This window comes from Lissotriton helveticus, chromosome 1_1 (genome assembly GCF_964261635.1).
Source record: "Lissotriton helveticus chromosome 1_1, aLisHel1.1, whole genome shotgun sequence".
NCBI classification, from domain to species: Eukaryota; Metazoa; Chordata; class Amphibia; order Caudata; family Salamandridae; genus Lissotriton; species Lissotriton helveticus.
This window is the reverse complement of record NC_136057.1, coordinates 1,969,714,288-1,969,858,466: the sequence shown is the minus strand read 5'-3', so window position 1 is coordinate 1,969,858,466 and position 144,179 is coordinate 1,969,714,288.

Below are 144,179 nucleotides of genomic sequence, written 5' to 3'. Positions count from 1 at the left end.
TGGGCTTCAGGAATTACTCACAGGCTTACAGGGTCATGAAAACTAATACTCTGGGCAATATTGTGTTTGCTGTTTCAAAATATTTAATGGCTGTGTGGATAATTAGGAAGAAAATGTCCCCTTGAACTGTTACCACCTTGCACCCCCTATTCCCTGCTGGATCGGTAGAGACTTTTTATATGTAAATATATTGTGTTTTAAATGTATGTATTGTATTTTACTGTATCTTTTATGGTCTAAATGGTCGAAATAAAGAATTTTTGGAATTGGAATTGGGATGTATTGTTGTTTTGGATAAGAAGGTTTGTTTTGATATTGCCCCCTTGTCATGTAGCCATTTTGCCGATGGGTGCGCTATTTGGCTACGACTGGAATACGCTGTTGTGATTGCTGTGACCCTGAGTAGATCTTCGGGGTTTGAACTTAGCTTTGGACCAGTGATTCTTTTTGTGTCTCCTTCATGGGGTTTTGAGATGGATAGTTGCTTACTTCCTGCTGGTGTTAGTGCCTCTCGGTTTGCCGTCTCATCAGGTGCATGCCCTAGGGAAGCAGGCTCCTTGTTTGGAATTACTGGTTCTCTCGCCTGTCTTTGAGTGACACTCTCTTGGATTATCGTTGCCTCTTTTTGTTGTGCAACATTTTGTTTTGTTCGTTTTTTTGTTGGTGAGGCTTGGAACCAATTCCCATCCTGTTGCTGATCAGGTTTTGCTGTTGGCTTGCACCGTTTGAGTTTTGGTTTGTCCTGGTTGTTGGGCTTAGAATGATTCTATTAGCCAAACGTTTTTCCTTTGTGCTAGTGAAAATGGGGAAGTGTTTTGTTGTATCTATTTGTGGTTTTTGATTGCGCCCTTTCCTTTTTTGTTGTCGACGTTGTTTTGCATTGAGTTTTAGCGGAATCACCAACCCTGGCTGTATTGTCTCCTCGTTTTTGATAGTAAAGGTGTCATTTTGCCTTATACCCGATGTTTCCCTCCTGGATTCTCCCTCTTCGAATTTGTTGGTGCCTGGATCTCTTGTTGCATTTTCTGTATGAAGGTGCCTTATATCGCCTATGAGGCCTGTTAGCATTGTGGGCAATGTGACTAGTTTATCCACTACCTGGCTGCAATTGCAGCTAAGGTTGCTGTTTGTTTGTGCTCTAGTTATCAGGTTGTTCAAGTTGCCCAGCTTGTCATCGATGCCGGCTGTGAAGACTGCCAGTGTGTTAAGGAGGGTTAATTGTAGCTCCATTTATTCTGATTGGTATTGGGGGGCTTCAATAGCTTGCTGGATTGTATTTAACAGTGAGTTCCAGGTGCCGGAGTTTTGGTATTTCTTAGTCTCAGTCTCGTTTTTCCTATTGTTGGTATTGTTTGTGTTGTTAGCTGCCAGGGGTGGATGAGGGTGGTGGTGCACATTGACCTCTGGGTTGTAAGTTGCAAGCATATCTTCCCATTCCAGTGTGTTGGGGTAAGACACCATTGCCTTGCCTTCGGTTTCCTGACTAGGGTCTTGAGCACCCAATCTTCCCGATTTTGTCAGAACATCCGCTGGGCCATGAACCTCCAAGTCTGTAAGTGGTAAAGCGGTGCCAAGCGTTGCGCTTCCAGTTGTTAAGTTTATCGACTTTATAGGTGTGCTGTGGATCGTTGTTTGTGTGCTTGGTCTAGGACTGAGGTATATTTCCTTAGAGAATGCTACGAATTCTGAGGGTGAAACGGCCCAAGGTGCCCTTTGAAGTGGCCAGTTGCCTGCTTTGTCACCTGCTTTATCGCCTGGATGCAGTGCTACAGGAGTTTCTTCAACGATTATGGGTTCAGCCAATGGAGTCCTCTTGGTGCTGGTCTGGCTGCAAGTTTCCCGTCCTTCCTGCTGGGCCGGAGGCGATTGCAAATTATGGATAGGATCATGGGGCTTATCGTTTACAGGTAAGGTCCTCTGGCCTGTGCTAGTATTTCTGTGCCTCGAGATCCCGCCTTGTTGCCGTTGTGCCATGGGTTTTTGTGGGGAGGAGAGCTTGTGGTAATTGCTGGCATTGCTGGCGTTGCTGGCATTGATGGTGGCGGGTCTGATGGTAACGGCAGCAGCGGTAGCAGTGGGGTTTGCAAGCCTTGCAGGTGATTGTTGCACGAGAAGATGGCTGAACCCACGTCCTTTAGGAAGCTAAACTTTGTATAAATCTTTGGTTGGTAGCACTTATTCATAGTTTGCGGTTTTATTGCTGCCGTCTCCTGGATCTCAGGGATCGTGACTGATTCCTGCTCTGTTGTAATGAGACTCGGCTCAGTGCCTGGAGTTGCGCCCAGGTGTGTTTTTGTTTTTTTATTTATTTCCTTTTGTTGTCTTCGATTTTGTTTGTGGCTCCAAAGACCCCCTAGTCCTGCCTGACCTCATGAGTTTGCCTTAAGTCGCTGCTTGGGGATACTTCCAGAGTTTCTCCTTTCTTGGATGGGACAAGACTCAGGGCACGAAGGATCAAAGGATCTGAGGCTCACCACCGTATTCCGCTGTATTTCGCTGTTTGTTCTCTGTCCTTCTTCTTCTACTTTTACTAAAAGAGAAAAGCGGACACAGTCCTTTCTCTGTAAACTAATTTGTTAGACCTGGCATCATTAGTGTGGGTTTCCCCTGTGTTTTGGCCTTTGCCTCCTGTTATTTTGCTGTGTATTGGACTTCGTTTTGCTGGTCTAGATGCTTTGGGCACTTTGCCACTGCTATTCAGTGCCAAAGTGCAAGTGCTCGCTGTAAATTTTTTGTTATGGATTGGTGATTCCATGATTGGCATATTTGATTTACAAGTCAGTCCCTAGTACAGGGCACTGTGTGTGCCAGGGCCCGTAAATCAAATGCTGCTAGTGGGCCTGCATTGTGATTCTGCCAACCACATAAGCAGCCTTTAAATGTACCTCAGACCTGCCACTGCAGTGGCTGTGAGCTGTTTGGTATTGCCATGTCAACTTGGCAAGTGCACCCACTTGCCAGGACCTAATCTTCCCTTTGCTTACATGTACATGTAAGTCACTGCTAAGGTAGGCCCAAGCTACCCTTGTGGGGAGGGTGCAGTGTGTATGAAAGGTAGAGCATGCCCTGATGTGAATAGCATGTCCTAATAGTGAAATACTGCCATTTTCGTTTTTCACTTTTGAAAGGCTATCTGTCCCGTAGGATAGAAGAGGGAGTTTGCTCATAACATCTTATGAGCATTACTGCCCATTGGAACAAGATGGAAAAATAAAGTTTGATATCCCTGAAATCAGCATGTTAAAATGCATCTTTTAGTAAGGGTGATTTTTTACATACTGGTTTTGAAAATACCACTTTTATAGAGTAGGTATTTGTGTGGCTAACATCCAGTGTGGCTCTTCTGGGTTGTGTTTTCACTGTCTAGCTTTGGAGTGGCAGGGCCTGGGGATGTGAATTCTGTTCAGACACCCACTTGTGTCCTTCGTTTTCAGGGTGAGTCAGGGCTGGGCTAAATAGACCTGGGCTACATTCAGAGTAGGGGGAGGATATTTCTCTCACACTTGTATAGGCTTGGTCTTCTAAGGACAATGCTGTCTCCACCTCCTGCCAGGAAGCTGCACCAGAGGAGGACAGAGCTAAAGGATATTGTATTATAAAAAGAGGAGCCCAGACCCCAGACTGTTAGATCACTTCTGGTAATCAAGAGGAACCTTTGCCAAGGAGAAGAGCTGGAGAAACTGAGGAGGAATACTGCCCCTGTGCTGTTTGCTGTCTTTGGATGGTCTGCAGTCGCTACTTTCTGCCAAGGAAAAGAGAAGGACTTTGCTGTTTGCTGTGTCCCCTGCTTGAGGAAGAACTCCAAGGTCTTGAAGTGGGCTTACCTCCTGTTCTGAAGTCTCAGGGACACAAAGGATTTGTTTCCTCTGTCCTCCGGCATCTGGAACTGCTTTTTCAACTGTCACAGAGGGAAATTGCAACATCGACGCAAGCGAGAGACGCCGCAACCTGCAACGAAGCCGTGGGCCCGCTCGTGAAGAGCACGATGCAACATCCCAACTTGCACTATAGGCCTGATGCCTGCTGATGCCACACCACATAAACTCCGAAGCCGTCACCAAGACCTCTGCCTGTACCAGAGCCAAAGAAACCGCTCATGACGCTCACAAAGCACCGTCCCGGCTCGCACCGCAGCTCCGACTTCAAACCGCGAGTGCTTCATAAACGCAGAGCTTATACTTGACGTGGGTGACTTAAGACTCCATCGACACCGCACTGCCATAAGTAACCGCCGCCTCACCGCCACCATGATGTCACCTTCCTGGCACCATTAAAGAACCAACGCCTCACCTCCCCGTCAACAGTAAGGAACAAACACCTTACCCCCCCCGCATCGCAGTAAGGAACCTGACTCCTCACCATCTCCTGGGGTCGTAAGGAACAAACGCATCACCTCCCCTGTGGTCGTAAAGAACCAACACCACCCCGCGCCAATGAAGCATCACCTCCTTGACGCTATGCACCGTCTTTTGTTTGCATCATTTGCCAAGGTATTGTTGTTTGAGGGTCTGAGTGACTCCCTGCCTTTATTACTGTATTGTGGATTTGTGTTGTTTTTATCTTGTTTGGTTTAGATAAACATTAGTTATTTTTCTAAACTGGTGTGTACATTTGTAGTGTTTTCACTGTGTTACTGTATGCATGCACAAATGCTTTACACACTCTGAGTTAAGCCTATCTGCTCGTGCCAAGCGACCAGGGGGTGAGCCGGGGTTATTTTAGAAGTACATCCCCCTTATTCTGACTAGGAAGAAGGGTCCCTACATGGACAAAGGTGCAAACCATTGCCAACTAGAGGACCCCATTTCTAATATAATTGTAAAGAAATATTCCCATTTATTAGCATTTTATAAATTTCGGGTCCAGTTCACAAAGGCTTGTAAGGCACATACTATTACGAGAGTAGTACCTTTCATACTCTAAAATATGATTGAGAATAGGCCCTTTTACTTGCATATGGAAACACGTGGGCTGAGGGCCTGAATGTAGGCTTTTGGAATCTTATTCTGAGATATAGTTCCAGAGTCTCAGTACATGTTATGTAATGCCGAGACAGAGGGCAAATTCAAGTGTAGTTCAATTTCTTGAAGATATTTCAATACTTTTACTACACTGGGGATACTGTGCGTTTTCTTTGTATTTGGAATCCAGATGTAAGAGGATTAATATTGCATGAGCTACACCTCGATCACAGTACGAACAATAATTATAAAAATCCTGCACTTTTTTATGACTATGCTCATGGGTGCTCCACCTGTTGCTGCCCTACGCTTTCTGTGGTGTTTCGCACCTGGACCTTGCTTAATGGCACCAGACTCTGGGATCTGTGGAGTAGAGTTATTTTTCTCTTTTCTAATGTTCGCATGTAAATTATTTACTCGGCAGCTGTTTCGCATAATCTTCTGCCTTAGATACAGTTGGAAATTACAGTTTTGTGAATCCTTCAAGGGCACTTAGCAATGTAGTGAAGTGAGCATGAGAATAGCAGTGGGCCTCGTCTCGCTTCCTTCACACTTTGAATATACAACACGTGCATGCAAAGTAAGCATTGCAGCAAACACATTTTCATAATGTGGGTTAAATTTGTAATTAAGAAGATAGCTTTGGAACTCGGGCAAATGAGCGAGTTTATATTTTCAATAGAACTGGATGACGCGACCAGCTGATTTGTGTTTTATCAAGAGCTATGTGACGTAGTAGTGCACAGTGACATAGCATAGGTGCCATGAGGCCTAACACAAGCAAGAAATATGGGCCCTCCTTTAAATTGTTAGTAAAACACCTGTATTTTGCGAGGGGTGACGCTCTCCCACCTATTGGCCCCAGTGCCACTGCTACATTATTGATTACTACGCCCCTTGGTTGTGCATGGGCAGCTGTAGAATAAAATCAAATTCGTGGCTCCAATGTGGCCCTTAATTTAAGCTGAATTTGAAAAAAAACCTTAGAGCATACTCATTACAAATTCACGCAATGCGGGGCAGCAGGCAAAGTTGCTGCACTGAGAGCTGAAAACTGCCATATCCATTCAGCTCTCTCCCAGTGGCGACGCGCTTGAGGCTCCCTAGTGCCATTCTGCAAGGTTGCCTGTGTTATGGGAAGTATTGAGTTTATACAGAAAGGAATAGATACCTGTCCAAAACAATTCTTAGAGGCGTATTCATCTTTCTATGTGTGCCGCAGAAAGTAGCATACATGGAAAGAGGAAGTAACAAGGGGAAATAACAATATTTCTTCTCATTACGCCACTGTCAGGTAGGCGCACTATTTTGCAAACACCCAGTTTTAAAAGTCTTTGTAATTCTGGGTGCATGGAAAGTTCCATGATCCATCCATGTAACACTTCCTTGATGCAAAGTAATGCAAGGCAGCACTATGCTCTGAGTTGTGTTACTTTGTATTACTAAACCATGCAAAGTCACTTTAAACCACGCAAAGCCACGTTAGTGACTTTGCATGGCTTAGTAAATAGCAAAAAGGATTTTGCACTGGGGCTGCTGTGTTTAGACAAAATAATATAGAAACAAATTGCGTGCACAAAATATGTCAACACTATTGAAGACCAAAATATTGTGAAGTTAAGTTTCTACAGCTAAGCACATTTTGATATATATATATATATATATATATATATATATATATATATATATATATATATATATATATATATATATATATATATATATATATATATATATATATATATATATATATATATGATAGCTCCAAAATCCTCCGAGAAATACCCAACCGGGCCAGACGAAGGAAAATAGCACTCACGGGATTCAAGCAGCTTGACAGCACGGATTATTTATTTAAACAAACGCGTTAATGGTGTAAAGGAGCAGGATATTACCTACTGGCGGTCGCCAGTAGGTATATATAGTTAGGATTTTTTCCCTATGGGATTTTTGAAAATTCTATGTCTAATAACTTTGGCGTTTGTGGACGGAATTGGATGAAATTTTCTGGAAAATGGAACATTTTGTTTCTGAGCAGCCCCTGAAAATTTGGGGGGTGTTCGTCCAGGGGGGGCCGAGAAAAAAGGGGGGTCCCAAAACGTGTTTTTAACATTGAGTTTTCCATAGGGCGGTTGGCCTCACTTTTAGCCCGAACGGCTGAATGGATTTCCATGAAACTTGGCAAAATTGTAGGGACTGGTAGCCCGATGTGCCTTTTCTAGGTCTCAATATATGTGCTCCAGTGGATTTTGAGAAATTAACGTTTAAAAAAAGATATATATCTGTAAGCGCGCTCCGGGCAGCGCTCCGGTCCGCGGACCTTAAGCGTACCGGAACTTCGCGTAGCTAAGCTGATTGGCTCTCCGGTGTCTGTCAACATTCTAAACAGTCCGGAGCGGCCGCCATCTTGTCTCTCGGTAGGATTGAGAGACAAGAGGAGGCCAAAACAAAGGCGAAAATGACCATAAGGGGGCATACTAGATCCTCCCTGACCCCCTAGGTTTAATGTGGAGGTTTTAAAAGGGTCCCGCGGGGCAAAAAAAACAAAAACATTTTTTTGTTTTTTTTGCGTGGGGAGCGCCCGGTCCGCGAACCGGGAAGCGTTCTGGGCAGCGTACTGCAATGAAAAATGAATGATAGACTTTTCAAATGCTGTATGTTAATTGATTGTTGTTTTTGTTGATTATTTTTTATTTTCTTTATTTTTTAAGCATTTTTTTTAATGTGATTGTGTTTCATAATTTATTAAACTTTCTAACATTTCATTGTCAGAAATTTCATAATTATCATGGAATATACATTGTAGTCTCTGAGGGTGTAAAATGTCCTCATTTGCAAGGAGGTTATCTACTGCTTGTACACATTGCAGTAGTTCATTGTCCCAAGTTTCATCGAAAAATTCAATGTCAATTTGATCAATTGTATCAATCAATTCTTGGCTGCTCTCTTGCAGGTCCATTTCAAAAGAAACTTGGTTTTCGCCTTCCATTTTGCCTGAAATTTGGATTAAAAAAATATATATTAGTAGAGATAGGGCAATGTTGGGAATAATTTTAGATAGGCATTTTTTATCAGTGAATTTATCTTTGGGCAGTGTATAGTATCAGAGTGGAAGTAGGAATATAAAAAAGTGTATGTGATTTAACGTAAGTAAATTCATAATTATACAAGAGAAGCCTAACTCCATCCATAACTATAACAGAGAAGTCTCTCTAAATCTATAACTACTACAGAGGGATAGTATATATCTATCAGAAAAAGTTTACCATATTAACTTATAGTGCACAATATACTTCAGTTTTAAAAATAAAAACTTACCTTTAGAAAGAAGTTGAAGGAATTAGTGAAAATACTATTGAAATGTACAGCAAGAAGTAGTAGTCAAAATGGCTGTGTTTTCTTCTCTTCCTTTATATATATTCAGGTATATAACCAATGAAATGTCAGGTAAAAAAAATAGAAAATGAAAGTAACATTTTCATTGGTTGTCAATTCCAACACTTCAGATGTGTTTTGTGAAGTAATTTACCTCAGGGTATTTAGAGAGGTCTACAGGCTAAATGACTAAATGGAATTCCAATCAAATTTGTGAAAATGGTAGGGATTGGTATGTAGTATGAGCTAATCTATATTTGGTGAAATTGTCTCCAGTGGCTTTTCTGTGAACTACTTTCCCACCTTTTTTGATGGTGCGCTTCCCAGAGAGCGACCCGGTACGCGAACCGTTGAGCGCCCCGGTTTGCGAACCTTAAGCGTTCCGGGAGTCCACCATTTTGTGTTTCGGTCGCATTAAGATACAAGATGGAGGGCAAATAATGTTCAGAATGGGTAGAAGGGGGCACGGTAGAGTTATCTTGACCCCCTAGGTTTTCTGAGGGTGGCTGAGGAGGCTTATATGTGCGAAAAAAAGACATTTTTAAAAAAAAATTCGCGAGGTTAGCTCCCGGTTCGCGTACCGGGTAGCGCCCCAGGGAGCGTACTTTGTTGGAAATTAGTGAAAAATGTTAGAGTAAAATAATAATTGTGAGTGATCAGATGTAGGGTAGCTCTGAGAAGAGCTTTTGGGTTTATGGTACATTTAGGTACTTATAAGTAGGTACCAATGCACATTCTTAAATTCAGAGTGAAAACTCTGTTGCCCTCATCTGAGAAGTGAACTCCATCTCCTCTGTAGATATCTTGCATGTAGTAACGCAAGTTATTGTTGTACAGGGAGCCCATTCCATGGTCTCTCATGTAAGCTGAAACAGATTTGTTTACATGCTTCCTCGACTTCTCAATTTGTGGACAAAATTGGTTTGACCACCTCCATTTCTGTCTTTGGCATATATTTGAATATACCAAGGCAGTCTGAGGAAAAAGTGCCATTAATTGCTCAAAGGTGTCCTTTAAAAGCATTTCCAGACCTACACCAGTCAAAGTGCCCAAGTCATTACCTCCACAGTGCACAATTAACAGGTCAGGTTTGGGCAAATGCATAAAGGTTTTCACCAATGGTATCAATTGGTGACATTTTAATCCTCTGTGGCCAAACCACTTAATTTCCACATCTTGTAAATTGAGGTTAGGTAATTTCCTGTTTTCAACGTACCTTTGAGCCCAGTGAATATAACTATGTCCAACAATCCAGACAGAAAACATGGTGAGAGAAGGTTCTCCTGCAGTCAGATGAAGTGTGGCAATGAAATGGCAGTTGAAAAAATGAGAGTTTAAAATGAAAAAAACTGTGGAGTTTCTGTGTTCATGAAGCAGTAACAGTGATTGGTGGATTTTGATTGCTGAAAACAGAAAGTTAGGGTGCACGGATGTGTTCTTTGAAAGATGTATTTTGAATGGTCAATAAAAAATCATTAAATGAAAGAATGCACTGGATATGCAGGTGCACTGAGAGTTCAGAGTTCAATTGCAACAAAGTTGTGTGAACATGCAAACACCAGAAGTCTTTCAAGAGGTGGTTGCCATGCAGAAAAGACAGAAAGGGCAGAGGGGGGAAGGGTTTTCATTTGAAAAAAAGTGAGGGAAGAGTTTTGATTGGGTGACATGAGAAATATGTGTGAAGAATTACAGCATTTCTGTGCTTTTCATAGCTGCAGACTCTGGAGTGCATACCTTTTGCTCTGCTGAAGACAAATTGGTGTGTTTCTGAGACTGTTTTCAAACTCAAAGTATTTGCTAAGGTGAGAAAATATTTCTTTAATTTAGATAGAGAATAGTGTGCTTTAAGGAGAAAATTATGAATTATGTGGCGCAAATTGCTTGTAAATATGCTCCCACCTGTGCATGGAAAATTTAGATTTTGAATGTTTGTGTTACATAGCCATGTTAAAAGTGACCCAACCATGCAGGAAAGGCAATCAAAAAACGCTTTTATGTGTCTTAAGGACATTTTAAGTAATGTTCCCATGTGCAGTGTTTTGAAATTATGATTTGAAAATCGTTTTTGAGGTAAAGGAATTGTTTTTAAATTTATGACAAGGACATAATGGTGTATGCTTCTTTATAAGGCAATTGACTGTCCCTGATGTTATTTTTCCCATTTTAATGTAAGACTTTTCTCTGTGGGGCAAATTGCTTGTAAATATGCTCCCACCTGTGCATGGTAAATTTAGATTTTAAATGTTTGTGTTACATAGCCATGTTAAAAGTGACCCAACCATGCTGGAAAGGCAATCAAAAAACGCTTTCATGTGTCTTAAGGACATTTTAAGTCATTTTCCCATGTGCAGTGTTTTGAAATTATGATTTGAAAATCGTTTTTGGGGAAAAGGAATTGTTTTTAAATTTATGACAAGGACATAATGGTGTATGCTTCTTTATAAGGCAATTGACTGTCCCTGATGTTATTTTTCCCATTTTAGTGTAAGACCTTTGTCTGTGGCGCAAATTGCTTGTAAATATGCTCCCACCTGTGCATGGCAAATTTAGATTTTGAATGTTTGTGTTACATAGCCATGTTAAAAGTGATACAAACATGCTGCAAAGGCAATCAAAAAACGCTTTTATGTGTCTTAAGGACATTTTAAGTAATTTTCCCATGTGCAGTGTTTTGAAATTATGATTTGAAAATCGTTTTTGAGGTAAAGGAATGTTGTTAAAATTTATGTGCGCCATATGCCCCCAAATTTCTTTTTCAGGGGTGCAGCAGGGTGTTATTGAGACACCCCTGCAGCTTTGGAAAAATTCCTAATTTGCGATGAGCAAATTGTTAATCGCAAATTGCACCTTCATTTATATGAGCCTCCTAGCCCATGGAAATGAATGGGTAATTTGCAATTAGCAATTTGCTCATCGCAAATTTGGAATGGTAAAGAATCGCTATTTATTCCTTAAAATTCGATATTTATGTAATATGGGAAAAATGACATCAGAGACACTGAAATGCCTTATAGAGAAGCATACACCATTATGTCCTTGTCATAAATTTGCAAACCATTACTTTTCCCCAAAAACGATTTTCAAATCATAATTTCAAAACACTGCACATATGGAAATGACTTAAAATGTCCTTACTTCAAAATTTGCTATTCCTTATTTTGCGATTGCACTGAAGGATTTGCAAATTTTACGATTCCTTAAATGCAATGTATCAAACAAAAAATATGTAAAAAATGATATTAAGGATTTGGAAACTACCACCAACTTCTAGTTTGTGGTAATTTGCGAATTCTTTTCAAAAAGCATTTTTTTCTAAAAAACAAAAGGTCCCATATGACGCCCATACATGTCCTCAGGGCATGTATGTGTGCCATATGCCCCCAAATTTCTTTTTCAGGGTGCAGCAGGGTGTTCTTGAGATACCCCTGCACGCTTGAAAAAAATCCTATTTTGTGATGAGCTAATTGCTAATCGCAAATTGCAACCTTCATTCCTATGAGCCTCCTAGCCCATGGAAATGAATGGGTAATTTGCAATTAGCAATTTGCTCATTGCAAATTAGGAATGGTAAAGAATTGCTATTTATTCCTTAAAATTTGCTATTTAGGAAATGCAAAATAGTTTGATGGTACATATGGTGGTTCATCTGTAACAAGATAAGAAGCTTAGGGATACATTTATGATGACTGGTGCAATAAAGTGGACATTACTTACTTCATTGGTAGGCCTTTACATGTATTATCTCCTCTGTATTTTTCATCAAGCGTAACTTAAATCTGCAATCCTGAGTAGGCCTCAACTTAAACAAACCTTTGGATAGGCCACACCTTATTGTCATCCTGGATAATTCATTTAAAATGCTAGGGACAGATTTATGATAGGTGTATGCCTCTTTTCTGCCACTGTGCGTCACTTTTATGATGCAGCGGCGGTGGAAAAGATTTGTTATGAGGCGACAACATTACAAATTGATGCATTTAGGCAGATATGTCATGGTGTAAAAAAAACGTACCACATGAAACCGATGCAGCAGTGATGGAAAAGATGCACCATGTCGCAAGACAGGCCTCACTTGGGGCCATATGTATCAAGCTAATTAGCATTCGCAAAGATCAAAATTCTACGAATTTCGGCCTTTGCAAATGTAAATTAGACAAATGGTATGTATCAAACAAGTTTGATGCAAAATAAGGAGTAGCAAAATTTGCTATTCCTTATTTTGCAATTGCACTGAAGGATTTGCAAATTTTGTGACTACTTAAATGCAATGTATCAAACAAAAAATATGTAAAAATGACATTAAGGATTTGGAAACTATTGTGGTAAATTGGTGGTAATTTGTGAATTCTTTTCAAAAAGCTTTTTTTTAAAAAAACAAAAGGTCCCATATGACGCCAACACATGCCCTTAGGGCATGTATGTGTGACATATGCCCCCAAATTTCTTTTTCAGGGGTGCAGCAGGGTGTTCTTGAGACACCCCTGCACCCTTGGAAAAATTCCTAATTTGTGATGAGCAAATTGCTAATCGCAAATTAAACCTTCATTCCTATGAGCCTCCTAGCCCATGGAAATGAATGGGTAACTTGCAATTAGCAATTTGCTCATTGCAAATTAGGAATGGTAAAGAATCGCTATTTATTCCTTAAAATTCGCTATTTAGGAAATGCAAAATATTTTGAAGATCACTGTTATTGTTTTACTGTTTGGTAATAATGGTTAATAACATTTTTTAATATATTTTACCACAGATTCAACTGCAGATTATTTCAAGATTTCACCATGCCTACAATAGAAAGACAGAGAAAGGCTGCAAAGTGTCAAAGACAGCAGGTGAAAAAAAATAAGCAGCAGTCCTCTAACAAAAAGATTTGTCAAGTCACGAAGAAAGCACCGGGTAAGAGCACAAAACAATTCATAAGAAATATGTGTAGTAAAAAAAATATTACTACAGAAAATGTTTCAGTCCATAAAACGAGAAGGAAATCAAATGGAAAGGAAAGGCCAATGAAAAATGTTACTGCTAGAGCAAGAGATAACTCTGTGCATGATAGTAGAAGGAAACAACAGTTTAGGGAGATTCGTAAACGAATGTTCCGCAACAGGATAATTGGCAATTTGTTAAAAAATATTAAGAAACGTCAACAGAAACTGGTTTTTTATAAGAGAAAAAAAAAAGTTGAGAAAGTTATTGAACAGGCATTTGAAATTAAACGTAAGTTATTTATTTTGATAATCAATAGAATTAGGAAGCTAAACAAGGCAATTTATGATTTCAAAAGAAATAGTAGATGGAAGAGAATAGTTAATCGTAGTAATTTTTGTGAAGTTTTTTCTGGAGAATGGATGCATAGTTCAAGCTGTGAGGCATTTTTTAATGAGGAGAGTTATTTCCAGGATAATGATTTGGTGCATGCAGTTGACACCAGTGGTCGTGCTTATGAAGTGAAAGATGGTTGTCCAGTTGAAAAAGAAAAACTTGTGACAACAGAGGCAGAAGAGGTGTTAGGTAATGAGGTTTTAGGAAGACGTGCTAAGGGTCCTGTGTACACCTGGAAGTGTAGTAGTATTTGCAGTGTGCGACAGGATTCCATCAATTTGCTTTGTGATTTTGTACGGTCATTTAATAAGAAAAGTTTGAAGCAGAAAATAAGGTTGTTGCAAGAATTAGATCCTTGCAGAGTGAGAGAAGTGACAGGTTTGCATGGTCATTCACTGGCTTGTCTTTCCAGGAGAGTATGCCAGAGTGTTTTTCATCATTTCAGGATGCTAGCAGTGCATCATAATAAAGTGAGGAAATTAGTTAGAATGTTGTATTATGCTAAGAGTCCAGCAATTATGCTTAAAAAATTATGCGCTGCTCTTTTGCATGGTTCTGAAATAGATGTGAAGAATATATGTGAAGAAATTGAGTTTTGTTACTTTGGAAGTAAAGAGGAGAATGTTGAAATTGAGCAAGAAGAAGAGGGTCATGTGGAAGATAGTGTACAGGTTTCCAGTACAGATAATTTCCAGAGGGAAATTGCGACATTTGAGGTGAAATCAAGTGAGAGGCCTAATTTCACTTGTGTGTGTTGTCGACGCACTTATTATAAGAATCAGACTAAGTTAGTGGATTTATATGCAAAAAGTGAAAGGGAAAATAATAGTGAATGGAAGGATTTCGCAACATACTTGATGGTAGAAAATTGTTTTGATTTGGGATTGGATCAACGTGTGTGTACTTATTGTTGTTGCAAATTAAATCAAAACCAGATGCCTGCTAGAGCAGTTCATAATAATCTGGAATTGGTTGAGATTCCTTCTGAATTGAAGGATTTAAATACTTATGAATCTATTTTGATTCAAAGTATCCATCCCTTTCAGGCTATTGTAAGAATGGAGCCAAAGACAGGGAAATTGCCTCCATCAGATTTACAGAGAGGATTAAAGGGAAGAGTTGTTTATTTGCCTCTAGATTTGAAGAAAAACATTAACACAATTGGAGTAGAAAAAGTGGAAGAGGAACCTCTGGTTATCTTAGTTAATGGGGTTCCGACAAAGAATAAGAAAATATGGCAAGATTTAGTAGATGTTAGGAAAGTTAAAAAGGCAACATTGTATTTGAAAAAAAATAATAAATACTATAAGAATGTATATGTTGCAGAAGAGGAAGTAAGTGAGGAAGAGGATAGCGATTTGTGTGCTGGTCAAATTGAGAAAGTAGAACCCTCTACTAGTGAAGAAATATATGAACATTATAGTGTTCATCCTTTGCATTCCAAGGAAGTCATGGGGAATGCTATTGAGTTGTTTCAAATGAAACAAGCCAAAGGGAGTCCCATTAGTGTTTGGGAGGAAAGTTTGGAAGCTCGGTGTTTCCCACAGCTTTTTCCAACAGGTCAGGGAGGAAGATATGATGAGCGACCTCATCAAATTCCTGCTTCTGAATACCGGACTTTGCGATTGTATGCAGGAGATGCTAGGTTTCGACAATGCATTCCCTATTTGTTTCATCTCCTGTTTGAAAGCGATCTGTCTGGACTGTCATATGCAGTGAACCACATCTTGAAAAGTGGTATACACATGCAAAACATCTCGGCAAGTGACTTTATGGATAAAGTCAATGTCCAAGACAGTATTTTGGATTCTCACCTGATTAATCTCATGGCGTGTCAGCGTGGTACTAATGAGTACTGGTACCGTCGTCATGGTGATTTAAAATGTATGCTGAGGAACTTAGGTACTCCCACATGGTTCCTCACTCTGAGCTGTGCCGAGTATGGCTGGGAAGACTTACTTGAATTTCTACGAGAGGCAAATGCTAACGTAGATAACATCGAATTCAAGACACCTGGAGAACTGTGCTCTTTGGATCCAGTCAATGTATGTAGGTACTTCAATCATAGATTTGAAGCTATGATGTCTTTCATCATGAATAAGAAGAATCCACCTCTTGGAGAGGTGTTGGATTTCTTCTGGAGAAAGGAGTACCAAGCAAGAGGTGCTCCTCATATACATATGTTGCTGTGGATCAAGGATGCACCTAAATTTGGAACGGATCCAGAAGACTCAGTGATGAGTTTCATCCAACAGTATTCTACGTGTGCTGTTCCAAACGCAAAGGAGAAGAAAAGCCTAAGAGAAAAAGTTCAGCGTTTCCAAAGCCATCGATGTGGAAAGTACTGCCGTCGTAAATTCCGAAATAAGGACAAGTTCTACACTAAATGTCGTTTCGGCTTTCCACGACCGGTGATTTCTAAAGGAAGAGTAAACAGTTTGATGTCTTCGCTGCGACACAATGTCATGAAGAAATCACCTAAAAACACTTACAATTTGAAGAGGAACCAAGAGTCCAAGTACATCAACGACTACAACCCGGTGATTTTGTCCATGTGGAATGCTAACATGGATATACAGTTTGTGGCTGATAACTGTATGGCTGTGGCTCGGTATGTGACGTCTTACATCACCAAAAAAGAGAAGACAGAATTGAAGGATATGTGGGAGGACATTTCCCATGAAAAGAGCCTCAGCAAGAAGTTGTACAGTTTCAGTCTGAAGATGTTGTCGCATCGAGAAATCGGAGCGTACGAATGTTCTGACCGGTTGTCTTCAGCAAGTCTCTATGCCAAGTCCAGGAGTATCGTTTGGGCGAGTCTTGGTCTTGCAGCAACGCGTAATCGAGTTCTCAAACCTGTGCGGGAAATTGAGTATTTGGCGGAAAAGGAGCCAAACAGTACCGACATTTTGAAGACAAACATGTTGGATACATATTATCCAAATCGAAGCAGTCACCTCGAGAATGTTTGTCTGTATGAGGTTCTGCAAAATTACATATTCAAGAGGAACATCAAAGAAGATACTGAGAAAGGAGTGTATGCTGTAATAGGAAGTGAGGGATGTCTGGTCAAGCAAAGAAAATGCCACTTGGTAAACCATCGAAAATTGAGTGGCGAATCTCCTGAAAAAAAGGAGTTTTTCTATTTAGCACTTTTGCAACTTTTCAAGCCTTGGCGTGCAGAAGAGGAACTGCTTGGAGATTTCCTCTGTTACGAAGACTCTTTCAATGCCGCCAAGGAGACCATAGAATGTCCTGCTTTTCCCAAATATGTAGAAATGTTGAATGCGGAAATTGAGCAGGAAGCAACGATTGCAGCCGAGATTGCCAGAGACAGTTCTCAGGACAGTCAGAGTTCTGCTTCATTGAGTCAGGATCCACTAGGAGGACCTGTTATCGAAAATGAAGCTGCCACTGCTATGAATGAAGTGGAAAGAGCCATGGCACATGCTCAAGAGGATGCGGTTAACTTAGAAGAGTTGGAAAGATAACTCAACGTTGAGCAGAGGAAAATATATGACGAAGTTACCATGCAAATTGATCATGGATTAAGTCATGATAAGAAAGAGTGCTCATGTACGTCGTTGAAGCCTGTCCGACTGTACGTGAGTGGAGAAGCGGGAACTGGAAAAAGTTTCCTCATTAAAGCAATTTCATGCTATTTGCAGGAAAGGACAGAGTCATCGCTGTCTTGTGTTGTCACTGCTCCAACTGGACTGGCAGCACATAATATTAAAGGGATTACTTTACATCGTTTACTGATGCTGCCAGTGGAGCATGACAACAAATTACAATATCACAAGCTATCTGGAGATGCTTGTTTTGAAGTTTCAAGAATCTTGAGGAAAATGAAACTTCTTATCATTGACGAAGTAAGCATGGTTTCCAATGTCATGCTTGCCTTTGTGCATTTGAGGATGCAAGAAGTTCTCAAAACAGAGTATGATGTGTTATTTGGTGGCAAACACATCATTGTTTTTGGAGATCTTCTGCAGCTGACACCAGTGAAAGGTCAACCTGTGTTCAAAATGCTCACGCATGAAGATACCAGGAAGTGGCTAGGCAGCATTGGCAACGTCAATATATGGTTAAACTTCAATTATGCTGAACTGCATGAAAATATGCGTCAGGCGAAGGATGAAGTTTACAAGACTATTCTACAAGATGTTAGAATTGGAAAAGTGACCGAGCATGGGAAAGAAGCTTTACATGCACGATTACTGTCAAATTTATATCCAGAACAAGATGTTGTGCCTGAGAATATTTTTCAGAAAATTACTGAGAAGAAATCTGGAATATGTTTGATGCCAACTCTTGCAGAATGTGCCAAATTTAACAACAAAATGTTGCATTTAGAAAAGCAAGAGATTGTGAAACTGGAAGCTATTGATAGAGTAGAGCATATGGGATCAACAATTATTTTGTCTGAGAATCTGAAAACAAAATTGGATTCATTAGAGAAGAGTATATCTAAAACTGCAGGTTTTGAAAAGACTCTGAATGTGTGCTTGAACTGCCGTATAATTTTAAGAAGGAATTTACATGTTGAAAGAGGTCTGGTAAATGGATCAATGGGTAATGTTGTTGATTTTGTGAAATACAGAAATAGAGATGGAATTGAATTTTTAAAAATTAAATTTGATGGCATTGAGGAAGTACAGCTAATTGCTCGTTGTTCTGCTAGATTTTTGCTTGTAAAAGACTTATATGTTCGCCGTAAGCAGTTTCCTGTTTGCTTGGCATATGCGGTGACAATTCATAAATCGCAAGGTTTAAGTGTAGACAGTGTATTGGTGAATATTGGCAGTTCTGTGTTCAAGGAGGGTATGGCATATGTGGCATTGTCACGAGTTAGAACTTTATCGGGATTGTACTTGATTGAGTGTGATGTCACAAACATTTGTGCGGATCTAGATTGTGTTAAGGAATACAATAGGTTAAGAAGAGAGTATGCGCCACATTTGCCTCAGTATCCTTTGTTTGAGAAACGTGTGGTAGGCCGGAAACGAAGAAATGAGAACAATACTGGGGAGGTTGTAGCAAAAAGACAAAAAGTCAATGTACCTAAAATTACAAGCAGAAACAAAAAGGATTATGTTGAAGATGTTGTTGGTTTTCAGTTTGAAAACAGTTCTGGTGTCAACTGCTATGCTAATGTAGTGGTTAATGTTTTGTTTTCTCTAAAAAATGTAAAAGAAGAGATTGTGGTCAATTCTGATCAAAGATTTTGCAGTTTGTTAAATTCTGTGTTAGATGTACCACTGATAGAAGAAACATAGAAAGTGTGTCTGAAATTCGAAATCTGTTAGACAGATGTTCAGGCCAAACACAATTCTCTCAAAATATTCAGCAAGATTGTCAGGAGTTTTTAATGTATATGCTTGATGTATTGCATGCTGAAGGTGTAGATGTAGATCAGCTGTTTGGGCTTTCTTATCAATGGCAGCATGACTGCGAGAACTGTATGGTATCCAGTACTACTAGTGTAGACTCAGAAAGATTTATATATTTAACTTTGCCAGACAGTAAATCAGTCTCCTTTAATAAGCTAGTAAAAGCAGCTGATCACAACATGGAGTGTAGCCAATGTAAATCTGAAATGATGTCCACATTATTTATACGAACATATGGCCAGTATGTCATTTTAATGTTCCAACGATGTAGGCCTGATGGAACAAAATTGACAACTTTAATTAAAAATGTTGTGGCTTCGCAGTTGTCAATATCAGGAAGGACTTTTGTAACTGCAGCAATTATATATCATGACGGCCCTTCAATAACATCAGGACATTACACAGCTTATTTAAAGTCTAGAAATGGCTGGTCATTCTGCAATGATTCTGTTTTAATTTTCAAAAAAAAATTGCCGTATGACCTTAAAAACTCTTACCTGGTGTTTTTAAAACCAAAATTTTAGGGAAATAAGCTTGGGATGTGCTCTGTGGAATTTCAAGAAGTTCTAATGGCTCCTACACAATTTGGCCTTGAGGATAAGTGTAGTTCAGAGACATAACTTCTAACCATAGGACTGGACGTCATGGAGAAATACATGCACTTTCAATGAGTTCAGAAAAACTGTTTCTTTTTATAAGCTAATTGAAGCAGCCAATCAAAACATGGAGTAGAGGGAATGTAAGTCTGCAATGCTGTCTACTGTTTTACATTGCTTTGTGATTAAAAGTGATGTAGAGAATTAAATAATTGTAGTAGTCATAGAGGTAGTGTAAGTCTGCTTCATAGTAAGCAGTATCAGTGTCATAGGAAATGTAGAACATGACTGAGCAAGAAGGGGAAGATATTACTATTCCAGGATTGTGAAAATGATCTTCAACATTTTAATTCTGAAAGTTGCGGAAATGCCAAATGACGGGATTGGCTTACAAGAAATCCAAGAGTTATAAATGGCTCTGACCAGATTTGGCCTTGTGGAAAATTGTGGTAGAGAGCAAGAAGTCATTTATTGCATGTAATGTGTTTTTAAAAACGATGGAGATTTTCTTTCAGAAAGTGGCGGGCTGAAAGTAATAACAGCACAAAAGAGTGTAAGCTGTTCATAGGACATCCTTGGACGTCATGAAAAGTAAGTTAACTTTAACGAGTTCTGAATTTTGATTTCTGATGTTGTATGGGTTTTTTAAACACAATCATTTTGATTGTGTTTTTTTTTCCCCGCTGTTACATGATGAATACCTTCAAGTCACTGTTTTTAGTGAAATTTGATACATTCTGAGAACAGCAAAAATAAACCATTTAACGTGTATAATTAATTCTGTACTGTTTGCATTTATGATGTATATGTAGAACTGTGTAGGAGGCATGGAGAAGGTGAGGCTTCTGTAAGTGTCAAAGTTGTTGCATGCAGTGCTGCACTTCTGCGTATTCTTTCATATGCTAGACTACATCTGCACAATGAGATACCTAAGCAAAGGAAACACAAGTGATGTGATTGTGAAATGAGCAAAATAAATTGCACGTATTTCAATTACATCACCTGTGTTTCCTATCATTATGAATCACATTGTGCAGATCAAGTTTAGGTCTGTCCAGGGAAACATAGGAGATTTGGACTTTGTTGAAGAGTGCAGTGGACATGACTCACTTCATTGGTAGACCTTCACATGTATTATCTCCTCTGTACTCTTCAACAAGTGTAAATCTCATCTGCAACCCTGAGTAGGCCTCACCTGAAACAAACCTCTGGATAGTAGACATCTTATTGGCATCCTGAAGCAATTATTTAAAATGTTAGTGTCTTGCGACACTTTTCTGTAACAACAGCAATGCAAAAGATGCACCATGTTTTAAGATAGGCCTCACTTCATCTGCATCAAGATACTGTTAGTTTAAAATGTATATCTTTAGGACTGTGTAGGGGGCCTGGAGAAGCAGAAGCTTCTGTAAGTGTCAAAGTTGTTGAAAAACTGTTTGACCTTCAATCTTTTCCCTTGTCTTTTCTAATTTTTAAATACATTTTTTAATATTTTTCAAATGTTTGTTCTCTCTTTCACAGATTGAAAGTATAAAAACAAAAAGTGAGTAATTTAACGACAATTATAAGGTAAATATTTTGTACTGTTTTCGTTACATTTCTATCACATTTAACTACTATTAGTTCCACTGCTTCATTTCTTTAACCCTCAGTTTCCTGCCTTTGCTACTTCCCTCATTCCTTTCTCTATTACCTACTTACTCAACTCCTTCCACTCTTTTTCTCAGTCCCTCTCTTCTCATAGTTCCTCACTCTTGTTCACTCACTGTGTCTCTATTACTCTTAGTGTCTTTGACTGATCACTCTATCACTACTTGTTCATAATGCTTTCTCTGTGTAGTTGAAGCACACTAAGGGTAATATTATGAACACAGCCAATAAAATTATTGCTCTTTTTATTGGCAGAAAACTGGTGCAAAAGTGGTTTTAGTGGCAGTTTTCTGCCACAAAAGCAGCTTTAGCGACACATTTCTGTCAATAAAAGCTGCAAAACTTTTATTGCCTATGTTGATGATATGGCTCTATGTTAATTACATTTCTTTGCTGTTTCAATTAATCTTTTTCTGTTATTTTTTGTTTTCTGTTTTCTATTTTTTCTCTCTGTTATTCCTCATGTTTTAATCTTATTTTGAACATTCACTCACATTCTCCAAGAAACTCTTCTTTGTTAATGTTATACTCTCTTTTTTTTTTCTTTCACTTCGTTATCTATTTTGTTTTTCACAATTATACCCTCTTCTGTCTTTTCTTCGGTAAATAGATCTATTAAACAGTATCTCTTCTTTACTCCCTATAGCTGTCTTTCTTTTAACATCACTCTCTGTTTCCTTTCCTTATACTTACACTTTTTTTTATTTTTTTTATTTTTTGGTTAGCTCCCGGTCCGCGTACCGGGAAGCTAACCCGAAAGCGAACCAAAAGAAATAGAGCTTGCCAGAGTGCTAAACATTCTAGCAATTTTTTTGGAAAGGGAAGGTAGTTCTGAAAAGAACTTTTTTTTAATATTTTTGTTGTTTTATATTTTTTTTTTATTTTTTGAACATTTTTTGTTTTTTTTGTATTTTTTGAACGATTTTATATTTTTTTTGGTTTTTTTGGGGGGGGGAAACAACAAAAAACAGGCGTTGAAAAGGGCTCAACAGGAGCAAAAAAAAATTACTGGGGGCGGTTAGGGCAATCATGGTGTTCATACGCCAGGTTCAGTGCATTGATGCTCATGTTGCCACAAGCTAATAATGCACGACAGTGCATACATAAGTGGATCATGTGCCCAAAATTTTGTTGAATATTTGGCACAGTTTCCCGTGCCTCTTCTGGTGATAGAGAAACCGGTATTGTTGGTCTGGCCACAGGAGTTGGTCTGGGATTGTCGTGCATATCCCTTAATTCCGCCCGGCTGTAATTTAGGGGATGTTTCCTCGTCATGTGCCTGTGCATAGTGTGATTGCCAAAGCTATATTTTTTGTCCGTCCCTCTGGACAATTGTTCCTTGCATATCAGGCAGGTGACATACCTCGCGTTGACTTTTTTTTGCCCACGAGGTATTGAAAAAAACTGCCAGATGAAACTGGCTTTCTTTCTGGAAACCCGGGGCAACTCTTCTAAAAATTGTGGTTCGTCTCCCTCCTCATCCATTTCTTCCTCTTCCTCCTCAGTGTTGGTAAGGACCTGGGGAGGTGGTCCTTTCTTCCCATGAGGAGGTGGTGGTGGTGGTGGGGGTCCACCAGCTGAAGCTACCAATGAAGCCATTTTCCAAGAAGCAAAATAGGTCTTCCTCTCACAATGATGAAAGTCAGAGTGAGGAAAGAAGGAGGGGGTTTCATCATTTGGGAAAAAACAATACTTCTCAACCAATGAAAAGTGTTATTTTTAAGTCACCTGACCTAGCCTTCCATCATTATGAAACCAAAAGTGAAATGAACCAATGAAAAGTTTTATTAACAAGTCACATGACCTCTCACGCTCATGTTACGCGCTGCGGAACGCTCCCCGGTTAGCTTCCGGGTCGCTCCGCTTCGCGCCTCGGTACGCGCCCCGGGACACTTCCGGGTGCGCTAACGCGATACGTCACAAGACGCATTTTGCGGCAACGCGATACGTCGCGCTTTCGCGCCGCGGATCGCTTCCGGGGAGCTGCGTTTCGCGCCTCGGTCCGCGCCCCGGGGCACTTCCGGGTGCGCTAACGCAGTACGTCATAAGACGCATTACGCGGCAACGCGATACCGTCACTATGTTGATTTCTTACCGGTTCGCGGACCGAGTCGCGGAATCAAAGTGAGCTAACGGGAAGCTTCCCGGTTCGCGGACCGGGAGCGAAACAAAAAAAATATAAAAAAATAAATTTTACAGCTATAGATATTAGCTTTTAAAAAACCAATGAAATTCACTGAAAAAACCATAGGTTATAGACCATATATAGTTAGGAATTAGCATTTACAAAACCTTGAAAATTCACTGAAAAAACCATAGGTTATAGACCATATATAGTTAGGAATTAGCATTTAAAAAACCTTATTTTACTCACACAAAACCATTGAAATTCCATATATAGTTAGTTGTACTAACTATATATCGCGCACCGCAATCCACTGCTGATCATGTCACATATTACATCATTCATGACATGGTCAGTGACATCACTGATGACATCACTGATGACATCTCAAATGACATCACTGATGACATCACTGATGACATCTCAAATGACATCACTGATGACATCACTGATGACATCTCAAATGACATCACTGATGACATCACTGATAACATCTCAAATGACATCACTGATAACATCTCAAATGACATCACTGATGACATCTCATTTGAAATCAATGGTCACATCACTGATGATATCATTCATGTGACAATACAATGCATCTCCTCACACTTTAATATAACCTCTGTTACACCCAGTGTTAAATACAGAACATATTTTTTTAAACAATTGACACACCAATACTAGTTACTACATACGCACTCACTGATTCCTACGTCTACACACACATTCACTCATTCACCCATACAATCATTCATACATACAATCACTCATCTTTACAACACTATCATATGCACTCATACACCCTATACAGACACTCACACTCTGCCACTCATCCTTGGAGTTACTCACACACCTAGTCAGTCCTGTAAAGAATCAATCACACTTCCATTTTCTAATCTATACAGTTAAACATAGAGTACCTTACATTTTCAAACATATTCTAACACATACTTACTCTCTTATAAATCATTGATACAAGAATACATTGATCTGCACAGAGTCACACATCTCCCAGCCAGCCACACACACACTCAGTCTCCCATACAAATACTTGGACAATCAATCAATAACCCATATAGTTACTCATATAGCTACTGATCAACACATGCAGCAGTTTACAGAATACCAGACATAATGATGCACAAATTAAGACAGTTTAGTCACTAACCTATGCATTCAGTGAGACACATTTAATCACTCACTCATACAGTCAGTCACGCACCTACTAAAACCTTCATTCAGACACTTATACATCCACTCATTTAGTTGTGATGTGATGTCATCAGTGATGTCATTTGAGATGTCATCAGTGATGTCATCAGTGATGTCATTTGAGATGTCATCAGTGATGTCATCAGTGATGTCACTGACCATGTCATGAATGATGTAATATGTGACATGATCAGCAGTGGATTGCGGGTGCGCGATATATAGTTAGTACAACTAACTATATATGGAATTTCAATGGTTTTGTGTGAGTAAAATAAGGTTTTTTAAATGCTAATTCCTAACTATATATGGTCTATAACCTATGGTTTTTTCAGTGAATATATATATATATATATATATATATTACCTACTGGCGGTCGCCAGTAGGTATATATAGTTAGGATTTTTTCTCCATGGGTTTTTTGAAAATTCTATGTCTAATAACTTTGGCGTTTGTTTACGGAATTGGCTGAAATTTTCAGGAAAATGGCACATTTTGTTTCTGAGCAGCCCTTGAAAATTGGGGGGGGGTTCGTTCAGGGGGGGTCGAGAAAAAAGGGGGGTCCCAAAACGTGTTTTTAACATTGAGTTTTCCATAGGGCGGTTGGCCTCACTTTTAGCCCGAACGGCTGAATGGATTTGCACGAAACTTGGCAAAATTGTAGGGACTGGTAGCCCGATGTGCCTTTTGTAGGTCTCAATATATGTGCTACAGTGGATTTTGAGAAATTAACGTTTAAAAAAAGAAATATATCTGTAACAGCGGACCGGGCAGCGCTCCAGGACGCGTACTTTTCGCGCAACGGAGCTTTGTGAAGCAAAGCTGATTGGTTCTCCGGCGTCTGTCAACATTCCAAACAGTCCGTAGCGGCCGCCATCTTGTCTCTCGGTAGGATCGAGAGACAAGAGGAGGCCAAAGCGAAGGGGCAAATGACCATAAGGGGGAATAGTAGATCCTCGCTGACCCCCTAGGTTTGATGTGGAGGTTTTAAAAGGGCCCCGCGGGGCAAAAAAAAAAAATAATAATAATAATCGAACGGCTGAATGGATTTGCACGAAACTTGGCAAAATTGTAGGGACTGGTAGCCCGATGTGCCTTTGCTAGGTCTCAATATATGTGCTTCAGTGGATTTTGAGAAATTAACGTTCAAAAAAAGATATATATCTGTAACAGCGCACCGCTTTGCGTACTTTTCGCGTTACGGAGCTTTGCGAAGCGAAGCTGATTGGCTCTCCGGTGTCTGTAAACATTCCAAACAGTACGTAGCGGCCGCCATCTTGTCTCTCGGTAGGATCGAGAGACAAGAGGAGGTCAAAGCGAAGGGGCAAATGACCATAAGGGGGCATAGTAGATCCTCGCTGACCCCCTAGGTTTGATGTGGAGGTTTTAAAAGGGCCCCGCGGGGCAAAAAAAAAAAATAATAATAATAATCGAACGGCTGAATGGATTTGCACGAAACTTGGTAAAATATTAGGGACTGGTAGCCCGATGTGCCTTTGCTAGGTCTCAATATATGTGCTTCAGTGCATTTTGAGAAATTAACGTTCAAAAACAAGATATATATCTGTAACAGCGCTCCGCTTCGCGGAGATAAAATTATATCTGTATTACCTAGCTGTTGCTAACACCAGTTAGCGACGGCTAGTAGGAGATAGCGACCATCTTGGGCCCCACTTTGCATGTGAGTGATATTTATCACTAATGACATGCAAAGTGGGCATGCCAAGATGTTAGCGACTGGAAACAGTCGCTAACATCGCTATCTCCTATTATCAACTTTTGGAAATATTCGAGATAAGCGCGAATATCTCCAAAAAGTAACAGCTGCCCTGAGCAGTTCTTAGCCATGTTATCCAATGGGAGGTGGATAACATGGCTAAGAGCATTAGCTCGGTAATGCATGAATATCGCTGAGTTTTCAGCGATATTAATGCATTGCGGTCGTTTTTTATCGTATTTGCGATAAACCTTGATAATAGCAAGGTTTATCTGCGATAATTTCTGACGGTAAAAAAATCTTTGCAATGCATCGTTAGGGATAAATATCGCTTAACTTTGGTAATATGCCCCAACGTCTGTTAACGTTCGATTCGAAGGAAATCAGGAAGTGTTGAAAAACATTGTCTGCGCCATCTTGTCTTTTTTCAAATGCTACACTTTTGTCGTGCACGGCAGCCATTTTAGATGCCTTGACCAGACCCACTCTGTGCACGCTGTCGATCCTTAGCATGGCTCCCCACCCTCGCAAGCATCTCACCCAGGCAGTGGTCACCCCCGCTCTCTGTCTTATGCATGGGTAATAAACCTCCCCCCATCTGCGCTGCTCTTCCCTGAGAATCACACCCTGTGCCCGCCCGACACCTCCCTTTCGCCCTATTCACTACCGCACCCTCTGACACTCCTTTTCCTCTGTGTCCGATTGTCCAGGCCGGTCCTAGGCTATCAGCTAGCCCTGCAGATGTAGTTTATGGCCACAGCTGTAAAGAATCACCCCTCTTCAAAGGAGTTATAGTAGATCAAGGCCCACACTCGATGAGATCCGTCACAGCAGAAGCGTTGCTATTATCTGAAAACCATCCTGTATTGTGATTGGGGAGGGGACCGAGCGTGAAGCGGAAGATTCCAGGGATGACTCTTTGTACATCAAAGTTTTTACAATTATGTGTCACATTAAAAATATATAGCACTCCGACAAAGTAGTAAGATTATAAAACTTTAATAATTTATAAATATATACAAGAAAACAAAAATAGTAATAACATATAAACATTTTTAGGGAAAAACAACGAAGTAGCGGTCGGCTGTGCGAATAGTCCCAACGCAGCACAACGTCCAGATTTCCGGCGTGGGGCGTCGCGGGGGGTGGGTCATCAGTAGCAAACTGTTGTGCGAATAGTTCCAAGGCAGCAGAACGCGCCGAAATCTAGATGACACGAAAGTGATGTCTAGTAAGTTGCCACCCAGCAAATAACGGCGTGGGGCGTCGCGGGGGGTGGGTCATCAGTAGCAAACTGTTGTGCGAATAGTTCCAAGGCAGCAGAACGATGGCACCAAGGTGATGTCCAGTAAGTTGCCGCACTGGTTTTGGTATCCTACAATGCTGCTCCGAATAACGGCGTGGGGCGCCCCGGGGGAGGCGGCGTGAACGGGCCTCTCCAGGTGGAGTGTCATCTGTTGTAGTGGGGCGCCCCTTTACCGTTTCAGTTGCCATTCCGTCCGTTTTTGGTCCACTGTGTCTAAAGCCGCAATTCAGCTGAGTTGCGCCCACTCTTGCGGTGCAGCGATAGGCGGCTGTCACAGGACGCTCAAAATGGCGGCAGGCTCTTTCCTTTTTAGGCCTGGTCCACTGAAATGGCCCTGGGACACCTTGGAAATCGGACGCTTGTCTGCTAGGTCTTGGACCCCATTCTCGAAAGCGTCCCCTCCGCCTTGGGAATTCATCAAAAGTTTTGGGGGCCCCGACTCCTGCAGGCTTCTGGTGGGGAGCGGCTGCCATGATTGCTCGCGGAATGACCACGACGGAGCTACGAGATGGTGGTGCTCTCATGCTGACGCCAGTTTAGTCTGAAACATCCAGAAACAAGGTGGGGCTTTCATCGTTTGGGAAAAAAAAAAAGTTTTCATCCAATGAAAAGTGTTGTTTTTAGGTCATATGATCAAGCCTTCCATCATTAGGAAACCAAAAGTAAAATGAACCAATGAAAAGTTTTATAAACAAGTCACATGACCTGTTATGTGGCATAGGGTATAAAATGCGGAGAAAATACGTTGGTACGTGAGGCGGCGTCAGTAGCGGACCGATGTGCGAATAGGCCGAAGGCAATACAACGCGCCAAGATCCGGATGGCACCGAGGTGGTGTCCAGCAAGTTGCAGCACTGGTGTGGCCATCCTACAATGCTGAAAGTCGGCGTGGGGCGCCCCGTTGGCCTGTGAGTTTGCGTCAGTAGCGGACCGATGTGCGAATAGGCCAAAGGCAGCACAACGCGCCAAGATCCGGATGGCACCGAGGTGGTGTCTAGTAAGTTGCCGCACTGGTGTGGCCATCCAACAATGCTGAAAGTCGGCGTGGGGCGCCCCGTTGGCCTGTCAGATGGCGTCAGTAGCGGACCGATGTGCGAATAGGCCGAAGGCAGCACAACGCGCCAAGATCCGGATGGCACCGAGGTGGTGTCTAGTAAGTTGTCGCACTTCTGTGGCCATCCTACAATGTTGAAAGTCGGCGTGGGGCGCCCCGTTGGCCTGTGAGATGGCGTCAGTAGCGGACCGATGTGCGAATGGGGCCAAAGGCAGCGCAACAATATTTTCTGACTGACACCACAAGGCGCTGAGATGCCAAGATCCGGATGGCACCGAGGTGATGTCTAAGTTGCGGACTGATGTGCGAATGGGGCCATAGGCAGCGTAACAATATTTTTTGTATGGAAGATACCACTAGGCGTTGAGATGCCAAGATTCGGATGGCACCGAGGTGATGTCTAGCAAGTTGCTGTACTGGTGTGGTCATCCTACAATGCTGAAACTCGGCGTGGGTCGCCCCATTAGCCTGTGAGATGGCGTCAGTAGCGGACCGATGTGCGAATAGGCCGAAGGCAGCACAACGCGCCAAGATCCGGATGTCACCGTGGTGGTTTCATAGTTGAGAGGCACTTCATCTGCAGTGGGGCGCCGAGATCCGGATGGCACCGAGGTGATGTCTAGCAAGTTGCTGTACTGGTGTGGTCATTCTACAATGCTGAAAGTCGGCGTGGGGCGCCCCATTAGCCTGTGAGATGGCGTCAGTAGCGGACTGATGTGCGAATGGGGCCAAAGGCAGCGCAACAATATTTTCTGAAGAGAAGACACCAAAAGGTGCTGACATTCCAAGATCCGGATGGCACCGAGGTGGTGTCTAGCAAGCTATGCAGTTGAGTTGTGTGCGCACTTGCGGCGAATAGGTCGAAGGCAGCATAACAATGTTTTTTGAATAGAAGACACCACAAGGCGTTGAGATTCGGTTACCACCGAGGTGATGTCTAGCAAGTTGCCGCACTGGTGTGGCCATCCTACAATACTGCTCCGAAGAACGGCGTGGGGTGCCCGAAGGGGGGGGGAGCCGGCGTGAATGGGCCTTCCTAGGTGGAGGCTCGTCTGCTGTAGTGGGGCGCCCCTTTACCGTTTCAGTTGCCATTCAGCTGAGTTTCGGCTGCTCTTGATGCTACAGCGACAGGCGGCTGCAAGAGGACTCTCAAAATGGCGGCCTGTTCTTTGGATTTGGGCCTGGTCCACTAAAATGGCCCTGGGACACCTTAGAACTCGGACGCTCGATTTTTTTTCCTTTCCTGTACATGCAAAAAAAGGTAAATGCCCGGTACGTTACACGCTTCATCTGCCACGATGAACTCTCCAGAGGAACCGAAAAAAAATATAGTTGTGGTAACTATACCATGCATCGTCATATGGAGAGGTGGCACCAATTAATTATAGTGCTGCATAAAAGAGAGATTTGGAGGAGAACCCCTGACCTGCTAGTACATTCATCAAAGAAGTGGCACTGAGAGCTTCAGAGGCAAGGGAAACGGTCCCAAATATTTAGAAGAACTTTGGAAAGATTAAAATGACATGTTTAGATTGTGGCAAATTAATTTCATGTGGACAGATGAGTGTTACTCTAATAAATACAGCATATGAACATCATCATAGTCGATGGTTGGTAGAGACATTTTGACTATATCCTGGACCTGCCCGTCCTCGCCCAAAATGGCGCCGGAATAAATGGGACTCGTAACTCCTTGTTGTGCACTGGTTGCAGAACCTTGAAATCACGAGATACGTATGCAGTTTTGAAGCACATGGCGGGCGGGGACGAGAATTGATTGACTATTTCGACATCCCTATTGATATTAAGTTCTGATGTGTTATTGATTACTGTACTGTTGAAAGTTCGAATTAACGTCACCCATGGTACTTGCCCGCAAATGTATATCTAGATAATTTTATTGTAACTGGCCCTGTCGTATTTTAATTATAAAATGTACGTCCACCGATTCCGTAACTGTTAGACACCTTAGTTCTTGCAACCTAATGGCCCGCCCGTTACGTTCCTCTACAGTGTAAATGTCTATTCATCATATACGATTACAGTTTGCTCTGTGGCAGGCCCACGTGGTTATAGGCTCGTATTTGTATAATGAAATTTTCACAATAAAGGTTTTTAAAAGAAAACATGGTAGTAGTATATACATTGGTAAAGTTTTTAATAATAGTCACTGTTTTAGAATCATTAAAAGGCAAGTGAAATAAAGCAGACCAATTACATGAAGGGTAAAAGGTATAATACGAAGGAACGCAGTAAAGATAAATGGTCAAGGGCTGTTGTGTTTTCTATTCCTGCAACATAAAGTGATCGATAAGAATCTCATATTCAGGCGTATCGGCGACTAAGACAGCAGGTCGACCCTCTTTTGCTCAACGGCTCCGTCATGGGACGAAGAAACGCTCTTTTTCTCGAAAAAAGGATATATTTTACTTGCAGGACAGTTGTAAAATTTCCGGGAAAGTACATTAGCCTGGAACATTATAACATATATTTAAGAAAAAATAATGTTCGGAAGTAATGAAAAGCGTAATTTTTAGGTCATATGACCAAGCCTTTCATCATTACAATAAGAAAGTAAAATGAACCAATGAAAAGTTTTATTAACAAGTCACATGACTTGTTATGCTTACGTTACGCGCTGCGCGCCCCGGATGACTTCCGGATGCGCTAACGCGGCGCGTCATATGACGCATTACGCGACAACGCAGGTACAGAATATAGTCAAAATGTCTCCACCAACCAGCGGTCGGAACACAACCCCTTTCAGCAGGCTAAATAGTTCTGTTAAATGACAACAGAAGGGACAGGCAACAAGAACCATCAGTCAAAGAGGGGAGGGCTAGTTCTTCTCTACCGGGTTACATTGGGGCGCTACCGGAACTGATCGAATTGGGAGTCTACAGTGTTTCTGGATGTTTCAGACTGAAGCTGGGGTTAGCATGAGAGCAGCACCATTTCGTAGCTCCGTCGTGGTCATTCCGCAACCAATCATGGCAGCCGTTCTTTATCGTTATTTTGGGCGGGGTGGGTGGCGGAGCCGAGCTGTTTTGCAGCCATCATTGTGTGGAGTTCAGTTCATCTCACTAGTTTTGTATTTGTCATGAGGGGTTGTTCCTAATGTTTCTATTTTAGCGAGGTCAAAAAGAGATCCCATTAGTGGCCTACTGATTTTGCTCGATTCCTTTTCTTTTTTTTTACACGATTTTTCGTTATCTGCAAAGACTAAACAGAGTATTGCGACTCTGTGTTTGTTTGTAAATAGAGAATGAACCAAAGAGAACTAATTCTAAAACAGTAAATACTTGGATAACAATCAATCAAATGGAGAGAGAAGCAGGCACGACGGATTACAACGGGGGCAAAGGCCTGCGTTAACTACCTTTCACTATCTGCAAAGAGAGAGTACTCCTAATAGAAATGAGGGGGGGGGCACCATTCAAAGCAGATCAGTGTGCATAAACACGAAAATGTTTTCACTTACCACGTACTTGACATTCGACAGCTTATGATATTTGCTATTAAAAAACCATTGAAATTCACTGAAAAAACCATAGGTTATAGACCATATATAGTTAGGAATTAGCATTTACAAAACCTTGAAAATTCACTGAAAAAACCATAGGTTATAGACCATATATAGTTAGGAATTAGCATTTAAAAAACCTTATTTTACTCACACAAAACCATTGAAATTCCATATATAGTTAGTTGCACTAACTATATATCGCGCACCCGCAATCCACTGCTGATCATGTCACATATTACATCATTCATGACATGGTCAGTGACATCACTGATGACATCACTGATGACATCTCAAATGACATCACTGATGACATCACTGATGACATCTCATTTGACATCATTCTTGTGCTAATACGATAAACCTCTTCAGACTCTAATATAACCTTAGATACACTCAGTGTATACAGACACTCACACACTGCCACTCATCCATGGAGTTACTCACACACCCAGTCAGTCATGCAAAGAAACAATCTCACCTCCATTTCTTCAACTATACAGTTAAACACACCTTACTTATTGAAACATATACTAACACATATTTACTCTCTTATACAATCCCTGATACAAGTTCACAATGATCGATACAACCACTCACTCATTCAGTGGCTCTCATGCACAGTTATTTATATATGCCAACTCTCACATGTACTGTGTTTTACATATGTACTTACTATGACATGTAGCATTGAGATATCCATTCACTCATCAATACACTCATGCACACAGTCAACTGCCCATGTAGCTGTTTCCACATGCACTCTTGAACTCATACACCTAGTGAATAAACTGCTCACACATCTATGCATAGAGTCACACACCTTCCAGCCACCCCCACACGAACTCAATCTCCCATAGAAATACTTGGGCAACCAATTAATAACACATATAGCCTCTCGTATAGCTAATGATCAACACATGCAGCAGTTTACAGAACAACAGACATAATGATGCACAAATTAAGACAGTTTAGTCACTAACCCATGCATTCAGTGAGACACATTTAATCACTCACTCATACAGTCAGTCACGCACCTACTAAATCCTTCATCCAGACACTTATACATCCACTCATTCTTCAATATGTAAGACATATTTTAACTTTACAGAAACATACAGTCACTGGATGTTGTCATCAGTGATGTCATCAGTGATGTCATTTGAGATGTCATCAGTGATGTCATCAGTGATGTCACTGACCATGTCATGAATGATGTAATATGTGACATGATCAGCAGTGGATTGCGGGTGCGCGATATATAGTTAGTGCAACTAACTATATATGGAATTTCAATGGTTTTGTGTGAGTAAAATAAGGTTTTTTAAATGCTAATTCCTAACTATATATGGTCTATAACCTATGTTTTTTTCAGTGAATATATATATATATATATATATATATATATATACAAGATACGTAGATGTGGAGTTAAGAATTAATAAATCTATGCTTACCTATTTGCATTTACCTTCTCGATATGTTGGTCCTCCATATTTTGAACACAATATTCTGTCCACAAGCTATTTTTGTTTCCAATATTCTGTCCGTGATCCGGGGCTTGCCACTAAATTGACACAACACTGAAGCAAAATGATAGTAAATATGCACTAGATTCCATAGAAAATATTTCTTACATAAGTTAGCCTTAGAGCAGAATATTGTAAGTATTTAAGGTAAGGAGTACTACATTTTGTTTGCACTGGATGCTAATGAATATGTTTGTGACAGTCAGTCATTTTCAAAATCCAGTGTGAGTGGTAAAGGTCTACATATTGTGGTTTTAAGTTCCTGTTGTCTGTTTTACTGTAAACATCTGTGCTGTGAGAGAATGGTTGAAATGTGTAAGTAGAAAGTGCCGTGAATTATTTGAATGCCTTTTATCTGAATCTTATGAGCTACAGTGTAGTCTAAGCACCAGAATTGGAGTGCGCAGGAAAATTCTGATCTCTGTACAAATGTGAAGTTGTACAAGAATGGAAATTCTTAGTGAGCACAACACTTGTGCTCCACAGGTCTAACATGGTGCAATTTATTGGGAGCCAGAGTGAAAAAAATGGATACATGCAAAATTCACTTTGGTAAGTACCAACTCCACTTGTAGTCCTACATTCTGTTATCAGGTGGTTAGCTTCAGGGGAAGTGTTTAGGGTGTGACCTCCCCCAATAAATGCATTCTTAGAGTGATGGTTAAGTTTGTGGACCCTCAGTCAGGTCTACTGTTTCTCATTGTTCCTGAAGTGTTTTTAACATGTTAATTCTTTAGATCAGGAAGTTAACTATATAGTGAACGGTTTACCAAAAAAGTAGCACATTTGCACCCACAGAAATAATCATTGAATGGATGCAAATGTACTACTTCTGAAATTAATACATATTGGCATTAGTGGGCTTGAAAAACTGCACTAGTCTCAAGTTTCTAGGTATACTAAGGGCAACCTTCACAAGTTGATGGAATGAATGCTTGCAAACAATCAACATATCAGTTTAGCATTCCAAACCATAATTTTCTCCCACGAGCCACTCTAGACAGAGGGCCTGATTTAGGGTTCAGCAGATGGAGTAAAGGCAGACAGGGTGGCAGAAGACTTTACATTCACCACCCTGCCTCAGCGCCACTGACCAAATTAGGAGATATCTGCCAGCCTTGCTGAAATCTCTGTAGATTGGCAGGAACCATAGTTAAGGCAGTTCCTTTCTATGTAGGAATGGTTTGCCAGAACTCACTCGACAGCTGGCCATCAAACTTTTCCAAGGTTTTATTTCCAAACAAACACTCTAAATCAAGCCCAGAGGTACACATCAGAACAGTCTTCCCATACCTTAGTCATCTCTCCCACTCACACTGTGTCTGACTGCTTTTTTAGGTCGGATATATGCAACTCACCCTCCCAAATCCCGTTACCTAAGCTGTGCCACTGCTAGATCTAGTCTCATAAGAGGAAATATTTATTACCTCCATAAAGAAACTCACCCAAGTTTAACCATATTTATCAGGTTCACTAAATATCTGACTGTTGACACAGGCTATCTCTATTTCCCCTGCATCCCTCTCTTACACATCTAGTGCAGCAGGATGATATCTAAATAAATACATTTGTGAATTTATATAGCACAGCTTATAACCCCTAAAGGTATCCAGGTGCCGTCCGTGGGCAAGGGGAGATTAGGAGATTTGTCCAGAATCACAGGATGTTGAGCCAAGACTGAGACTTGTACCAAAAAGCAATGACGTTTAAAAACTCGCAATTAACTATTGTTAGCCTCACCCCTATGGTTCTTACTACCAAGGAAGAGAACATTCTTAAACTGGGTCTCTCCTATGCCCCCAAGACCAATATGAACTATGCAGCGGCTAGATCCGACATATACAAAGCGACAAGAAAACTTAAACTGAAAAAAAACTGATAGAGCAAGCTTCGCATCGCAACTTGCTCGAGTCAAGAACCTCGCCTGTGTGTAATCAATTAATAGAATTTGTACGTCTTACTAATCTTTTATTTTTATATTCAAACAAGGTAGAGGAAGCTTGCGTACGTGTATTTCTAATACAACTAATCCATGTCTCTAAAACATGGACGCCGCTTGGAAAATTTGCTTCTGCGCATGCGTCAGTCACACTCACGTGACCTGACGTAGTTATAAGTTTGGTGGGAAAGGGTGCGCATGCGTAATACACAGCTTTCGTGAATAACGTGGTGATGCTCTTGTGACAGTGTATATGTTGCTAACATTTAAACTGCATAGTATATTTTTATAATGATAAGTTTGAAGTACAAGACCAATGATGTGTTTTTCATACCGTCACTTCTATGTATTAATTTGTTTTCACTTACTTTTCATGTACCCTCGACTCGGAGGGGTGCTGGGCTGGGGAGTCCATCTTGGAGGGCATTTCTGCGCAGAATCTAGAAGCAGCCATTGGCATTGAACTCAGGCCAAAGAAGGTTGATGCCAGAGCCACCCTGGGAAAGTGCACCTTCACCCAGCAGAAGCATCATGATTATGTTCTATTGTAACGAAATGTATTCTTTCCATTGTATTCTGTGCGGCTTTCTCATGGGAACCCCAATTTTGCTAGGCGGTACCCAGAGATGTAAATTAGGCCTCCAAATAGTCTATTCTGATTGGTGTGTTACCCAAAGCCTACCTTAGGACCAATCCAAATTGAGGGATTCTGACACTTTGCAACATTGGGGGGTGGTACACCGTCCCAAAACAGTATATCTACCCTGGGTTCACCTAGGGAAATTGTCCGACTTGTCTGGTTTAGCTGACCTGTCACTGACCCAACGCACTCAATAGGTGACTGAAGATACAGAGAGCTGCGGAGCACTCTGTCCGAAATTTGACCATAGACTAAGGTTTTACTAAACCTTAAAGTGCTGGCGGAGCACTTTGCTGGGAGTTCGCTGACCCAATCGGGGTCTTGATCGATAGCTGCAGAGAGGGTGGAGCGCAGGCGTTGCTTCCGAACCGCGGGTGCTGGTCCTGTCCTGAGGGTCCTGTCCGAGAGGTCCTGTCCTGATTCCTAATCTGAGGGTTTCCTGTCCTGTCCTGGGTGTCCATTCTGCACCTGCTGTCCATTGAGGGGTATCCTTCCTTGAGGGTTTCCTGTCCTTAACTGACCCGTGGCCAGGGTTTGGTTTCAGTATAAAAAAAGGGGGGACCCTGTTGTTACCATACAATGGTTTGTTGTCTATATGCCACCATATAATCAAGAGATCCTTACAATATTCATCCACACCAATTTGACAACTTGGTTTTTACTTGCGACAAACTTGTTTTTAACTACTTTGAATCAGACACTTTGTTTATCTACAAAACTTTGTTTTTTAACTGTTTTTGGTATCAACTGTATTACTTCATGAATAATGCACATGTATATAAGCAATGTTTAAATACAAAAAAATTTTTTAAAATAGGCACTGTAATTGTTTAGTATAATTTGATGCAAAAAGGAAATAAATGATATAAATGCATGAAAAGGTTTTTTGCTGTTTATTTTAATATATGGTCAAATTGGTGTGGATGAATATTGTAAGGATCTCTTGATTATATGGTGGCATATAGACAACAAACCATTGTATGGTAACAACAGGGTCCCCCCTTTTTTTATACTGATTACTCCTTGTCCCTAAACAGATTTGTGAGGAGACCTCCCTTTTTTTTCATAATCTTTAACCAGGGTTTGGTTTCCACACCAGTCTAGGTAAATATCACTCTGAAAGCTCTGAACCTTGCACCTTCAGAATTTCTGTCTTTTGCTTCAATAAAGACATACCTTTGCATATGTTAATTTTCCATGCTTTCTCCCGCAACCATTGAATCATAAAGTCATTTGCATTTATTTCATAACGCGTTCCTATGTTACCCTACTTGTTAGAAATAATATTTTGCATTGCAGTTTGTCATTTCCTGATATGGTCTAGAACCTCCTTACTTGAACTGTCTAAAGAACTTTTGCCTTAAAGCATAGCGTGTCCTTCTCCATAGACTCTCCAATAGTTATATAAATGCCCCGAACTCATGTCTCATTCGCTTGAAATAATTCTAGAATACTAGTCTTGATCAAAGCCTATCCCATCTTTAGTGATTCATCTTAAACGTTCTAATTCCTGATCCTTCATTTAAACGTGTCCTGGTTTCATTAGTATAAATGGTTGCATTGACTTATTTGCTATTCAGCTATGTACTTTCTGTTATTCTGATTATCGATTGTTTAATTACTGTGAATTTGATGATTTCTGAATTTTACTAAATTAGATAAAGACTTTAAAACTTCCAGTTGTCCGTGGTCATTTTACAAAGGTATTGAATGATATTTGTTGGGTTTGTATTTTGCTGCCTTTCCTTTTACAGCTAGCTCCCTGATCCATTGTGGTCGTAGGTACCCGCATCGGTGGATGGTAAGTCGGGTACGCTGAAGAATAACGAAAGGAACTCCCAAATTATTGATAGTAGACCGTGAGGTCATCCGATCAATGTATATGGCGATTTGAAATATATGGGCCCGAAGCCGGAAGCGGCGAAATTATTGGTCGGGTGACCCGCGCGCTCTATCAGTAATTTTCTGGTAGCAGAGTTATGGTTAGGGAATAGTTAAAGGTTAGGTAGGACTAGTTAAGCTAAGTCAAGTCGGTAGCTGCTAAACACTATTGATGCTATAAGAGCGGCCATTTCGGGGGACTTGATCACTCTCTTGAGAACGCGCTGTTTTTGAAATTTATGAATTGTTTGAAAATTATTATTCTTGTTCTTATATTGTTCTATGTATTAATCCATGCGTATGTAAACCGTTTTGTTAAATGTTGTTGGAACTCCCCGGGGAATTGAATGGCAAGTGGTGAATAGAATCCATTTGCCTTGAGGTCGCAGGCTCAAGGAAAGTTAGGTGCAGGTTAGGAAGAACCGGAAGCACTAACTAGGGCTTTCCTGAATACATGTGTGAATAAATGTTAGTAACGAGGTTCATTGGCAAAATTCCCATAGTGGCGTAACCTAATAAGGGTCACATCGGAAGAGTAGCAGGTTCATCGGAGCTTGAGTGAAAGCAAAGGGGTCCGCTGGGAAACCTTAGACTCGGATATATCCCGGAAAGAGTGGATGGGTCTAGGGAAGTAACAGGTTCACTGATGCTAGAGTGAAGGGTAGGCAGAAGAGATCTAACCGCAGCGTGTGAAAAGTAAATGGAAGTAGTTTACTTGCAGTAAAACAAATCTTTCCTGTCTAGACACTTGAGCACTGTGGCGAATGTGTATTCGTTGTAAAATAACCAAGTACTAAGCACTTTTAGAAAGAAAGAAAGTTTCCGTTACCTTGCGAAGGGAGGGAGTCAGTCGCGAAGCGTCTCTGACGTCACTCTGTGCCGCACTGGGATTGGTAGAAACAGCGGGCGGGTAGCGGGGCTGGAATTGTGAAGGAGGGGTGAGCGCCGAAAGCATGAGAACTGTCTCGCGAAAAGGCCGCGCACCCATTGGCCGAAATTATTTGAACGCGTGCCCCCCATTGGTCGCACGGAAGTGCAAGACGCATTCTGATTGGAGGTAATTTGTAAACAAAGTTAAGCGTAGAAATCGTATGTGGCACTCGTATACTCCAGAGACTAGACCCGATCCAAGAAACCAAGGGTTTGAAAGGGATCAGTGGAAGGCTAATAGATACGATATTATGTACGGAACTAAGAGAAAAATGTCCCTTGTAAATAAGGTAAAGAATTACTTCAAAAAGGACAAGCCGATTAAAACTAGAGAGGGCATTGTTATTCCACCACCAAATACTCCTGCCTCTTTCATGATGTTTGACAGAGGGTACAATACATGTGTATGGTTAGAAAATTGGGTGAAATACACAAAAGACGACGGAATAATGGCCTTTCCGTTAGAAGGTACATTTAATGGTAGGATCCTATTCAATTTAAGAACCCGAATGAATGAATTACATCCCAGACCGAGACTAACACAGTATGAGGCATTAGAGGAATGGGAGATTGAGGCTTTCCAAAGAGAAAAGCCCCGAATGGATAAAGGGCTGACTAAGTATTACCCAAAACTGAGACAAGAAACCCGAGACAAAAAGATGAAACAAGTGAGACAGAGCATGATTGTTGAGGGACTGTTTCCCATGATGCCAGCAGAAGATCCTCCTGGGGGGGGGGGAAAGAACAGAAAAGACCAAACATTGGGGGCCCCTGGGAGAATCAGATGACAAATTATTAGATGATATATGCATGAGAAGTCCGCCTCCTTATAATGAGGGACACCGACCTTCGAGTGCAGGAGATATTCCCCGGAGACCCCTACAAAGGGAAGAGGTCAGGTCCGCAAGTGTAGGAGGGGATTATCTAATTCCTCCTTATACTGAGAATCTAGGACCCTTAGAAACCCGAAGTACTTACCCCAGGAGACCTGTAGGTGGGGAAATGGGATATTCACGTGAAGGAGATTTTTGCCCTCGTCCCCCTTACGGAGGTGAGGTGAGGTCCTTAAGTTCAGGAATGCCATTATTACAGCCACGGGATGAAGAAGATCCGAGAATTCTAGGCACAGGAAGTTTGTTTCAGAAACCTAATTATGGCGGAGGACCGAGTGAGACACATCCCACTGCCCCGAGTTATGCTCCCATTCTAACCCCGCAGGTGTTACATGGAAACACTTTGGACAGGTTATTAGCAGAAAAGGAACGAGAAGCGCTAGGAAATCAGAGAGCGGAAATAATACAGAAAATGTCACAGCTAAATGCAAGTCCTGAAGCCTTGACGATCCCAGTAACTATCGGACCAGTGGTTCCGTTGTATGGGGACCGTCAAGGAAGTCCGAAACCTCCCGTAATTACTCCTGTCATTGCACCGACCAGACCAGAACCCTTAATTATAGATGACCAGACAAGTGAGTGCGAGTCGGAGGTCTCGCTACTAGATCTGCCCGTTAGAAATACAGGGAAAAGGATACAGAAAAGACATAATCCTTTTAATGCGAGGGAGATTCAGATGGAATCGACCTCAGGTACTAAGAGTGTCACGTTGGTGACTCCTGAAGAAATCGAAAGATGGAGTCAAGAATTTGAAAAACAAGCGTCCCCAACGAAACCTTTAGATCTCTACAAGCTGAGAATAGAAATAGAGGAATTGATGGCAGGAAACGTAGGATTAGACCGATTAAATACCTACTCTGAAGACGAAATGCTGTTTATCTGCAAGAGTCTCACCCGAAGTACCAGAGTACTTCATGAAAAACTGACCGACACGGCTGCTAGCATGGGAATAGATATTTCAAGATCGAAACCGCTGCGAAAACCATACAGGGCAGATTTCTCAGACAAAGATTTGGAAAACTTGAATATGTCGGGGAAGAAAGCACAGGTCAAAGAACTATTGACAGTATTGGAAAAATGGGGAGATGTGGAAAGGTGGAAAGCCAGATGGGCCAAGAAAAAGGATGAGGCCAGGTCTAGGCAGACAACTCCCGAATTCTTGCTAAAAGAAGCTGAAAAACCAGAACAGTTATGCCCTATGCACGAAGTACCAGGTGGAAAGTATGTGCACGTTCCATGGTCCAGACAGGATATTGTGTCCTTTACTAACGATTTCCCGAAATTGCGCGAGAAGCCAGTTGACTGGTATAGGCAGGTGGAAAGGTTCGTAAAGGTGCAAAAATGCCTGTGGAAAGACCTGGATGGGTTTTTCGACATTGTGGTCCCGGTAGATCTATGGACCGAGTGTAAAATAGCCATAGCTTGGCCTAGTGAGGAATACCCGAGAGATGACAAAACAGGGGAACCATCGAAAGAAGTGATGAGAAAATATGAGCAAGTAATTCAGCATCTGAAACTAAAAGTGCCAGCAAAGGAAACTGATTGGACCAAGATAGACAGAACCACGCAGGAAAGAGACGAGACAGTGCACTCCTTTTATGAAAGGCTGTTGCAGGTGTTCAAAACATACAGTGGTATAGATAACATCGAGATGAAGGATATGACACACTTTATTTACAGGTTTGGTTTAAGACCCGAAATTTGTCAGTGGATAAAAGATAACAAAATCTGTTGGCATACAAAAAAGATGGATGAGGTCCTACGGTACGCAAAGTACTGTGAGGACGAGATGGCAGAAAAGAAAAAGGCTCTCAAGGAGAAGGTTATGTGGGCTCAAGTGAAGCTCGCAGAACAACAGGAAAAACAATTGAATAAAATGGCCAAAACTACTCAGAACCAAGGTCCTGGGGGTGGGGGAGGAGGAAAGCCCCGGCCCAAAATGAGCAGGGAGGAGGCTAAGAAGAAATTTCCCTGCCACCAGTGCGGAGAAATTGGACACTGGCGAGACGAGTGTCCCTATTTGCCGGATGATAACTCCAAAACACCTGATTTAACTCCACAGACGCAGAATGAAAGACCAAGAAAGACCCAACAACAAGTAAAAACGATTCAGTTACCCCGAGCACCAAAACAAGTATTTAAGGGAAAATCCACGCAGGGTGATGACATAGAGGTCTTGGAAAGTAATGAGAACAGAAATACAGCAACTTCGCAGTATTTACTAAATGATACCTTCCTTTGTGATGACCAGTACTGACGGGGCCTGAGAGGGGAGGACGAGGAGTGCGTACTTGGCGCCTCCTTGCCGGTAGACCAGTCCGTGCCATACATTGAAGGAAAGGTTGACGGAAATGATGTCACTTTTCTGTTGGACACTGGCGCTACCCGTTCTACTGTGAGAACAGTGGACGTTCCAAACCTACCCCTCTCGGGAGAAGCAATCTAAGTAGTGGGGGTATCTAATCAACTGATTAGTACTCCTGTTACCGAGCCCATGGAGATCTCAATTGGAAACTTTAAAGAAATGCATAGATTTGTCGTTTGTGACACCAGTCCAGTGAACTTACTGGGACGTGATTTGCTGTGCAAAATGAACTGTACCATCTTTTGCACACCAAAGGGTGTTGAAATTCAGACCCCAGATGAAGATGGCATTTATAAATTGATGTTAATCAGACCTGACTCAGAAATTAAGCGGATGACTATGCAGGATTTGCCCAAAGAACTCCAAGAAACAGTGAAGCCAGAGGTATGGGATTTTACCGGAAAAGATGTAGGATTAATGAAAAACGTAGACCACATACATATAGCCATCAAGGACAATGCAGTATACCCTAATACTAAACCCTACAGAATGAATGCAGAAGTGACAGCAGGTGTTGCCCTGGAAATACAAAAATTGCTAGAAGGAAACATCATACAGGAAGTAATGAGTAGCCCATGCAACTCACCGATTATGGGCTTCAAAAAGCCTAGTGGCAAGTACAGAGTAGTGCAGGACCTAAGAAAGGTAAACAAGATAGTGGTTCCCTGCTGCCCTATTGTCCCGAACCCAGCAGTGATTCTGTACCAGATTCCCTGGGATGCTGAGTGGTTCACTGTGATAGACCTGTGTCATGCATTCTTTTCCATTCCCTTGCATCCAGACAGCAAATTTATTTTCTCATTTGCTTTCAACAGTCACGTGTATGTCTGGAACAGGGTCCCCAAGGGGTACACAGAGAGCCCCTCTATCTTTAATCAGATCTTGAAAAAATGCTTGGAAACTTTGGTCTTACCTGGAAATTCTGTTTTGGTGCAATACATTGACGACCTCTTGGTGGCGTCCAAAAGTCATAAGGACTGTGTGATTGACACCATTGCCCTACTGAATCATCTGAGTGAGAAGGGACATAAAGTGGCCCCTGAAAAATTACAGTTCTGTGCAAAATCAGTGAAATATCTGGGGCACCAGATAGAGAAAGGCATCAGGAAAGTAACGTCAGAAAGAGTGAGAATAATTCAAAAGATGCAGTTACCCCGTACTCAGAAAGAAATCAAAATGTTCCTTGGAGTGATAGGATACTGCAGGCAATGGATTGTGGGATTTGCAGTCCTAGCTAGGCCCTTGATAAAAATGACCAAGAGAGGAACACCAGATATTGTAGAATGGGATGATGAAAGCTTAACAGCCTTCACAAAATTGCGAGATTGTCTGTGTACAGCCCCTGCGTTGGGAATGCCAGACTATTCCAAGGAATTTGCCCTGTTCTGTGACACTCGCGATAATTGCGCGTTGTCCGTCCTAACCCAAGAACATGGCACAACCAGAAGGCCAGTGGCATATTTCTCTGCCACCCTGGATCCAGTGGCTGCTGGATTACCGGGATGTCTGAAAGCAGCTACTTGCACAAGTTTAGAGCAGAGTGAATCCATTGTCATGGGACATCCTGTAACTGTGTATGTTCCACATGGAGTGGTAATTTTGCTAACAAGAACGAAAACTCAGTATCTCACCCCTAGTCGGCTGACTAAATACGAGAGGATTCTCGTGGGTGCTGCAAATATAACGATTGTCAGGTGCAACATTCTGAACCCCGCCACTCTACTTCCCAACTCAATGGATATGGAAGATGGGGAGGAAAACGAGCATAACTGCCTTGATTTAACAGAATTCTGCACTAAGCCACGCCCAGACATTAAAGAAACACCTTTGCCTAAACATGACATGGAATTGTTTGTGGATGGTTCATGCCTAAGACATGAACAAGGAGGCCTGAGTGCTGCCTATGCGGTAGTCTCCTTAACTAAAATTGTAGAAGCAGTTTATTTATTTGAAGTAAAGTCTGCACAAGTAGCCGAATTGATCGCTATGATAAAAGCTTGCAAAATTGGGAAAAATGTACGCCTAACAGTGTATACTGACAGTCAGTACTGTTTTGGAGTTGTGCATGACTTTGGCCAATTATGGCTACAGAGGGAGTTCCTGACTTCATCAGGTACCCCTATTCGAAATGGAAAAGTTGTTCAAGACCTTTTAGAGGCAATCCAATTACCAAAGGAATTGGCAGTGGTCAAGTGTGTTGCCCATAAGAAGGACTTTGACCCTGTATCTTTGGGAAATGATTTTGCTGATCGAGTGGCACAATTATGCGCCAGGGATCGATTGATCATAAATCCAAAACGGGGGGGGGCCTGGAAACAGCTGCCAACTTCGAGTGTTTGAAGAAGTGCCTACATGGGATGAAGTGAGAGAATGGCAGCAGGCGGCACCATGGCAAGAGAGAGAGAAGTGGAAGGAAGAAGGGTGTAGACCCAGACTTGAGGATGGTGTCATCTTGGGCCCAAATGGTATGCCTGTGTTACCCAGACACTTGCTTGGCACAATGGCAAGATTGATACATGAGGGATCACACATTGGTAGGGACGCCATGATTCTGGTATTCCAACAGACTTGGTATAGCAAAAAGTTCAGGAAAGTAGCAGAGTCCCTCTGCCAGAGGTGCCTGTCATGTCAACAGATGAACCCAGGCAAGAGAACAATGGTGGAACTAGGGAAAATTGGGAGGTCAGGGAGTCCCTTTGTGAGAATACAGGTTGATTTCATCACCATGCCACGTTGTGAGGGGAAGCGTTATGTCCTTGTCATTGTCTGCCTATTTTCAAAGTGGGTGGAAGCTTTCCCTACTCCCCAAAATGACGCACTGACAGTAGCCAAGTGTTTACTGAAAGAACTGATACCTAGATTCGGGGTTCCAGTCACTATTGAATCAGATAGAGGCCGACATTTTCAGAATGATGTGATCGACCAACTCTGTAAGGCATTTGGGATCTCGCAAAAACTTCACTGTGCATATCATCCAGAGGCTTCTGGAGTGGTGGAACAAATAAACGGGACTATCAAAACAAGACTAGCGAAATTGTGTGATGCATCTGGCATGACCTGGGTAAAGGCCCTGCCTCTGGTTCTGATGGGACTCCGAAGTATTCCAGACCAAAAGACAGGCCTGAGCCCCCATGAAATCCTGATGGGAAGAGTGATGAGACAAGCATGGGTACCAGGAAGCAAATTGTTGAGTATTACTGATGATTTGGTGCTTGAATACTGCAAGAGATTAGGTGACCAAGTACGTTATATCTCTCGCCAGTTCGGAGAAGATGCCGTCACCAATCCAACGACTCCTCTTCACAAACTGGTTCCAGGGGACTGGGTCAATATAAAGAAGCATACTCGGTCGAGCTGCCTGGCACCAAGGTGGGGACCGAAGCGCCAAGTGATCCTGGTAACAACCACAGCAGTGAAGTGTGCAGGTGTTCCCCATTGGATTCACGCCAGCCACACCCAGAAGGTATTACCAGACGAGGAGCCTGGAGAAGGAGGCCGTCCAGTAGAGGGGCCTGCAGAAGCCAGACCAGAAGTAGCTGACGACGTACAGCCCAGTACCAGTCAAGCTGAGGGGTCCGCAGACGTTGGTCCAGGAGTAGTTGATGACGAGCTACCAAGAGTCCAGCCTGCTGAAGGGTTCCCAGAAGTTGGTCCAGAAGTAGCTGATGACGAGCTGCCAAGCATATGGCCAGATGAGTGGATACCCTTGATTGACCTCACCGAAGACCCAATCAGAACAAGAGAGCGAATTTGTGAAGGTAGAGAGTGGAATAGAGAGGAAAAGCAAGGCACAGGCGAAGAACCTCAGGCTATTGAGAGTCACGTCAAAACTGAGGAAGAAGAAGGTCAGACAGGGACTGAGCAAGTGATCGATACTCCTCCACTGACTCCTGATGTCGAAAAGGGACAGACTAGACATAGTGTAATAGTTCGAGCAGAAGAAAATCAAGGGATCGAAGTGCTCGAGCAGGATCAGACAGGTTTAGAAGACCGTGTTCAGGAAACAGAAACAGAGACATTTGAAAAGCAAACACAAAACTCACCTGAACAAGGCCAGATTAGTAACCAGGCAAAAGAAATAGATGCAAGTCCTGGAACTAGTGAGATAGGAAGGGAAGAAGAAGCAGAATTGCCACAAACTAATGAAAATAAAAGGGCAAGAGAAGAGAACGAAGTCTCAGTGCCAACTAAAAGACTTAAGAAAAGAAAGCATATTGAGCCCGGATTCATAAAGAAATTGAGACTGAGGATAAAAACGGTAGAAGAAAAACGTGCAGAAGAAAGGAGAAGTGCTCGCATAGCAGAGCAACCAGAAGACACTTCCAAAAGAAGGAGCGATCGAATAAAAAGACAAAACAAAAAGTACAAGTCTCCTGAATGGACGCTCGTTTTGGAAGAATTTGAAGATCTTGATATAACTGACGAAAGCGACGGAGAGCCAGTCGCAGAGTACTCTGCCGAAGAAGAAGACGAACCACCGTGAATTTGCACAAAGTAAGCTACTCGTGTAAAGACACAAAGAGGGGTCGAGAAACTTCTTCTGAGCCAAAATGTCTGATTCAAACGTGAATGGTAGACCTAGTCGCAGTTGTTGCAAAACATGCTGCAAGGTATGTGTATGTAGTACAATTATAGTGATATTAGTTTGGATAGGACTAACAGTTTTCATTCCTTTTGCGGTGAGCAAAAATACTAATGTTGACCCTACTGATATTGTAAATACTGACAATGAAGAGCTGACAACACAGAGTGTAGCAAGACATGAGAGAGCACTCAAACAAACAAAACGAGACCTAGAAGCATCAGATGAGGGAGGACTACATTATCATGGAGTTAAGAATAAGACACATTTAAATGTTTTCGCAAACTTGTTAATACACTATGTAGAGACTATGGAAATCGAAGATTGCTATGTCTGCATGAAGCTACCTACCTCTGTGGCTGAAGGCGTGACATACCATCACCTGCCCCTGACATATGGAATATCCTGTAGCATTTTAGCAAGCTTATTTTACAAAAGAGGACCGTTACAGTACTATTACTCTAACAATGACGTGATCTTTTCTGAACTTCCTATACGTGGGAACTTGAATCCTGTACATACCAAAAGTGACGTTACTCGCTACATGGGCGAATACTTTCTGACTATAGGTAATATCGACATAGGTGACGCACACAGAGATAACTTGACCTGCTCTTTGCGTGAACAGGAAAAGATGTTCCTGAACATGGCAGAGAAGAGGAGAATAAAAATAAAAAGAAAGGCAGATGACGAAAAACAGAAAACGCCAAAATGGGCTGAGGACATGGAGGGCACCTCAAAGGGTGGGGCGGGACCTGCTCTGTTGCTGGATTTTGAAAGGAAGGGAAAGCTATGTCTTCACCGCGAGAAGACTAGCTATTATAATAACATTTTCCTTGGTTCCAGTGAATGTGAACATAATTACAAGGTAATTGGAGGATGGGGTTTCAAAAATGGGTCAGAGCCTGTGTTTCCTGGAATCTATTATATATGTGGAGACAAGGCTTATTTCAAATTGCCGGATCACTGGTATGGAAGCTGCTATTTTGGCATTGTCTTCCCGAAAATATACCATGTGAATAAAGTTGCTGGAAGCGATGAAAATACTAATGGCTTAGTGCGTAGTAAAAGAGAAAGCGTAGGTGAAATAATGGGTAGTATTTTCAGTGCACTGATACCTGGAGTGGGAGTGGTTCTGAACACTCACAGAATTTGCAAATTATCCACCATAGTGGATGTGTTGTCTACTGACACAGCTCATGGATTTCTGCTGGTCAATACCGAAATGGTTGCGATCAGATCAATGGTTTTGCAGAACAGACTTGCTCTTGACACCTTATTAGCAAAAGAGGGCGGAGTCTGCCGGATGTTGAAGGCGCAACATTGTTGCACTTATATTCCGGACAAAAGTGTGCAGCTCAAAAGATATGTGAAAAACATTACTAATTTGGAAAAGGAACTCAAACCACTCGAGGTTGACAGTGCCTGGAAGAGACTGGTAGATGGTCTCTCAAATGTAGGTCATTGGCTTGCTAGCTTAGGTAAAAGCTTATTGTTCAAGGTACTGATGCCAATTGGAATTATAGGTCTTATCCTATTTTTCATATTTGTCTGTTGCAAGTGTCGTAAACACACCAGAAAGCATCAAGTGAATGCCAGAGGAGTGAAACGAAGTGTGGATGAGCTTGAATTAGAGGAAATGAATAATCAGATATACAAAAAGGTGAAAAATTCTCACCCTACCAAAAATGAGAAAGAGAAACTGAATCGCTTGTTGGAAGAGATAGAGCTGTATAAAGTGTGAAAAAGTTGGCATCTGGTTCCATTATTTTTGTGATGATAGTAAATATCATCAAAGAGGGGATTGATAGAGCAAGCTTCGCATCGCGACTTGCTCGAGTCAAGAACCTCGCCTGTGTGTAATCAATTAATAGAATTTGTACGTCTTACTAATCTTTTATTTTTATATTCAAACGAGGTAGAGGAAGCTTGCGTACGTGTATTTCTAATACAACTAATCCATGTCTCTAAAACATGGACGCCGCTTGGAAAATTTGCTTCTGCGCATGCGTCAGTCACACTCACGTGACCTGACGTAGTTATAAGTTTGGTGGGAAAGGGTGCGCATGCGTAATACACAGCTTTCGTGAATAACGTGGTGATGCTCTTGTGACAGTGTATATGTTGCTAACATTTAAACTGCATAGTATATTTTTATAATGATAAGTTTGAAGTACAAGACCAATGATGTGATTTTCATACCGTCACTTCTATGTATTAATTTGTTTTCGCTTACTTTTCATGTACCCTCGACTCGGAGGGGTGCTGGGCTGGGGAGTCCATCTTGGAGGGTATTTCTGCGCAGAATCTAGAAGCAGCCATTGGCATTGAACTCAGGCCAAAGAAGGTTGATGCCAGAGTCACCCTGGGAAAGAGCACCTTCACCCAGCAGAAGCATCATGATTATGTTCTATTGTAACGAAATGTATTCTTTCCATTGTATTCTGTGCGGCTTTCTCATGGGAACCCCAATTTTGCTAGGCGGTGCCCAGAGATGTAAATTAGGCCTCCAAATAGTCTATTCTGATTGGTGTGTTACCCAAAGCCTACCTTAGGACCAATCCAAATTGAGGGATTCTGACACTTTGCAACATTGGGGGGTGGTACACCGTCCCAAAACAGTATATCTACCCTGGGTTCACATAGGGAAATTGTCCGACTTGTCTGGTTTAGCTGACCTGTCACTGACCCAACGCACTCAATAGGTGACTGAAGATACAGAGAGCTGCGGAGCACTCTGTCCGAAATTTGACCATAGACTAAGGTTTTACTAAACCTTAAAGTGCTGGCGGAGCACTTTGCTGGGAGTTCGCTGACCCAATCGGGGTCTTGATCGATAGCTGCAGAGAGGGTGGAGCGCAGGCGTTGCTTCCGAACTGCGGGTGCTGGTCCTGTCCTGAGGGTCCTGTCCGAGAGGTCCTGTCCTGATTCCTAATCTGAGGGTTTCCTGTCCTGTCCTGGGTGTCCATTCTGCACCTGCTGTCCATTGAGGGGTATCCTTCCTTGAGGGTTTCCTGTCCTTAACTGACCCGTGGCCAGGGTTTGGTTTCCACACCAGTCTAGGTAAATATCACTCTGAAAGCTCTGAACCTTGCACCTTTCTGAATTTCTGTCTTTTGCTTCAATAAAGACATACCTTTGCATATGTTAATTTTCCATGCTTTCTCCCGCAACCATTGAATCATAAAGTCATTTGCATTTATTTCATAACGCGTTCCTATGTTACCCTACTTGTTAGAAATAATATTTTGCATTGCAGTTTGTCATTTCCTGATATGGTCTAGAACCTCCTTACTTGAACTGTCTAAAGAACTTTTGCCTTAAAGCATAGCGTGTCCTTCTCCATAGACTCTCCAATAGTTATATAAATGCCCCGAACTCATGTCTCATTCGCTTGAAATAATTCTAGAATACTAGTCTTGATCAAAGCCTATCCCATCTTTAGTGATTCATCTTAAACGTTCTAATTCCTGATCCTTCATTTAAACGTGTCCTGGTTTCATTAGTATAAATGGTTGCATTGACTTATTTGCTATTCAGCTATGTACTTTCTGTTATTCTGATTATCGATTGCTTAATTACTGTGAATTTGATGATTTCTGAATTTTACTAAATTAGATAAAGACTTTAAAACTTCCAGTTGTCCGTGGTCATTTTACAAAGGTATTGAATGATATTTGTTGGGTTTGTATTTTGCTGCCTTTCCTTTTACAGCTAGCTCCCTGATCCATTGTGGTCGTAGGTACCCGCATCGGTGGATGGTAAGTCGGGTACGCTGAAGAATAACGAAAGGAACTCCCAAATTATTGATAGTAGACCGTGAGGTCATCCGATCAATGTATATGGTGATTTGAAATATATGGCCCCGAAGCCGGAAGCGGCGAATTTATTGGTCGGGTGACCCGCCCGCTCTATCAAAACCATCTATTGAAAACCAGTAATGTACTGCCTGATAACAGTGAACCAAATCCAGGCACTGCAACGCCAACTTTTTTCACAAGAAATGCTTGGGCTTTGGGAAAATGAAGGGGCAGATTCAGCCTTTATGGATCACAATATCAGGGCTATGGGTGCAGATCAAGAAGTAGTAGATGCATCCATTCGAGCCCCCTTAACACCGTTCAAGTCACCCTCCACATTTTGTCCCGTCATGCCATGCGACGTCATTGACGTATTTCATGAGAATTTAATTAGTGAACTGAAGGATTTACACAGCAAGACATGCAAGGGTGATTACAAATATGACCAGTCAACTATGGAATATGACTCTTTGGTATCCAAATTCAGTAAGGATAAAAGCATTATTGTGCGTCCCAGTGATAAAGGGGGCAATGTTGTTTTGCAGACCAGGGTTAACTATGAAAAGGAAGCTTACAATCAATTGAACAACCGTGACCATTATGAAAGGATGAACGTGAGCATGGTCAAGGCCATGCAGTGTGAATACCATCAACTTTTATCCAAATGGAGGTCGAGGAGGTTATTATCGGAAGCAGAATACAAGTATTTGAAAACTGACTATCAGGTGACTCCATCAATATATTTCATACCGAAAGTCTACAAGGACCAAGTAAATCCCCCAGGTAGACCCATCATTACAGCTTGTGGGGGTCTACTAGAAAGGACTTTGGTTTATATTGATTTTTTCCTGCAAGGTCATGTTAAATCCCTCAAATTATACATACAGGACTCAGGTGATTTTTTGTTCAAATTGAAAAAGGTTAACTGGCAGGACGGTGACTGGATGATGTCATTAGATTTCACTGCCCTATATACCAGCATCCGTCATCCAGATGGTATAGCTGCAGTTAACTACTATTTGGAGCGTAGGGATGATATGTTTAACCAACATACCAAAATGTTAATTCAAATGCTTACATTTTGTTTGGAGCGCAATATCTTCATGTTCAACAACCTGCTATATAGACAACTGCAAGGGGTGGCGATGGGGGCCAGTTTTTCTCCAAGCTTTGCATGCCTACGCATGGGTGCATGGGAAGAACTGGTCCTCATGGCTTGCTATCATAATGAGATGACCAACAAAGTGATAGCATGGTACCGCTTCATAGACGATCTCTTTGTGGTATGGAGAGGTAGTCGGGAGGAGGCCTTGGACTTTGTAGAAAGACTTAACGTGAATCAATACAATCTTAATTTCACGGTTACTATGAGCCAAGAAAAAGTACCCTTCCTTGACACTGAGGCGTATGCCAGATAGAAACCAGATTGTATCGAAAGAGTACTGCTGGCAATACAACCCTACATGCAGGCAGCACACACCCAGCTCATCTAATAATTAGCATTCCTTACGGCGAAATGATTTGCCCTAGGCAACTATGCAGTAATCATATGGATTTACAACTTGCACAGGTTGCCAGCACTGAGAAGTTCCTGGAAAGAGGGTATCAACGTAAGAGCATTGATAAAGCTAGACAAAAATATATGATGATCAGCCGCCCCACATTGCTATCTAAATACGATGTCTCGGATGAGGCATCAAGGCAGAAGTCTTTGGAAATTGCGGGGAATACCAATGTGGTAGATTCCTTCCGTTTTATTATTGGTTACTGCAACCAACACAAAGACATACGTAGAATGGTCAATAAGAACTGGCCTATCATACTCAAGGATCCTGTTATAGGCAATCTACTACCAAAGAAGGCATCAATAACGTACAGCAGAGCCCCAAACATGAAGGATAGATTGGTTGATACTGGCCCAGAAGTTTTGGAAAAAACTTCTTGGCTACAGAGCAATAGAGGTTGTTACAAGTGCAAAACCTGTAAAGCCTGTACACACGGCACTAACAGGATGACATACAAGGATGGCTTTTGCAGTCAAGAACATCAGATTAGCAAAATTCTTACATGTAAAACAGAAAATGTAGTGTAAATCCTTGAATGCCCGTGTGCTCTACGTTATGTGGGAAGTACCAAGCTTCCCGTCCACAAGCATATAATGCAGCATCTTAGGGCTATAACCTCCCAAGACAATACCTATCCGGTTGCTAGACACTTTAAAGAGCACCATCAGAGTAACAATAAGGGACTGCGATACTATGTTATTGATGCAGTATCAGCCAGCAGGCGTGGGGGAAACAGGGAGTCAAAATTGCGCAAACTTGAAACCAAATACATCCTACAGCTTAATACCAAACAGCCTGGGGGTTTAAACCTCACGGAGGATTTATACACATGTTTACACTAGGCTCAGTAGGATGTAAATAGGAGTTATGAACAATTGTGGAGTGCTTGAGTCAATTAAGGTTTTTAAATAGTGTTTTATGAGATTTATTACTATTTATTGTTTTAACATGACTTATTGTTTTATTTACTTCTTATTAAACCATCCTATGATTATTTATTGTATTATCAATTGGACTAGCTACTGCGCGTTCTTGCACTATACATCCCCATTTCACATTATTTGAGATATGAGAAGCAGTATAATACACCCCTCCTAAGTACTGTATATTGTGGTATTATCTACCTCTTGATTGCAGACTGATAAACAATGATATATTCCTTGACATTTTATAGCTATTATCTCTTAATGTATATGTAGTTTGTACCTTTGGCAGTGTATATCCATTAGCATGGACAGGACTGGGCTCAGTCTACCTAAATGAATCATGTTCGAAAATTGATGTTTTTAATACCACTTATTGCACTTTTGCACTTTCTATGTATGTAGCACTTTAGGTATGGGTTGGTTAAGGGAACATAAGTACTGTATGCAATTGAACTTTATCTTAGAGTATTTAACCCATTATTTTGCTGGTATTACAACATTCTTGACATCTAGGGCATCTATAAAGATGAGCAGTAACATTTGATGGCAGGTTCTATGTGTCAGACTGTGCAATGTATTTTTGAAGTGTCGGTATTTAACCTGCATTTTAAACTTGGTTTTACCTTATTGTGTATATATCTTCTATTTTAGTCGATATTGTAATAAAGTCTGTTTATTATGTTTACTAAATGTCAACCCAATGAAATGGTAGCACTGGCACTTTAAAAGTCCCTTCACTCCTGTTTCATGCTGTCATGTGATCAAGGCTCGGGCGAGCCGAAACGTTATTGCGACAGCACAATAAAGTAAATTTGGCATCCTATACCTGGGTTTGTGCCTGTTCCTGTTCGTGTCTGTGAGGGAGACTGCAGCGCGAGTAAGACAGAGGTCTTTCTTTTATATATATATATATATATATATATATATATATATATATATATATATATATATATATATATATTACCTACTGGCAGTCGCCAGAAGGTAGTTATAGTTAGGATCGTTTTCCATAGGAAATCTGCAACATTCTATTGGGAATAGCTTTGGCGCCGAATGAGGGATCTGCAAGTGCAAAACCTGTAAAGCCTGTACACACGGCACTAACAGGATGACATACAAGGATGGCTTTTGCAGTCAAGAACATCAGATTAGCAAAATTCTTACATGTAAAACAGAAAATGTAGTGTAAATCCTTGAATGCCCGTGTGCTCTACGTTATGTGGGAAGTACCAAGCTTCCCGTCCACAAGCATATAATGCAGCATCTTAGGGCTATAACCTCCCAAGACAATACCTATCCGGTTGCTAGACACTTTAAAGAGCACCATCAGAGTAACAATAAGGGACTGCGATACTATGTTATTGATGCAGTATCAGCCAGCAGGCGTGGGGGAAACAGGGAGTCAAAATTGCGCAAACTTGAAACCAAATACATCCTACAGCTTAATACCAAACAGCCTGGGGGTTTAAACCTCACGGAGGATTTATACACATGTTTACACTAGGCTCAGTAGGATGTAAATAGGAGTTATGAACAATTGTGGAGTGCTTGAGTCAATTAAGGTTTTTAAATAGTGTTTTATGAGATTTATTACTATTTATTGTTTTAACATGACTTATTGTTTTATTTACTTCTTATTAAACCATCCTATGATTATTTATTGTATTATCAATTGGACTAGCTACTGCGCGTTCTTGCACTATACATCCCCATTTCACATTATTTGAGATATGAGAAGCAGTATAATACACCCCTCCTAAGTACTGTATATTGTGGTATTATCTACCTCTTGATTGCAGACTGATAAACAATGATATATTCCTTGACATTTTATAGCTATTATCTCTTAATGTATATGTAGTTTGTACCTTTGGCAGTGTATATCCATTAGCATGGACAGGACTGGGCTCAGTCTACCTAAATGAATCATGTTCGAAAATTGATGTTTTTAATACCACTTATTGCACTTTTGCACTTTCTATGTATGTAGCACTTTAGGTATGGGTTGGTTAAGGGAACATAAGTACTGTATGCAATTGAACTTTATCTTAGAGTATTTAACCCATTATTTTGCTGGTATTACAACATTCTTGACATCTAGGGCATCTATAAAGATGAGCAGTAAAATTTGATGGCAGGTTCTATGTGTCAGACTGTGCAATGTATTTTTGAAGTGTCGGTATTTAACCTGCATTTTAAACTTGGTTTTACCTTATTGTGTATATATCTTCTATTTTAGTCGATATTGTAATAAAGTCTGTTTATTATGTTTACTAAATGTCAACCCAATGAAATGGTAGCACTGGCACTTTAAAAGTCCCTTCACTCCTGTTTCATGCTGTCATGTGATCAAGGCTCGGGCGAGCCGAAACGTTATTGCGACAGCACAATAAAGTAAATTTGGCATCCTATACCTGGGTTTGTGCCTGTTCCTGTTCGTGTCTGTGAGGGAGACTGCAGCGCGAGTAAGACAGAGGTCTTTCTTTTATATATATATATATATATATATATATATATATATATATATATATATATATATATTACCTACTGGCAGTCGCCAGAAGGTAGTTATAGTTAGGATCGTTTTCCATAGGAAATCTGCAACATTCTATTGGGAATAGCTTTGGCGCCGAATGAGGGATCTGCCTGTAATTTTCCTTAACTTTGCCTCGCTGCGCTCCGCTCCTTCCCTGAAAGTTTCAGGGGGATCCGTCAAGCGGGGGCCGAGATAAAAGGGGGGTCCCAAAACGTGTTTTCCCCATGTTAATTTCCATAGAGCGGTTGGACTCACTTTTAGCCCGAACGGCTGAATGGATTTCCACTAAACTTGGCAAAATTGTAGGGACTGGTACCCCGATGTGCCTTTGCTATGTCTCAAGATATATGCTCCAGTGGTTTTTACGAAAATTAACTTTGAAAAAATATATATTGGGCTACATTGGGCTATATATATGTTAGAGCCCAAATGTAGCCCAATGTAGCCCAATGTAGCCCAAAGATGGCCACCAGAGACAAAAAATAACAAATGTAGCCCAAATATCAGCCAGATGTAGCCCAACTATAGCCCAATGACAGAATGTCCCAGAGTGTTCTAAAGAACAACTAGAGCGCTAACAGTCTTACTTATGACAAAAGTATGGCACACCTGAAGTCATCTTGATTGGAATAAAGTGTTAACACTTAAAACATTTAATTTGCAAAGGAACAAAATGAGGGGTTCATTTTGCCACAGAAATTATGATTAGTGCTGAAGAAAGAAAAATTAGGGAACATTTTGAGTGACTTCTCAAATCCTCATATATTTCATTAAAAAAATTCTGATATGCAGTCTCCCAAGATGGCCACCAGAGACAAAAGAGCCCAAATGTAGCCCAAATATCATCCAGATGTAGCCTAACTATAGCCCAATGACAGAATGTCCCAGAGTGTTCTAAAGAACAACTAGAACGCTAACAGTCTTACTTATGACAAAAGCATGGCACACCTGAAGTCATCTTGATTGGAATAAAGTGGTAACACTTAATACATTTAATTTGAAAAGGAACAACATGAGGGCTTTAATTTTGCCATAGAAATGTATATATATATATACATATAGTCACAAAAAGGTTGCCCCCTAGGAAGGTCCCACACAGGTAGGTATCATTATCGTTTTTTAATGGAAGTTGCAGCGCAGTTAATCACAGCATCACACATCCTGTTTCTGAAGGCCGACGCGTTTCGTGCTACTCGCACTTTGTCATAGGCACTGTCTCGAGCAAAGCAAGGCAATTCGAGCACCTCTTTTTCACCTGATACCCGCCCCACGTGGGCGTTGCTGCCGCTAAGCCTTCTGGTATCCGTGGTGCTCGATCGTATTCCTCAAGTGAGTTTGTCATGCTGTGCAAAATTAAAGTCAATAAAACCCCAGTGGGTGAGGTGAGATCCTGGTTTGGCTGCGCTGTGTCTTGTAACATCCACCACGACCTCCTGTCCCAACTCGTAACCGCTAGTTGGCGTTTACGAAGGACCGCTACTGAGCGGCGGGGCTCCTTCCGCGGCTGGGCCAGCCGCAAAACATCAAGTCCCAAAAAGGTTGCCCCCTAGGAAGGTCCCACACAGGTAGGTATCATTATCGTTTTTTAATGGAAGTTGCAGCGCAGTTAATCACAGCATCACACATCCTGTTTCTGAAGGCCGACGCGTTTCGTGCTACTCGCACTTTGTCATAGGCACTGTCTCGAGCAAAGCAAGGCAATTCGAGCACCTCTTTTTCACCTGATACCCGCCCCACGTGGGCGTTGCTGCCGCTAAGCCTTCTGGTATCCGTGGTGCTCGATCGTATTCCTCAATTGAGTTTGTCATGCTGTGCAAAATTAAAGTCAATAAAACCCCAGTGGGTGAGGTGAGATCCTGGTTTGGCTGCGCTGTGTCTTGTAACATCCACCACGACCTCCTGTCCCAACTCGTAACCGCTAGTTGGCGTTTACAAAGGACCGCTGCTGAGCGGCGGGGCTCCTTCCGCGGCTGGGCCAGCCGCAAAACATCAAGTCACAAAAAGGTTGCCCCCTAGGAAGGTCCCACACAGGTAGGTATCATTATCGTTTTTTAATGGAAGTTGCAGCGCAGTTAATCACAGCATCACACATCCTGTTTCTGAAGGCCGACGCATTTCGTGCTACTCGCACTTTGTCATAGGCACTGTCTCGAGCAAAGCAAGGCAATTCGAGCCCCTCTTTTTCACCTGATACCCGCCCCACGTGGGCGTTGCTGCCGCTAAGCCTTCTGGTATCCGTGGTGCTCGATCGTATTCCTCAAGTGAGTTTGTCATGCTGTGCAAAATTGAAGTCAATAAAACCCCAGTGGGTGAGGTGAGATCCTGGTTTGGCTGCGCTGTGTCTTGTAACATCCACCACGACCTCCTGTCCCAACTCGTAACCGCTAGTTGGCGTTTACAAAGGACCGCTGCTGAGCGGCGGGGCTCCTTCCGCGGCTGGGCCAGCCGCAAAACATCAAGTCACAAAAAGGTTGCCCCCTAGGAAGGTCCCACACAGGTAGGTATCATTATCGTTTTTTAATGGAAGTTGCAGCGCAGTTAATCACAGCATCACACATCCTGTTTCTGAAGGCCACGCGTTTCGTGCTACTCGCACTTTGTCATAGGCACTGTCTCGAGCAAAGCAAGGCAATTCGAGCACCTCTTTTTTACCTGATACCCGCCCCACGTGGGCGTTGCTGCCGCTAAGCCTTCTGGTATCCGTGGTGCTCGATCGTATTCCTCAAGTGAAAAAGAGGTGCTCGAATTGCCTTGCTTTGCTCGAGACAGTGCCTATGACAAAGTGCGAGTAGCACGAAACGCGTCGGCCTTCAGAAACAGGATGTGTGATGCTGTGATTAACTACGCTGCAACTTCCATTAAAAAACGATAATGATACCTACCTGTGTGGGACCTTCCTAGGGGGCAACCTTTTTGTGACTTGATGTTTTGCAGCTGGCCCAGCCGCGGAAGGAGCCCCGCTGCTCAGCAGCGGTCCTTTGTAAACGCCAACTAGCGGTTACGAGTTGGGACAGGAGGTCGTGGTGGATGTTAGAAGACACAGCGCAGCCAAACCAGGATCTCACCTCACCCACTGGGGTTTTATTGACTTTAATTTTGCACAGCATGACAAACTCACTTGAGGAATACGATCGAGCACCACGGATACCAGAAGGCTTAGCGGCAGCAACGCCCACGTGGGGCGGGTATCAGGTGAAAAAGAGGTGCTCGAATTGCCTTGCTTTGCTCGAGACAGTGCCTATGACAAAGTGCGAGTAGCACGAAACGCGTCGGCCTTCAGAAACAGGATGTGTGATGCTGTGATTAACTACGCGGCAACTTCCGTTAAAAAACGATAATGATACCTACCTGTGTGGGACCTTCCTAGGGGGCAACCTTTTTGTGACGTGATGTTTTGCGGCTGGCCCAGCCGCGGAAGGAGCCCCGCTGCTCAGCAGCGGTCCTTTGTAAACGCCAACTAGCGGTTACGAGTTGGGACAGGAGGTCGTGGTGGATGTTACAAGACACAGCGCAGCCAAACCAGGATCTCACCTCACCCACTGGGGTTTTATTGACTTTAATTTTGCACAGCATGACAAACTCACTTGAGGAATACGATCGAGCACCACGGATACCAGAAGGCTTAGCGGCAGCAACGCCCACGTGGGGCGGGTATCAGGTGAAAAAGAGGTGCTCGAATTGCCTTGCTTTGCTCGAGACAGTGCCTATGACAAAGTGCGAGTAGCACGAAACGCGTCGGCCTTCAGAAACAGGATGTGTGATGCTGTGATTAACTACGCTGCAACTTCCATTAAAAAACGATAATGATACCTACCTGTGTGGGACCTTCCTAGGGGGCAACTTTTTTGTGACTTGATGTTTTGCGGCTGGCCCAGCCGCGGAAGGAGCCCCGCCGCTCAGCAGCGGTCCTTTGTAAACGCCAACTAGCGGTTACGAGTTGGGACAGGAGGTCGTGGTGGATGTTACAAGACACAGCGCAGCCAAACCAGGATCTCACCTCACCCACTGGGGTTTTATTGACTTTAATTTTGCACAGCATGACAAACTCACTTGAGGAATACGATCGAGCACCACGGATACCAGAAGGCTTAGCGGCAGCAACGCCCACGTGGGGCGGGTATCAGGTGAAAAAGAGGTGCTCGAATTGCCTTGCTTTGCTCGAGACAGTGCCTATGACAAAGTGTGAGTAGCACGAAACGCGTCGGCCTTCAGAAACAGGATGTGTGATGCTGTGATTAACTACGCTGCAACTTCCATTAAAAAACGATAATGATACCTACCTGTGTGGGACCTTCCTAGGGGGCAACCTTTTTGTGACTTGATATATATACATATATATATATATATATATATATATATATATATATATATATATATATATATATATATATATGAGTTTGAGTTTAAAATTATTTGTAACAGCGTGCGTACACCAGCGGTTTCTTGGCGCTACAACTAACAAACTACCGAGGAGAAAATGGAAGCAGGGGGCCATGGGGGATTATTCAAAGGACTTCTTGAATAGGTGGGCCTTGAGTTGTTTCCGGAATTGTGGATACAAAGTGAGGGATCGAATTTCCAGAGGAAGAGAGTTCCACAGGGACGGGGCCAGAGTGGCAAATTTAGAGCCTCCCCACTTCTTTCTTCGGAAACGTGGAATCATAAGAAGGGCCTGGGAGGACGAACGGAGATCTCTACACGGAACATAAGGGGTAATCTCAGAAGAGATAAAAGCTGGGGCTGAACCTAGACGAGCAAGAAAGGCGATGGAAGCGATCTTAAATTGGACCCGGGCTCGTACAGGCAGCCAGTGTAGAGACTTCAGGAGGGGGGTGGAGTGATGAAATTTCGGGAGATTAAAGACCAGGCGGGCCGCCTGGTTCTGTATGAGTTGGAGACGCCGTAAACTATATGCAGGGATACCCGCATATAAGGCGTTACCATAGTCCAGGCGGGACACCACCATGGCCAGGATGATAAGTTTAAGGGCAGAAAAGGAAAAGAAACGGGACACCCTGCGTATAGTACGCAGTGCAAGAAAAGAAGCAGAAACCACAGAGCTAACCTGGGAGTGAAGGGACAGTTGGGAATTAATTTTTATGCCAAGGGTTTTAACTGAGGTAGCAGGAGTCGGAGAGGGACCAAGAGAGGGGGGCCAGAACAGAGGAGTCCAGGGGCTGGATGAACCACCTGTCAACACCAACTCGGTCTTGTCAGGGTTGAGTTTAAGGTGGTTGTGGTTCATCCAGTCCCGGATATGAAGCATGATAGATTGAAAGTTGAGAGCAGAGGAGGGAGAAGAAGACAGGTCAAAAACAAGCTGGAGATCGTCCGCGTAATTAAACACGGCGACCTCCATTTGTTGCAGGGAAAAAATAAGGGGAGCAATGTAAAGATTAAATAAAAGGGGGGAAAGGGAGGAGCCCCGTGGGACCCCGCACTGAACTTTCCGGACGTCCGCTGTAAAGTCACCCAGGCGAACAGCCTGGGTGCGGTCACTCAGGAAGGAGGAAAGCCAGACCAGGGCCGTCCCCCCGATCCCAGCCGCCCTGACACGGGAAAGTAAGATGGTGTGATCCACCGTGTCAAAAGCGGCTGAGAGGTCGAGGAGCACCAGGGCCTGGCGTTGGTTAGTGTCCATACCCTCCCTGAGGCTGTCCAAGACCGAAATGACAACGGACTCCGTAGAGTGTGCGGGGCGAAAGCCGGCCTGACGGGGGGCAAGGGCTCCATGCATCTCCACAAAGGAGCTCAGGGCGCAGGTGACGTGGCGCTCGAGCACCTTTGCCAGAAATGGCAAGAGGGAGATGGGGCGGAAATTAGCAGGCACAGAGGGGTCCGAGCCTGTTTTTTTCAGGATAGGCACGATAACCGCAGATTTCAAAGGGTCAGGTACCACACCTTGAGCAGGTGAGCTATTTAGGAGGTGAAGTGGAGGATCAGGGCAGGAGGTGAAGATGTGACGGAGAACATGGGCGGGACAAGGATCCTGTGGAGAGCCGGACTTAACCAAGGGAACTAAAGTGGACAAGGTTTCCCTAGTCATGAGGGGGAAGGAAGTGAGTTCGCCCTTGGGAAGGGGACATTGGGGATCAAAAAAAGAGGGGGAAGGGGGGGGGGAATATCGGCCTTGATGGTCACAATTTTATGGATAAAGTAATTGTTAAGGGAACGACAGAGTTCCTCGGACGGGGCAGGCTTAAGGGTGGATCTGTCCGAGAACGCCAGGTTGTGAACAATGGCAAATATTTCTTTAGACTGATTTTCAGCAGCCAGTATTTTGGAGGAGAAATAGGTGGTTTTGGCCTCCAAGATGTCTTTTTTGTACTGGGTCAAGATGGTAACATACTCCAGACGCACAGTGGGGCTGTAATTTCTCCTCCAGGCCCGCTCGGCGCGCCGTACCGCTAACTTGGTGGCCTTAAGCTCTTTACTGAACCAACGGTTAGCGTCTTTGTCGCGCTTAGAAGTGATACATTTGAGCGGTGCCACAGAGTCACAACCTGAAGACAGCCACTGTTCTATGGCCTTAACCTGTGAGAGGGTGGATAAACCCTGCAACGAAGGGGGGGAGGCGGTGAGCGAGGAGGAGAGATCTTCCAGGTTGGCTCGGCCCCAAGCTCGAACCCAGATGTTTTTAGGGCGAGGGGGTTTGGCAGGGGGGTGCACAGGGAGGGAGAATGAAATGATATAGTGGTCGGACCAAGTGCAAGGGGAGATTAAGAGAGATTCCACAGGGCAGTTCAATGACCAGATCTGGTCAAGTACATGACCTTTAATGTGGGTGGGGGAATGAACATGTGAGATGAAACTGAGGGATTGAAGGGTTTCGGAAAACTCTTTAGAGGAAGGGCATTCGTCAGGGTCAATATATATATATATATATATATATTCACTGAAAAAAACATAGGTTTCACACCAGTTATAGTTAGGAATTAGCATTTAAAAAACCTATTAAATTCACTGAAAAAACCATAGGTTTCACACCAGTTATAGTTAGGTGGAAATTTTACTCGCATAAAACCATTGAAATTCCCACGTTATAGTTAGTTGGACTCATTATAACTTGGCCGTGCAATGCACTGCCGATGACGTCACATCTTACATCACTCACGACATGGTCAGTGACATCACTCATGACATCACTGATGACATCTCAAATGACATCACTGATGACATCATCCAGTGAATGTGTATCTTTCTGAAAAATAAATATTTTTTATATATGTATATCTAAAGGTTGATGGAAGAATAAATGGGTAAATAAATGTCTAAATGGATGGTTTTTTTGTGTAAAATTGATTGGTTAACTGACTTATTAAATGTATCTTAGTGAATACATATATTAGCGAGTAATGTTTAAATATTTAAATATCTGTATCTGTGTCTCACTTTGTGTATAAGTGGCTGCATGGGTTGGTGAGTAGCTGCATGAGTGTGTATATGGGTTATTAGTTGTTTTTTTGAGTATCAGTATCAGTGTCTGTATGGTTCGGTGGGGGATATTACTTAGAGCACAGATGCATGAATGAGTGACTCACTATTTGTATGTATTTTGAAGACAGCATGTGTGTAAGACTGTATGGGTGGATGATTGTGTGTATGGGTGGGTTAGTGAGTATGTGTTTTTATAATTGATTGTTTAAGAGAGTAAATATGTTCCTGTTTCTGTAGAAGTATATGTAGTGGTGTGTATATAGCAGTATAATCAAGTAAATGTTTTTTTGATAGTTTATTTGCATGTCTGAATTTGTGTGTGAGTAACTATATGGATGAGTATTAGTGTGTAACAGGATATATAGGTGTATGAGTACATATGATGAGTAAGTACATGCATGAGTGACTATATAGAACTGTTGGTGAATGAGTGGATGTGTATGTAGATGTTGGAATTACCTAATAAGTTGTTGTAATTGGTATTGGTTTCTCCTTTTTTAAGAAAATGTTAGTTTCTATTTTTGAATGTGTGTGTCAAAGGTTATTTTATGCTGATAGGAGGTCTGCCACTTTGTCACAAGGTTGTTGTCATCAGTGATGTCATTTGAGATGTCATCAGTGATGTCATGAGTGATGTCACTGACCATGTCATGAGTGATGTAATATGTGACGTCATCAGCAGTGCATTGCACGCGCAAGTTATAGTGAGTCCAACTAACTATAACGTGGGAATTTCAATGGTTTTATGCGAGTAAAATTTCCACCTAACTATAACTGGTGTGAAACCTATGGTTTTTTCAGTGAATATATATATATATATACATATATATATATATATATATATATATATATATATATATATATATATATATATATATATATATATATATATATATATTCAACAGGCTTTCCCCAGTCCTGGGGAAGGATTTGGAGTCGCAGAAAAAACTGACTTCAATCGCATGTTCTTGTGAAATTTTATTTCATAAATCCATTGGGGGTTCAAAAACAAAACAACCAACGCGTTTCGACAGCGTCCGCTGTCTTGATCACGGTCAGTTTTGTGACTGATGCTCACAAGTTCAACAGGCTTTCCTCAGTCCTGGGGAAGGATTTGGAGTCGCAGAAAAAACGGACTTCAATCGCATGTTCTTGTGAAATTTTATTTCATAAATCCATTGGGGGTTCAAAAACAAAACAACCAACGCGTTTCGACAGCGTCCGCTGTCTTGATCACGGTCAGTTTTGTGACTGATGCTCACAAGTTTTAAGGAACAAACAACCAAATTAGTTACGCCCCCTGTGTCACATGGTGTATTACATGTATACTTAGCATTCTTGGACTGGTAGTTTAGGCAATATCTTGTTTCATAATTACCAATTTCAAAATTTGTCAGGGAATTCACAAGTGAGTGATGGTATAATTACGTCTTATGTGGTTGTTGGTTCAAAAACAATTTATATATCAATCGATATACTGCCCTCTGGTGGGCAAAGCATTGGTAAATAAACATATTATTCGCAGCTGTTTGTTTTTCATAAAATGTAGCCCTCTAGTGGGCGTTTTAAACTAGTCTGCTGACATAGAGGTTTACCAAGCGGATACTCCCGTTTTGTGAGCATTGTTCAAAGGTGAAAAAAAGGGGGTGAGGGATTATAAAGCAAAGGGAACAAATTGATTAAAATGTTTAACATGGTAGGCGGAAATGTCTCGGAAGGCAATTTAATTCATTCTCACAGATGTATGTACAGTTCCTCCGATTGGTTAAGCCCCAACGGAGTCATAGTCCTGAAACCTAGGATATGTTTTGACTCCTTGCGTCGTAGCAGTTTTTCATTATGGCCACCTCTTGCTGGGAGGCTCATGGTCTCTATGCCCCAGAAGCGCAATTGTTTCCAGTCTCCGTTGTGGTTTGATTCCATATGCTTAGCAACTGCATTGCCTCTGTCTTTATGCACTGTGGCGCGGACATGCTCCAGAATACGTTTTTTTAATTCGCAGATGGTACTGCCTATGTACCTTAGCTTACAAGGGCACTCAATCATATATATCGTATATTTGCTGTTGCATGTTATACACTCCTTGATTTTCCAGATCTTGTTGTTTGGCATAACTATTTCTTGTGTTGGTTTAGCAATTTCGCAGACTTTGCAGTTGTAGCATTTCACGAACCCCTTGGTTTGTAACCAGTTTTTCTTTTTCGTGATAGGTTGGAAATGGCTGTGAACTAATTGGTCCTGCAGGTTTTTGGCCCTTCTGTATGTTACTGTAGGGTGTTTACCCATCCTTTTACCTATAACCGGATCCAGCTGTAAAATCTTCCAGTTTCTTTTCAGAATTTGGTTTAGTTGGTTTGTTTCTCTACTGTAATTTGTGATTAGCCTGATTGGTTCTTCCTCCGTTGGAGTTGAGGTTTCTTTTGGTTTTCGGCAATCAGATCTTTCAGTTTGGTTTGCTCTTTCCCGACATTGTCTTATTGTGTGTTGGTTGTAATGTCTATTTCGAAAGCGAGCCGCAGAGTTTTCACTTTGTTTTTGCCATTCTTGTTCCTCACTGCAAATTCTTCTTAGCCGAAGAAATTCCCCGTAGGGAATGCTTGATATTAGGGATTGCTGGTGGAAGCTAGTGGCTTCTAATGTTGCATTTGTTGCAGTGCTTTTACGGTGGAGTGTGGTTTCCACTTGATTATTTTTGATGCACACCTCTGTGTCCAAGAAGACAGCTTTGTCCCGACTGATGTTATGGGTGAATTTTATGCCTGGTGTACTGGTATTCAGTATTTGAAAATACTCCAGAAATTTCTCCTCTCCGCCGTTCCACACTAAAAACAGATCATCAATAAATCTTTTCCAGACCATGATGTGCTGCGTAAATGTTTGCAATTTTTCATTCCATGCCACAGTCTCCTCCCACCATCCCATGGCAGTACAGGCATAGTTAGGGCTAAAAGAAAAGCCCATGACTGCCCCATTTTTTTGTCTATATACAGTATCACCAAACAGAAAGATGTTGTTACATAGCAAGTAATGGATCATCTGTGTTAGCATGTCATTGTGGTTCAGATAGTGAATGTTTCGTTCTTTGAGAAAATGTTTGCATGCATTGAGGCCCATCTCATTATCAATGTTTGTATATAATGAGATCACGTCCATAGTGATCATGATGAAATTTGGCTGCCAGTTTATTTGTTTCAAGTTGCACAAAAAATCTGTAGTGTCCTTAATGTAGGATTTCAAGAGTTTTACTTGTGGACTTAGGTAAAAATCAATAAAGTTTGATAATGGTTCCAACAAAGAGCCATTGGCCGACACGATTGGTCTCCCTGGTGGTTTTGTGGCATTTTTGTGGATTGTAGGTAAAAAATATACAGTTGCTGTTTTTGGGAAATCCACTGTCAAATATTTTTCTCATCCGAATACAGAAGTGAGGCATTTTCCCACTGACATATTTTCCTGTCCAGTTCTCTTTTTACATCGTCAATTGGGTTTCTTTCAAGTTTCTCATAATAGTACTGGTTATTCAGTTGGTCCATAGCTTCCTCAGTATATAATTTGCGATCTCATAGTACTATGTTTCCGCCTTTGTCGGCTATCTTGATTTCGAAATCTGAGTTGTTTTTTAGTGATGTCAGGGCCCGCCTTTCACTTTTGGATAAGTTGTCATTTGTGTTTGCTTTGATGTTAATTTTATATAGGTCGTGGATGACTGCCTCCTGAAACATGTCTATTTTATTTCCAGGTGTCAGTTGGGGATAGAATTTGGATTTGGCCTTTAGGCCACTGGTTCCTGCTCCCAGTTGTGTTATAGCTGCCTCTAGGCTGATGTTCGTACCTTCTTGTGCGTTTAAATTTAGCAATGTTAAATATGCTTCCGACTCTTTTGCCAACAGGGTGGATGTTGGCTTGGGCAGACATCTTGATATTTTAGGTCTGTTCTCTCTTTCGGCAAAGAATTTCGCGAGTTTAATTTTACGGATGTACAGGTATAGGTCAATCCGTGTTTGCGCCATGTCCATACGTGCTGTTGGGCAGAAATTAATTCCTTTCTTTAGCAAGGAGGTTTCCGCTTCCGAAATTTCCCTCCGCGACAGGTTGATTATTTGCAGTTCCTCATTCATTTCCCCTTCTTTTGTTTCATCAGTCTGGTTTCCGTGCCAACCTTTTCGTTTGTAGCCATTTCGCCTGTGGCCCCTTCTTGTGTGGGTTTTGTGAATCTTGGTTGCCATGTTCTCCCCCTTCCCCTTGCTCGGCCACGTGTATTTCTTTGTGCCCCGTGATTGTGTTCCCATTGTCGCTGCGATAGGACCAGGCGCATATCCCCTAAAAAACCTTTTGTTGGGGGTCCAGGTTGGCATCATCCTCACTTAGATCAACTGATGTTAAAGATGCCATACTGGATGATGAGCTGGCTATGTTGGTCTTAGGTGGTCTGAAGGGGTCATATTTTCGGGTGAATGTGAATATGCGCCCTTGCGCATAGTCATTGGCGTCCCTTTCAAATTTGGTTTGTTTTCTCATTCTTACTTCCTCTTCATGTCTCTCGATTTGTTTGCTTAGGTCCTCTTTAACCCCTTCCACGCTCATGACGAGCTGGGCTTGTCATGCAGTAGCCTCCTGCTACGCTGATGACGAGCCCAGCTCGTCATGAATAATGGTGTTCATGATTTCCCAGCACAGGGGAAAAATCCCCATAGCATTCAAGGTGTTAAACTTGGTCATTTCAGTAATGAGTTTTAAGCTATCCAGCTCCTTTTCTAGTGTTCGTAGTTCATCCTTTATTTTTTCAAGTGCTACCTCAATATGCTTCACCAGTATTTTTATCAGTCCCAATGAAGAGTTTATTGTGTGTTCACCCCACTCCTGGAGTAAATCATTCGTTACATCCTGTTGGCTAGGCATTATTAGTATGCGTAAGCCACGAGGCACCCGTTCCACTTCCAAATACTTTTGAAGGGAAATCAGTTCCCACGATTTATTTCTTTCTTTTTTATTTAGTTTTTCCCAAAGACGGAGTTTGTCCTTCGTGTCATTTTTTCCTTGGTCCTTGTTGCCTTCTATGGGTTTATTTATGTCACTCTTGTCAAACATTGTGACAATAAGTTCCTTCCTTTTGGCATCCCGCCTGTCCATGATTTTTCTCTCCTTTGTTTTGATCCCCCTATTTTTATGGATACACAATGTTTCAACTGTGTTTATTAAGATGCGAGTCCGTTTTTGTTCAAACACTCTGTGCCTATTATTTTTGCCCCAAGTTCATAGGTTTTGCCAAATCCCTCAATCGGATTATAATTGCAGTTTCAAAGGAAGCGGGCAAACAGTTAACAAAGCCGAATGTTCGAGTACCAAGCAGCCGGTTTGCACTACGGTGTGTCTCTTAGTCTGTTTGTCGATTCAACAGATGTACCCAGGCAAAGTTCAATCAGCGTACTTCAGCAGGCAAGCATTCTTACCTTGGAGTCTTCCCTCCGTGGCAGAAGCGTGGCTGCTTTCTTCCGTCGATCGTTCAATGTCGGGTGAGTCACTGAGTTCTTGAGATACGTTGCCGGGGAGGGAAATTTCGGAAGCGGAAACCTCCTTGCTAAAGAAAGGGATTAATTTCTGCCCAACAGCACGTATGGACATGGCGCAAACACGGATTGACCTATACCTGTACATCCGTAAAATTAAACTCGCGAAATTCTTTGCCGAAAGAGAGAACAGACCTAAAATATCAAGATGTCTGCCCAAGCCAACATCCACCCTGTTGGCAAAGGAGTCGGAAGCATATTTAACATTGCTAAATTTAAACGCACAAGAAGGTACGAACATCAGCCTAGAGGCAGCTATAACACAACTGGGAGCAGGAACCAGTGGCCTCAAGGCCAAATCCAAATTCTATCCCCAATTGACACCTGGGAATAAAATAGACATGTTTCAGGAGGCAGTCATCCACGACCTATATAAAATTAACATCAAAGCAAACACAAATGACAACTTATCCAAAAGTGAAAGGCGGGCCCTGACATCACTCAGATTTCGAAATCAAGATAGCCGACAAAGGCGGAAACATAGTACTATGGGATCGCAAATTATATACTGAGGAAGCTATGGACCAACTGAATAACCAGTACTATTATGAGAAACTTGAAAGAAACCCAATTGACGATGTAAAAAGAGAACTGGACAGGAAAATATGTCAGTGGGAAAATGCCTCACTTCTGGATTCGGATGAGAAAAAATATTTGACAGTGGATTTCCCAAAAACAGCAACTGTATATTTTTTACCTAAAATCCACAAAAATGCCACGAAACCACCAGGGAGACCAATCGTGTCGGCCAATGGCTCTTTGTTGGAACCATTATCAAACTTTATTGATTTTTACCTAAGTCCACAAGTAAAACTCTTGAAATCCTACATTAAGGACACTACAGATTTTTTGTGCAACTTGAAACAAATAAACTGGCAGCCAAATTTCATCATGATCACTATGGACGTGATCTCATTATATACAAACATTGATAATGAGATGGGCCTCAATGCATGCAAACATTTTCTCAAAGAACGAAACATTCACTATCTGAACCACAATGACATGCTAACACAGAGGATCCATTACTTGCTATGTAACAACATCTTTCTGTTTGGTGATACTGTATATAGACAAACAAATGGGGCAGCCATGGGCTTTTCTTTTAGCCCTAACTATGCCTGTACTGCCATGGGATGGTGGGAGGAGACTGTGGCATGGAATGAAAAATTGCAAACATTTACGCAGCACATCATGGTCTGGAAAAGATTTATTGATGATCTGTTTTTAGTGTGGAACGTTGGAGAGGAGAAATTTCTGGAGTATTTTCAAATACTGAATACCAGTACACCAGGCATAAAATTCACCCATAACATCAGTCGGGACAAAGCTGTCTTCTTGGACACAGAGGTGTACATCAAAAATAATCAAGTGGAAACCACCCTCCACCGTAAAAGCACTGCAACAAATGCAACATTAGAAGCCCCTAGCTTCCACCAGCAATCCCTAATATCATGCATTCCCTACGGGGAATTTCTTCGGCTAAGAAGAATTTGCAGTGAGGAACAAGAATGGCAAAAACAAATTGAAAACTCTGCGGCTCGCTTTCGAAATAGACATTACAACCAACACACAATAAGACAATGTCGGGAAAGAGCAAACCAAACTGAAAGATCTGATTGCCGAAAACCAAAAGAAACCTCAACTCCAACGGAGGAAGAACCAATCAGGCTAATCACAAATTACAGTAGAGAAACAAACCAACTAAACCAAATTCTGAAAAGAAACTGGAAGATTTTACAGCTGGATCCGGTTATAGGTAAAAGGATGGGTAAACACCCTACAGTAACATACAGAAGGGCCAAAAACCTGCAGGACCAATTAGTTCACAGCCATTTCCAACCTATCACGAAAAAGAAAAACTGGTTACAAACCAAGGGGTTCGTGAAATGCTACAACTGCAAAGTCTGCGAAATTGCTAAACCAACACAAGAAATAGTTATGCCAAACAACAAGATCTGGAAAATCAAGGAGTGTATAACATGCAACAGCAAATATACGATATATATGATTGAGTGCCCTTGTAAGCTAAGGTACATAGGCAGTACCATCTGCGAATTAAAAAAACGTATTCTGGAGCATGTCCGCGCCACAGTGCATAAAGACAGAGGCAATGCAGTTGCTAAGCATATGGAATCAAACCACAACGGAGACTGGAAACAATTGCGCTTCTGGGGCATAGAGACCATGAGCCTCCCAGCAAGAGGTGGCCATAATGAAAAACTGCTACGACGCAAGGAGTCAAAACATATCCTAGGTTTCAGGACTATGCGCCGTTGGGGCTTAACCAATCGGAGGAACTGTACATACATCTGTGAGAATGAATTAAATTGCCTTCCGAGACATTTCCTGCCTACCATGTTAAACATTTTAATCAATTTGTTCCCTTTGCTTTATAATCCCTCACCCCCTTTTTTTCACCTTTGAACAATGCTCACAAAACGGGAGTATCCGCTTGGTAAACCTCTATGTCAGCAGACTAGTTTAAAACGCCCACTAGAGGGCTACATTTTATGAAAAACAAACAGCTGCGAATAATATGTTTATTTACCAATGCTTTGCCCACCGGAGGGCAGTATATCGATTGATATATAAATTGTTTTTGAACCAACAACCACATAAGACGTAATTATACCATCACTCACTTGTGAATTTCCAGACAAATTGTGAAATTGGTAATTATGAAACAAGATATTGCCTAAACTACCAGTCCCAGAATGCTAAGTATACATGTAATACACCATGTGACACAGGGGGCGTAACTAATTTGGTTGTTTGTTCCTTAAAACTTGTGAGCATCAGTCACAAAACTGACCGTGATCAAGACAGCGGACGCTGTCGAAACGCGTTGGTTGTTTTGTTTTTGAACCCCCCATGGATTTATGAAATAAAATTTCACAAGAACATGCGATTGAAGTCCGTTTTTTCTGCGACTCCAAATCCTTCCCCAGGACTGGGGAAAGCCTGTTGAATTTGTAGCGGTTGGCTCAACCGCAGGAGTAACGCGACCGAGGTAAAAGCAGCGCCTTACGGAGAGGAAGGGAGCCAATTGGTAGATGATATATATATATATATATATATATATATATATATATATATATGTATATATATCGAAAAAAAGTCCTGAACCGCTGATTCTCAAGCGGCACCAAGCAGGTACCGACCTCTTCCCCAGGAATTGAATGTTCAATAACGGGCCATTAAACACGATGAGGTGTAAGGAGTCATAAGTTATTTATTTGTGCAAATTTCGGGCAGCTGCCCTCCAACTCGCGTTTCGCTCCGTCAAGCGGAGCTTGATCACATATATATATTTGACACAGACCCCTCTCCCAGAGAAGGAATGAGCCGCACATTCCACGAATAAAAACCGACAGGTTTTATTACAAATTTAGAGAGCACTGGCATGTCTCAGTCCCTGATGCATTTCGGTCTACACAGAGCTTTTCCAAAGGGGGAGCCAGGAACATTCAATAGGCTGAAACCGAACGACACCAAATTGCTGTGTTTTGAAGTGTTTGCCCCCTAGTGGGCGTCACAATAGACTTTTAATTTTGGCATTGGGGTTCTCGTAGTTCGCTTAAAGGCCCAACAATTATTTCCCTCCAGTGGGTGATGCTTCAAAATCATTTCGCTCATTCCAATAAAAGTTGTTACTCGTGATCCCCTTGCAAGCTATTACCGAGTCTGTTGGGGCCCAGAACCAAGGTCCAGTCCTTGGTAGCGCCGCTGTCTTAATTGATTTCGCAGGTTCTCCAAACAGGGTCCTTTTTCAGACAGTGATGGCGCACTTTGTAGCTGGTAGTGCGTGGCTCCCGGCAGGACCAAGCCGTACATTATGACACAGACCCCTCTCCCAGAGAAGGAATGAGCCGCACATTTCACAAGTAAAATCCGACAGGTTTTATTCCAAATTTAGAGAGCACTGGCATGTCTTAGTCCCTGATGCTTTTCGGTCTACACAGACCTTTTTCAAAGGGGGAGCCAGGAACATTCAATAGGCTGAAACCGAACGATACCAAATTGCTGTGTTTTGAAGTGTTTGCCCCCTAGTGGGCGTCACAATAGACTTTTACTTTTGGCATTGTGGTTCTTGTAGTTCAGTTAAAGGCCCAACAATTATTTCCCTCCAGTGGGTGATGCTTCAAAATCATTTCGCTCTTCCAATAAAAGTTGTTACTCGTGATCCCCTTGCAAGCTATTACCGAGTCTGCTGGGGCCCAGAACCAAGGTCCATTCCTTGGTAGCGCGGCTGTCTTAATTGATTTCACAGGTTCTCCAAACAGGGTCCTTTTTCAGACAGTGATGGCGTACTTTGAAGCTGGTAGTGCGTGGCTCCGGGCAGGACCAAGCCGTACAATATGACACAGACCCTTCTCCCTTAGAAGGAATGAGCCGCACATTTCACGAGTAAAAACCGACAGGTTTTATTACAAATTTAGAGAGCACTGGCATGTCTCAGTCCCTGATGCATTTTGGTCTACACAGACCTTTTTCAAAGGCTGAGCCAGGAACATTCAATAGGCTGAAACCGAACGACACCAAATTGCTGTGTTTTGAAGTGTTTGCCCCCTAGTGGGCGTCACAATCGACTTTCACTTTTAGCATTGTAGTTCTCGTAGTTCGGTTAAAGGCCCAACAATTATTTCCCTCCCGTGGGTGATGCTTCAAAATCATTTCGTTCTTTCCAATAAAAGTTGTTACTCATAATCCCCTTGCAAGCTATTTTTGAGTTTGCTGGGGCCCAGAACCAAGGTCCAGTCCTTGGTATATGTTCACAGAAAAAGCATAGGTTTCAGAGGTGGTATAGTTAGCTGGACATTTCACTCGTACACAAACATAGAAATTCCTCAGTTATAGTTAGTTCTGCTAACTTCAACTCACGCAACCGGAATGCACTGCTGATGATGTCACATATCACATCATTCATGACATGGTCAGTGATATCACTGATGACATCTCAAATGGCCTATGATTTTTCTGTGAATTTCTAAGATTTTTTAAATGCTAATTTCTAACTATAACGTCTCTGAAACCTATGTTTTTTTCAGTTAATTTGAAAGCTTTTTTAAATGCTAATTACTAACTATAACATCTCTAAAATCTAGGTTTTTTTCAGTGAATTTTAAAGGTTTTTTAAATGCTAATTTTTAAGTGTAATAGTAGTTATACCTTTTTTTTTGTACTGGTTTTCTACAGTATTTTAACTGTTTCTTTATAAATATTTTATTAATTAAATAACATTATATATTTTTCTGAAAATTGTAAAAAAAAAAAACATTCAAACTGAAATATTGTTTCATTGTTTTTGTTTTATTTTTTATTTTAATATATTTATATTATTTTCTTTTTTTCCAATCTTTTTTCGGAGACGCTCACCCAAAGCGTACACATCACCGTGGGTGCGCAGATTCTAGCCGCCATTTTAGAAAAGTCATGAAGGACCCATGTACGGTGTGGGACGGCTGTTACAACATATACATTTAATATTACGTGATGAACGTGATTGGCATGCGACCAGTCAGCGACTCCTGCTCCAGCGCATTTGTGACACATGTGCATTATGGTACGCAATGCTTGCGCGGTGGCGGGTCCCGCGTGACGTCATATACTTGCTGGGGCACACTGGGTGCGCGACTCCCGCACATTTTTTTAATCGTCTAAAATTATATGTATGTGTCTTTAATATACATATTAGGGCAAGAGATTATCTAAGATATTCATAAAAATAATACATTTGTACTTATAATAAACGTATATTATTTTAAAATATATTTTCGCGAAGTCGCGTCGGGTGCGGGCTTCGTGAGCGCAGAGTTCACGGATCCCATGTGACCTAAAAAAAAAAGATTTAATTGGTTCATAACTTTCCCACTGTATCTATTGACGGACCCCACCCATTTTAATTTTTTTGTTGCAGCATCTTTAGAGAGACATCTCTTTTCCTACAAGAACCCTTTTTTTGCTTGTTTTTTTGGCGTTTAAAAAAAAATATCAAACAACATGGCATATGGACAGCAGCAGCAGCAGGAGGAGGTATCTTCTGAAGAAGAATTCTTGCAAGAGGCACCACGTCCACATAGGTCGGAATCTGTTGTGTGGAAATTCTTCACTTTTCCACCTGGAGAGAAGAAAGTAAATGTGAGAAAGGTTATGTGCAAAATTTGTGACCGAGTCCTATCAAAAAGGGGTAAAAAAAATTCTCTTGTAGCTCTGCTTCTATGTACAAGCAAGCATCTCAGGACCTCACATCCTCTCAATCTTGCTCAGGAGGAAATGAGGGGAGCTGCTTTGAACCCCTCACCTGCTGTGGCAAGTACCGTCTGGAGCATCCTCAGGAACACCTGCAATGGACATTAGGCCAGAATTCGCCTTTCTTGAGCAACACTGCGTGTAGTGTAAGAAACTTATATGCTTCGGTGAGCAGTAGGTGGATGCAGTTTGTGCTGCGCAACACAACCATCGGTGCTCATTTTTTTTTGCTTCTTTTTGGAATGATAAGTCATTCCAAAAGTTTCCTGTTTTATTCGTTCTTTTTTTGTTGTTCATTTTTTGAAAAAACACCTAAAAGATACAAAAGTGTTCAAAAAATTTAAAAAAATACATTATCAGAACTACCTTATCTGGTTAAAGAAAGAACTATAATTGCAAGGTAATGTGTGAAAGTTTGGTTGAATATATGTATAAAGCATGACCAATGCTCTCTGTTTTCCGTTTTTACGGATTTTTACAGACATATACAGACAGAAAAGTATGTTTTTTCTGTCTGCATTTATTTTTAAAAATGGATAAATACAGAAAATCTGCTTCTTTTCAGTGACTTTTCGTGCTGTCGTTCCTGAATTTAGCCCAATAGCTGAGCAGATGGATAGCGTGCGAAATTAAAAAACAGGATGACATTTCTTTAAATAACCGCATATGTCATGTAACATGTATGGTATAATGCTAATATTTGCCGGTGGATGGACTGTTATGTAAAATTTGGCATCTTAAATAGCTAAAACATAACAGACATCAAAGTATGACTGCGCGTCTATCATTTAAATAAATATGGAAACGTACATTTTTACACCTACATTTATACGCAAAACACAAAATAAATATGGATAAATACAGATAACATGGCCCAAAGAAATATGGATAAATACAGACAGAAACGTTAATAAAATAAATACCATAAAACTGGGAGCCCTAAGCATGATTGACTGAAAGAATGCATTAGTAGTGTATGGTGAATTTATGGTTGAAGATTTATGAGGAAGTACTGCAGCGTGACACTGCAAGCTCTTTAGCTGCACTGCACTGTGGCACTTCCAAAGCACTGGGATGTGACATATGTACATGAATATGTTGCAATTCTGTGCTTCCCTCTGCACTGCTGCACAAACTACAGCCATGCGGTGACACAGGCACCCTTGCACCATGGTGCAAGGATGTCTGTGTCATGTGGAGATTGTTTTTGTGCAGGAAGGGACACCTTCCTAAACAAAAACAATCAGTAAAGGCATTATCCTCTTTCAATGTATGCTGTGGAATGCAGCTTGCATTGAAAGAGGAAACAATTAGGAGAAATGAGAACAATTCTCCTCGTTGCGCCTTGCTACACCAACTCTAGGATGGTGCAACATTCACACACATCTCTAGATTTACGATTTCTCATAAATCTGGAGGTGTGTCTTGTTCTATGGGTGTTGCGTGGGAACACCCACAGTGAAACCTATGGAACGCCCCTTCAACGCAAAGTTCTGTGTATGAAGGGGTCAAATTTACAAGGAGAGTAAAAACCATGCAGGGTGGCTTTTCCTCTCCTTGTAAATATGAAGAAGTACCTGGCGCCTTCACTACATTACAAAAAGTGATGTACTGGTGGCGCAGGGTGCTTGTACATATGCCCCATAAGTGCTTAGGGATTGGCAGACCGATACAATAAGAACATAGTGCTGGATGGGTGATTGAAAAAATGCATGAGACTGACAGGAGGTATCCTACGCTGCATGGCTACTACTTCAGTATTTAATGGAGTGGATCAATAGTATGTATCTGCTTAGAGATTTGTAGGGATTATGCACAGAACAGTTTATGTGTACTTGTGTTGGTGCCTAGGTTATTTTATAAGAATACCACTAGTAACTGGAATGATGACAGTGCTGCAAACAGAGTGAACACTTAATTTTTAAGTGCTTACATATTGGTTGAGTGATAGGGTAAGTAGGTAGTGGTAGATAAGTGATTAAAGAAGTGCATTGGACAGACTGGATGATTCCTACACTGCATGAGTACTAACTGTGTATTTAGAAGAGTGTATCAATAGTATGTAGCTAGTTAGAGGTCTGCTCAGATAGTGCACACAATATTATAGCTGTACTTGTGTTAGTAGCTAGGCCATTCCATAAGTTCATGACTAGTAACTAGAATAATGACAGTATTACAAACCGAGTGTATAGCGAATTTATAAGTGCTTAGGTATTGATGGAGTAATAAGATAAGTAGATAGAGCTGGATGGGTGATTGGAGAAATGCATGGGACAGACAGGAGGATTCCTACACTGCATAGGTACTAACTGGGTATTTAGAAGAGCGTATCAATAGTTTGTAATTGGTTAGAGTTGTGCATGCATAGTGTACAAAATATTGTACCTGCACTTGTGTTAGTGACTACGCCATTCCTTAAGTATACAACTAATACCTCGAGTTATTTCAGTGTTGCAAAGAAAGTGCATGCTGTATTTATAAGTGCTTAGGTATTGGTGGGGTGATAGGATACATAGATAGTCTTTGATGGGTGAATGGAGAAGTGCATGGGATAGACAGAAGGATTCTTATACTGCATAGGTACTAACTGTGTATTTAGAAGAGCGTATCAATAGTATGTAGCTGGTTAGAGGTCTGCATGCATAGTGCACAGACTATTGTATCTGAACTAGTATTGGTGTGTCTATGGTTTCGAGAATGGTAGTCTGTATTTTAGGGTGTGAGGAGGTGCATCAGATGATCACGTGGATGATGTAATCAGTGATGTCATTCGAGATGCCATCAGTGATGTTATTTGAGATGTCTTCAGTGATGTCATCAGTGATGTCACTGACCGTGTCATGAGTGATGTAATATGTGACGTCATCAGCAGTGCACTGTGGGGGCGCGAGTTATAGTTAGCATAACTAACTATAACAGACGAATTTCTCTTGTTTTGTATGAGTGAAATGTCCAACTAACTATGACGTCCATAAAACCTGTGTTTTTTTCAGTGAATTTCCAAGGTTTTTTAAATACTAATTTTAAACTATAATGTCCCTGAAAATCGTGTTTTTTTCAATGAATTTTATATATATGTATTTAATCTCCTCTCACTCTTACAAGGAAGGACTCAGCACTCAGGTTGTAGTTTGGAAGTATTTAATCTGCAAAGGACGTAATCCACGCATTTCGGCTCGTCCGAAAAGTGATAACGATACAAGACCTCATTGTAGCATCCTTATTTAAATGTACAAATGTCACAGTTGCCAACATCAACAAAGGACTACATATTACTTTAATCCAAAAAGCTGGCGGCCATATTGGCCTGGTCACGATGTGAAAATTCAGGAATTAATACAATAAAATAAAGAAAACAAGTGTTATTATGCACACAAAGTCATTTCAACAAATCTTGCCCCGTGAAGACCATACCTGTATGTACGTCACGTGACTTATTCATTATAGACATACTTAGGATTGCAAACATCAACATAAACAATGGACTACACTTTACTTTAAAGTGAATGGCTATCAGCCATATTTATCTGGGCCAGTTGCGTATTATAATGGTTCTTACACTAAAGAAAAGAAAAAAAAGGGGTGTTAATATACACACACTATCCCTAAATAAAGTTCTAGCGATTATAGTTCCATTCCATTCACAGCTCATTTGAGATGTCATGAGTGATGTAACTGACCATGTCATGAATTATGTAATGTCTGACGTCATTAGCAGTACATTGCGGGAGCATAATTTATCGTTAGCTCAGGTAACTATAACTGCAGAATTTCACTGGTTGTGTATGAGTAAAATCTGAGTCTAACTATACCGTCCCTGTAATCTTTGTTTTTTCAGCAAATTTCTAGTTTTTTTTTTACATTAAGTAAAATGCATATCACAATGGATGGTGGGGGGTTGGAAGCAGGGCCTGGCATTTTGCTGCCCTCACCCAAGCTTGATGCTCCTGTCTTGCCTCCTCCTAGCCATCCATTGTTCATGTCCACATCCCTGCTCCCTTATTACAGCCCTGTGTGGCTGTTGTTCTGCCACTGGCCTTCCCGCCTTCTCAGAACAGTTGGCTTGCTGACCCATCCACCTCCTCCCTATCCTCTGTGGTCTGAATCCATGGACTAGCCTCCTCCCTCCTGCCATGCATAGTCTGATGTGCTGCCACTGCCCTCAATTTAACATGATATACCAGTCCTCTCCTCCTGCCCTCCATTGCCCAATTCTATGCCCCATCATTGACCTCCTGCTTAGCCTTTGTGCTTAGCTTGCTGCCCCTATTCTCCTTCCCCCTGCCCTCCGATGTCTGTGTGCATGCCCCTGCTCCATCCCTTTTGCCCGCCATGTTCCATGGACCTGCCACTCCTATCTACTCTGGGTGTTCTGTTGAGCTGCCACTCCCCTCCCACCTGCCTAGCATTGTCAGATGACTATAACCTGTCCCTGCCACCTCCACCCTGCCTGTCCACATTCCATGCCCCTATCCCCTTCCTCCTGTCCCCCATGGTCTCTTTTACTGCCACACCCTTCTGCCCTCACTCGTCTGTTGTGCTGCAACTGCTCCTCCTGCCTTCTCCACCTGGTCTGTTGTGAGGACCCTTCCCCTGAACTCTCTTTTCTGTGCCCAGGTGCTGACCCTCCCTTCTATCCTCCGTGGTCCTTTGTGCATGCCCCTGTACCCTCCTTCTTACCCATCATAGCCATTGTGCTGCCACTAACCCTACCGCTTGCCATGCATGGTCTTCTGTGCTACCACGGCCCCTCACACGTTCCCTGTATGGTCAGCTAGTTGCCCCTGACCCCCTCCCACCTTCCCTCCATGGTCTGTGTGTATGCCATTATAGTCTCACTGTTGCTCTCCATGGTGTGTCTTGCTCCTAGTGCCCATCCTGCCTGACCTCCATGGTCATCTTGCTGCTCCTGCCCTGACCCCTTGCCTCCAGCCCTCTGTTTCCATGTGCAGACCCCTATTCCCTCCCTCCTGGTTTGTCTGTTCCATTGTAATGCCCCTGATCCATCCCTCCTGCTCTTTATGTGCCATTATGCTGCAGCGTTCTCTCCTGTATGTCCATTATGGTCAGCTAGCTACCATTGCCTCTTCCCCCTCTGTTCTCTGCTATCCATGTGCATGGTCCTGACCCCTCCCTATTGCTTTCTATAGATTGTTGTGTTGCATTCACGTCCCGCATGCCCTGTGTGATGTGTTGTGCTGATGCAAACCCTGATGCCTGCCCTGTAGGTTCAGTTTGGTGCACCTCTCCATGTCCCTCCTGTCCTCTGTTATCCGAGTCCATGTCCCCAATTCCCCCTGCCTTCCATGATTCAATGTACCATACTTGCTAACATTTTGAACTTGGTAAGAGGGAGATTTTGATAAAAAAAACTGGGGTATTGATTTCCCCCCTTGACTTACATTGAAAAAGAGGAGATTATAGACAGGAGACAAATCAAATAAAGCCCAGTTGGTCTTAAAATTATTGGACGTTTCCTGCCTGAATCGGGTCTGTAGGCATGTATGGTTGTACTACCACTGTCTCTCCCTTCTGCCCACAATGGTCTATTATATTGCCAAAGCCTCTCTTGCCAGTCCTGTATTGTTGGTTTGTTGCCCCTGCCCCCTTTCCACTGCCCTCCATAATAGGATTCATATTAGGGTTCTTAGCATTTTTTACGAGTTGAACCGTTCACCAATGTAAACCCGACGAAAACGGCAGTGTCTGCCTGATGCACCGGACTACACAATCGTGAAACAGTTTATCAATACCCACGCAGCTCTACTTAAGCTTTAAGGATCTCCGTGCATACTAATTGAAGATTTTTTTGTCAAAACCTCAAAATATCTTCTCAGATATCAAGCAGAGAGCAGCAGAGGACTGAGCAGCAGAGAACTGTGAGAGAGCAGCAGAGCGCAGCAGCGGCGGCGCACATCGGAAGTGGTGACCGAGATCCCGCAGGAGCCGGGAACCGCGAGTAGCGAGGCGGCGGCGGCACCTCTAAACAACCAGAGAATCCGTGGTCCCGCGGAGACCCACGGGGGGGTCTGAGTAGGCGGGCAGTATAGCAGGAGCGGAATAAGCGGCGGAACAACAGGGAAAAAGCGGTGGTGGCAGTGGAGCGCTGAGCAGCTGAGCAGCTCTGCAGCTTGGAAAGAGGAAGTGAAAGTGACCGGGCAGCAGGGCAGCAGATTTGGACGGTAAAACACCCCCCCGAAAAAAAAAAAAAATCCCGAAAAAAAACCAACCCCCGCAAAATTGCGCTGAGCTGCGCCGAGCTGCGCTGCTTATACCGTACACCTTGAGAAAATTTGAAAACACCCTGGAAAACACACTGGTAAACTCTAAAACCTAAAAAAGGGGTGCCTGCAGGATCACATTGAATGTGAGTGGACTGAAGCAGGGAAGCAGGGAAGCAGCAGTGGCTCTGTCAATCCGACGCTGCTGCAGCTTTGTGAGCAGCCCCCTGCACAGACAAAAACCTCAAACCTTAAAAGTTTTTGAAGGGCCCCTTGATAAACTCTGAAACTAATATTAAATTAAGATTAAGATTAAGATCAAAAGGCTTCTGCAGGACTACAGGGTAGAAGCGACGGCCCAGGCCACCAACTCTGCTCCGGCACCGTGAACAGCCTGGGTGCAGCTGGTGGGACGCATTGGAAGCCTCACTAGATGCCCCGGCGTGGGGAGCCCTGTCAGAAACATAGTAACTACATCACACTCTGCCAACCAGTTGAGTCCTGTAGATCTTTGCAGTTTTGGTGGCTTCAGCATACTTGACTTTTGACTACTGAACCTAGAGTGACCGAGCCGGCCGTTAAACATTGTTGAACACTGAACTCTGGGCAGAGTTGCGCTGCCACACTGCCGCTCTGCTGTAACGTGACCCTCCCTGACAGCAGCTACTCCAACGTTGTGTGCCGCGCCTCTGCCCTCCCCCACACCATCCTGTACCGTATCATGGCTTGAGGTCACAGGCGGTGGAGGTGGAGGTGGTGGCTTGGCAGGTAGTGGCCGCAAGGCAGGACACAAAGGGAGCAGACAGGCTTGGGAGGCTTGGGGGCCTTGTGCTTCTAGGCACGAGCAGCAAGTGAGCGGTGAGGAGCGGGGGCCGCACAGACCACCGCCGGAACGGAGCAGCAGCCTGAGGATTACGGACGAATTAGTGTTACGGACATGAGTGGGAAGGCCACATGACAGGAGCAACCTTCTAAAAAACAAAGCCGGAGAGTAAAAGCCGGATAGCCGGGAGTCCGTTTGCAAGTAAGCAGGAAACCATAAGATCGGGGAAAGTGAGGCAGGAGAGAAGTGACGAGATAAAAGGAAATGATGAAGACAAAGACCAGGGCACACTAAAGACCGGGAAAAAAAAGAAGAAAACTACACAGCAAAGAGAGAGACTAGTGTCTGCCCCAGAACTGTCGACAACCAGTCCGAAAAAAATCATTGGGATACAAAAAAAATTCTTCTTGAAGGACCCTATGGCGGCCATCTATGGTCAAACGCAGGAACAAGCCCACCTACCAAGTCCAAACATACCCGCAAATAACAGCGAACAACAGCAAACAAATAACAAGAAGGAGGACAAAAAGGCACAAAAAACCATTTTTGAGAACAATTCCTCAATTAAACCATCAAATCAGTCGCAAACGCCGCAGTTACAAATCTCTCAAGTACTTGCCAAGTCAAATGGCAACACAGAAGATCGTAAGCCAATTATGGTATTAGCCCAAATACACAATCACAGTCCCCCAGTTCTGGAAAAAGACATGATAATAGAGAACAGGAATAAGGATAAGGCCAACAGTCCCAATATAATGGAAAACAAAACCGGGGTCGAGCACACCACCGCACAAGATGACGTATGGTCAACCTCCTTTTCCTTACCCAACGAGATAAGCTTAGACAGACTTATGGATTCCAACAATCAAGTAGGAAATTACATTCAAACCCAAAGACAAGAAGTCTCCAAGAACAAACTAAGTCTGCAAGGTGGACATAGATCAGCACAAGATCAGGGAAAGGGACTGGGTGGAGAGGAAAGACTAGAATCAACACCACTATGTCCAGATAAAAATCCCGATAAAAAGGAAGAGAAGCCCAGACAAAAAACAAGATGGCCAAAAAAACTAAACTTGACATCCCCAATCACGATCTCCTCTGTGAGCGTGTTAGAAGAAGTGTCAGCAGTATTGGAAATACCAGCTGTAGAGGCTCACAAGGCCCCGTGGAGTGAAACACTAATTAACACATTGGAGCAGGCAATTAGAGCCCTGAATTTCCAGTCTGATAAAATGGACGTACAAATTGACCTAATAAATTTGATCGCTGGGCACATTTCAGGTATAAATACTAGGCTAGATCACATGGCAACCCTTCTACCGAGGAGGGCAGACATGGCACATCACACCGATACCTCCCAGCCAAGCAGTGTATGCGGCAAATTGGTAGATAAATTGTCAAACCTACCCGATATCTTAAAAGACATTTTAGGGGCAGTCCAGACATCAATAGGGAACAAAAAAATCAGTAGCCCCAGAAGGGTAGAGGAGGTCGAAGAGGAAAATAGGAGTCCATACGAAAATAAAGAACACATTATAAACTACGCCCAGGACCACGAGAAAAAAAAGACAAACAAGGAACACCCAGACCGGAAAGCTCGTCAAATTGATGACACGCAAAGCGCAACTGACAATTTAAAAACAAAGCTAACAAAAAGACAAAGGAAACGCGCCAGGAAGGGGAGGACCCAGTCCAAGGAACCACCTCTGACTAATGATCACATTTACCCTATTTTCAACCAAACAACTTCAAAGAAAGAGGAAGTAACAACGGAAAAAACGCTTCAAATCTTACAGATAAGACCCAGGATCAATCGAACCAGTCAAGAGAATCTGTGATCTCCCCCGAGCACATAAAGCCAAATCATTCACAAGGTAGAAAAAACCTGACCACACAAAAACACAAAACCACTCATCAACAAGAAAAAGGTTGGACCCAAGCCAAAGGTGATGATAAGCTATCATGCCAAGACGACTATGGAGATCATGTAGTAATGATACAGCAGATAGACGAAACCCCAACTGCAAAAGTAAGAAGAGCTAAACAAGAGGACTACGAAGATCAGGTAGTAACGATTAAGCGGATAGACGAAACCCCAACTCCTGAAGTAAGAAGGGCCAAACAAGACAAGCACACGCCAAATTCACGGAGGAATGAGGAAAAATATCCGATTGAGGGCGACAAAATCACCAAAAGGAAAATTATAAAAATAGACAGCGAAGATGGAAGCACAAGAACGCCGATAAAAATAAAGATAAATTGACATGGGCGACCCTGCAACCTCCAATAAAAAGATGAGTACTTATCGTACACACAGACATCCAAACATACAAAGAACGACAAACTTGAAGATCTAAAAACCAAAGGGAATAAGTCAAATACGGGTAGGCCTACTGCACCCATTTTTCAGCTAAATAGAAAATCTAATCCAACTGATGAAACAACAAAAAACATTATAGGGCCAGGCAGAATAATAAACGTAAAAGGAGAAATAACAAAAAAAAAACTCCGCGGAAAGAAGAAAAAGAAGAAAAACAAGTAGTCAAATCACAGGAAGAAACCCCTGAAAAACTCTCATTCATACCGGAATATCAGATAACAAGTGGACAAGACAACTTGAATAGAGGGAATATAATGTGGCTTTTCAAAGAAATTCCAGAACTAGAGGAAATATCATCGCAAGATCTTCTGTCGGTAGAATTCATAACCAATGCAAACAATCGGAATGCAGAAGAGTCCTTAACTACTTGGTCTTCAAAAGCCGTAGTAGACAGGATACTCGCTACGAGCCAAACCTTTGAAGCTTGGGGCATTGGACTGAGGCGGCATCAACGGGAAACATACCCATTCCCCCTTTTGAAAAACATCAAAATGGAAAGGCCGGAAAAGGAAGCCGGAAACTCCCAGAAATCATGCCTAAAGAGTGCATGTTCAGTAACCCCACAAAAAACATCACAAAAAGCAAGGAGCAAGGCAACTACAGAGGAACAAGGAAGCATTCTGGAAAAGAGCACAGACTGGTCTTGGGTCACAAAGGTGTTAAGCAACAAGAGCTCCTAGCCATCGCAAAAGGCCGCATGGGAACAAAAAACCACAGCTACAGATTACACTTTATGATCAAAAGGAACCGGGGAATATTCAAAAAACTGGGGAGGACTCCAATGCGTGGAAACCACATACGATCAGCATTTGCTCTTGAAACGTCCACTGCTTCAACAATATGGGGCAAGACCATGATACCACGAAATTCTTGGAACAACATGACCTAATATTACTCCAAGAAACTTGGAATTTGAGTCAAGTATCCATCCCCGGTTACATAGAGGTTCATGTCCTAGCTGAAAAATTCTCAAAATTTGGGCACCCTAGAGGAGGCCTAACAACATATATCACACAGTTATATGGATGGCAAGTGAAAGAAATAGATATTGGGGCACATTGGCTGCAAGCAATAAAAATTACAGAAAGAACCAACCCAAACTTGCACAATCACAACCTATTAGTGCTCAATGTCTATGTACACCCAGAAAAGAAACAGAAGAAGGAAAGACTTACAACCTTAATGACTTTGATCCAAGCATTACAAACCTCACACGAATGGTATTCCCTGATTATTTCAGGAGATTTTAATAGCAACTTAGTTAAGGACAATTGTATAACTCAAGAGCTCGGGGAACTGGGCCTATCAATCTTGAATGGGAATGTCAACGGGGACAAACCAGCATCAATAACCTTCTTAAGTGGCAAGTGGAGATCAACAATAGACTTCACTATAATGAGCAATAGCCTGGTGCCAAAGGTAAGCACATTTTCGGTCGGGCAGCGCACAGAAAGTGACCATCTCCCATTAATTACCAAAATTAAAATGTTGCCCAATAAAAACCAAAAAATCAATACGGTCATTCAATATACTGAAAAATTCAACCTACGGAAATTAAAATGGGGAGGAAAAGACATAAAACCTATAATGGATAAATTGAAAAAACAATTGTTGGAAATGACACCTAAAGAAAAAGAAAACCCAATACAAACATGGGAATATTTATGTAACACTTTAACCAGAGATCCGCCTACCAAAACACCGAACAATGGAAGAATTGACACCAGGAAGAAGCCTTGGTTCAACCTCACACTACGGGAGGAAAAAAGGAAAATCTTACGTGAAGTCCGGAAGCAGGTAATAATGATGAAAAACAGAAAAAAAACGGATAAGGCAAAATTAAAGGCCATACGAAAAAAATATAAGATACTGCTGAGTAAAGCAAAAAAATCATATCAAGAAGAAATCTGGACCAAATTACTAATAGCCGGTAAAAACAATAATGGTCGGTCATTTTGGGGCATCATTAACAAATTGACAAGGGGCAACCAACTAAAACAAGAGGCAGGAATTGGAGAAAGCAAATGGATTCAGCACGTTAAAAACATGTATACAGGCAGGGAGATCGGACATAAGCGGCATTGCAAAAAAGATTGCAGAATATGCGCCAAAAACTTGGAGCACGCTAAAACTCTTTCAAGCACACATGAAGTCCCGTGGAAAGAAATCAGGGTACCATCACAGGCCAGGGAGATTCGGTCCACAGATAACATTGGCAACGAGATTACCACACCTTCAAAAACATCCGCAGAACAAAAATCTGTCCCAAAAACCCTCGTAACAACTAAACAGCTATAAGGTATAATAAAACGCCTAAAAACAGAGGGTGCAGCAGGCCCCAACGGGCTCCCGAATGCTCTCTTCAAACATTCCCCTGAGTTATGGGCCGAATACTTAACACCACTCTTTAATTTGATTTATAGCCAGAACAAAATGCCCAAATCCTGGAACGGGAACATAATACACCCAACCTTCAAGCAGGGTGATCACAACGACCCAGGGAATTACAGGATGATATCGCTGATCGATGTGGAGGCGAAACTATACAGATCATGCTTGTTACAGCGCCTCCAAGATTGGATGCAAGATACAAATATAATACCCATGTTCCAAACGGGTTTTAGGCCAAGGACGTGCACATTAACAAATTTGACAACCTTAGCCCTCCTAAAGGAAAAAGCGGAAACAAAGAAGACCAGATTGTTCGCTTGTTTTATTAATCTACGAGCCGCCTTCGACAGGGTGAATCGAATTCGACTATGGGAAAAATTAAGATCATGAGGGCTACCAAAGAACCTATTGGAGTCAATGATAAGCCTGTACAGTGACACCTGGGCAAGAGTTAAACTGGAAGACGGCAGCAGCACAACTGCCGAAATCAGCACACAACAGGGCCTAAAACAAGGCTGCGTCCTGGCCCCAAGTTTATTCAATCTCTACATGGCGGATATCACCAATCATATGCAGGTGGGAGAAGGTCATCCACCGAATTTGGCAAACACCCCTATTCCGTTCCTACAATATGCGGATGATAAAGTCGTGTTGAGTCAAACCCCAATAGGGCTGCAAAGAATTATTAATAACCTAGTAACTTATTTGGAGCACGAAGGCTTGGAACTAAGCAAAGGAAAGACCAAAGTGGTCCGCTTAGTAGACCCAAAAAAATCATTGCTTAAATGGTACGCAAACAGTACCCAAATAAAGGAGGAATCATACTATAAATTAAAACTGGGGCGAGGCCCAACCAATAAAGAACATAAAATAGACCTAAAGGCAAAAACCTACTCCATGATCTACGCACACCGGTTATTGCAAAAAAAATTGAGTTGCCCAAATTATTCACATCTGCTAAATGTGGTGAAAGCACAGACCTTACCCACCTTGTCATACGCACTGGTTATCTGGTGTGGTAAAGGGACAGGGTTGTTAAATAATCTGCAAACATAGGTATACAAAGCGGTTTTTAACCGATCAAAATCAGCCTCACCAGCACAGGTTCGTCTAGAGTTTGGCCTACTGAATCAAAAGTTTCGCAGTATGGGTACCTCTGCGAAACTTTGCCACAAAAAACGTCTGTCAGAGGAAGGCTCACTGGACAGCCTGTGCTGGAAAGAAATTGAAAACCAGCTGAAACAGGTCACATTAGGCAGTTGCGAAGATTTCTTGACTCAATCCTTGAGGGCTTAGGAATCCAATCGATATGGGATTCTATCCCAGATAGAACCAGCTTTGACAAAACAACAAATAATGCTGTCAATTGGGAATCCTTACTGGAAGATAAAACGATAATTTCGAAACGAAGACACGGGTGGACCGTGATAAATTCATACTCCGGGATAAAGCCGCAGCCTTATTTAAAAAGTCATTTCAACGAGAAACTAAAGCAGAGATATATAGAACATGGGCTGGGTTTACAGCATTCGAAGGACTTGCTACCATCCTGGAAAGGTAGTCACAAGGACCCTCATTGTCGCTTATGCGGCTACCATAATGAAACACTACCCCACCTACTATGTGTTTGCCCAACTCTACCGGACTTAAGGAGACGACTTTTAAAAAACATTTTTAACACATTGAACATTCGTACATGCAGACAAGCTGTAATTAGATGGTTGGAGGGATCTTATTCCGTGTTGACTTGTAGGGGGGTTAAATATATGAGAAAAGCACAATCCCTCATACGACAAGCGGAGCTCGGGAGATAAGAGACATTGAAAATGGCATATCCAACATTTGATAGACAAAGCTTGGCATGGTCATAACAACCCATTAAATTGCAGGAAAATGGCCAGATTTGAGTTGATCAGCTAAGTAGGAAGAACAATCACAAAGCAAACAAACAAATAATTAAACAAGTTTCTGTACCAGCTAAATCAATAATGTACTAAACAAGTATATTTTTTAACAAGTGATTTTGTAATGTAAATGTAATATTGTAATATTTTTAATAATTGGAAACAATAAACTTTTTGACTTTTGACATAGTCTGTTGTGCTGCCACTGCCCTTCCTGCCTGCGCAGTGTGGTCAAATTGTTGCCTCTGCACCCTCCTACCTGCCTTCAATTTTCATAGTCCGTGCCCCTGGCCTCTGCCTCTCAACAGTAACCTAGTGAACAACTAGATTGCTAACATTCTAAATGTATTACAAAAATGTGGAACGCCTGACGTCATCTTGATGTAATCAAAACTTTAATACCTAGAGCATTTCCTTTAGAAATTACATATATGAGAGGGTCTTATGTGCATCAAAATTATGGTTAGTGCTATAAAAAAATAAAAAGAGGACATATTTTCTGAGTTTTCAAACAGCGACACAGAACTTTTAAATTATATGTTATCTTTATGTTTTTGTTTTTGTATGATATAACCAATGCTCACGTAAAGCACTCCAATACCTGACAAGTCTGCACTATATAAAACTGCAAAAACACAAAAAATAAAAAGTGTTTTCTACACTTCTGTCATTGGGCTATATGTGGGCTATATCTGAGTGATATTTGTGCTACATTTGGGCTCTTTTGTCTCTACTGCTCACCAGGGAAGTCTGCTGCTGGTATTCAAAGTGCATGTTTCAGTCTGCATGTCAGAATTTTTAAATGAAATAGAAGAGGATTTGAGAAGTCAAAATGTGCCCTAATTTTTCTTTCTGCAGCACTAATCATAATTTCAATGGCAAAATGAACCCCCTCATTTTGTTCCTTTTTAAATTAAATGTTTTTAGAGTTACCACTCTATTCCAATCAAGATTGCATCAGGTGTGCAATACGTTTGTCATAAGTAGGACTGTTTGCGCTCTAGTTGTTCTTTAGAGCACTCTGGGAAGCTGCAGTAGAACACAAAGGAATCAACTGACAGTCTCTGCCCTTGTTGGATGTACATGTTTTACTCAGAATGTCAGACCTCATTCTCACATGACTGAGAAAGATAATGTGAATTTACAGAAAATATGCTCCCAGTTTAGCTTATAGATCACCTTCCAAACCTCTGTGGGAAAAGCATGAGAAAATAGTTTTCTCTAAAACATGTATGTATGTATGTATTTATCCTGGCGCTGAGATTCATGAAAAACATGATTCATGATATCACAGCAGAATGCTTTTTCACATAGTAAATTTACCTTAGAACACACTACAATTCCTAAAATGAGTATGGTACCATCAACAAATGATTTATAATGTAACTAAAGTCTTAAAACCTTCTATTAACTGCAATGCTTTTTAATGAGGTGCTATCATGTATATTGGTCCTAAGATGGCTGCATGCGCTTCTTGGATAAATTGCTGACAGCCAATCAGATCTCACGATGAGATGTGTGGTTAGGCTCCGCCCGGATATATATATTTTTTTCCATTAATATTTAAAAAAATACAAAAAGGGCAACCTTTTTGCCAAATTTGGTGTAATTCCGTTCAGCAGTTTGGCCTGTAGTCGTGTCTAAAGTTTCCTATCGAAAATTGCATGGAGAAAACACGGTTTGGAACCCCCCTTTTTTTGGGCCCCCGCTTGTCGAATCACCCCGAAACATTTGAGATAGGAATGGACCGAAGCGGGCTATAGGTTTTGAAACTTTCAAGAAGATTCGTCAATCGGCGCCAAAGTTATTTGGAATAGAAAGTTGTGATTTTCCTATCGTAACTAGGTCCTAACTATAACTACCTACTGGTGACCGCCAGTAGGTAATATATATACTCACTGGAAAAATTAAACTTTCAAGGGACATTAAAGCTAGGTGAAAATGGCAGTTAAAACATTCAATTTTAAATGAGAAAACAAACAGAAATTCACTGACTATAGTTATCACAATTCACTGTGCTGGTGAGCAGGCTGCATTGAATGTAGAGGACAAAAGTTACAACAAACCACCAGAGCAAGAGAGAGGATGGAAAATGGATGGATTGCTCTGTGCAACTGTCATTAAAAATGCATTGGTCAGGTATGTAGCACTATATGATCCAAACTATTATTCTTATCATCATGCTGTGTTTTCTACTGTTTTTACTGTTGCAATTGGAGAATGCTGAGTTCCCTGGAGCAACTCTAATATGTGTCTGTGTACTCCCAAATTGTTTCTCTGTGATTGGAACGAGTGCCTAATTATAGAAAAGTAAGTAAAACAAAAAAGTGAATTGTTTTGATAACTTTTATTTTTGGTTTGTCATTCAGAAATTTTTTCTTTATTTGAGATATCCAACCCAACAAACCTCCATCCTTGTTGGGATGTTCTCGATATGTTCTCAAACTTAATAGAGAAATTGAGTTTTAATTAGACCTCCATGAGTGTCCATCAGTTCTCACGGTTCCGATATCCTAGTGGAGGAAAGGTATCAAAGTTATATAGATCGCCAATTGATACAGTGTTAAATTAAGACTTTTTGGGGCTTTGGGTAGGCCATTGTTTGAGGCCTCATGTTCTTAATTTTAATGTCCATATTCTCCTAATTGAAGCCCGCTTGATGCCAAACAACCTATCAGGAAGGGGGTTCATGGGAAAACATTTTTTCAGGGCCCAAAAAGTCCGTAAGAAGCCATGATAAAAGCAAAAGAGACCTTGGTATAGAGGAAGGCAGAGGAGAACGAGGCTGAAATCTGGAATTAGACGTGATTTAGATAAAGAGAAAGTTGTCTTTCTCAGGCGGGCCCTTTAGACGGTGGGGGACCTGGACAATTTCCAACTTTGCCAATGCCTTAAAACGTCACTGTCTAGATAGATAGCAATAAGTGGAGCTTCAGTGAAACTGACAGCGGCTCCATTGAAGTCAAGAGCTTTGGGTGCCATGTTTGTTACAAACCCACTACAAAGTTTTTTTATTTTAAGAAACACAATTGGGAGTTTGTTTTTAGAAATCAGAAACACTGCAGCCGTGACATGTGGGTGTTTCTCCCAATGAGTCAGATTTGTTGTTTTATATGCTTGGTCTGACCACCACACAAGGAATGGAGGTTGCAGGCAGGACACTCTATTGATGTCGCCACTGTGTACATAGTGTGCCTTGAGCATAATTATGAACTGGCACTTCTTGGCATATGAGCAACCAGATCAAAGATTTCCACCATCTGAATCAACTGAGCTCTGCCAATGAAAATCCTGTGATCAAATTCCATCCATCACTAAATGGGTCATGGTAATCGCCGGATTGTCGTGCCAAGAACACAGCTGATGTATGGCAGAGCTCTTACTCGGCCAAACTCTAAATGGATGTTTCACTCCTGCCCTTGATGGGAGCACATTGCTGACTGTATTCAGGTTGGGAATGCTCCTGCCAAAAGTCTGCAAATGCCTACATCTTTGAAGATGTTTTTAAAGAAATGTTCTCCTTGGGAAGTCCCATTCCACTCCCTTTATTCACATTTTGAATGTTTTTGGGTCCTTGAAATACAAACTGCCCCAACTTCTCTTCTCAACACAGTCCATAATATCACAGTAAAGGTTTACGTCTCACATCAGAATCAGTTTTATCATCACAGTGATGAGATGTCCAGCGTACACCTACACAGGGCCACCAGGTACTACTCCACCCTCACCTTTTCCCAGCCTCCCATCCTGTAGAACAAGCATACTAATATCAGTTCATGTTTCAGTAGAGTCCACGGATCCTGCATTGTCTGAGATGGAGGCAGAACGTACTCTCTATGGCAGTATAAACCTTTCCAATAGTCCCATCCAGACCTTCTCTTCATGCCTACACCTCCTCAAATAAACCTCTTCAGCCATAGCCCGTTCACACATTTTGAATATTCATATAATTATATATTACTGATGTCACTTGGTGCATGAGTATTATAATGAGAAGTGTAAAATCACCTTTTAATAATAATTGTGAGTTTACACTGGCGTAAAGACCCACGGCTCAGAATTGCCTGGTAAGACAGTTTCCTTCTCCTGTGTACCTAGAAGTTGTAATTGTGCCAAGATTTATGACTCAGAAACTCACTAGAGTGTCAGCGTGAGCTGAGAAGGAAGAGGAGTGGTTCACATTGATACATGGTATGTACTTGGTCGCACTTGGCCTGCTTTTTGGCACCCACGCATCCTGAACTGCTTTGGTCTTTTGCTGCACACGGTTTCCTTGAGAAGTGTGGCATGAGCAAGTTGGTGCATTGGGCATGCAGTACTGTGGCAGTGTTACGGAACACTGCATTAACCGTAGCATGTGAAAATGTTCTTTTTTATTGCTACATGGTGAGTGCCTTGATGGTGAATTGACAATAGAATGCTTTATGTTTTAAGGCCCATCTGCCCCCATGGCGGGCAGAAGCAATTAGACACCAGGGATCTTTGGCATTGTTGGGGAGCGGCCCCTTGGGCAGGGGTCGCTCTTCCTTATTGGGATAAGTTTTTTTTGGTCATTTCTACCTCCCCCCAGCAGATAGATTTTTGTAATGGTGAGTACTCAAGATTGTTTTGTAAACATCTATGTGTGTTGCTCAATTCTGCACACATAGAAGTTGCAAAACAGCATTTTTTTTGAATGACTGTTTATGTGCAGAAAAGGGGACCTTTCTGCACATAAAAAATCATTGACGTTTTGTTATTTCTATGTGTGCGACCCAAGGCAACACACATGGAAACAGCAAAAACAAGGAGAAATAAAGCATTACTCCTCATTTCGCCTGTTTAAGACCAGGTTTTCACTGGTTTCAATTTTGGTGCATCCTCCTGTTTATGCTGCTATTGTAAATAGGTGGCAGCATCAAAATCGATGGCCGTTGTGTTGGAACATCCACCACAACACTCATTGCCGCCCCTTTCATGATAAGTGTAGCGTGGAAGGGGGCCTTATTTACACAGGCAGCATTAATCCACTTTAAGTTGCTTAATGCTGCCTTGTAAATAAGGCAAAGCTCCAATTGTCATCACAACGTCAATAAATGTCAATAAAAGAGACATTGTGGTGGCAATAGGGGCTTGTAAATATGCCCCTACTTTTGCTGTACTGTCTCATCTTTGTATGTACCATTACTGAGGTGCACAAAAAAGAAACGTATGTATCCATGGGGGTAGAAGGAAGTATTTGTTTATTTGTTATTTAGTATGGATGGTACAGAAAAACATCTTTAACCGCATCGCTGCTAGAGCGATTCCGCTGCTGTGCTGCACAGCAATAAAACGGGTGTGGTCATGACGAGCTCAGCTCGTCATGAGCACAGGAGCACTGTACTGCATGACGAGCTGAGCTCGTCATGAGCATGGAAGGGGTTAAAAGTAGTGTCTATTAACCGCATGCGTGCGGGCGGAATTCCGCTCGTACGCTGAGATTTTTTAAATCGCACTTTACGTGACGAGCTGGGCTCGTCATCAGCGTGCGAGGAGGCTACGCCATGACGAGCCCAGCTCGTCATCAGCGTCGAAGGGGTTAATTGTCCGCATCAAATGGAACATTTATATGTTGCCTTAGTGCATGCTTACAGTAAAATAAAAAATGGGCCTGATTCTCACATAATTTGCTTTGAGCAGGTGAAAGTGACTAATGTGACTTAGAACTTACTCATGAAGAGTAATTCAAAGCAATATATTTGTTAATCAGGCTCAGGATAATCAAAAAATATCTCTTAGCAAAATGACTCAATGGGTTCAGTAGCTTCTACAGATATATGAGTGCAACTGACAAGACCCAACAAAACCAACTCAGTCTTTTATCTTCCATTAAAACTGAGAGCACTTGTAAGTTGGAAAAGGAAAACACAAGAAACTCACTTCACAACAGCCGTAGACCATCCTTGCTGGTGGCGGGGAATGGGTGTGTGTGCACAAGTGTGAATGCATGAGTGTGAGGGAATGTTTATTTATTGACCAGCTACCCACCCCCATTCCTGCTAAAGTTAATGGCCACAACTGTTTCACAAACTTTGTGATGTGAGTACGTGTGACTGTGGGACTTGTGGGAATGTGAATTATTAGTTGGAATTGATGTGAGTCATCAACAAGTAACAATGTCACAAATCCATACCAAGCCCAGTTAAATCTCAATAATTTAAACCTGGGGTCAATCCTTGGTAGCTGCAGCACAGAACAGACAGGTTTACCTTAGAGGAATGTGCAACACTGTATCTGTACCAAAACAATTAGCAAGTAGAAAACCACAATAAAATGCCACTCCAATTTATAAAAGTGAAGTTACCCTTAATAAATAAATAGACACCAAATGACATATATCAGATGCAGGGATCCATAAATATAAGTTTTAGAATTTTTAAGTCAAAATAGCACCTAAAATCTCAAGGTACCAATCGCAGAAATCTGATCACAGAAGACAGGGTCCAAGACATGCTGACTGCCAGCAACTGCCAGTTGGGTGCAAGGACCAAGTTTGTCCCAGGGAAAGTTTACCTTCCGACTAATGTTATTTTCTGTAGAAAAGTCCTTGTCGATGGGTCATCAGCAGGCATGATGCAGGCTGGATCTGAGGAAGGGTTCAGCGATGGCAACATAGTGAAGCAAAGGTCCTCGGTGCCTGCCTCAGCTCCAGTGGAACACTTGGCCTGGTCATGTTGATGATGGGAAAGCTCCAAGCACACAAAGTTCGAAATCTGTACTTAGGAAATTTTTGTTGCCAGTCAGATGCTGTTCGATGTCAGGATCAGTGAAGTCTCTGTTCATTCAAACTTAGAATCTTTACTGGAAGTCAGAATTCTTTCAGCTTGTAAAACGGTGAGTTGAATCTTACTGGTTAATCGACGTCAGTGGATTAAGCTACGGTGTTGGTCCTGATCTACACTGGTTCTATGGAGGAAAAGTTCTGAATGATTTTCTAAGGGCCCAGTTATGCAGGCTTTAGGGTTAAATAATCCACCCTAGCCCCAGCCAAGGTTCCAGGACCAAGTGGGCATATTTGGGGGTTACGACTACCTCTCCCGGAACCCACCAGCAGGGTTTACAGCCAATCCTGTTGAAACTAGTCAGCTGCGCTCTTGGAAAACAAAGGCTTCTTGCAGCTTTTTTTGTAGCCCCGTAGCATAAAAGGATGCCAGTCAAATCATCTTTGGAGTCCTCTTCTCCTTCCTGTTCTGCTTAAGTGGGAGCAGGTCCAGCCCTTGGGGTTTCTCTCTAGAAGTTGAACAGCAGGTGCAATCCTTCTCTCTTCCACAGACCCACATGTGTTCTGAAGAAGGTATCCAGAGGTGCCACATTTATGCCTGGCACTAGCTTGTGGGTAGGTGAGACTCTCTGACCAAATGTGAAAAAGTTTCCATGGGCAACCCTGCCCACTTTGACATAATTTCCTGGGGACCATAGCCCCACAGTGAACTTTTTGACAAAGTTTAACAAGGCAGAACTTTTCTTCTCCCGGACAGAGCTCTAAGCACACCCTGAAGTGTGTCCAGGGAAATTAGAATCTTTGCTTGCAAACCAGTTTCGAAACAGGTTTTTCCCCACTGGGATTAGTGTCAATGTGACTACCTGGGAAATGGACGGGGTAGGCCTAGGTATGAGTTACATCTGCCTGCAACAGGGGATGCTCCTTTGAAGCTTGTGTTGTTGATGGGCACATCCTCCAGGCCATCCTGTCAAGGGAAGGTCACACCTCATCCCAATCAAGACCCTTGTGTTGCCTTTCCTAGGAGCCATTCATGCCTCCTTGCAGGAGGCCAGCACTCTGCCAGGTGACAGTTGGCATTAACTCTGAAAAGGCTACCAGAAGCTTTAAGCAGGTAAATAATGACTTTCTAAAGTCACTATTTCAGAAATAGTTAGGGAAAAAATCGACTTTGGAGTTACGTTAAGATAACAATAAGTACTGTGCTAGGTAGTGCCAATCTGAAATTAGTTTTATTGTGTGTAATAAAGTAACCCAGTGTTTTTATGGAATAGTTAGCCTTGCTACAAGGAGAAATGTGACCCTTTTTACGTAAGAACATGTAAAAACATTAAAATACATATGTCTTACTTTTTAATACTATGCATCTTGCCTTACCGCTTGTAAGACCAACTATAGGGGCCGATTATGATTGCAGTTTTTCTGCATCCTCCGGGCCGGCGGAATCCACCGCCGGCCCGGAGGATGCGGAAAACCGCTGCGGAGCCTCCAAAGACCCACCGCCATATTAGGATGGCTGGTGGGTCTGAAATTCCGTCCGCAGCTTTTCCTCCGTGGTCGCCTTCAGACCGTGGCGGAAAAGCACTAACATGGCTGGCGGTGTCTATCAGACACCGCCAGCCATATTAGGATGGAGAGAAAGACATGCTTTTCCGCGGCGGCTTTTCCGCCGTGGAAAAGCGTACAGACTTTCACTTCGGGGGCCTGTTGCGGGCCCCCTGGGTGAAGGGGGGGTGGGGGGTGCACATGGGGGTACCTATGGTACCCCCCTGCATTTGCGTCCACAAAGCAGCAGACACTGCGCGGTGCCTGCCGCTTTGTGCATGCAAATGCGATGCATGCATTTTTAACCTTGCGGCGGGTGCTGCTTGAAGCTGCACCCGCTGCAATGTTAAAGATAGAGGGTGTGACCGCCACGCTGGCGGTCACATCCTAATCTGATCGGAGGGAACGCCGCAGCCCTTGCGGACGTTCCCTCCTCCTCAGGGGTCGCGGACGGACTCAAGTCCGTCCACGGTCATAATCGGCCCCTTAGTTGTGACTTACTACAATTGAGAGGAAGGTTTTGGCCTGGTAAAAGGGTGATTTTAATTTTGACCAGTCAATATGGCAGTTTTAAAACTGCCCAGCTAGGATTTTACATGACCACTTTATGGTGGCACTGTATGAGCTGCAGCCTATTTACTACATTTATCTTACTGACCCATGACATACAGGGTACCATATACTAGGGATTAAGTGTAAGCTAAATGTGTAAATTCGTGAGTTTATCAATTGAACACGTTTTAGGGGTCAGAACACAATGAGTTCTAGTTAGCAGGTTCCTGGTGAGTCCAAAAATCAAAAACATCAGCCTACAAAACTGAGAATGGTCAATCAAAAGAGGGATTTTCTTACAAGACATTTTCAGAGTTTAGCTGCGCTTAAGTGCCATCATAAATCAAAGGTGCTAACTCCTTGACAATCTTGTGCTTCCCTTTCTGTATTAAATGTCATGGAAAGCACCAGCTTTACACTGGTGTACCCCCCACTAGCTCTGTCATGGAGACACCAGCTCACACTGACTGTCGTCCTGCCCTATTGAGGGTGGGGAGATCATCATCCATTTTGTTCAAACTGGAATGGCAGTGGGAGCAAACAAACAATGGATTTAGGGACAGATCTCTGTACTGGGGTGAATGTATGACATTGTTCTGCACTCTGTCCATCAATTGTTCTATTTGCATTAGTCAGCCATGTGTGGCATGGCGGAAAGGTTTGTGGTAATTGATAATGATCCCCCCGTTCAAGAAGAAAAATCTTTGTAGATTGGGATGTTTTTTTTATATTATTACAGTACAAAACTCCCTCTAGGCAGGTAGGGATCTCTAAATAGGGTGGGCGGTCCACTAGCAACGTAGTGGAGATTATGAGCTCTGTGCCCAAACAGAATGGGTGGCCATTTTGCCATGGTATATAAGACTTTTTTTTACTCTTGTAGTACTTCTGGCTTACTCCCCAGTCCCTGATTGGATTCCCTGTATGGTCCATCACAATGTCAATCATGATTTTCTATGTCTGTACTTATGCATGCATTTCATTCAAATGATCTCGCATTATATGTAAAGCACCTTGACACCTTGTGGACTAGCTAGCGCTCAATAAATGCTGTCAATAAATAAGTGTAACTAAGTGCCTCCCATTGGTTTTAAAAGCACTGTCATAGAGCATTTTGCTGCAGAGATGCAAGCCCTAAATTAGGTCTCACCTCTGTAACTGAGCCTTGTAAATTGGCGCTCTTACCAACACATTGTGCATGTCCCAGTGGACGAATAATGACCGCCAGTTCATTGGGCATTAACATTATGTATATGTTGTTCTCTGCCACTTAAAGGTAAGAGCCTAATGGTTAAGCCTCCAATGCAATGTATTACAGTAGAAACATTAACCCCCTGAACTAGTACTTAAGGTGGCTGCCACCAGCTTTCTTGTAATATCTAGAAACTCTAAGAGAATAATATACCTCAGGTAGTTAAAAGTGCTTGCTACAGAAACCTATGTGAAATCAGTTGCCATAGATTTGAATAATCACATCATAGCTTATTGTGCCACCTGCTGAGCACTGTGTATACACTGCAGCTCGCATGTTAAAATCCGATCCTCATAAATACGTTGGTATGTTATGCACCTGCTACAAACACCTGCATTTAAGTAGCAGGGTATCCGTAGGATTCTTTGGGGAGAATTGGGCAGTAATTAACACATATTAAGCGTCAACACCAATTCAGTTTGCATTTCAGGCTATATAAATCACCGCTATTATTACAATTATATTCAAGCAACAGCATGTGTATGATGCATCACAAATAATGTGTGTGAAATAGCCATTTATTTCCTAGCCTTGAATGAAAGATAAATGCAACGCGTCTTGCAGCAAGCAATTGTTCATGTCTCTCGTTGTGTTTCTGGTATCATCACACATGTTCTCATTTAAAAAAATCATTTGTAATTGTTAGAGATTAAAAACAAGAACCCTTTATTTCTTAGCTTACTTCCGGGGAGTGTGTGTCTTTCTTTATCCGGATCCCTTGCTAACTCTAGAAGCAAGGAGGGATTGTATATGGTGGGGGGGTGGAGTTGTAATATTTGGCACTTATTGAAGGATTCCACTCGGGCAAAAAGGTTTTAATGTAGGTTGCAGCGGACCAGGCCTGTGGATTGCTACCTTACAGTAGAGCTCACTTTATGGCCGAGTAGCAGCGCTACAGAAGTGCTTCTGCGTCTAGCAATGGAGGAACGAGGCAAAGGAGCCACTGCAGGCATCCTCATGCTGCTAAATACTCCTGATATGCAGGCAATGGAAAAGGAAGAACTGCTTGACCTGCTAGCGACAACTCAAACTGTCAGTGCATCTTTGCTGCAGGTACATCTCTCTGAGATTGCCCTGTTGGTATTTTCCTTAATTGTAGTTCCATAGAGGCACAGGGAATGAAGCATCACTCTTGCCTAAGGCCCTGCACGTGCGGAAGTCCACCAAACACTAGTAAGACATCACACAAGGAGTCAAAGATTAATAGAAGAGCCTGCAAACGGGTACGTATGGAATCAGTGAAGGTTATTGTAGGAGACTGGCTTAGTGTATGGTGCACACTTATTTAAGTGAAGCACCTTCCATTAATCCAGACAATCCTCAAGGTGATTTTAGTGGTCTTAGACAACCATAGAAAGCTCTCTAAGTGGTAGCTGTGGAGAGCAGATTTAAGGCTTAGTCCAGAAGGAGTGTTAAGCAGCTTCTTTTCTCTGAACTCATCATATAGTGTAGGTTAAGTGAAAAAGAACAACACAGTGTAGTTAAAAAAAAATAGGAATGCATTATACACACTCACTAACACATTAGTAGCTCTCCTACCCGGAGATATAAACACAATATTTCAATAGTAGAACAGGTGTGTAGCACAAATACACAGTGGCCTCCAGGGGGAGACCAAACCACATACTAAAATAGTGGAATGTGAACTGCAACCAAAGTCAAGACTAGACACAGAAGACTTAGAAGAGCTGGGTACCCAAGGACCCACCCAAGGTAAGTACCCAGGAACCCCATTAAGGCTGTGTGCAGAGTGGAAACACAGCTGCATATTCCATGCAAGTCAATGGGAAAGTTGTGGTTGCAGTTTTTAAGACGAAGGACCCTTCCGAGAGGACCCTGAAGAAACCCAGTGGAATATGGAAGGTAGAAGAGTCATGCCACCCGTGGAAACCAGGATACCTACACCAGGGAATCCGGGTGCATAGATGTGAAGTGACGTCGGAAAACGCAGTAGACCACAATGGAGGACTTCAGTGAAGATGCTGCTGGAGAAGAAGGTGAAATAGTTCATTGGAATCCAAGGGCGTATGCTTGAAAAGGAGTGCCTACAAGGAGAGGGGACAGAATCTATGCCACTCAGGAGGGACCAAGAGGCACAGAAGACCAATGACTTCTGATGACGGTAGATGCAGGAGAGTTGACTGTGATCGTGTTGCTGCAGCTGTGAGGACCAGGCAGTGCTGTGGAAGAACAGGAACTGTTAATGAGCTGTCCCATGTCAGAAGTCGAGAACCAGGGGGTCGGTGTCTGGTGAGAGCACCAACAAACCTTGGCAGCAGCAACAGAAGAGGAAAACTAAGAAGGTACAGTATCAGGACCAGCAAGGCCCAAGAGATTCACCATGTGCAGGAGAGTTGGATGTATGTCGTTACAACGCATGCTTTTTCCACACACGCCTTTACAACGCAGGTTTTACAACGCAAGTCGTTACAACGACTTGCGTTGGGGGGCGCTAGATAGTGAATAGTTTAATTTACTATTCCAACTCCAGTCCCCCTGGATAGTAGGAAAGGTTTTGGATAGCAAATTAAACTATTCCCTATCCTACAGCGCCCTCCAGCGCAAGTTGTTGTAACGACTTGCGTTGTAATTCCTGCATTGTAAGGGTACTGCGTGGAAAAAGTTTTGTCGCAAAGGATGTTTCCCAGGAGAGTCAGAGTAGGCCATGAGCAAGTGGTGGAGCCCAATGGAGCCAAAGAAGACTCTCGAGAGGTCCCACAGGCCAACGGCACAGGAGTTGGAATAGGACCTTGAGCAGCTCACAAAGGATGCAGGTCCACGGTGCAAAGGATGTGGCGAGGACAAAGATCTTGATATCAAGAGTTGCTGGAAGCAAGAGCTTTTTGTAGCCAAAAGATCTCTGGAAAAGAAGGCCAACAGGCCTTGGCAATGGCAAGTCAACACAGTGCACAGTGGGACTGCCCCAGCACTTCCGGCGAGGGATACTGGCTTCAAACATGCTGAGAAGACAGTGCAGGCATCAAGGAAGCTGCAAAACCACCACCTGTGTTGCTAAACCTTTCAGAGTTCGTGGGAGCTTAGGAGCAGCAGATCGGTCAGCTTTGTTGCTGTGCCTGCAGTTGCAGGGGAGTAACTCCTTTGCTCCAGTGGGGATTCCTTTGGGTGTTTTTGATGCCCACAGGTCTGGAGAATAACCTGGATGGGGCACAGGTGCAGACGATACTGAAGACTGCAGGACGACGAGAGCAGGAGGAGCAGAAGTCTTCCAGATGCAGTCTCGGTTCTCAAAGCGAAGTCTAACAAATTCCAAAGTACCCAGACGGTTGAAGATGAAGTGGTTTCAGAACTTAACCTTGTCTCGCAATCAATCTGACGAGCCACTCACAAATAAGCCCTTACGTACCCTAAGGAAAGGGTTGGGACGATACAGGGATCCCTCCCAAAGAGGAGATACTCCCTTGCCCTTTGTCCAGTTACGCACCAGAGTGGGAGTCAACAGCTTCCTGAACTGGTTTTAACTGGAGTATGCAAGGGGGCATCACATGTGCCCTTAAATGCAGCCTGGTGGCACCAGCAAGCTCCCCCACCCCAGACAAACTCACTAAGTCCTGTCTGAGAGGGGGTCACACGTCCCTGCAACAGGAAACCTATTGTTGTACCTCCTCTGCACGAGCCTGGCTCAGTAGCAGGAGGGTAGAATCATGTCTGTGTGTCAACAGCAGCACTAGATTGCTGTTAGACCCTGAAAGGCTGGTACCAGGAATACAAGGGGGCTTCCTAGGGGAGTCCCCAGTACATGGGATCCTACATCCAATATCCGAAGCGGTGTTGGGGTAGGATTTTAACATGTTTGATACTAAACATAACCGGTTTCGGTGCAGCCAATATACAGTTAGACATCTCATAATTGACTTGATGTCCACTATATATATGAAATGGCTGACCACACTTACAAAGACTGGTGAATCGACTCCTGGGTTTCTCTGAGGTGTCCTGCTCATCTAGGGTAACCTCACACCAAGCACTCTGCCTTCAGGATTGAAAGGCCAACGCTAGGGGTAACTATAGGTTTTAAGAGCAGTGCCCACAATTACAAGGGAACTTGTTTCTATGGTGAGTGGTGCTAACACCAGCTCACACAGGCTGCAATAGCAGGCCTGTAGTCACAGTCTGACTGGTGTCCCATGGGTGGAATCATACACGTTGCAGCCTATTGGAGACCCCTGGTGTACCTATGCCCTGGGTATCTTGGTGCCATATACAAGGGACTTAAAAGGGTACACCAATAGCCAATTAAGGAGGTAACAAAGTACTTACCATAGTCCAGTTTAGGGAGGGAGCACAGTGACTGGGGTCCTGATTAGCAGGATCTCAGTCAGACCAATCAGAAAAACAGAATGACACTAGCAAAATTGGGGGTAACTATGAAAACAGATCCTACTTTCCTACAGTTACGTACCAAACTTATGGATGAACAGGATCAAAGGAGTTATCAAGATGGCTACAGTTATACACTAGAGGTTTCAGAGAAAGGAGCACACATAGAATGTCCCCAAGAACAAATAGTGAACAGGACTGGAGGCTTGGATGTATACACATGGTCAAAGTATTTTGGTGCTACATTATCATAATGCATTTAAATACTGTACAACTAGGAGGATATTAAATATTAAGACACAAATAGAGACTTTTGGCAAAACTAGGAGGGAATCTTGGCTTCATGTCTTTGGAATCTCTTCTCTGTGGCACATAGAGTGTTCTGGGTGGTGGTAGGGAACCTGATCGTTTCACTTGAGTGTGCATCCAGGGTGGAAGGAGGTAGTAGCGGTCGGCAGTAGGTGTTTCTGTAGGGCGATGATGTGGGCAGGGGGAGGGGTAGGGTGGCGGGTAGTAATGTATGGATTACGGAGTTTTACAGGTAAGTAAACATTTAGAAAAACAAAACGAATTTCGTTGCGCACACTGCATCACATCCCCCTGTCCACGTCACCGCCCTACAGAAACACCTACTGCCGACCGCTACTGGAAGGAGGGTTCCTGAAGAAGGTAAGGTCATCATCTTCTGGTTGTCAGTAGATTGACATGACCCCATACCTTGGTCTGCTGTCTATAAGAAAGCTGTAAGGTTTGATTTTTATTTATTTCTGTGGCTTTCGTTTCAAAAACTTTATTCGATACATAAAATGAATCATAAAAGTATTGAACATACAATTCATCTTGCCTCATGGTGTTTAAAAAGAATACTCAGTTGAATACACAATTATACTAAAAAAGACATGATGATACAATAAAAGAAAATTCAGAGAAATAATTTTCAATTAAGAAATTCCCATACATGTGGTGCTACCCATAATTCTTCCTGATCTTTAGTGAGATTCTAATAAAATTTAACATTGCACAGCAGATTTCCACAAAGGATAGTGATGACAAATATTCATACCCTTCCTTATAAGTGCAGGGCTGCCTCCTCTTCAAGATTGGTTTAATAAACCGGAGTCTTGGCTCTCTGTACAGAGAACAAAAGAGAACCAGATGTAAAGTACTTTGCCTATCCATGTTATTACACGGACAAGGGTCCAGTCTCTCACACCAACCCCCTTGTTTCGGAAAAGCAAGTAAAAAATGAAGAATCTCCAGTCTAAACCTTGTTAAAAGGAATCGCCATTGCACGTTAAGGGTAAATGTTAAATAGAACTGTGGTAGGGGTTTACAGGCATTAACAATACCGTTATCAGTTACGTTATCCATAGAAACCTGGTTCAGTGACTTCAGATACTTTGCCTTTATGTCCACCTTATAATTCCCCTCGATTTTTTCAGGGTTGTTAAAATATGTACTAAGTCCAATTTTGTTCAGCATATTACAAACATAAGACAACCAGGGGATCTGTTTTGAGTTTTCTAGGGCCATGCAATCAGTGATGATATCCTTGGTTAATTTAAGGTCTTCAGAATGCCAAATTTTACCCCATAACAGTAAAGGGGACAAGCGGATTGTATCGGAAACGCTGACCATACCAATTTCTTTATGGCAAAAATAGTTTGAGGCGCTTTTTGGAACTGATAGGACCCTTTTTATAAAGTTGTTTTCCACCACTTGTATCACAGCAGGCGTTTCAGTACCCCACACCCCTGCCCCGTAAGTAGCTACAGATAAACATTTTGAGGTATAAAGGTTTCTGAGATGCATGATGTGCTTTTGCCCCAATTTACTGCAGAAACGGAAAATACCATCTATTGCCCTTGTCATGTTCTGGGCTCGGACCTTCATTACCGGTGTCCAACTTAGTTTACTATCAAACAGATTACCAAGGTAATTGAAATTTCCCACTTTCCCAATTATGCGGTTATTTACCACGAACTTCCTAATGGATGAACCCTTCGGGCCACAGGACATTACAAAGGATTTTTCAAAGTTTACCTTTAGATCGAGATCAAGCATGAATTTGTTAAAGGCGTCTAAACACACTTGCATGCTGTTTCCTGTCAATGTCATTAGGACAGTATCGTCCGCATACGAAAGCATAGGAATGCTTTTACCATTAATTTTTGGGAAATCACAGCCCTGATTTAAGAGGTACTGTTCTAAACCATTGGTATAAACCAGGAAGAGGAAAGGCGCCAAGATACATCCTTGACGGACACCTTCAGTAGAAGGTATCAGTTTCGTTATTTCCCCTCCCGTGCCAAATCTGATGGATACATTTGTTGCTTCATGTAACCTACGGAGCAAAGTGACTAAAGGTTCCTCAAAGCTCATATCGCTCATCATCCTCCACAATTTATGCCTACAAACAGTATCAAAAGCGCTTGTCAAGTCCATGAAGGCCAGATGTATCGAGGATTTTTTGGCCTTCATGTACTTGCCCAAGATCAGTGCCAGGTTGAGGCATTGCTCATTTGTCCCCTTCCCACGTCTAAAACCATACTGGGAGTCAATTATCAATCCAGTAGAATCTGCCCAACTTTCTAATCTCGCCAAGATTACCCTGCCCAGGATTTTGCAGGAGGCATCTATTAAAGAGATCGGGCGGTAACAACGTGGATCAGACCTATTACCTTTCTTAAAAATTGGCACTACTGTTGCCTCCTTCCATGTGGCAGGAATACGGCCAACCACAACAGCTTTAAAAACATTCAATAAAATGGGTGCCCACAGACTAACGTTAGACTTAAAAAGATCCAAAGGGACAGCGTCCGGGCCTGGAGCTTTTAATGATGCACCTTTCCCTAAGGCTTCCTCAATCTCAGTCAATGTAATTGAAGAGCTGAGGGTCAAAGCCGAGGGAGACGATATCAGGTCCCCTGTCCCTTCAATGCTTACATTTATTACATAAGAATTGGGATTAAAAATTGTGCTGAAATGTTGAACCCATTGTTCAGCAGTAACCTGCATAACTATGGATTCCTTGTTATCACTCTTGAAAAGTGTGGCATAACTCTACTTTCAGCTCCAAGTGCGAGTTAAATGCACTAGAATCTGCACCACCCAGCTAGACCAAAAATCCATTACTTGGAAAAGATCTTTGGATTACCAAGAAGGAGACGCCGAATCTTCTTAGGGAAAGTATATCAGAGTGTAGGTAACTGTTTAGTTATTGATTAGCCTTCAACACAAGGCAAGCTGCCACCCATCGATCTATTGTTTTCCTAATCATCTGTCTAAACGAGCATGAAGTCCAAAGGGACGGTTAAATCCAGCCGATTGGATTCAGCTCTGTAAATACAGGTCACTTCATTGTAAATTTTTCCAGGTGGCTACTATATTTACCGTGATAGCAACGATGGTGTAATAAAATACCATTATTTAAACAGTTTTGGAAATGAAAACGATCATCCGTGCACTGTGTCACTCAATCGTTTATCCATCCCTGCATTCATTTTTCCATCCAACCGTTGTCTCACTCTCACATTCTCTCATCCACACAACCGAACCGAACCGAAAATCAGTAATTGAGGACTTGCACTTAAATAACCAGATGCATTAGCTTTGCCAGTGCTTGTTTCCGTCTTTATAGAAAGGGGAGGGGAAAGCCATGTAAACCTAAAGCCTGTCTGTTGCGACGCCACCATGCCCTTTAAAGAGAGCGAACCAAGGTAAATGAAAATGGATAAACGCTTAAAATAGTGAATTATCTGTTCACATCCTTGACACAAAACTGAATAGCAAAGCTACTGCAAAGGTCAGTCCCTTCCTTACACATGTTTCAATGTCTGTCACAAGCAGTTTATCGCAGGCGAGGAAATAACTTCTGTGATGAACGCAACGGGTTAATTCATTTTTACAAGCTATTTCCTCCAGTTATGTGCATCTTTCCCTTTCTGAACTTCAACAAAACATTGCCAAATAGAAGTTGATGCAATGCCAGGTATGAATTATTTGTGGAAATGTCTCTATGTAATTACAGATCACATGTGCCTCTTAAAAGATCATTAGCATTTTCAAAGATAATTGCCCTTGCTAGTCAAAAGAAAACATTGGAAGCTTTTTTCCGCAAATATGACTTCCCTTTTTCAAGCAGAAAGTTCGGCTTGATTTAGCAAGTACTTGCAAATGTGTCCTTATATACCGGAGACAAAACACATCTGAACTTGTAAAGAAGGCTCCGCCAAGACAAAAGAATTAATTTAGGAACAGACACATGAAATCTGGCATAAGTGTAAACCCAACAGAATTAGACACTGCAGAATGCATGGCGGAAGATGCAAATGAAATCACAGGAAGCACCATGTTGGAGACAACGGTGGTCGATCGACTTTACATTAAAAAAAACTATTTTGCGCTTGGAAAGCCTGCAAATCGTTAATAGCAGACTTTGCTACCACAAACTCTACTTTCTTAAGTTCAAGACCTTTTTCGAAATCTCATAAATTGAGGTTTGTAACCCATTATGAAAAGCAAATTGAAGAGGTGTACAATCAGAATCCCTCTCCTCTTTTGGAATTGTAATAGAATGCATCAATTCTTTGAGTCAGCAATTCTGTTGCAAACCATTGATAAAATACCAACACCTCAAAGGTGGTGCTTTCTGATTCCCTTAGGCAATCATTTTGGGTAGCCTTAAGAGGGGAGCACACAGTGGTTACTGCCCTCTGACCCCTTTGACCCCCGATGTGATTCGCAAAGGGATTATTTTTAAAGCAACATCGTCTCCTTAATGGATAGGTATTACATATTTAACTTATTTGGGAAAGCAAATGTAAGGATGCCGTGCCTTGCAGGCTACAATCTATGCATTAGCAGTCATTTCCACGTGGGGACATATTTCAACCTGCCTAACTAAATGTCAATAGTAGGTCCTTTTGCAACCCCCTCAGAAGTGCAATTTGTGATGTCACCTGTTAGGACATAGATTGCATGCAAAATGCACATCGAGTCAGAAACTAGTCGATATGCAAACTGCATTTCCTAGATTGTGAATGGATCTTTGTTAATCGGACCTAAATCCCTACCAGAATGACCGTTCTGATGGGTGCTTGCTTCAAATCTCGAACTTCACTGTGCAGAAATGTATTTAAGCTGTGTTGCTGTCTGCTCAACAGCAGTCAATGCCTTTTACATACCAACATCACAACAGTGGGGCCCAGCCCAATATAAAGGACTATAATATATAAGGAAGAGAAATTAACAGTGGTGGCTCCTCTGCTAAGGCAGAGGAGTGCCGCCCACAGCTCACTGAGTGAGCAAATAAAAACCGAAAAATTTAATTATATCAGCTTAATGTTACTATCGTTTTATTTAAACGTACTGGCTCAGTTGTGTTGTGAAGTTAGCACACCAGTAGTTGGGAGTGGGCGGAGCTAGGGGGCCAGAGGAAGAGGAGGAGTGGACGCAGGAAATGGATAGTTAGAGTAGGGACAAGGCAGGGGTAAGACGTAGTGAATAAAGCTCCAGTTTATATGGTTACTTGTGTCTGTACTTATTGTAGCAGGATGCTACAACTGGCGACGAGGGTGGGATAGATGCCAGCCCCACTGTGCCCACAGCGCTGAGAAGACGCCCTGCCCGAGCAGCTCTGAAAACGCTGCTGGTTGCCGCCTGGAGATCAAAGAAACGAGCGCCAAACTGCGCGAAGGCAAAGCAGTCTGTCGCGCTAAAATAGCCTCACGCTGGAAGCGTGTGCCGGTGTGAAGCGCCTGTGTGTGCAGGGATCGGGAGCCCACTCCGACCCTGTGAAGTGCCCAGAGCGGTAAGAAGAGTGTCCCTGAAGTGTGGACGGCATCCACAACGTGCCGCCAGCAAGCGCTGCTGTGAGCGCTGAAATCCGAGCCCGTGAGCCATCGGACGTCGGAAAACCTCACGCCCGATGCGTGAGGTTTGGGAGGTCATCGGCGAAGACAACCGGGAACTGCGGAGGCGAGCCGGGAGCCCACCCCGATCTCACCTGTTGTCCATGGTGACCGTGGAGGAGTGAATCCTGGCGTGGACTGCCCCAGAAGCCGACCGCCGGTGAGTCCTGAATACCCCGAGTGAATGAGCCTGGAGAGCTAGCCTCGTGTGTGCCTGCAGTGACGGCGGCCATCTTAAAGTCAGGCGTCTGAGAAGGACAACCCTGTGCAATGCAACGGCGGCCATTTTGAAGTCAGGCGTTGGGAAAGAAACAAGCATTGGTCAAGAAAACAAGCATTGGCGACTGAAAGAAACAAGCATTGGCGACTGAAAGAAACAAGCATTGGCAAAGAAAACAAGCATTGGCGACTGAAAGAAACAAGCATTGGCGACTGAAAGAAACAAGCATTGGCAAAGTAAACAAGCATTGGCGACTGAATGAAACAAGCATTGGCAAATTAAACAAGCATTGGCGAAGCCAAGTGGGTCAAGTGAGATTGCTGAAAAATGGCTGAAGAAGACGACGCTCCACTGCTACCAAGTGGATCGCTCTTGCGGGCACCCGCACCTATCAAAGTGACAACGGAAGGAAACATGGGCCCCAAGTGGCAAGAGTGGCTAGAAGAGTTTGAGGATTACATTGAAGGGTCGGATATCACTGACGAAAAAAAGAAGCTGATTGCTCTGCGCAACCTGGCGGGGCGAGAGATAGTCAAAATACTCAAAGACCTTCCTGCCACCGACGTGGATACTTATGTTAAAGCATGCGAGGTTCTAAATAAAAAGTTTCTTCACAAGCGAAATGTAGACTACGAACGACACACATTCCACTCCGCGAGGCAAGGGAAGGATGAGCCCATGAGTGCATTCATGGTGCGTCTGCGGAGACTAGCCAAATACTGTGAATTTGATTCTTTCTCTACAGATGCCGCCATCAAATCTCAAATAATAGACGGATGTCATTCGGATCAACTTAGGAGGCGCCTGCTGAGAAAAGCACATGGATTGGATGAAATAGAAGAAATGACACGAGCTTATGATCAGGCGGAGAAGTACGCAGCCATCATGGAAACGGAACACAAAGGGAGTCATGAACAGGTGCGACGTGTGCACGCCAAAGATAACAGTCGAAGAAGCTCAAGAGACAAACAATGGAGGTCGCACACGTCTTCCCGTCAGGAGCAATCAAGATACCAACGTCGAGAACCATGGACGAAGGAGAAACGATTGGAAAGAGTGAGAAAATGCTACCGATGCGGGTATGATTACCCTCATGTGGACAGCTGCCCGGCCATGGGCCAGAGATGCCGGAAGTGTGGTCGAACTAACCACTTCGAAGCCATGTGTGGGGATTACAATAAGGAAAAACGAAGTGGCCACACAGGTACAGCACGAACTGACACACGAAGCAGAGCCCCAAGAATGTCGCGGTCCGACACTCGAAGACACTATGCGCGAGCTGTCCAAGATCAGACGGAACAGTCCTCTGGATCGTCACATTCTAGCAGGGAATCACGTCGATCTCGGTGGGAGAGGAGGTCACCTTCCAGAGAATCCAGACCGTCGTCCCGAGACTCTACATACACCATTGAATACCTGAATTTGGCAGCAGATCCGGACCAGCTCAAGAGATACCCTCGGCTGGACATCAAAGTTGGAAATCACGACTCAAAGTTTGTGCTAGACTCTGGTGCATCCTTAAACTACATTCCAGTCACCGAATATGAAAGGATGAGTCCACGACCTTCTCTGACATTTGCACCCATGAGAGTCTTCACGTGGATGGCTAAGAAGCCACTTCCCTGCCTGGGAAGTTCTCAACGACTCTTACACACGACAACACAACTATATCAGTGGTCATCCATGTTATCAAGAGCCCTGAAGCAGACTGTCTTTTGAGCCTACCAACCGCTGAACGGCTCCACCTGGTAGAAATTCTTTTCAAAGTCAGCGACATCCGAGACGTGACTCGCCTGTTTCCCAGATTGTTTCAAGGATTGGGCAAATTGAAAGACTGTCAAGTGCGACTGCACATCAATGAACAAGTCAGGCCCGTCGCCCAACACCCTCGGCGGGTACCATTTCATCTACAGGCCGCTGTTGAGGAAGAACTCCAAGATTTATTAGCTGCGGACATCATCGAACGCACTGACGGCCCGACCCCATGGGTATCGCCAGTCGTCATCGTCCCAAAAAAGGGCACGGCCGACAAAGTCAGACTCTGTGTGGACATGCGCCTGCCCAACACTGCAATAGAACGGGAGCGACACCCGGGGCCACACTTGAGCGACATGATCGCAGCACTTAATGGAGCCACTGTGTTTTCCAAATTGGATTTGAATAAAGGTTACCATCAATTGGAATTGGAAGCGGGGTCTAGATACATCACCACCTTCGCAACCCACCTGGGGTTTGTTGGAAATGGGATCCCCGGCTGCCCAGGGCTTTCGCCAAAGTTAGTCAGAGACCACCACTCCCAAGTCAGGGCAAGGGAGTTACACGCCAAGATAACCCCCGCTCACCCTCTAGGTAACGTGGCGCGAGCAGCAAGGCTAAACTTGGAGGCGATGTAAGTTAAGTATTTGCGCACGCACCCCAGCAACAACAACCAAAGGCCCACCACAAAGGAAACTCCACACAAGGTTATATAAAAATAGCCTTTGTATTACACCAAAACACATTAGATAAAACACACACTTTACAATGTGCCAGAGGCACGGGCAGAATTTACAAGGGATTTGTACAAGACAGGGCCACCTGGACCACTGTCAGGAATCAGAAGTAACAATTTCAGAAATAGCACTTAGAATGAAAAATTACTTTAGCACAAAAATATAACACAACCAGTAATTACTGGTAACCAGGACCTCACTAGCACCACCTGTACTAGGGAGAAAACAACCACCTAAGTATTACAATACCTGTAGGGGTGTAAGAACATAACACATGATGCAATGCATAACATTCATTCAGAGGTGTAAGGAGGGAAAACACATGATGCATCACAATACATTCAGAGGTGTAGCAATAAAACACAGTTGCGCCAAACTCACGTAAGTCACCACCTGTGACTGTCCCTAGGCCCTCTGGCCTTGTTGGGGCTAGGACGCCCTGTGTCCCAGTGTCCAGGGGCCTAAACGTAGCAGTTGCCCACAAAGTGCTGGGCAACTGGTGCAACAAGGTTTGAGCCTTCCAGGGCTCAACAACAACAATGGGGCCAATGTGGGAGCCTCGCTGGGCTCTCAAGAAATAAATTGTCCCCCTGAGCCTCTCAGGGCTCTTAATACATAGGTGGCACCTTGAGCCTCTCACAGGGCTCTCAACAAAACACTATGGGCTGCCACTGAGCCTCGGGGCTCTGCACAACGAAAGGCCCCCACGAGCCTCTCTGGGCTCGCAACACAATGTGGGCACTAGGAGCCTCTCAGGGCTCAAATGAACAAATTATGCCCCCGGAGCCTCGGGGCTCGCACACCAGAATGCCCCCGGAGCGTCGGAGTCCCCTTCCCGGGGGACTCGAGATTCACTTTGGCCCAGGAGCCTCTCAGGGCTCACAACAAGGGCCTTCTGGCTGGAGGGGAGAGGGCGGGCACCGACAGCGTGTCCCGACGCCCTCCTCCCTTCACTCGTTCTCCCGGCCCCACTCACCGGTACTTGGAGCGAGGACTCCTCTGCAGCGGCTCCCTCCTGGGCGGCGGGGTCTCGCGGCCAGGCTCTGCTCCCTCCTTCCAGCTGGTCACCACGGGGCTCTCCCTAGCTCCTGGGAGCCCCGTGCAAGGTGCCGGTTGCGGGCTGCTTCTTCCTCCAGTTAGGTCCCGGGCCGGCAGCCAATCAGAGCGCGGCCCGGGGAATGACGAGTGTCCCGCAGTACCGCCCCCGGCCTGCCTGACTTCCTGGTCGCGGGCCGGCGGCGGTTTTCTCGAACAGGCGGCAATCTCTGGGGCAATGCCGGGTGGGCTCCGGTTCCCAAGACACAGCGCACGGGTCCTGGCAGGGTGGGCACCTGCCAGGGGACTTTGGAAAGTCGGCAAAAAGCGGCGTGGCCTCCCGCGCCGCCCGCTCCTCACGCAAAATGCGGGCCAATGCCGGGTGGGCACCGGCTGCCAAAAGTAAAGCGCTCCTCAGCGCTAAAGACGGGCACAGCGCTTCCAGGCGCGTTGAGGACAATAAAGCAGCGCTCCCAAGCGCTATAAGCCACAAAAAACGCTCTAAAGCGCTAGAGAAGAACAAAAGCGCTCCCAGGCGCTATAGGGCAAGGTAAGGCGCTCCCCAGCGCCAGGAGCCCCTAAAGCCCAGTCAAAGTCCTTCAGCAACGCAGGGGGGCAAGGCCGGGCCCAGAGCCAGCTCACTGGGTCTCCAGGCAGGGAGACACCCCAAGTGGCGGTCCTCTGGCCCAGCAACAGCCCCGTCAGGATCCTGGAAGAGAACAACTTCTGTGGGGACACAGCCCCATTTTTATACACCATTTTCCTTTGTCTGAAGGTGCAGAGTGGGGGCGGAACCAGTCGCAGCTGGTTCTTGAGTACTCTGTTTACCTCAACCACCCTCTCTATTCACTGGCAGGGCTTGGGTCATTAGACACACCACAGGGGGGCGGAGCCAGCATTGTGTGGGGAAAACCCAGCCCATCCAGGACACAGGTACACTCCTCCCACACATTACTCATGCAGATCTCCCACTCACCACCGGGCAGACCCATCCAGACTTCCTGGAGCCTGGCATGCCAGCCAGCTCCAGCCAATCACACGCCAGCACCCTCACAGCACACGTACAGCCATGTCTAGAAATGGCGCTTCCCTACTAGACACATACATGCTGCATACACCGTTGCGCAGCATTCACTCACACGAGTTCACACATACCAGACTCAAGCCTGTACACCCCACGCATCAGGAACTACCAGGGACACATACATTCCCCATGCATTCCTATGGGCGGGCAGGCCTAGCTCAGCACATGCACTCAGAGTGCGCACGCACTTTCCACTGGGACACAGTGAAAGTGCGCAGAATCCCAAAAATCACTATTGCCAGGTCACCATTTCACGCAAAAAGTCTAGGGGTGAACCTGCCCTAAGGGCCAAAGTCCAACAGGGTTGTTTAGATATAAAAGACTGAGCATCGGTGTGTCCTCGGCGGCCGAGATATTTCAAGAAATGATTCGGCAAGTCATTCAAATTATTCCTAACACGCTCAACTATAGCGATGACATCCTTGTCTATGGTTCTGACGTCCGAGAACACGACATTGCGCTCAATCGTGTCTGCCATGCCCTATTGGCGGCGAACTTGACTCTGAACAAAGAAAAATGCGAATTTCACCAGGCCACGCTGAAGTTCTTCAGTGGTATCTTTTCTGGTGCCGGCATGAAACCTGATCCTGACAAAATTGTGACCTTAAACAACACCAAGAGTCCCCGAGATGTCAGCGACCTCAGGTCGTTCCTTGGAATGGCCAGTTATTGTGCTCGTTACATTAGGGATTACGCTACGATCAGCCACCCCCTCCGCATGCTAACCAAACAGGGTCAGCCATTTGAATGGACTCCCCAATGTGAGCAGGCATTCAAGGAAATCAAGAAAGCGGTGGAATCAGCGAACCACTTGTCATATTTCAACCCAAAGCGAAAAACTGAAATAACTGTAGATGACAGCCCCGTGGGACTTGGAGCGATCCTGGCACAATATGAAAATGACTCAGATCAACGCCGCATCATTGCCTACGCGAGTCGTAGTCTGACTGAGCCGGAACGGGCCTACTCCCAGCCCGAAAAGGAGAGCCTAGCCGTAGTATGGGCATGTGAACATTTTCATGTCTTTATTTATGGCAAACATTTCACTCTAATTACAGATCATCAAGCTCTCATCACCATTTATGGAAACCCAAGATCCAAGATGCCCCCGAGGATTGAGAGGTGGGGCCTACGGTTACAGGAATATACCTTCACTATAGTTCACAAACCAGGGAAGTCTGAAAATCCAGCGGACTACATGTCCCGGCATCCTCTTCCATCGTCAGCTTCCAAGTCCTCCATCGCAGAAGAGTACATTCATTTTGTAACAGACCAAGCTCTTCCTCCAGCTATCCCTATGGAGACCATTCGAGAAAGTACAGCACAGGATGTCATCCTGCAGAAAGTCCTTCACAAAGTCCGCAACAATCGATGGAGGCACGATCCTCAGGACGACAATGCCGACTCTCTGACCCAACGTGAACTACAAGCCTTCCGGCACGTGAGTGGCGAACTGTCGGTCACGACTGATGGCATACTGTTGCGTGATCAGAGGATTGTAATTCCTACTCAACTGAGACATGGAGTGGTTGCTCTTGCACATGAAGGGCATCGAGGAATAGTGTCGACCAAACGAGCACTAAGGGAACGAGTGTGGTTTCCGTTCCTCGATCAACTAGTGGAAGTCACCTTGAAGGATTGTCATCTCTGTCAACTCACTAGCAAGAGCGATCCTCCAGCACCATTACATATGACCACCCTGCCCAGTGGTGTGTGGCAAGAAATCGCCATAGACTTTTATGGACCCCTGTCATCGGGCAAATATGTACTGGCCATCATTGATGAGTATTCCAGATACCCCATTGCCTGTTTTGTGCCATCTACGAACACTGCCAGTACTCTTAAAGTACTCGATGAAGTCTTCGCAACGTGGGGAGTTCCCAAGATAGTTAAATCGGACAATGGGCCTCCTTTCAATGGAAATGACTTTGCAGCTTTTGCGAAACACTTAGACTTTCATCACCGCAGGATTACGCCGCTCTGGCCACAGGCAAATGGGACAATTGAGAGGTTCATGGCCACGCTCAAAAAGACCTTCCAACATGCCACCGTGGAAGGGAGAGACATGCAAACAGCACTCAATGAAGTCCTTCGAGCTTATCGTACAACTCCTCACGCAACGACTGGCCAATGCCCAGCGACTCTCATGCTGGGACGCCCCATGAGGAATCGCATTCCAACGTGGGATGGAGCCTTGGAAACATCATCATCTGAGAAAGACTCGCGTGAAATAAGAGCCATTGATGAACGCAACAAAGGAAAAATGAAGGCCTACGCAGACCACCGGAGAAGAGCGAGGTCATTATCATTACACGAAGGGGACCATGTTATCGTCAAGCAGGAAACGCAGAAAAAGACTGACTGTCCATTCAAGGACGAACCATTGGTGGTTACAAGAAGGAAAGGGACTATGGTGACTGCAGAGTCCGAACAGCGGCGAGTCACGAGAAACATCTCGCACTTTAAGAAACTGCCACAAGATACTTCAAGAACCATGATGAGTGAAACGGACAGTCCCAGAGCAAAAGAACTGCATTCAAATGATCATGAGAGCACTGCTACGATCAGTGAGACACTGAGTACCAATAGTCTGAGAGCCAGGTCACCACGACCTCATCGTGACGTACGTCCACCCAAGAGACTGATCGAGGAGATGGACTGAGAAGTCAGTATGTTTTGTTTGTTCTGTCACAAAGGGGGGAGATGTTGTGAAGTTAGCACACCAGTAGTTGGGAGTGGGCGGAGCTAGGGGGCCAGAGGAAGAGGAGGAGTGGACGCAGGAAATGGATAGTTAGAGTAGGGACAAGGCAGGGGTAAGACGTAGTGAATAAAGCTCCAGTTTATATGGTTACTTGTGTCTGTACTTATTGTAGCAGGATGCTACAAGTTGGTTCGGGTGGGGTCGGGCTGGTCTGTTTAGAGGCTGGGGAGGAGTGGTAGGCACTTCTTAGTGTGCATGGCATTTTGACTGGCCGTGTGGGGCCGGGCAAAATGTCATGCACACTTTGCATGTTGTCCACCCAGGCTAAATTACAGCCTGGGAGGAGACACCCAGATTACATTAGATCCTGGGTGGAGAACATGTCCAGTGTTCCATTCCCTGTCTGAACTTCAATGCTCAGACCAATCACAATGCTGCATTGCAGTGTTGTGATTGGCTCACAGAAGCCTGGGTGTTTCCTGATTCCACAGAAGCCATGATGAGGACGAGGGAATGGCGGAGAGGCTGAAGCCCGCCACGTTCATGTGTTTTTTAAAAATATATGTTTACTTCTTTTCCCCTCCTCCTCTCCCCTCCCTAACCACCCATGCCCTTCCTAAGCCCCCATGCTTCCCCTCTAAGCCCCTATTGGAAATACAATATATTAATACCTAATTGCATGTGGGCAAAAAGGCTATTAGCACTCATCTCCCGAATTACACCCAACATAGTCTGATAAATAAGTCAACCGTCCCTGCCTCATTTATGTCCATGCTCCACACACTCACTGAACTTAGAAAGCAGAACCTCAGTAGTGAGAACTGAAATTCTAAGCATTCTGATTGAGCCCATCTCAACATTTCATACAGGTTGCATTGAATTGAATTTCAGCATTAAAGCGCCATCACCTTAATTTATTACAAGTGAGAAGAGGAACATTGTAAAGTGCTTATGGCATCGAACACCGTGGACTTTACAATCAGATCGTATCTCACTGATACACTCATCCTCCTTCCTTTCGGTTTTCCAATCCCCAATGCCACCATAATGTGTGGGCACACGCATAAAATCGAACCATCCCGTTCACTCTTCAAGGAACAAATGCATGTAAATATGTAGTTAAATTTAATGTCACCTGTATCCTGTGACTAATGTAGTCCACAAACTAACGACAAATGTGAATGCAACACTTACTTACAATAGGAATGTAATAGGTTAAATACTTTTGGTCTGATTTAGACTTTGGTAGTCTTTACTCTGCCCAGCGGGGTGGCAGAGGACATTGGGTCCAAAACTATGAGGAAGAGAGGAACGGTACAGACTGGGACTGATCTGTGTGCGTCCACCCGAGCCGACCCAATAGCAGTTCTCGTGAAGGCCTTGCAAGTTGGACATGTGTCTGCCAGCTTTTAGGTGTCTGAGCATCATATTTTTAAGTTTTCAGATAGAAACTCTCAAAGTAGAAGTTTGCTTCCAAAAATCAAAGAAGTAATGGCCCCTCACAATGTGGTGTGGTCATTTATTTTCTGTTCTTGAACACCAGGTATTATTTGGCAATATTGGATGGAAAAGAAGAACACCACACCATTCACTCTAAATAGGCAAGGCAATCTATAACTCCTACTCCATGGGGCTATCACAGCACGTTTTCAAACAGAAGAGCCAATGGGGGACTTACCATCAAAAAGCTGACATTTTGGCGGACTCAAAAGTAACCAGGCAGATAAAGGGATTTAGAGACCAGGTTACTTCATCACGTTTGCGACAGAGAATCCTGTTGAACAAACTCTGATTCAACCCCTTAGTTTAACTCCATATGAGGCGCTCCTGAACAACAACTTTAAAAATCCCGGCACTCTTGTCTCATAGATAAATCAAATAACCTTTCATCATTTATTGTCACTATCAGAAGACGCCAATATTGCCTACAGAATTTTTAAAATCCTAACTGTTATACCCATGCATTCTCTATTTAATTAACGCTCGATGAAATGTTTCAGAAGTTCATAGAAATGGTTTATTTTTGTCCTCATTTTCCTCAAATACCAACCGAGGAAAATCATTACCAATGGCAAAAAACACAGAAGGAGCAGACAGACCACCATTGCTACCCTCAAATGAAGCCTACAGAACACTTATCATGCATTATAGACTCAAACCCCAGTTCGACGAATGATTAACCCCGAAAAGGAAGGTAAAACATCCTTTAGAATGTTGAGACTTCTCCAAGAAATAGCACTTGGCCTCCCGACATACTGATAAATAGGCTTGCTTATACAAGGTTTTGAATGTTGCCACTGGATCCTTTATAGCTGCTGTCTATGTTTCAAGAAAAACGTAAGGTTGTCCGGGAACTACTATTTTGTTGAAAATGAGCAACAATTTAAGGTATGAAAATATGCTCAATAATGAAGTAAAGTAACACAATGTCACAAACGAAACGCAGATCCGTTCTGTACACCCATGTTGTCTGCATTATGTGCTCTTCACGATCAATAACTGATACTGAACTCTGTTCTATTTATAGAGCAACAGGAGCATGCGGGATTGCAAACCTCAGGATAAAACAGAGATTCTTCAACGCTGGTCTAATTATTACAATTGTAAATAAGGTGGAAAGTAAGGATTGCAGCCTGTTGGGATGGAAACATGGTAAAATCAAGTGTCTCTTTGCTCATGGTTAAGAGCGTTGTGACTGAGGATACTGATTTGTACCCGGTTTAGGAATATGATTTGCCAGTACATAAACTATAGATATATGATAATCTGGAAGTCTTGGGAGCACTGGGTCAATGGCCCTAAATTGATGGAAGTGTATAATTGTCTAAAGAAGGGGGGACAACAGACTAACCCACAGGTGAAATTGATTGATGTGGGCACAGACACAAGGACCTTTTCTAGCTTAATGTATTCAGCTTTAGAGTCGTGGACATCTGCTTAGAAAGGCTGGGGCAGGTGACCAAACGTATGGTATGCTGACAATTCTCCTGGCATCCAGGCCATTATGTTGCTCATTAGCCTATTTTGAGTCCACCCTGGGGGGAGGTGAGTGGGTATCAGGAAACAGAATGTGGGAGGTCCAACAAAGCTGAATGTAGTGAAAATTGACATGGTGACTGTATGTGCTGGGCAGGCAAAGTCTCCACTCAACTAACTAGTATTTGCACATAGATGGCTTTTGGGTAACATTTTTGTGATTTCTGGTAAGTTAGAGAAAGGTGCTCTAAATCTGTGGGTCTGATTCACTAAGGTAAGCTTAGACTTGAATCTAAGTTTAATACTTTTTGGTAGTCACAAAGGTAAGTTATGACTAGTGACCTTACTACTAGTAAAGTTACTACTTGTAAAATACAAGTGGTAACGTTACTAGTAGTAACTTACCTTTGGCAATACCAAAATCTAGTAAACGTAGACGTAAGTGTGCTACTTAAGTCTAGGTTTAATTAAAATGTTTTCCTCAGAGAGCCTACAAATATATGGGGAGGACCATGTGCCACTCATGAGGAGCACTAGGTGTCCCAATGCGTACTCATGAGGAGTATGCACCTGGGTCCCTAGCTTGCCACTAGCAAGTGGCCTCGAGTTCCTGCTTGCTCCAGTCTGATCAAATTGCCCCCTTTTGAATAAGTGATACCACTGCTACCTGGGTTTTCTCACCTGGTTTTTTCCCGCCCATCATTATTCCTGCCAACAGAAGCTTCTCAACCTCAGGACCTACTTAATGCAATTTGCAGCGTAACCCTATCCGTTGGCACCTGGGCACCTAACTTTCCACTTGCCAGTGCCCTCAAGTTCCTGCTTATTCCTGCCTGATCCAGTTGACTCTTTGTGACCAAGTGACACAGCCGCTGTCAAGCTTTTTCCCACTCACCTTCTTCCAGCCAACAAAAGCTCGGCTGACCCCAGGACCAACTTCATGCAGGCTGCAGCACAACCGCATCAGTAGGGATCTAGGCACCTATTCTGCCACTTATCAGTAGCCTCCAGTTTAAGATTGTTCCAGCCTGATCAAGTTGGCGCCTTTTGACAAAGTGCCACTGCCTCTGCTCTGATTTCCTGCCTGCATTTTTTCCGCTCACTGTTGTTCCAACCAACAGAAGATTCGCCCACCCCAGGACCTACTTAATGCAGGCCACATTGTGACGACATCGGTTAACACCTGGGCACTTAGCTTGCCAGTGGCCTCCAGTTCCAACTTGTTCCAGCCTGATACTGTTGCTGCCTTTTGACCAGGTGACACCAGTGCTGCATGGGTTTTCCCGCTTTGGATTTTTCAGATAACAAAAATCAAGGCCTGCCCACCCCAGGACCTACTTAATGCAGGCTGCAGCATGAACCTGCACTGTGGGTGTGCTTCTGCTGCTCTGAAAACAAGCTCATCTGCGCTTGTCAGCATACGGACCAACGCCAGGACTAGGAACTCTGGCCCCATGAGCATCCAACACAACACCACAACAACAGCCACCACCGTAGCAAACAATTGCTGCCATTTTTCATACACCATCCTCGACAACCTCAGCAACATACGCAAGTAAACACGCTATTGTCTCACATCCCCCAGCACCATGGTAGGATCTTTTTCCTGTACACATTGCTATTTCACCTGCAACACCTCAAACACTGACACCAATACCTCCAAACAAAGAACGCATGCCACCACCATCCTGCACCAACTGGCCAACTACAGGAATGGCAACCCAACCTCAATGAGAACATCAATGTCAACAACAACCTCTTTATTAAATGGCTCACTGCTCGCGCAAACACCACCGCTCCCACCATGAACAAGACTAACAAAAACAACAAACGACCCATGAGCAGCCTTAGGCAGTCCAAGCACCATTGCAAACAACTTGAGAGAACATGGAGATTGGACAAAAACACCACTTCAAGATCCACGTACAAAGCTGCCCTCAACCTCCACCTCCAACATGTACTAGATGCAAAGAAAAAGGCCCTAACTCAGATTCGAAGCCAGCTCCAACAACAGCAAGGAACTCATCACTATTGTCAAGGAGTTCGCCGATCCCGCAACTGCCAACAACTTTATCATCCCATCCCAAGCACTCAGCAACGATCTCTCAAACTTATTCAAGCAGAAGAGTGCCAAGATCTACAATGCATTCAGCCCACAACATACTGGTATGAACACCCCTGACCAGCCCGACACCACAGTCAATACCTAACAGCAGCTAAGCAACTGAAAGTCGCACTCTAATGAAAGAACCACTGCCCTGATGAATACCATGCACTCAGGAGCCCCCTCAGACCAAAGCCCCCACTTCATATACACCCTTGGAAGAACCATTATCTCCCTCATGCTCACTTCTATCATCAACACTTCCATAACCACTGGCACCTTCTCCAATTGCAACACCACACTATCAAAGAAACCAACAGCGGACCCAACACCCTCAACAGTTACAGACCCATCTTGCTCCTGCCTTTCCCAGCTAAAGTAATTGAGAAAGCCATCAATGCCTAACTTGCAGACCACCTAGAACTTCATCAGCTCCTAGACAGCCACACCAACCACAACATAGAGTCATACCTTATTGCGGCCACCAATGACATCAGAAGCATTCTCCACAGAGGAGAAATGACAGCATTCATCCATATTCCTCCACCTTCATAGCTTGCAATATGGTCTCCAACAAGACACTGAACAGAAAGCTTCAGAACTTGGATATCTGTGGACTGACCCTCAAGTGTATATACTCCTTTCTCACAGACAGCACTCAATGAGATACACTTCCCTCCTATACCTGGAACCCCAAAAATGTCCCTGCAGAGTCCCTTAAGGATCATCGCTCAGCCCAACAGTATTCAACATCTACATGACTCCCCTTGCAGACATCATCAGCGCCCATGGCAACAACATAGTATCCCCTGCGAATGCCACACAGCTCATCTTCTCCCTTACCAACTCGACCAGTACCTCCAAAGCAAACTTAGCCAACTGCATTAGAAACGTCACTGATTGGATGCCAAACAATTGTCCCCAACTCAAACTGAAGTCCTAATCTTTGGCAAAAAGCACTCTCCCTGGGATGCCTCTTGATAGCCCTCCAAACTTGGCCCCCACTCACCTTTGCAGTCCATGCATGAATCCCACTGAACACCAGGTCCACAGTCACCCATGCTCTTATCACAAGTAGCCTTGATTACAGAAATGCCCTCTACATCGGAATCCTTGCCAATGTCCTATGCCGATGTCAAATCACACAGAATGCCGCTGGCAGATACATCCTGAATATCCCACAAAATTAAATTTCTCCACACCTCAACAATCTCCACTCGACCCCCATCCAGGATATTCACCCATGCCTACAAAACTCTCCACAACACTGGTCCAGTGTTCCTTTCTACCAACCCACCAGACACCTTTGATCAGCGTCCCAAGTAAGAGCACACCTCCCTCGCATCCAGAGGACCTGAAGTGAAGGATGCTCCTTCTAAGTCCACTTCGCCAAGACCTGGAACTACCTCCTGAAACTCCTCACAAAGCCTCCGCCTCCATCATGGAGTTCCAAATGAAACTCAAGACATAGCTCTTCCAGATTAGCCGCATTCTAGAAATTCACATAACATACATTACATGATATCGCATGACATGCCATAACATACCATAAGATAACATAACATAACATAACATAAGAAGACAGTGTTGCACACTAAATTCCCTTGCCGGGCTGTTTTTATTCTCTGGTCTTTTTTTTATGTATTTTTTTCCACAGTAACTCAATGGACCAGTACATAAATTCATAAATTGCAAATACAATTCAAGCAGACACATATTCGGAAAACATCCCCCAAATTCCTAAACCAATATTTTGTTTCTTGACCCCTTTAACAGAATACAAACTAAACTCTAACAAAAATAAGTTATACATCTTAGCCCTCCCTCGTTCGAAGGAGGGAGGTTCGACCTGTAATCACTCAGCCGTAATACAAAGTCGGGCAACAGTCACTGCAATGAAAATAAGATATCTATGTTTATATAGGGGAGTGTCCTTACCAACTTCCGGTCCAATACCCAGAAGCATCATTATTGGTGTTATAGTAATTTGAACCCCTATTACTCTTGACAAGAATTGCTCAATGTGTTGAATATAATTTGTCAAACAAGCACACGAGAAAAAAATATGCAACATGTCTGCCTTGTCCCCCCGACATCTGAAGCATTTTCCATCTTGCCCACTCCCCCATTTTAACATACGTGCCAGAGTATAATATAAATTAAAAAAAGTTTTAAAACATTGAGCTTCCAGGTTCGCAGACAACAAAGTCTCCCTGGATCCAATAATAGCACCCTTTAAACTCAAATTCTCAATACCCAGGATCACAGCCCATTTAGCACTGTGTTTATTTAGGTCATCCTATCTACAGGTTAACAATAATTAGTACAACGCCCCAATTTTAACCTGACGTCGGACCGCAATGACAACTGAACTAGAATCCAAGTGGATTTTTTTCTGAAAAATAAAATGTCTAAACTGAAGAACCTTAAAAAATTGGCTTTTGGGCAGCTTATACTGTTGGGATAATTCTTCATAAAACATTAGGGAGCCATCATTACAAAAAAAGATCCCCAAGTTGGACAACGCCCTTTACCCTCCAGCCCACGGCAGTGGTATCCCAGAAAATAGAAGGAAGAATATTTACAGCATTTATTCGGGTATACCGGGACAGTTTCTCAATTAGACAGAGCTTTTGTGTCCTTTGCCACATATTGAAGGCGAATATAAGCACCTAAAACCTTGTACGTTTGTAATAGCTGCCGTGAATTTGTTTAAAAAAACATTGACGTGCCTCAGGACCCAGCAAAATCTGAAAAATAGACGGGGCCTCCGCAGTATTACCAACATCTTCTCCCGTTAATGAAATACGCATGTTTAACAAAAAAAAAGCATAAAAATAAAAGGTGAAGTCCGGGACAGCAAACCCCCCACGTTCAATGGGTAGAGTCAAAAATCTCATAGCTCGTCTAGGTTTACCCGGGCCCCAGAGAAACTTAGAACAAATTGACTGTAAATGCTGCAATCGTGCCACAGAAATTTTCAACGGAACAGCTCGAAAAACATACAACACCAAACATCCTCTGGTCTTTCAATGCCTGGTTTTAATGTGTAAGAATCCACAATGCATTGCACAATAGTACGGGTACATAGCCTGCCTTGTAACATTAGAAACCCTGAAATGAGAAGCTGCACTGTTGAAGACAATACTTTCCTTGAAACGATTGTATATGCACATTGCATAATCGTGACAAACAAAAGAATGCATTTGTGTTTCAATAATCATAAAATCATGGGTTTGGAAGAAAGAATGTTTGTTTTATCTTGTGTTGGGCTACTTGCTCGAGGAAGAAGACCTAAATGAAATAAATAAGCAAATTCCTAACATGGACATTATTGATGCTGATCAGATACATCTCAGGTTTCGCTGCCATTTTCATTGGCAATTATGCACATGTTACTTCTGTTAATACAGAGGAGGATTCCATTTGGTCTGCTGGCGTAACAGGGGCTGTCCATTTAATAGCTTATTTTTATGAATGTTCTTTAATTGATGTGGGTTTATAAAAAATGTAGGATGTAAATTTTTATATTAATAAAATATTTACATGGCTCTGGATTTCTGCACTAACGGTTTGTGTCAGAGGTGTATGAGGGTGTAGCTGGGGGTCTACAGATCACTAACGAGAGAAGAATGGCTTAACCTAAATACATCCTCACGGTTAGTGAAGAACATGTTTGCACTCCGAGGACTTTGAATCCTATAGACTGGAAATAAGAGGTATTAACAAGTCATGGAGCCAAAGACAGATCCAGAAGAAATTGCAACGTAAAGCGGAACAAAGGTGTGGCTCTGGCATGGGGAATATATAGTGGACCAGGAGAGAGACAGAAAGGGGTGGGAATGGAAGACAAATGGGGAGGAGCAAGAGTGGATGAGAACTGTCAAGGAGTGAGAGTAGAGAAAGAATGGACTAACAAGGGCGGGGGCAAGAAGTGAACTGGAAGAGCAATTGGAAAGGATTGAGAGAGGAGGAGAGATAGTGAAGAACACGAGTAGAGCATAGCAGAGATTGAGATAAGCAAGAGTGGAGGAGATATTCATATGGATGACAGAGAAGAGGCCAAAACCTTCAAGGGTCCTGTATAGGCATTACAGATATTTGGTCATGCAAACCTCACATCGTCCAGTTCCAGGCTCCACATGGAGGAGGGTTTTGAGCCTCCCTCCACCACAGTTCCATGTAATCAATACATTGTTACACTAAGTTCTGCAAAAAAAAGGTTACTAACACAATTACCTAGCACCTTGTAGTATGGGAACAAGGGATACCCCAGGTGGGGAGCACCAAAAGGATTTCCCAGAAATTATGGAAAACCATGGTGAATTACAAAATCTTTCAGAGAGTGAGACGATAGTGACACTAGTAAGAGATGACAGGAGGCAGCAAAGCAGTGGCGTGCTGTGAAGTACTTGGTAATGGTTTACATGGTGGTCAGGCTATCAGGTGATGGGAAACATAAAGGAGCCCATAACCCAACAAATATTGGTACCAGTCTATTTTCCTAAAGGGTTATTCAGTTGGAAGAACTGATATGCTTTGAACTGGGAGTGGAACAAAAGGAGAAAATAACCTAAGCCTTGAAATTATTTTATGTTAGACTAATTACCTGTTTAGAACAATAAAAAAACATTTTTCTACATCACTAACGTGTCTCACATTTCTTAAACTACTTATGGTTAGTTCAGATTTCAAATTTGGAAAAAACTGTGAGAGTCACAATAAAAGTGTTAGCATCCATAACCGCAAGAATACTTTCCTGCTGAGCGAGTTAAAAATTATAATCATCACAGCAAACTACACTTAACGAGCTGCAAAGATTTATGGGAATAGCCGAGGATCCAGGGAATCTTCTACAAAGACAATCAGTTCTTAGGCAGAATGGCTGAAGACATGGCTTAGCATCTAATGTTCAACATGACCAAGTTTTGGCACTGTCTGGAGAGAAGCTCCACATATGTGGTAAAAGCACCGACAGTGAATGCCTGACAGTGCCCCAGCAATGAACTATATTTCACAGAAGACCATGATCTCCATCATAGTTGTGGACATGTGTCCCCCACTTTGAATTTTTAGGTAGAATTGTAGGTAGAATTTTCTTGTGGGCCACGGCATCATCTGTGAGCAGATAATATGTACTGTGATCAGGACCCTGTTACATGGATCTCACATTTCCTTTGTACAGAATTCATCTTTCACTGAGAGTGTGTAATGATGTAACGTGAGGTAATTGTCCATTTATGAATGAGAGCATTAATGAACAGAAATGTAAGATGCTTATCTTTTGTATGTTTAGTTTCTGGAAATAAATCAAGTTTCACATTGAAATACATAAAGTTGGGTGCACAGTGATATTTCTAAGGTATATCCATTATTGCATCATTTGTGGCCAAGCGAACATGGCCCTGTTGCACCAAGCAAAATAATGTCAACCTCAAAAGTTTGCCCATCGAATTGTGGGAGGTGCCTAAAATGGTGCAAAGTCGCCATGCATGAAGAGAAAGTCCAGTCTATAGGGGCCCTCTTGACAACTATACAGATTAAGCTGGACACAACCGTTCTGGACTGTTGTGATCCTTCAAGGGTGACTGCAGCATTTCAGTACACCACTGAAGCGGTGGGTAACCTATTCTTAGTAGAAATTGGAGGTGGGGATCAGAGAGAGCCTCAGAGGTTTAAGGCCAAACAGGGGTGGTACACGACAAAATGCCGAAACAAGATATCTGCATTAATTAAGGCAGTCAAGTCTAAGAAACAAGCTCCGATCAAGCTGGGTAGGAAAGAGTATAAGTCGTCTGTAATAGAAGCTAAAAAGGAGTGGGAGGACAAGTATTGGCAAACACTCAAGGAGGCTAGCGATGGGAGGGATGCGGTCAGATTTTGGAATACTATAAGGTATTTGCTATACTTCACCCTTGAGGCGGAAGCCGGGGGTACTCTGCGCTCCCGTGCGCGCTGCTCTCAAAAACGCTGATTTAGAGCTGTTATTGATCTAAGAATAACATTTCTTTTAAAAACTGTATATATTTTAAATAGGGAGTTTTTAATAGTAGCCCCCACCTTGGAGCGAGATTCACATCACCCAGGCTGTCTCTACCGCATGACACAGCGCCGCTGTTGCTAGGCGCTGGTCACTTCCCCTAGCAACTTGAGCTGCCATCTTGGGCTGGGGAAGGCTCGCGCTGTAGATCTCCGTCCCTCCCACCCTCCTCCCACACCCCAGATGTATTTAAACAACCAACCCGCCCGTTCGCGCCGGCGGCGCGCCAAAGGCGAGCCCGTCTGCGCCCGTCCACGCCTGGACCGGGCCCAGGGCCACCCCCCCTGATCTTCATCCCCTGCCCCCAGGAGGCACTTATACAGCTAATCAGCTCCGCAACTGGCGCCCCCCCAAGACCAATCTTGCATTATATTCGATCCATGGCTTCTAACTGGAAACTCACCTCATTGTTGCTCGAGCTGTTCCGCACCAATACCATTATATTTGAAACACCCTCGATGTAACCCCAACAAAACACTGGGTTCTTACTCAATTGCTCTTACTAATGTCCGATCGCTCGGTAAACACCGACATGAAATATCCGAACTAATAGTGGACAAAAAGCTAGATTTATTATTTTTGACAGAAACCTGGATGGACAACTCTTCTGACCCGGATCTAGTAATCGCTGTTCCCAACGGCTTCTCTATCTACAGACTGGACAGACAACGCAAGAAAGGTGGTGGGATAGCTATCATTGCTCGCGACTTATATGCGGTCAGAACCAATGCGATACCGCTCCTTTCCTGTGAAGCTCTTCAATTCTCAATTAAGCTGACACCCTCGGTTAATTTTAAAGGTATCCTCCTTTATCGTCCACCAGGGCATAGGTCTGGATTTATTTCCGACATTAGTCCTGTCCTGGAAGTGTCTGCCCTCGATAGCTCCTTTACCATCCTAGGCGACTTCAATTTTCATCTTGAAAAATCCGAAGATAATGATACAGCCGCTCTCCTAGCAGACATGACAACCTTTGGCCTTTCCTCGTTGGTAAAATCCCCTACTCACGAAGGAGGCCATATTCTTGATGGTATTTTTACTAACTTGGAGGACCTACATGTTACCGAAATTCTTCCCCTTACTTGGTCAGATCACCATGTTGTAATGGCTTCATTGACCACCCATGACACTGGAGCCCTAATGGCAAGCGCTAACCCTCGCCAGTCGTATCTGGCCTGGAATGACATTGACAGCGCCAGCCTAGATTCACTCCTGACCACCTCCAATCCTCTCCTTTCACACGACCCAAACATTGCTATTTCTCAATTTAACGAGTGGGTGGGTTCCGCGACTACTGCTTTGGTTCAGGCTAAACAATCTTCTCGCAATAGATCCGCTCCGTCAGCCCCCTGGTACTCCGAGGCCTTAAGGACACAGAAACAACTGTGTAGGAGGAATGAAAGGTATTGGCGTAGAGATTATTCTGAAGAGGCCAAAACCAAGTACAAAGAAATGGTGGCTAAATATAAAACAATGATCACTTAGGCCAAGAACAAGTTATACTGTGAGAGAATAGAACTATCTAAAAACTCCAATAAGGCCTTGTATGAAACCACCAAACAGCTAGCAGGCTACTCGCCCAATTTACACCCTCCCAACCGCTTTGCGATGCGCTGGCTAACTTCTTTTTTAACAAAGTCAATGATATCTATGCAGCCTTTGCTAACGGTGTTAAAACTACCCCTAAAACCACCTCTGAGTCGGTTTGTATCCCCAGGACCAGCCCCTTGCTCCTCCAGTTTGCGGAGGTTTCCACAGCTCAGATTAGGGACATTATGTCTTCCATTAAAGCAGGCTCCGCCCTTGACCCATGTCCCCTTAAAGTATTATTTCCGGTCATCGAAGTGGTTCTTCCTGTCATTACCACCATCTGCAACATCATGATCACTACAGGTATCTACCCACTTACTTTGAAAAAAACTCTAATAAGACCTTTGCTGAAAAAAACGAATCTCGACATGGATGAACTTGAGAGCTATCGGCCCATTGCCATCCTCCCAGCCTTGGCGAAGATCGCCGAAAAGGCTTTGAATATCCAACTTTCAGCCTTTATAGAAGAACACCATTTACTGGATGACTCCCAGTTTGGCTTTCGCCAATATCATGGGACGGAGACGGCCCTGATCAAGGCTGCGGAGGATATTAGATCTATTCAGGATGCCGGGGGAACAGCAGTCCTTATACTGCTGGACCTGTCAGCAGCATTCGACACGGTCGATCATACCATCTTGATCGACCGTGTCGAAAGCATGGGTGTTCAGCAAAAGGCCAAGACTCTCCTAGCCTCCTTCTTGGCAGAAAGGACCCAGGTGGTCACCATAGGATCCTTCCAGTCTACCACCCTATCACTGCCATGTGGAGTACCCCAAGGCTCATCCCTGAGTCCGACACTTTTCAATATATACGTGTCAGACCTTGCCAATATCATCCGAACCCATGGGATGAGCCTTACATCCTACGCTGACGATACCCAGTTGGTCCTTGCCATCAGAAATGACAGCCAAAAAATTGCAGATGAATTTAATCTGGGCATGCAAGCTATAGGGAACTGGATGGCCTCCAATTGCCTGAAATTGAATTCCGCTAAGTCCGAAGTAGTTATCTTCGGTAATCTGATCCCGGAATGGTCCTCCCGCTGGTGGCCGCTGTCATTAGGTCCCCCTCCCGCACCTGTAAGCAGGGTAAGGAATCTGGGAGTCATGTTTAATGACCGTATCACTTTTCTCCCGCATGCCAATCAGATCACCTCCTCTGCTTTTCATAAGCTACGACTTATAAAAAAAATTCTCCCTTTCCTTCCAGCTTCAGCAGGCAAAACCTTGATTACGTCCCTGGTACTGTCCACCTTGGATTATTGCAATGCACTTTTCCTGAACACACAAGAAAGAGTTCTCAACAAAATGCAAGCTATCCAAAATGCAGCTGCTAGGCTTTTGGGAGGTGTCCCCAAATTTCACGCAGTATCAGGAATCATCAGAGAACTCCATTGGCTTTCTATCAGAAACAGAATAAAATTTAAGACCCTCTGTATTGTTTACAAAGCCTTGCATAACCAGGGACCAGCCTTTTTTATTCAAAATCTTGTTCCCTACCGTCCCCTCAGATCCTTGCGATCCTCGAACTCACACGAGTTAGTGGTACCTCGTACCAAACTGGTGTCATGGGGTGACAGAAGATTCCTCGTGTCAGCACCTAAACTCTGGAATACTCTGCCACAAACCATCAAAATCAGCCCGTCTCTCTGGTCTTTCCGAAAACAACTCAAGACCTGGCTTTTTAATCAGTGATCCCCCCCTCCTTGGCTGAATATAGCAGATATCTTAGCGCCAAGATGCCCAAGGGCCTTCGTTCGCGCTCTATAAGTACTATAAATAAATAAATAAAATAGGATCTAAGAATAGTCCTGCTAGTGATCTCATTATGTGTAACATTACTGGCCAAATGTGGTTCGAGCACTTTTCGAAACTGTATACATTTCAGCAGGGAGGTGATAATGAGTTCTCTCCCCACAGTTCTCAGGTTCCCCTCGGCGAACCTGAAGGTTACCCTTTTACAGCCAAAGAAGTGGAAAATGCGATTAGTCGCATTGTGCCACAAAAGGCAGCTGGCCCAGATGGCATCCCCGGGGATTTGCTTCGTTTTGATCTGCCCAAATGGGGAAAGCTTATTCACACCTTACTCATCGCTATTGATAATGGTGCCGCAATCCCTCAATCATGGAAGGGGGCTGAGGTCGTCCCAAATTTTAAAAAGGGGCGCAGGGTCGACCCCTCCAACTATCGCCCTATAAGCCTAATAGACTCTACTCAGAAGGTTGTCGGGAAGGTGTTACTTGAGAGAATTTTGCAATGAGCTGATGAAAACAAGATTCTCTCAGATTACCAAGCGGGATTCAGGGCTGGCACTGGAACTATAAAGCAGGTATATTCTTGTGGAGAAGTGTGGCTCAATGGTTAGAGCGGCAGACCCTGATGCAGAGGTCTAGCCCGGGACCAGGGTTCAATTCCCCGCCTTGGCGGGTCTTGAGCTAAAAAATTCCACGGACCTGATAATTCTCGCCTCGGTGCCTATTCCAATCATGGAGTCCCACTCTGCAACTCTGGGCAATAGCTTGCTTAATCTCCACAATGGCCCCCACAACGCTAAGGATGCCTGGCCTCCACCTTGGGGGTGCCCAGGAGTGGACACCTCACAGGGAAAGCCAGGATGGGTTCCACAGCGGTATTCGTACAAGCGCCTTGAGACCCTTGCGGGTGAGTAGTGCGCTATACAAGTATCCATTTTTTAAATTTTACTGGAAAGTGGTTCTTACAGGCAAAGGCAGTCTTTACCTTGCGTTTATTGATCTAAAGACTGCCTTTGACCTGGTGCTTCGGGAACGCTTATGGGGAGTGGTGTACGATACGGGGAGTCCTTCCAATATTTAGTCAATCCTAGTGAGGCTTCATGAAGGCAATTATGCCCAAGTGAGGTGGGGCACTCAGGGGCAGAAGACAAATAGAATTCCAGTGGAGAGAGGTGTCCGCCAGGGATGTGTTCTTGCTCCCACTCTCTTTTCACTATATGTGAATGGTGTGGTTGAGCACTTGCTGGAAAATCCATCTGATGCACCATCCCTGGCGGGCGAGCGAATTCCAACCCTCTTATTCGCTGATGATACTCTTTTAATATCCAAGTCCCCTATGGGCCTCCAGAGTCTCTTAGATAACTTTCAGTCCTTTTGTACTCAAAGAGGGCTTGTAATAAATACAGACAAAACAAAATATTTGGTGTTGAACCCACCGAAAAAACTTGGGCGACCCCCAATCCTAAACCATGTATCTTTGAAAAGGGTCACTGTATTTGATTACTTAGGTATACGTATTTCTGACACCATGCAGTGGAACCCTCATCTTAACAAAATGTTATTAAGCCATAAAAGGGTAGTGGGGGCATTCTTTAAGGAACAGCGCTCCTCTTCAACTAGACCCATCGCCCGGGTCATCGATATCTATAAGACGAGGGGAGTCAGATCGGCCCTCTATGGGGCGGAACTGTAGGGTACTTGCAATATGGAACAGCTGTTAAGATCAGAAAATAAATTCTTAAAGGATTTATTGGCACTCCAGCAGAGCACCCCATCGGTACCTTTGCTACTTGATTTAGGATGCCACTCGATTAAAGATCTGGCAAAAGTCCGGCCGCTATTGTTATGGGCCCGGCTGTGGCGAGTGCCAGAACTAGCAAAATATGCAGAGGGGTTGGCAGAAGTAATGTCGATGACGGGATGGCACAAAATTAAATGGCTTAAAGATGTAAAATTCCTACTTGGTGAAATAGGCCTTAATGAAGCCTGTGTAAACAGGTCTTCCCCCACTAAGGCAACATTGAAGAATCTTTATTGGAGATGGGTCACAATTAGAAACAGCACTGATCCAAAGCTTGTAGATTAACAGAAGACTTCTTAAGGTTTAAGGATGTGGCATTCCGGGAACCCTATCTTGATATTATTCAGAAACCCGCTGATAGGGCTTTGTATTTTAGATTTAGGGTCGGAGTGCTCCCAGTGCGCGGATTTACTGCCCGCTGGAAAGCCCCATTCCACACAACACCCTTTTGCCCTATTTGTAAATCCAGAACTAAATCTATTGCACATATTCTGTTCGCATGTCCGGCCTATGTGTCACCGAGGAAGTGCTGGCTTAAACCACTATGAAAGTTGTTTGGTACTAGACATCACAATGAGGCGTTGCGTATCCTGATGTCTGACACTCGGCCGCTGTACGAATGTGGTCTCTCAAACTTTTTATCATGGGGTTGGGCCATTAGATCTAAAAGGCTTAAAGAAAATGTATAATCTGTGATCTTAAAGAAAATGTATCATTTATGATCCTAATCTGTAAACTGTGATTTTATTTTTTTATCTTTGTGTTTTTTTCTCCCTTTTACCACAGATTTTAGCCTTGATGTTATTTGTGTATCAAATCTTTTTTTTCTTAAGGTACAAATGTAATGTATTTTTAATATGATGCTTTTAAGATATGTCTTTTTATCGAAATAAAGCCTTATACTTCAGTATTTAATGTAAATATTGAGGGAAGACATTATATTGGATAATTATGAAAATAGTATTTATTGAGTTTTAATAAGGGTATATTACTTTTAAAAGCAATTATGCAAATTGCGGCGTACGTCGTCCGTACGCGCACCGTAAGCGCACCCTACTCGAGCGCCATGTGACTTCAAAACAAGAGATTTGATTTGATCCTATTCCAACTGTTGAAAGACCCCACCCATTTCAATCATTCTTCTTTGACTTTCATTGAAGGAACACCTTTTTCTGAAGGAGCTGTGTCTTCTTTGATTTATCATGGCTGCACAGCAAGAAGACAGTTCAGAACACTCTTCTGAGGAGGAATTTGTAGCTGAGGAGCCACAGGCAAAAAGAAAAGAGGCAATGATTTGGACATTTTTCACCTATCCAGATGGACAGAAAAAGGTGAATGCTCCAAAGGTCACCTCCAAGATCTGTGACACCACACTGTCAAGAGGCGATCCGAGCAAGAAATATTCGTTTGGGACAGCAAGCATGGTTCGACATGTCAAAAACCTCCATCCTCGCAATTATGCGAGAGCTTGCTAAGATAGGCTGTGTGACAATCCTCCACCAGCTGTTCCCAGCACTTCAAGAGCGCCAGCCACAAAGCCATCCAGTCCGCCTACAGACATCAGACCGGACTTTGCAGACTTAAAAATCCTCTGTAAATATTGTAATGAAACTCTTTGTTACGGAGAGCAATCGATTGATTTAATTATCCAGTGAACACAGGAGCACCGTTGCTAACAGCGCTAATTTTTTTCTTTATTTGTTCTTTATTTGTTCCTGTTGGACACTTTTTTGTTTGCACAGTTTCTGTTTTTCCGTTAAAAAAACCCCCAAAAACTAAAAAACTGTTGAAAAAATAAAAACAAATGTCAAAACATAAAAGACAAAAAAAAATAGTTCTTTTCAGAACTAACTTCACTGGTCAAAAAAAGAGCTATATTTGTATGATAGTGTGTAAAAGTTTGTTTGAATGAATGTGTAGTGCATAAATGAATGAAAGAATACATTAGTGGTGTATGGTGAATGTGAAAGTGCAGAACAATAAGGAAGTGCTACAGCATAAGTCTATAAGGTGTTTACTTACAGTATACTGTAGTACTTCCGAAGCACTTGAATGTAACATATATATATATAAATATGTTACAAGTCTATGCTTCTCTTTGCACTGCTGGTGAAACTGCCTGAGCGAATTTCTAAGTGTGAGGGGCAGATTTACAACCCCATTGTGCTTCTTTTATGCCACCGTTGCGTCACTTTTGTGACGCAGCGGCGGCGCAAAAGATGCGCCATGGTGCAGGATAGTTACAACGTAGCGCATCTGGGAGATGTGTTGTAAATCCCTGCACCAGAAGGAGGTGTCCCTGCACATGGGGGGTGGGGAGGACGTTCCGGCACAGGAACGCCTCCTAAAAGTGGCTGAGTGAAATCTACAATATCTTACTCAGTAATTTTTGGGCCCATGCTGCATCAAAACCCTGCGCCTGCATGAAGAATGTGAAAGGATTGACACAGCAGTGTGAGCATACGCCCCCCAGACCATTGCTGGAGCTGCATTGCGCTTGCGATGCAACTGCAGCAATGCGCCGCCTTTAAGGCACAGATGTGTCACACATCAGTGCCCTTTTTGTCCCATGGTGCACTGCATTGTAAATGTGGCGCATCCATGGTGGCAGTGGTATGGCACACAATCAATGGCATATCCCTGGGGATGCGCCAGTTATTGTAAATCTGCCCCTTATTGTTTCAATACAGTGACTGGATTAGCACACACTGCTAAATGGGTCACTACAGTAGTACAAGAACAGTCACAGAGTGTTTGGTGGAAGTATAAGAATACAGAATGGAGAATTGAAGATGTGAAAGACAAGTGTGCAGGTGGATAGAAGAATGCATATATACTGGTAAGGGTTTTGAAGCAGTTCATGTCCTAAGGCCTACTTCACTTCATCAGTACTTGGGTAAGGAAAGTGGCTGACTGAATTTATAAGTGCTTGAGAGTTACTACAGTGAGTGAATTAGCACAAACTGCTAAATGGGTCACTACAGTAGTGCACAGACAGTCACAGGGTGTTTGGTGGAAGTATAAGAATACAGAGTGGATAATTGAAGATGTGAAACACAAGTGTGCAGGTGGATAGAAGAATACATATATACTGTATAGGTGTTTGAAGCAGGTCATGTTCTAAGGCCTACTTCACTGCATCAGAATTTGGATACTAACTAAATGATTACACTTCTGTAAGGAGATTGCTTGACTGAATTTATAAGTGCTTGAGTGTTATTGTAGTGAATGGATTAGCACACACTGCTAAATGGGTCACTACAGTAGTGCAAGAACAGTCACAGAGTGTTTGGTGGAAGTATTTAAGATACAGAGTGGAGAATTCAAGATGTGAAACACAAGTGTGCAGGTGGATAGAAGAATTCATTTATACTGGATAGGGGTTTAAAGCAGTACATGTACTAAGGCCTACTTCGCTGCATCAGTACTTTAGTACTGACTAAATAATTACAGTTCTGTTAGGAGAGTGCCTGACTAAATGTATAAGTGCTTCAGTGTTACTGCAGTGAATGGATTAGAACAGACTGCTAAATAGGTCACTACAGTAGTGCACGAACAGTCACAGAGTGTTTGGTCGAAGTATAGGGATACAGAGTGGAGAATTCAAGATGTGAAACACAAGTGTGCAGGTAGATAGAAGACTGCATGCATAGTGCATTTGAAGCAGTTCATGCCCTAAGGCCTACTTTGCTGCATGAGTACTTAGGTACTGACTGGATGATTACAGTTCTGCAAGGAGAGTGCCTGTCTGAATTTATAAGCTCTTCAGTTTTAGTACAGTGCATAGATAAGCACATAGTCCTAAACGTGGAGAAGTGTGGCTCACTGGTTAGAGGCGGCAGACCCGTAAGCAGAGAACGGCCCAGGACCAGGGTTCGATTCCCAACGCGGCAGGGTCGTGGACCAGGGTCAGCGGACTCGATAATTCTCGCCTCGGTGCCTACTCTAGTCAGAAACCACACTCGGCAACTCTGGGCATCAGCTTGCCTCATCTTCACAACGGCCCCCCCAGACCGCCGGGGATGCTTGGTCGCACCTTAGAGATACCCATCAGGGACCATCTCTCAGGGTGAGCCAGGACGGGTTCCCCAGCGGTCGAAGCGTGGAGATACTCCTCCGGGAGTCGATTCCTAGCGCTATATAAACCCGCAATTAAATGGCTCACTACAATACTGAAACAGCAGTGACAGAGTGTTTGGTAAACATATAAGGATACAAACAGGGGAATTGAACGTATAACAGACACGTTTGCAGGTGCGTAGAACACTGCATGCATAGTCTATAAGGGTTTGAAGCAGTCCATGGCCTAAGGCCTACTTTGCTCCATGAGAACTTGGGTACTGACTGGATGATTACAGTTCTGCAAGGATACTGCCTGACTAAATTTATAACAGTATCAGTTTTAGCACAGTGCATAGATAAGCACATACTGCTGAATGGCTCACCACAATACTGAAACAGCAGTGTCAGAGTGTTTGGTGAAAGTGTAAGGATACAGACTGGGGAATTGAAGGTAATAAAATACAAATTTGCATGTGCATAGAACACTGCATGTATAGTCCATAGGGTTTGAAGCAGTCCATGGCCTAAGGCCTACTTTGCTCCATGACTACTTGGGTACTGACTGGATGATTACAGTTCTGCAAGGAGAGTGCGAGACTAAATTTATAACAGCTTCAGTTTTAGCACAGTGCATAGATAAGCACATACTGCTGAATGCCTCACTACGATACTGAAACAGCAGTGTCAGAATCTTTGGTGGAATTGTAAGGATACAGACTGGGGAATTGAAGGTATAAAAGACAAGTTTGAAGGTGCATAGAAGACTGCATGCATAGTCTATAGGGGTTTGAAGTAGTCCATGTCCCAAGGCCTACTTTACTGCATGAGTACTTAGCTACTGAGTGGATGATTACAATTCAGCAAGGAGGGTGCCTGACTGAATAGATAACAGCTTCAATTTTAGCAGAGGGGATAGATAAGCACTTACTACTAAATGGCTCACTACAATACTGAAACAGCAGTGACAGAGTGTTTAGTGGAAGTGGAAGGATACAGACTGGAGAATTAAACATATAAAAGACAAGTGTGCAGGTAGATACAAGACTTCATGCATAGTGCATAGTGATTTCAAGCAGTCCATGCCCTGAGACCTACTTTGCATACTTTAAATCAATACAATATTGTAAAGAGTGTGTAAGTGGATCTATAAGTGCTTGACTTTTAGCACAGTGAATACATTAGTACATAGTGCTCAAAGCTTTATTATTATTAAACAATAAATGTATTCTTTTGACATCTCATATTTTAACAGAACTTCTAAAACCAATTCACCTGCTATTTCTTCAACATCATATTGCTGGTTAGCAATTTCAGAATGTATTTCTTCTAACAATTCAACATCATCCAGTGCTTCTACAAAATCAGCATCAAAGCTTTCATCTTCGAAATCACAGCTGATATCTGCAGTACTTTTGTCTAGTACTTCAGTCTCGCTGCCTGTTAGAGGTAGGTTTAGTTCTTCAATAAAAGTGTTGGTGATTTCCAATGTGTCTTCAGTATTATTCTGGTCTATTTCCATAACTAATCTCTTATGTTGTAGGTCCTTGCACAAAAACATAAACACTTCACTTCATCAGTCTTCTTAATACATATTACAAAACTAGTTTTATCAACTAGTTTGGTCTTTGGTTTTGGTTTGATATCCTGTTCTTAAGTATTCGTAAACTTTCAAAACCATCACTCTTTATGACTATAGAAAAAGACTCAGGCTGTTATAGTAAAATGCAGTACTAAAAAAATTAGAATATATCTATTCATCTTACCCATTCCAAACTAGTAAATGTCTTTTAGTAAAATGCAAGGGATACTGTCGGTTGTCCAGAATAACACTGTGAATCTGTGTGTATTTAGGTACCATTACTACACTAGTTTTTGAATATTTCATGTGTTTTCACATACATCAATCCTAAAAGACCTATCTAGTAGTCACCTTTTAACATAATTACAAAGTAGTCATGCTTATATAAGTCAAAAATACTCACAGCAACAGGTATAGAACACCGCTTCAACACAAAGTATTGTGTATGAAGAGTACATATTTACATAGAGAAGAAAAGATACACACAGTAACTTATCCTGTCCTTCTAAACATAAAAGAGTATTTGAAAACACTCTCTGTGACATATTTTATGTTGAACAATTTTGTCTCTTTTTTAATCCTGAAATTCCCTGGTCTCTACTAGCCAAGCATGTCTTTCTCTTCAATGCCATACTGGTGCGTTGCAAAAGCTGTTCTGAAGCCATGTTCCATGTTATACATCTCTGTAATAAAACTCTGTGGCACTTTTTCAATATATGTTTAAATATAATAGGTCCCCAGGGACACTCAGTATGTATATTAACTTTCTCAAAAATTCTTTAAAAGATACAAACCATCTGGAAAGCAAGATGGCGGACTGAAGACGCCACTCGGTGCAGCTCGGGTCTGTAGCTCCCTCAGCCTGATGCGGTAGCGGATGACCATACCCTCGGACAGCTAATCAGCTTAAAAAACTTAAAACTCAACTTGAAAGCGATAAGCGTTCGCTTTCGAATCCTTATCTTATAATCTGTTACAAACTGTCACTAACTGCTACAAACTGCTACAATTCTGCTACATTTTCCACACGGAGGTAACTATCTTTGGCGAGAGTGACGATTACCTCTTGAGAGAACGATGGATGCGGCTTCTGCTCCTGGGCGGATACGCCGGACGAGATTACAGACCTAGGATGAGCTGGGCTCGCTGGGCTCGCTGGGCTCGTTGGACTCTGTTTTCCTGGCGAGGCTCTTCTGTTTCGAGCCGCGTTTTGGACCTTCACGCCTGGCGGGTAACTAGCGCTCCTGGTGCGGAGAGAGCACAGGGGAGATCAAGCCCGGCCTTAATTCTTACAGAACGAGCAATGGCCCGAAGAGCCCTCCACGGGGAACACGGGCGGGGAAGGGCGCCCCGGCAACGACAGCGGAGGATGGAGGCAGTCAGGGGAGCTCTGTGGCCGCTTCGAGTAGTGCAGCGGCTGAGGCGCAGAGGATCCCTGTGAAAGCTCCGGTGAGCACGCCGGCTTCTGTCGTGGGGGCAGGAGCAAGAGCAGAAATGAGTCCACAAAATCTGCAAGGCATGGAGGCTGTGGGGAGACAGGAGAAGGCTGGCCTTTCATCCGGTAAGCAGCAAATCATCCGACCCCCTTTGTTTACGGTAGCGGATAAAAATGCACTGATCAAACCGAAAAGGGCTACAGCTACTGTAACTGCTGCTGCTGCAGTAATGAATGACAGTAAGAACAGTAAAAATTATACTGATCTAAATGATCAGTTAAATAAAAATAAAAATACAATTGTAATTGGGCAACAGGATTTAAGAGAGGACTGTAGCCAAGAAGCAACTGACCAAAGCAAAGTCATTATTAGTGATGAAGTGACTATGGAGGACCCAGCAGCAGACCAGGATAAAGAACAGGAGCTGGACTTGGAGACAGCAGATGAAGAAATAGAATCAAGTGGTTCTGATCAGAACAATGTAGTATATGCTAGGAATATTAGTATTTTGGTGCCGGCTAATTCTTTGCAGGACGTTACTGTGCAAAAAGTCTATGAGAACAACGAATTAAAGGGCCCTCCTAGTGACCTTCCTTTGGAGAATATTGAAAAGGCTGACGGTTCTAATGATGAATACGAGGAGTTGGTTGATGAGGAAGAAAACAGAGGGGCGGACTCTTCCATGAACATAATTAAGCAACTTGGATGAAAAAAGGGAAGGGGTAAGGCCAAAAATAAAAATAAGAACAAGAAGAATATTAACCCCTCCACCCTTTCTACGGCTATAGCATTCGTGAATACCAGAGGCAAACCTATTTTAGACGAGAGTCCACTGTGGAAGTGGATGCAGGCTAAGGGGGGGTTAAAAACATGGCCTTACGATTATCAGGAGGCAGTCCTACGAAGCTGCTTCTCCCCTCAAAAGAAACAAGCAGCAGCGCTCACTCTTCTAAATCCTTAGACCTACCTCCCATAGATAGATCTGTGGGGGGGGGGATGCCCGCAGGTCGCAAGTGAGGGAAGAGAGGAGGCAAACAATATTACTCCTATTCGCATTGTCAACCCCGCCCTTCCTACATCATGTTCTCTTGAGACAGTCTCCTGTACGGATACGGATATACTTCCTGATACATCAGAGTCTGAGAGCCCTTCTCTCGCTCTAATTCTCCACACTCTGACTGAACAACGGTATGAAGCTCAGCAATACTTCCTACAATTGAAAGAAGACAACACTAAGACACAAAATTTTCTACTCGAGGTTAATAATAAAATGAGTGGTATTACCCAAGAGGTAGAAGAACTACAGCAGAGGGTTGTATATGTCGAGGAGCGGTCGGTAAGCACAGAGCAAAAGACTGTCCGTCATGATGAAGAGATCAGTGCTCTGCAATATAAAATTGAGGACATGGAGAACAGACAGCGAAGGCAGAACCTTAGACTTTTCGGAATTCCAGAGGGTTCGGAAGGCTCAGACCCTCGTGCCTACATCGTTAAACTTTTCCAGCGTGCCTTTCCCGATCTGGCGGACTGGGATTGGGACTCTCAATTACAGAGAGTTCATAGACTGCCGTTAGTAAACAGAAACAAGGGGAGTAAATTTCTCCGTCCTTTTTTGATTTTCTTTGGGAACTTTTTACTTAGGCAGGCGGTCTCTCTGAAGGCAAGACCTAATTCCCCAATAGTCACAGAAGATGTAACCTTCTTTGTGAGGTCAGATTTGTGTAAGACCACAATGAAGAGGCGCTGGAAGTTACGGCAAATAATTGACTTGTTCAAAGCTACAGGGGCACAGGTCTTTCTCCAGGAGCCGGCCTGCTTAAAAGTCATCAAAGCAGGTCATACGTATTTCTTTAATCAGGTTAAGGAAGCGGATGAGGTTTTAGTAAAAATTACTAATTTATAAACAATTGAGATGCTTCAACTTTCTGAATTACAACTATGGCTGACAAATTGATGATAGAATGACACTGTATGTGGAGGGTTTAGATTGACACATTACAGGGTGAGGGCGAGGGTTCTACAGGTAGCTGCACCTACAGGTAGCTGCCCTTCCAGCCGCAGCAGGTGCGTAAGGGGGGGTTTTCCTCATGGTACGGGGGGGAGGATTTTGTAAGGGGTGGTATTGGGAGGGGATGGGGTGAGGAGGGGAAAAAATCAAAAAAAAGACATGACAAGTCTATGTGAGAGTAACATGGCAGGTATTAGATAAAAAATAAGTAGATACACTTCCAATAGAATTATATAAAATTTGTGCAGATGAAATTCTCTCTTTTTTGTGCTTAGGGATTAATTCAATTGGTGATACAGGAAAGGCCCCGGATTCCTGGAAAACTGCCAAAATCATGTTCTTTTAAAAAAAAAAAAAAATCACCTACGGACTGTGGGTCCTACAGACCAATTTCTCTGATAAACGCCGATGCCAAGGCTTATTCCAAATTGTTAGCAATGCGAATGGCACCCCTTATGCCATATCTGGTAAATGATCAACAGCATGGCTTTGTAGTAGGAAGGGATACTACCACCCACGTCAACATGGCCATCACAGCTTTTAATGTGGCCGCTACTAATCTCACCCCACTCGGTATGATACTTCTAGATGCAGAAAAGGCGTTTGACCGAGTGGGGTGGGATTATTTGTGGAGGGTCTTGAAGCAGTTTGGCATTAAGGGGCAATTCCTCAGAAGTATACAGGCTCTATACAGGGATCCTAACGCTAAAATTAGCTATGCCGGGTTACTTTCTTCAACTTTTGGGATCTTAAGGGGGACTCGGCAGGGGTGCCCGCTCTCACCCCTGCTCTTTGCTCTCTCTATGGAACCTTTTATTAATGCCCTGCAAACTCAAGATAAGATTGTTCCAATGCAGCATGAAGATAAAATTCTTAAAATAACAGCATATGCGGACGATTTAGCTATCTACACCACTAATGTGGTGGATGCACTACTCGGAATAACAGAGGAAGCTAAAAACGTTGGAGTTATCTCAGGTTATAAATTAAACATCAATAAAACACAAGTCATCATGAACTACCAAGCTAACTCCGCAGTGTCAGGACTCTGTAAATCTGCAGTCTATCTAGGGGTAAAAATTTCCTCTAAGCCTAATGAAATAAATATGCTAAACTATGAACCCTTACTAAAAGAGGTGACCACGCTGCTCTTGCCTTACAAGCCCTTTTATGTATTGTCTGTGTCTTTGTACTGTTGTGGTCGGGTACAGGCTTGTGCCCCACACACGTGAACTGTTGAAGGTATTCTGTCGTGTTTAAAATTTCTATTTAAATATAAACTTCAAAGGCCTCTGCCCGGCTGGGCATGTCTTTACCAATATAGAACGGACTGGGTCTATATTTATTTTTAACCATCCTTTGTCTCTTTGCTTATGACCATTGTTGTGTTTGTATAATAAGTTCCCCAGGGTCCCTCGCTGACACTATTGGGGTCCCTTGTTGTTTGCCAAAGAGATGGCACTAACTCAAAGCAGTTCTTGGCAAAAGTGCAAGATCCAAACTATTTTAAACGTGTAAAATTTAAGACGGCGAGAGATGCGGTACGTATTTGGAACTTGATCCTGAGCCAGTGTGACACCTCTTTCTTTCATACTGAGCTACCACTCTGGGATAACCCAGGGCTTCCTGATATTTTTTGTGATAAAATTGGGCGGGACTGGGCCAAGTTTGGAATTAAGACGCTAGGAGATTTGTATGGCTCAGATGGACTTCTACAGTTCGCAACATTGCAAACTTTGTATAATTTGCCTGAGGTAATGATATACAAGTACTTTCAAATTAAGGACTATTTGATTCGTAAGATGAATTTGAAGCAAATAACCAGCTCAGCTATTTGGAGCTGTTTTTACTCTATGAAATAGAAATCACTAATTAGTCTGGGATATAAATGTCTTCGCCTAAACAAATCAGACGATTGCCCTAGACTGGCGTCAAAATGGACAGTTGATTTGGGAATTAAAGTGACATCCCAGAGTGTTTCAGCTGCTCTAGACAACATTAATAAAGCAGTTCATTCTTCTAGTCTGAAATTACAACTTTATAGGACGGTTAGCCAACTTTATCATACTCCACTAAAAATATCCAAATGGACAGAAAATGCTACTAGCAGTGATCGTACAAAATGTCCTAAATGTGGTCTGGTGGCAGCAGACCTCATACA